The following is a 144179-nucleotide window of genomic DNA, read 5'->3' on the forward strand; positions in this document are numbered from 1 at the left end:
ACTTTTTTTTCCAAAAATGTCTTTTTTTTTTATTTAGTACAAGGGGGAAAAAAAAAAAACACAAAAACGCAGAGGTGATCGAATACCACCAAAATAAAGCTATATTTGTGGGAACAAAATGATAAAAATGTTGTTTTGGTACAGTGTAGAATGACCGGGCGAATGACAATTAAAAAGCGACAGCGCTGAAAGCTGAAAAGTGTCCTGGGCAGGAAGGGTGAAAAGTGCCTGGTATTGAAGTGGTTAAAGTAGTTGTAAACCCGATTGTGGACTTTTACCTATAGGCAAGTCTAAAATAAGGCTTACCTATAGTGGAAATATCTCCTAAATGTGCGCAGTTTAGGAGATATTTGCTGTACACTGTGCCAATGATGTCAGACATATGCGCTGTGAAGAAACGGCCCACCGAGCCGTTTCTTTACTCACAAATGCCGTGACTGAAGGCTCCTACGCGGGAGTGAAGTCATGCGGCTGCTGCCCGTAGGGCCAGAGTCCGTGGCACCAGAAGGAAGAGGGGCGAAGATGGATGCAGCCACCAGCGGGGACATCGTGGCCTTCGTTTGCAGGTAAGTGCCATATAATGGGCTAGTATGCATCATGCTTTTACTTTGCATGGGGAACAAAGAGGAAGTAAAACCCATCAGTGTTTACTCCCTCGTTCAGTGGTTAAACTTCCCTCATTTACAGACTGAAGTTCACTCATTTGATCTAAAGAACAAAAAACATTGCAATGGGTAACGGAACGTCCCACACTCCGCTTGAGTGCTTCCGTCATATACCGCTTCCTATGAGTCTGGATATAGATATCAGATATTCCAGCTGCTCACAAGCACACGAGACGAGACTTGTTTGTCTGCTGAACATGGAGTGTTTAATAGAACCAAGAATGCAACCTTATATACAGTTTAAAGAGGAGGTAACCAGAACATAATTAACATGAGCTAATTAACTAATCATTTACCCAGACTAGGAGACTCATAGATATGACCTTTCAGGGTAGACGTCACGTCTCCTCGCTCACCTGCTATACAATACACATTATCATAAGTGTAAACACAGGACATCTTCACACAATAGCAGGGTCAATTAGCACAGAGAACAGACAGATGGCTGGAGGTGATGGCATTAGCATTTAACAGTATGTGTCCCAACATTATGAATGAGTCACTTCTACAATTAACCCGTTGAGTTCAGAATCAACAAACAGTAAATAGTTCTTTACAGATATCCTGGTATATATTGTGGATAATAATTACATAATAATCCCATGTAGTCCAAGATATAATTTCTCAGTCCCCCTATGCCCTTGGTGGACATAGGATGATTTTAGACATAAGAGGGTCCAGTATGTCCCTGGGGAGTCTGTCACACAATGTTTATAGTCAGCTCAGCAGCTGAGGAATGTTGAGCAGACTGTCAATTTTGTTTTCTTGACAGCTGTCGGCTTGAGCAGAGAACTCTGCATAGAATCAGGAAAATGCTTGGTTTATATCATGGGGTGGGGGGGGCTGAGAATTGTGATCTTGATTCTTAACGATTAATCGTGAAGCTCTACCCCAAAGTGTACCAAGAAAATAATCGCACACACACACACCATTACACCACCAGCCTGAACCATTGATACAAGGCAGGCTGGATCCATGCTTATATGCCCAATTCTGACCCTACTATCTGATGTTGCAGCTGAAATCGAGACTCATCAGAGCAGGCAATGTTTTTTCAATCTTCCATTGTCCAATTTTGGCGAGTGTGCAAATTGTAGCCTCAGTTTTCAGTTCTTCGCTGACCGGAGTGTTCTTTTATTGCTGTAGCCCATCTGCTTTAACGTTTGATGTGTTGCGTGTTCAGAGTTGGTATTCTGCATACCTTGAGTGCAACGAGTGGTTATTGCGAGTTACTGATGCGTTCTATCATCTCAAAGCAGTTTTCCCATTCTCCTCTGACATTAACAAGACATTTTTGTCCACACAACTCCCACTCACTGGATATTTTCTCTTTTTTCGGTCATACGATAAACCCTAGAGATGGTTGTGCTTCTAGTAGATCAGCCATTTTTTTAAATATTTAGACCAGCCTGTCTGTCACCAACAACCATGCTACATTCAAAGCCACTTAAAATCCCCATTCTGATGCTCGGTTGAACTTCAGCAAGTGATCTTCACCGGGTCTAGATGCCTAAATGCACAGACTTGCTGCCATGCAATTGGATGATTAACAATTTGTCTTAACAAGCAATTGAACATACCTAATAAAAAGTGACCTGTGTGTAATAAAAATATCATTGAAAAATTCTCATGATTCGTATACCTAATTTATTTGATAGCCATCATTGCTCTACATATGGTGGCACATAAAATGCGTTGTGATGACAGGGGTACTTCACAGTAAATCACACATGGCACAAATGGGGGAAGCAGTACCCACATGATTTGGAAGTGACATTTTCCAGTGGGCAAGGTCCAGGGGGAGCCCACAGCTCCTGTTGTCTACACAGCAGGAACTTGCGCTCCCTGACAGCATGCAAAGACAACAGTTTCCAGTTGCTGCAGGAAGCCAAGCGTCAACAACAAACATCCAGTTTCCCTTTTCTCATGCCAACTTTCATGGGTTCAGAGCTCTCCCTTGTCCAAATTAGATACTGTGATCTGGCTTTTTGCCTGGCTGCCTTTCTATACTGGATAAAATGATTGTGTTCTTATTTGTTCCAGAAAAACAAAAAAGGTTAAGTCCCCATAATCATTTTTACAACCCTGGTATATGGTTACAGATAATCTTTTTTTTTTTTTTTTTAAACATTGTAACATCCATGCCATCTTGTGGACTTTGAGGAATTGATGCCGTTGTAAGAAGTCATTCTTTTACTTTTTTTTTTTTACCATGCATTTGTAAAAAATAATTTTATACTTAAATTGTTTAGATACAGAGGTTTTGTGGTATATGCTGTAACTTCACTAATGCATGTAAGCTTTCTTACTGTCTGGTAGGTCAGCAATATCAATGAATATTGGTTTTCATAAAAAATAAATAAATGGCGATTTCTTATTATACTCTCTGATTAAAAGGTGTCCAATCCCCTGGGATAATTGACAAACTGTTGAGCAGAGGTGGCACTATACAGAGGCTGGCATAATTATATATTTCTCAATTACACACCCCTCACATTTTGGTAAATATTTTATTATATCTTTTCATGTGACAACACTGAGGAAATGACCCTTTGCTTCAATGTAAAGTAGTGAGCGTACATAACCGTGTAAATTTACTGTCCCCTCAAAATAACACACAGCCATTAATGTCTAAACCGCTGGCAACAAAAGTGAGTGCACCCCTTAGTGAAAATTTCCAAATTAATTCCAAAGTGCCAATATTTTGTGTGGCCACCATTATTTTCCAGCACTGCCTTAACCCTCTTGGGCATGGAGTTCACCAGAGCTTCACAGGTTGCCACTGGAGTCCTCTTCCACTCGTCCATGATGACATCACAGAGCTGGTGGATGTTAGAGATCTTGTTCTCCTCAACCTTACATTTGAGGATGCCCCACAGATGCTCAATAGGGTTTAGGTCTGGAGACATGCTTGGCCAGTCTATAACCTTTACCCTCAGCTTCTTTAGCAAGACAGTGGTCATCTTGGAGGTGTGTTTGGGGTCGTTATGTTGGAATATTGCCCTACGGCCCAGTCTCCAAAGGGGGCGGGGGGGCAAGATCATACTCTGCTTCAGTATGTCACAGTACATGTTGGCATTCGTGGTTCCCTCAGTGAACTGTAGTTCCCCAGTGCCAGCAGCACTCATGCAGCCCCAGACCATGACACTCCCACCACCGTGCTTGACTGTAGGCAAGACACACTTGTCTTTGTACTCCTCACCTAGTTGCCGCCACACACACCATCTGAACCAAATAAGTTTATCTTGGTCTCATCAGATCACACAACATGGATCCAGTAATCCATGTCCTTAGTCTGTTTGTCTTCAGAAAACTGTTTGCGGGCTTTCTTGTGTATCATGCCTTCTGGGATGACAGCCATGCAGATCAATTTAATCAGTGTGTGGCATATGGTCTGAGCACTGATAGACTGACCCCCCCCCCCCCCCCAACCTCTGCAGCAATGCTGGCAGCACTCATACGTCCATTTCCCAAAGACAACCTCTAGATAGGACGCCGAGCATGGGCACTCAACTTCCTTGGTCGACCATGGCGAGGCCTATTCCGAGTGGAACCCGTCTTGGCCACCGTGCTGCAGCTCAGTTTCAGGGTCTTGCCAATTTTCTTATAATCTAGACCATCTTTATGTAGAGCAACAATTCTGTTTTTCAGATCCTCAGAGTTCTTTGCCATGAGGTGTCATGTTAAACTTCCAGTGACCAGTATGTGAGAGAGAGTGATAACATCAAATTTAACACACCTGCTCCCCCATTCACACTTGAGACCTTGTAACACCGAGTCACTTGACCCCGGGGCTGGAAAATGTCCAATTGGGCCCAATTTGGACATTTTCACTATGGGGTGTACTCACATTTGTTGCCAGCGGTTTAGACATTAATGGCGGTGTGGAGTTATTTTTAGGGGACAGAACACTTTCACTGTTGCACAAGATGTACACTCACTACTTTACATTGTAGCAAAGCGTAATTTCTTTAATGTTCTCACATGAAAAGAAAAAATATTTACAAAAATGTGGAGAGGTGTACTCACTTTTGTGAGATCAAATAAATAAAATATATATAAATAAATAAAATATATATAAATAAATAAAAAAATATATAAATAAATAAAAAATATATAAATAAATAAAAAATATATAAATATATATATATATATATATATATATATATATATATATATATATACACATATATACACACACACACACACACACACACACACACACACACACACACGTGTCTAGTGTCCACTGCCAAGAATTCTAGAAAGTGCTTTTTGGCAAATCTCAAAAGATAAAACATTTAAAATGAACACATCACACAAAAGCAGATTTATTTATTTATTTTTTTACTAAACAAGTAAAAGTACAAACGTTGTGTCAGCTCCAGAACATATCCAGTGTTCAGCTGCTAAAACATTAATGACCACAGACACAGGAGATGGCAATTTTCAGCAGCCTGACAGGATCCTCTGTGAATGTCTGCTGTAGCAATTGTGACAGTCTGTCTTCTGTAGTGAAAATTAAAATTTTTCCCTGCAAAAATTTGAGTAAGGAACACTTGTGCCACGTTTTATTAGGGAAATTTCTCATTGTGAAATGATGAAGTCATTTCATATAAACGTCTGCAATCTGCAATGATTGACCTTGATGCTTTCCACCACATTGTTCTATAACTAGACAGCCACCTACTGGACATTTACTGGAACTTTATGCCTTGTGCCAATGGCAAATTCTTGCTGTAGTTGATGGTACTGAAATGATAAAAATACATGATTACTTAACCACTTAAGGACCTTGGCTGTTTTTCAGATTTGGCGTTTAAAAGACTAAAACCGTTTTTTTGCTAGAAAATTACTTAAAACCCCCAAACATTATATATTTTTTTTCTAACACCCTACCTAGAGAATAAAATGGCGGTCAGTGCAATACTTTTTGTCACACCGTATTTGCGCAGCGGTCTTAAAAGCGCATTTTTTTTTGAAAAAAATCACTTTTTTTAAATAAAAAAATAAGACAACAGTAAAGTTAGCCTAATTATGTTTTTATATATTGTGAAAGATAATGTTACGCCGATTAAAATGATACCCAACATGTCAGGCTTCAAAATTGCGCCCGCTCGTGGAATGGCGTCAAACTTTTACCCTTAAAAAAATCTCCATAGGCGACGTTTAAAAAAAGTCTATAGGTTGCATCTTTTGAGCTACAGAGGAGTTCTAGGGCTATAATTATTGCTCTCGCTCTAACAATTGCGGTGATACCTCACTTGTGTGGTTTGAACACCGTTTTCATATGCGGGCGCTAATCACTTATGCGTTCACTTCTGCGCGCGAGCTCGTCGGGATGAGGTGCTTTAAAAAAAAAAAATTGGGGGGGGGGGGGGGGGGGATTTCTTATTTATTTAATTAATTAATTTTTACACTGAAAAAAAAAAAAAAAAAAAATTTATCACTTTTATTCCCATTACAAGGAATGTAAACATCCCTTGTAATAGAAAAGAGCATGACAGGTCCTCTTAAATATGAGATCTGGGGTCAAAAAGTTTTTTGTTCTATGCTTAATAAAGACTCTTAAAATGTAGTGTAAATAAAAGACATGATCACAGATTCTTGCCTGTTTACTTACCATGTTGACCTTCTCATATAATGTTTCCAGGAATCACTTCCAGACTCTCTTCCACCACCTGTGTGTTTTTCACCACCTTTTAATATGAAGAAGAAAAAAAAAAACCACACAGCATATTAGCAAAGAATAACCAACAACCAAACAGAATATCTTGGCTAAAAGATATGGTCATTACTATGAGCTCAGTTGACACTGGATGCCAATGTGGCTCCAAGCAGGGGTCCTGTGCGTCCTGGTTCATCGTTTCAGGTCCGATTTCAGCCCGAATTTTGGCTGAATTCAGACCTGAAAACTGACCAAAAGACACCCAGGGCTCCTGCAAATTCGCACCGGAGCTGCAACAGATATATGTGAACCAGCTCCTTAGAGGCATTCACATTCTCCTGCTATTGCAAATTGGATGTGGAGATCACACATCCAATTTGCAATAGTGTGAACGCAGCCTTAAAAATTCATGCCCATAGGGTGTTTAGCCCCCCTGTACGCCAAAACTGGCAAAAGAAAAGCTGCTTTACCCCCTCTTCATGATCAGATTTTAGAAGAAGCTTTACCCCCCCTCTTCATGACCAGGCCATTTTTGGCAATATGGCACTTTGTTTTACCAATGATCAGCAAGTACCGGCGGACATCCAATGCCCTGCACCCGCAGATCAGATTCTGCCGTGACTATACACACACACACACACACACTTTCAAACAAGGATTGCTGCAGTTAAAATTTATTCAGAGTCCAAAATAGCCAAAAGTTACATGTTATATTCCGAATCGCTAGCCTTCGGGCAAAGTACAGAATGCCTTTCCTAGAACATCTGAACATACACGTTTCATAAGTTATAAATTAAATGTGTGTGTGTGTGTGTAAAACATGTAAAAATATATAAACAATAAAAAATAAAAAAAAAACACACACACACACATATATATATATATACACACACACTATCTATCTATCTATCTATCTATCTATCTATCTATCTATCTATCTATCTATCTATCTATCTATCTATCTATCTATCCATATACACACACACACACACACACACACACACATACATACACATATACATACATACATACATACACACACACACACACACACACACACACACATTTATTTTATGGAAATAAAAACTTCCACCTACAGGGGGCTGAATTCAAAGACACCCCGAGCTCCTGAACAGACTGAGGTGCAACCTGGTGGCACTGGATGGACTGAAACATAATGTCCCAGAGGTGTTCTTTTGGATTTAGGTCAGATGAGCGTGGGGGCCATTCAATGGCATCAATTTCTTCATCCTCTAGGAACTGGCTGCATGCTCTCGCCACATGAGGCCAGGCATTGTCGTGCACCAGGAGGAACTCAGGACCCACTGCACCAGCATAGAGTCTGACAAAGTGTCCAAGGATTTCATCCCGATACCCAATGGCATTGTATAGCCTGTACGTCCCTCCATGGATATGCCTCCTCAGACGATCACTGATCCACTACCAAACCGGTCATGCTGAACGATGTTACAGGCGGCATAAAGTTCTCTGCGGCTTCTCCAGACCCTTTCACGTCTGTCGCATATGCTCAGGGTGAACCTGCTCTCATCTGTGAAAAGCATGGGGCACTAGTGGCGGACCTGACAATTCTGGCGTTCAATGGAAAATGCCAATCAAGCTCCAGTGTCCAGCAGTGAGCACAGAGCACACTAGGGGATGTCGGGCCCTCAGACCACCACCATGAAGTCTGTTTCTGATTGTTTGGTCAGAGACATTCACACCAGTGGCCTGCTGGAGGTCATTTTGTAGGGCGCTGGCAGTGCTCATTCTGTATCTCCTTGCACAAAGGAGCAGATACCGGTCCTGCTGATGGGTTAAGGCCATTCTACAGCTCTGTCCAGCTCTCCTAAAAGTAACCGCCTGTCTCCTGGAATCTCCTCCATGCTCTTGAGACTGTGCTGGGAGACACGGGAAACCTTCTGGCAATGACACGTATTGATGTGCCATCCTGGAGGAGTTGGACTGCTGTGCAACCTTTATAGGGTCCAAGTATCGCCTCGTGCTACCAGTAGTGACACTGACCCTAGCCAAATGCAAAACTAGTAAAAAACAGTCAAAAAAGATGAGTAGGGAAAAACCATTCCTGTTTTGGAGGTCGTCTCATTGTTGCCCACCTAGTGCACCTGTTAATTTCAATTAACAGCAAAGCAGCTGAAACGACCCCCTCTGTATACACCCCTCCCCCTCTGCTACTTAACTGACCAGATCAATATCCCAGGAGTTCTGATACAAAAAAGGAGAGAGAGAGAGAGAGAGAGAGAGAGAGAGAGAGAGAGAGAGAGAGAGAGAGAGAGAGAGAGAGAGAGAGAGAGAGAGAGAGAGAGAGAGAGAGAGAGAGAGAGAGAGAGAGAGAGAGAGAGAGAGAGAGAGAGAGAGAGAGAGAGAGAGAGAGAGAGAGAGAGAGAGAGAGAGAGAGAGAGAGAGAGAGAGAGATTATACACACACACACGTGTGATTTTTCCACAGAAGAGCCGCCCTGTAGTAAAACTTATGGGGTGGTCTTTAAGTGGTTAAAAAAAACAACAAGTGGTTAAAAAAACAAAGGCCACAGTAGCATACAGCTCATACATTTAGGAGTGTTTAAGATCATCAATTTGAGTGTTAATGGATTCCAATAATAATTTTGACCACTGGAATGCGTGCCCGATCAAATGCTAAATACGTCTAGCGTTTTGGCTCTTTTAGGCACAGCCAGCATTTTTTCTGCTCTTTAACTCAAACTTGCCTTGGTGTTTTTTTCAGCCTAAAAACGCTTTTCCAATATGGCTGTGAACACTTATGCATGCATGGACATATAGGAGGTGTGTTTTTTTCAGTTTGTAAAACTTCTGTAAACAGCAACATTTCTTTAATCTCTGTGTATGTGTCCATACAGTTCTGACAGGCATAACAGATGTAGTTACAATAACTTGACCAAAATCAGAATGTACTAAAAAGCAGCAATGTTTTTTACAACCCAAATATGGAAGGTATAATACTACAATTCCATGACCTTTTGTCTACTTTTGGTTTAGGGCCATACAAGATATATGCATATTCCAACCGGTCTTGTTACTCACCAAAAGCTCCACCAATTTCGGCTCCACTGGTTGGAATATTGACGTTTACTATACCACAGTCTGATCCCTTTGGCCTAGGAAGAAAAATCAATCACTTGGTAACCAGATCCAATTCAACCTTGAATCACATGCTTGTAAGTTTTCAAAAAGCTTCTGAACGTAAATTAATTTGGTTACAACTTACCGTATTTTTCGCCTTATAAGACGCACTTTTTCTTCCCCAAAACTGGGGGGGGGAAAGTTGGTGCGTCTTATAAGACGAAGATACCATTTTTTTACTCACCGATCCGATACGCGGAGCGCACCGCCGCCGCGGTCTTAGGAAAGGCCGCGGCTTTGGCCTAGCTGCGGAGCGGTTACTGGCTGGCTATGTGGGGGCAATGTTACTGGCTGGCTATGTGGGGGTAATGTTACTGGCTGGCTATGTGGGGGCAATGTTACTGGCTGGCTATGTGGGGGCAATGTTACTGGCTGGCTATTCCTCCTTTAAAATTGGGTGCGTCTTATATTCCGGTGCGTCTTATACGGCGAAAAATACGGTAGTTGAAAATTGCAGGGGAGCCCCTAAAATTAAAAAAGTGTATTTAGACAGAATAAGCACTCCCAAGTATGACCCCCATTTGTGTCATTTGTACAACAGTAACTTTTTCTAGAAAATCATTTACCCAAGCCAGCGGAAAATCCTTCCCAAGTCCTTTGTAAAGATGCTGCTCGACAGACCTTGCTTAACCTCATTATTCCACGCAAAAGCCTCTTCTTCAGTCTGTGGAGAAAGATGGTGAATGAATGCCAGAGAAGAAATGTTATACCAAAATCTCAGAAACTTTACTGGTGTGAGAACGTCGATTTTCACTGCTCTAAAAGCAAAATCTGCTTGCTGCACGTTATTGCCATTTGCCTGCTTTATTTTAAAGTCCTGCCAAAGCCAATATAACATTTATGAACCAACGCTGCTATATCTTTTCGCAGCTCAGTAGTTCACTAGCCTCAAATCTTCCACATAGTGTGAAGCACAAGACTACTACAATTAGCCAGCAGGATCTGGCATTTTGAAGTTAGTTAAGCTTGTACTTCTGCCCCTCTAGCTGATCTGCCGACATTAATGAGCTTCTAAACCTAAACCTTTTATTTGATTATCCGCACGAGTGAGTTAATGCCGCTACATAAATCCCTCCCACCCTTCCTCCACAATCACATCTCTTTATAGCCGTGACCCACACAGGATGGAAGCTCCACCTGTTATTTTTAATAAGACTAAATCAAGGCAGCATAGACACCCCAAATTAATGACCATCCAGCAAATTGGATTGCATTCTGAATGATGCAACAGAAGGCCAACGTCCAAATCAGAGCAGCTTTACTAATCTTCTCGTGCACTTACTGTACAATTTGGTTGTTGGATTTGTTTTATGCAGCCATGCATTTTTGTATAAATCCAGAGAGCTCCTTTATTATTATTAAAAGTCAAATCACAGTATCAGTTCACATGATTAATGTAGTGGTAATGATCATATAACAAAGTTACAATAGGACCCTAAAGCTCCTTACCTGGAGTTCAGCTTTAAGTAGACATCTGCTTTAATAAAAGCCAAAGAGTAAAATATATAAAAATGTACCTTGAATTTTAGAACGTAAAGTATCGGAGCAAATGTTTCCTTGTGAACGATTGGGGAGTCATGAGCAAGGCCCGTCATGATGGTTGGTTCAACAAAATTTCCTGAACGATCAATTACCTTTATCAGATATTACAGAAAAAAAAAAAAAAAAAAAGTTAGAGAATGAAGCAGTCATCTCTTCACTAATACGCATCTCTTCAACATACCTTACCACCACACACAACGGTGCCACCTTCACATTTTGCTTGCTCAATGGCGGAAAGGTACATTTCCACAGCCTGCTTAGTGTGTAGAGGTCCACATAACGTGTCAGCTGAAAAAAGACAGACATGGTTTAAAATACTCAGAAAAGGCAATGAAGAACTGACATATAAAGACCCACAAGGAATTGGAGAGATTTCATATGGTAAGCCATAAAAAAAAAATAAAAAAAAAATAAAGTTACATTTTCATTAGGCAGTCTAGCGTCCAAGCAGCTTTCAACCACAAACCAAAAGCGAGGGAAATTTCTACCTTATCCAGTGGAGATGGAAGTTTTGGTTACAACTATCCAATTTCCCCTCACTTTCTGTGCTGGGCAATAGGACAAACAGTCTCCCCAATGAAGACACAAACAGCAATAAAAACCCAACATAAGTTATTACCATTGCTCACTACCAAAAAATGTATAAAAAATAAAATGTGTTTTTACATGCACTTTTAAAGTAACAATTGTAAAACAACCCCACAAAAATCTCTCCTTTACTTTAGATGTACATAAAAGGAAGACAAACATTTTCTGAGCCATCAGAAAGTAGGGACAGTGAGCTAAAATTACACTGCAGAGCTCATTAAGGAGGGCTCTGACAGCTGATTGGAGGTAAGAGACACACCCCCACAAAGAACACCAGAACAGGGCTGAGGCCGTCAATCACAGACTCTGTGCTGGAGCTCCCTCCACTGTCACCTCCTTTCTCTTGGGGGAAAACTTGTCAGAAGTGATTCTTGCTGATAGCAGGAGGAGCAAAGAGAAATTAAACTTTGTGCTCTTGATTGACACAAGCACACACTACAGAGGGATATGCTTTGTTCATATTTCATGTCTGATGTTTACAACCACTTTAGGTTCTTAATATTAACTATTGACACATGTTCCCGTTAAAAAACACTACTCACATTCCCAGGGGTCCCCGATACGCACTTGCGCATAGGCTTTGGAGAGTTTCTGAACAATGTCATCATGGATACTTTCATGCAAGAACTACAGAGAAAGAATACTGGATAAGGACATAATACAAATACCAATAACGGCCATGAGTCATGTAAAAGGTAATTATTTCTTACCAAGCGTCTGGCTGTGGTGCATCTCTGACCTGCAGTACCCACAGCAGCAAACAGGACAGATGGGGTGACCAAATTAAGATCAGCATCTTCAAACACTACAATCAGGTGACAGATTACCGCATTACAGATTAATACAAACACATTTGTGATCTACAAAAAGCATATGATCATACAAAAAGAAAAATTCTACAGTGAATCATAAGGCAAACAAATAAGGTTTACAGGCCTACATTTTCTGTACCCAGACCAGCATAGAATGCTGTTAAAATTTTAAATCTTTAAAAAAAAGAGAAGTCCAGCCTTTGCTCTTTAGGCTGGGCTTCTCTTCTGGGTCACAGGAGTGAAATTTGTTTTGCACTCCTGTGACCCGTTTTCAACAGAGAGCATTCTGAAGTCCGCTCTCCGCTGACGTCACTGCCATCAGTCGGGGCAGTGCGTCATCCCTACTTCCAAGTCTGGATCTGCCAGCTGCCCTGATTGATGGCAGTCTCAGCAAGCCGCTTAGACGGCCGCTCCCTGCCCCTCCATGGCTCAGCACTCCAATGAGCCCTGAGAAGTAGAGCAGAGCTTGGGGAGGGAGAACCGAGCCATTGCCGACGGTGGCTCGGTTCTCAGTGCAGAGCCGCCGGGGGACAGATGCAGCATCAGTCTGATGTTCCATCCATGAGGCAAGTATTAATAGGGGGGGGGGGGGGGGGGAATGACTTTTACTTCTCTTTTAACCACTTCCCGCCCGGCCTATGGCCGATTTACGTCCGGGAAGTGGTTATGAAATCCTGACAGGACGTTCTAGAACGTCCTGCAGGATTTCATGCCGCACGCGCCCGTGGGGGCGCGCATCGCGGCGATCGGTGATGCAGGGTGTCAGTCTGACACCCTGCATCTCCGATCTCGGTAAAGAGCCTCCGGCGGAGACTCTTTACCACGTGATCAGCCGTGTCCAACCACGGCTGATCACGATGTAAACAGGAAGAGCCGTCGATGGCTCTTCCTCACTCGCGTCTGACAGACGCGAGTAGAGGATAGCCGATCGGCGGCTCTCCTGACAGGGGGGGTTAGCGCTGATTGTTTATCAGCGCAGCCCCCCCTCGGATCGCCACACTGGACCACCAGGGATGCCCACCCTGGAGCACCAGGGTGGGCAAAAAAAAAAAAAAAGACAGAAAAAAAAAAAAAAAAAAAAAAGCATAAAGAAAAAAAAAAAAGATGCCAGTCAGTGCCCACAAATGGGCACTGACTGGCAACCTGGCAAAAATCAGTGCTGCCACCCCAGTGTCCATCAGCGCCACCCCAGTGTCCATCAGCGCCACCCCAGTGTCCATCAGTGCCACCCCACAGTGCCCATCCATGCCCAGTGCCCACCTATCAGTGCCCATCTGTGCCACCCATAAGTATCCATCAGTGCCGCCCATGAGTGCCCATCAGTGCCGCCTATGAGTGCCCATCAGTGCCGCCTATGAGTGCCCATCAGTGCCGCCTATGTGTGCCCATCAGTGCCGCCTATGTGTGCCCATCAGTGCCGCCTATGTGTGCCCATCAGTGCCGCCTATGTGTGCCCATCAGTGCCGCCTATGTGTGCCCATCAGTGCCGCCTATGTGTGCCCATCAGTGCCGCCTATGTGTGCCCATCAGTGCCGCCTATGTGTGCCCATCAGTGTCGCATACCAGCGCCGCCAATCAGTGCCACCTCATCTGTGCCCGTCAGTACTACCTCATCGATGTCCATCAGTGCCATCTCATCGGTGCCCATTAGTGCCGCCATATCAGTGCCCGTAATTGAAAGAGAAAACTTATTTACAAAAAAATTAACAGAAAAAAATAAAAACGTAATTTTTTTTCCAAATTTTCAGCCTTTTTTTAGTTGTTGCGCAAAAAAAAAAAAAAAAAATCGCAGAGGTGATCGAATACCACCAAAAGAAAGCTCTATTTGTGGGGAAAAAAGGACGCCAATTTTGTTTGGGTACAGTGTAGCATGACCGCGCAATTGCCATTCAAAGTGCGACAGTGCTGAAAGCTGAAAATTGGCTTGGGCGGGAAGCTGCGTAAGTACCTGGTATGGAAGTGGTTAAGCAATACCTCCCCAATTTTTTTTTTTTTTTTTATATTGTTAGGCAGGGCTTTCCAGCGCAGCCTAATATGGCGTGAATGTGTCTCCTAGGGGTGCTGTAGATGTCAGTGATAGTTGGTAGCACTTCTCAAAGACACAGAACTATGCCCAGCTGATCAGCTGGGCATAAGATCAAGCTACAAAAAGTACTCTCAGAGCACTCTGTAAAAAACACAATTTAAGCATTGTAACCCCCAATGATTTACACTAGATTTTGAAGAAATGAGATGGAAGCTCCAGTGGTCATTGTGGAGGATCAGCTCTGTTTTGCCTGTCTACAGCAAGAAAAATAAATAAAAACGATCCAACAAGCTACTGCTTAGTGAATACAGATGTGCACATACTTCTTGTGTACGGTTAATATTTTCTTTGTAAGGCTAGGTTCACATCACAATTTTTACATCCGATAATCGGACCGTTAAATCGGATGGAATCGTATATGACAAAATCGTATGTAATCGGATAAGTCATTTAGTCATTTAGATTGACCACAATATAAAAAAAAAAAATCGGACACGATTTTAATACGATTTCAAATCAGGACCAAAAATCGTGGTCAAACACGATTTTTGATGCGATTTTAAATCGTATCAAATCTGATGCGGATCAAATCGGATGCACTTGGGGACCTACATTAATGAATGGAAGTGAATGGATACGTTTTGCCATACAGATTTGTACGATTTCAAACCTAAAATCGTGAGAACAAGTAGGATGATAAAATCGTGGTGTGAATGCACCCTTACCGCTTGTCCATATGGAGAACACTAAAATCTGGACAAAAAAACCTTTATGAACATTACACTGTGGGATATAGATATATATATATATATATATATATATATATATATATATATATATATATATATATATATATATATATATATATATATATACACATACATACATACACACATATACATATACATACACACACACACACACATATACATATTTGTTATACTCACCAATGATTGCATTGTTTCCCCCAAGCTCAAGTAACTTGCGTCCTACAGAATACAAACATAGTATTAGTCTCCCCAGTGTGGCACTAGAAGAATTCTTCTGTTTTGAGAGCAATTGATTTACTAGTGTTTAACCATGCGATATCGAATCTAAAGAGTAATACATACAACAGGCATCTACAGAGCTTTTAGAAATTTAAAAATTAAGCAGCTTTCTCAAAGCCCTTAAAAAGCACCCTTCAGATCCGGTTTGCATGTGTGGCACACAGATCTTAATGGGAGCAGGTTTCAAGCAGTGATCAAATTTGGTAAAAAAATGACACTAAAGCCCCTGAATGGTTTGTTTAAAGTGCAAGAAATGGTATTGCTCAATATATATTATTTGTAGGAAACATATGCAATTAAATATAGTTTTATGGATTACAAGCTAAGGGCCTTAGGCAGGGCATACAGTAAGCAAAGAAAATTGCTCTACAAGGTTTTGATGGTGCAATCCCTTCTATAGCTCTGTGTTCTGCCAGTTGGAAGCTGTCCCCCTGCAAAACACAATGATCACCCCTGGCAGCTTTAACCATTGACAGTGATCGAAAGAAAAAAAAAAAAGAAAAAAAGAAGAACACACAAACACTTTTGATCCATCCATGCCAAAAGTTTGCATTAGTTTAAGAGAGTCCTCACATCAGAGAGACTCGAGTTCCATCCAATCGCTTTCATGAAAAAAAAGTTATGGCTGTGCTATTTGTATCAATCAGATATTCCCAAATGTTAGCGTATGGAAAGAACTAGTATAATACCAGAGAGGGAACACCTGACTGAGGAGAGTGGTCATATTTGATGTGCTTGCATGCAAGAGGTCTTTCCAGTTGACGATTGCTTAAAGTGTTTTTTTTTTTTTTAAACAAACATATTGTACTTACCTGCTCTGTGCAGTGGCTTTGCACAGAGCAACTCCGATCCTTTTTTGGGTCCCCCGCTGGAGCATCTGGCCCCAGAGAAAGCCACATTCTCCCTAGCCATTGCTCTATATACCCCCCCCCCCCTCCTCACTGGCTCTGACTGAGCCAAAAAGAGCTCCTGCCTCAGCCAATAATGAGGGCGAGGTCCCAGGCAGCCAAGGCCATCTCGAACATTGCTGGATCAGAGGGGGCTCAGGCAAGGATTGGGGGGGGGGGGGCTGCACAGGTTTCTTCTTTTTTACCGTCATGCATAGAAAGCATGAAGGTAAAAAATCTTCAGCCTTTAGAACCACTTTAAATCTGGCCTTTGGTTTTCTTCCATGGCGCAGAAGTTGTATTCTTAGTAGTATTGGGTATTGACAATTTTCCTAGCCCATGTTGATAGATATTGCCATTCAGGCTTTTTTTTCCCCTGAAGCTGAAAACCATAAGAATTAGGCCAAAAAAAAAAACCCACTTACGTCAGTCAGACTGTTTGGTATGGTTGTACGGGCAGGCTGATCATACCAAAGTTGATCGATAGATCAACATGGGTAAAAGAAGCCTGTCAAATTTTTCATGCGATTTTGCAATAATCTTTAAGGTTCCCCCCACCCGGAGAACACAATAGTTCCACGGGAGGTGGAGCGATTTTCACTCCATCTATGGCCGGCTTTTAAAGTGGTTGTAAACCAGGGGTGCAGAACTACAAGTCCCATCAAGCCTCTGCTTATGGGAGTCATGCCTGCAACTGTCAGCCTTGCAACGCCTCATGGGACTTGTAGTTCCGCAAAAGCTGGAGGGCCGCCAGTTTGACACCTGTGTTGTAAACCCTCACATATACCCAATGAAGTGAATAGCTTCAGATGATGCACAGAGATGAAACAAATCATCCTACATACAATTTACTTGTATATCTGCAGTCTTCCCCTTTCTACACTTTGAAAAGTGCAGATCATGTTAAAAATCTTCATGTTTCAGCAGTACATAGGGGTGGGTGGGGACACTGCACTTACAATGTGCAAGAGCCGATTTAAAGAAAGGGCGGGACCCCCCCCCCCATCCACATAGGAACGAAGGAACATACAGAGCTGTATTCTGAATAGACAAGCTCTCTGCTTATCTACATCCAAGCACCCTCCCTGACACACATTTTCAGCTCATGTTATCTAAGGTGTCAGAACTTGCCAGAAGTGACTCATGCTGATAACAGAGGAACAAAGCACCAGAGAAAAACGACACTTGGCGCTCTGGAGAGAGACAAGTAAACACTACATATATAAGTGCTTACATCAAGATTTCATAAATGGGGTTTACAACCACTTTAAGGTTCTAAACAAACATTCTCTGCTGACTTTAGAGCAAGCAGAGCTTAATATTAAAAATACAGATGTTCTCTAGGTAAATAGAAGCCGGGAGGAGAGCCTATTCATGAAATGTGCATTACGGAAACACCAGAACAGATCGCCTGTGTGTACACATAGGTGCATTCTAAAGGAAAAACGGCAGCTTCCTATAACATGGGACTCACCAAACCTTTCTTGAACCTTCAAAGATACTTGTTTCCCCACGTTTGTGCTGCCAGTGAAAGAAACCAAACCCACACGCTCATCCTTCGCTATAGCATTGCTAGGAGAATAACAAAGAAGTGTCACAACCTGCATCTGAAACCGGTAGGATATATAAAACGGTTTGCAAGAGAAGGTGGGAATATACTAGATATGGCAAATATCACCAGACAGAGCAAGATGACCAACTATATGAAATGGGAAAGTCTTTCAGTTGGTTAGTGGCTGACGTGACCAACGGAAAAATGATTGAGGAAATAACTGGGCTGAGTTTAAATACTTTAGGGGAGAACCACACACAATCCCTTTAACCTTGTCATAGATTTAGTTAGCAAGGATATTTATATACACACAGTAGTATCTGCTCTACATTCCTGTAAATTACATACCAGGAACACATGGTGCAGAATGCCTAGTGGATACCCATTCCCAACTCACCAAGCAGTAAAATGTACAATAAAGCAACAAATCAACCACAGATGACATCTTGCAGAAACACACCAAAGTTGTCAAACATTACTTTTACCGGTCGACAGGTACATCCAACTACCAAAACTTACTAGAACCTTTTAAGTTCCACGCTTTAAAGAATAGATGGCAAGTACATACAGCATCTCACAAAAGCTTACACCCCCTCACATTTTTTTAAAATATATTTTTATTATATTTTTTTATGACACTAAAGAAATGACACTTTACTGCAATGTAAAGTAGTGAGTGTATAGCTTGTATAACAGTGTAAAATGTGCTGTCCCCTCAAAATAACTCAACACATTAATGTCTAAACTGCTGGCACAAAAGCGAGTACACCCCCAAATGAAAATTTCCAAATTGGACCCAATTAGTAATTTTCCCTCCCCGTCATGTAACTCGTTAGTGTTACAAGGTCTCAGATGTGAATGGGGAGCAGGTGTGTTAAATTTGGTTTTATCGCTCTCACTTATACTGGTCACTTGCACCTAATGGCAAAGAACTCCGAGGATCTAAAAAAAATAAAAATAAAGAATTGTTTCTCTACATAAAGATGGTCTAGGCTATAAAGAAGATTGCCAAGACCCTGAAATTAAGCTGCAGCACGGTGGCCAAGACCATACAGCGGAACAGGCCAAGCCATGGTCGACCAAAAAAGAAATTCAGTGCACGTGCTCAGCGTCATATCCAGAGGTTGTCTTTGGGAAATAGTCATACGTGTGCTGCCAGCATTTCTGCAGAGGTTGAAGGGGGGGGGGGGTTTAGCCTGTCAGTACTCAGACCATACACAGCACACTGCATCAAATTGGTCTGCATGGCTGTCCTCCCAGAAGAAATACTCTTCTAAAGATGATACACAAGAAGGCTGGCAAACAGTTTGCTGAAGACAAGCAGACTAAGGACATGGATTACTGGAACCATGCTGTGTGGTCTGATGAAACCAAGATAAACGTATTTGGCTCAGATAGCGTCAAGTGTGTGGTGGCAACCAGGTGAGGAGTACAAAGACAAGTGTGTATTGCCTACAGTCAAGCATGGTGGTGGGAGTGTCATGGTCTGGGGCTGCATGAGTGCTGCTGGCACTGGGGAGCTACAGTTCAATGAGGGAACCATGAATGCCAACATGTACTGTGACATACTGAAGCAGTGCATGATCCCCTGCCTTTGGTGGCTGGGCCGCAGGGCGGTATTCCAACATAACGACCCCAAACACACTTCCAAGATGACCACTGTCTTGCTAAAGAAGCTGAAGGTAAAAAGGTGATGGACTGGCCTAGCATGTCTCCAGACCTAAACCCTATTGAGCATCTGTGGGGCATCCTCAAAACGGAAAGTGGAGGAGCGCAAGGTCTCCAACATCAACCAGCTCCGATTTTGTCATGGAGGTGTGGAAGAGGACTCCAGTGGCAACCTGTGAAACTCTGGTTAACTCCATGCCCAAGAGAGTTAAGGCAGTGCTGGAAAAAAAATGGTGGCCACACAAAATATTGACACTTTGGGACCAAATTGGACATTTTCACTTAGGGACGTACTCACTTTTGTTGCCAGCGGTTCAGACATTAAATGGCTGTGAGTTATTTTGAGGGGACAGCAAATTTACAGTGTTATACAAGCTGTACACCCACTACTTTACATTGTAGCAAAGTGTAATTTCTTCGGTGTTGTCACATGAAAAGATATAATAAAATATTTACAAAAATGTGAGGGGTGTACTCACTTCTGTTTGATACTGTATATAGGTAGGATATAACTGCTGAAAAGAGTTCCTTAAAAGCTTATCTACTTGCCGGTCACCAAAAAAAAAAAAAATGCCCGGGTCATGAAGGGGGTAAAACCTTCCATGAAGCCAAGTGGTTGAGCATGTACACTATTGCTACACTAGAATGCACATTTATAACATAGCAAAGCATGCAAACACCTGTCTGCTATAGAATAAAACATCCCCAAAAAAAAAGTTATGACACTGTCCTCAAAGACTATGAATGTCACCTGATGTAATGGATAAGTGATGGTGAAATGATGTCAGTGGGTAATGGACCTAGTATGGCGGTAGCATTTCTCTCCGAGCCTCTTTCACCAAGTTATTCCAAATTTTTTATCTGCCACTTAGTGCTTTCAGCTGAACAAGACAACTACGTACCTTTTGCTGAGCTTCATTTGGACAGTCACCGCGATTTAAATGGAAAAAAAAAAACTTTAGAAGAATCCTATCATTACAAAGCAGGGCCCGATGAGAATACCTGTTGGGAGGCAACACGCCAACTTCTATCCAAAACCATCTATTTTTTTTTGTGTTGTATAACTATATAGACTATACTTATGCATTCATTAATCACCTACCTAATGTTTATAAGAGGTAAATGTGCTTAATGCCTGAAAATGTCTAGTTGGCATGCTGAACCTATGTGCTTCTAATCCAGGCTCCTAGCTTATCGTAAAAGGAAGAAATTACATCAGAAAAGATCAACTTACCCAATGTCGGCACCACCACAGGTCAAAGAGCAGATTGCACCAGGCAATTTATTGTCTTCTAGAACTTGAGCAACTATCCTATAAAAGTGCAATAAAATGGGTTACATTTATTTAAGCTTGTGTCAGCAAGCTAAATTTAAATCAATTATGGCAACTATTATAAAAAAAATAAAAAATAAATAAAAAACTACTCCATCAAAAACTGGGACTTTGATTAAAAATTGTTAATATTTTATTTTTAGCAAACAAAACGGAAAGTAAAACGAACAGAAGAAAAATCCAAACCAATTCAATATTTGGTGTGACCACTCTTTGCCTTCAAAACAACATCAATTCTTCTAGGTACACTTGCACACACTTTTTGAAGGAACTCAGCAGGTAGGTTGCTCCAAACATCTTGGAGAACTAACCTCAGATCTTCTGTGGATGTAGGCTGCCTCAAATCCTTCTGTCTTCATGTAATCTCAGACAGACACAATGTTGGGATCAGGGATCTGCGAGAGCCAAACCATTACTTCCACAGCTCCTTGTTCTTCTTTACACTGAAGATAGTGCTTAAAGGGGTGGTTCCCCCTTAAAAACGACTTTCTTATTCCACTGCCCCCCCACATTCCATCACGATTAAGGCTCTTATTATTTTTTTCATGCTGTACATACCTTAGTACAGCATATTCACCCGTGCATCCGGGTTGCGAGTCCCGCGGGAGTGGGCGTTCCTCACATGCTGGTGATTGACGTTTTGCCCAAAAACGAGCTCCCCCCCGTCGCGTAAGCCGCGTCATGGTTGGTGAAAGGAGCCGAACGGCGAGTCGGCGCTATACTGCGCATCGCCGTTCGGCTCCTTTCGCCAATCGTGACGCGGCTTACGCGATGGGGGAGAGCTCGTTTTTGGGCAAAACGTCAATCACCAGCATGTGAGGAACACCCACTCCCGCGGGACTCGCAACACGGATGCACGGGTGAATATGCTGTACTAAGGTATGTACAGCATGAAAAAAATAATAAGAGCCTTAATCGTGATGGAATGTGGGGGGGCAGTGGAATAAGAAAACCTTAGTTAGACTTACCGGTAACGGTATTTCTATGAGTCTTTCAGGACAGCACCTGGAGAGAGCGCAGCTCCACCCACTTCCCAGGAAACACTGCAGTCAATGCTATAAATTCCGCCCCTTTCCACCATGGCCTCAGTTGTTCACGAGTACCTCCGGCCACCTGAAATTAGATAAGCAGAACATAGAAACTACACACATTAGCATATATATATACATTATCTTTAATAAAAGGGCGGGTTATCGGTGCTGTCCTGAAAGACTCATAGAAATACCGTTACCGGTAAGTCTAACTAAGGTTTTCTCACCTCGTCTTTCAGGACAGCACCTGGAGATGATAATACTTACTCTAGGGTGGGACCACCGCTTGCAGGACTTTCCTGCCAAAAGACTGCTCTGACACAGAGAGCAAATCCATCCTATAATGACGAGCGAAGGTGGAAAAGCTTGTCCACGTTGCCGCTTTACAGATGTGTTCTGGTGAAGCTCCAGCCCGTTCTGCCCAGGAAGTTGCCACCGCCCTAGTAGAATGGGCCATTACTCCCGGAGGGGGATCCAAACCTTTAGCTTTGTATGCCTCATGGATAGCCATGCGTAACCGTCTAGCCAGAGTACTTTTGGAAGCCCCATGCCCCTTGCGGGATCCTGAAAACAGAACGAAAAGCGAATTCGCCTTTCTGTACTCGCTAGAGACCTCTAGATAGCGTCTAATGCATCTCCTGACATCTAAGGAATGGAATTCTCTCTCCTTCGGACAAGAAGGAGTTGGACAAAAGGTAGGTAACACTATTTCCTGCGTCCTATGAAATACTGACACTACCTTCGGAAGAAAACTCGGATCAGTTCTTAATACTACCCTATCAGGGAAGATTGACAAAAAAGGCTCCAAAACGGAAAGCGCCTGAAGCTCGCTAATCCTCCTTGCTGAGGTGACCGCCACCAAAAGCACCAATTTTAAAGTTAGAAACTTTACAGAGGCGTCTACCAGTGGTTCGAAGGGCTTTTGAGTCAAACCCCCCAGGACCACTGATAAATCCCACTTGGGGAAAAATTTAAACGGGGAAGGCCTAGCCCTGGCTAAGGCCTTAAAAAATCTGATGACATAGGGCTCTAGAGATAAACGTCTCTCTAGAAACACTGACAAAGCCGCCACCTGCGCCTTCAAGGTGCTGGCTGCCAGACCCTTATCCATACCGTCTTGTAAAAACTCCAAGACGGAACAAGTATTCAAAGGAGAATAATTTTTAACTTCACACCAAGAATTGAAAACCTTCCAAGTCTTGAAATAGATGGCCCTCGTGACCTCTTTCCTACTACTAAGTAGCGTATCTACCAAACGTTTGGATAGACCCTTCCTGCTAAGAATTAGCTCTTCAGTAACCAGGCCGTGAGCCTTAACCGACTCACGTCTGGATGCAGTAGAGGGCCCTGAAAAAGTAGATCTCTTCTGACTGGTAGAACCCAGGGGTCTTCTACCGCCAGTTCCAACAGACTCGAAAACCAAGGCCTCTTGGGCCAGTACGGGGCTATCAGGATCAGAGTAGTCTTCTCCTCCTGAAGCTTCCGTAACACTAAGGGAATGATCTGAACCGGGGGGAAGGCATAGCACAGGCGGAAGGGCCAGCGTTGAACTAACGCATCTAGACCCTCTGCCTGGTCCATTCTGTTTAGAGAGAAATAAGCTGGAACCTTGGCATTGGACTGGGCCGCGAACAGGTCTATCTGAGGAGTTCCCCACTTGTTTACTAGCTCTTGGAAGACCTCCGGGCATAAACACCACTCCGATTCCAGAACCCTTGTCCGACTTAAAAAGTCTGCCAGCATGTTTAGGCTGCCTTTTAGGTGTACTGCCGATAGGGAAGCCAAGTTCACCTCTGCCCAGGACAGAGTCTGTAAGGCCAGACTGAGGAGTACTCTGCTTCTCGTGCCCCCCTGTCTGGAAACATACGCCACTCCTGTGGCGTTGTCTGACAGAATCTGGACATGTTGGTCCAGAATCAGCTCCTGAAAGGCCCTTAGTCCTAACCAAATGGCCCTGAGTTCCCTCCAATTGGAGGACCTTCTGGACTCTTCCCTCGTCCAGGATCCCTGTGCCATCTGCCCGTCCAGGTGAGCACCCCATCCCCACGAACTCGCGTCCGTAGTTAGGACCCTTGTAGTGGGGAAGGACCAAGACAGACCTAGGCGCAGATTTGCCTGGCCTCTCCACCACCAAAGTTTCCTCTTCACTGAAGACGGAACTCTGAATCTCTTCTCTAGGGATTCCCCATGGGTCCAATTCTGAAGGATCACCTGTTGTAGGTCCCTTGAATGGAGACGAGCCCACTGCACCGCCGGAATGGCGGCCGTGAGTAAGCCCATTGTGGACATGGCTGAGCGCACAGAAATTGGCACATTCGTCTGAATTGTCTTCACCGCAGCCTGAACTTTTTCTATCTTTTCTTCTGGTAGAAAGATTTTCCCCTGAACAGAGTCTATAACGTATCCTAGAAAGACTATCCTCTGGGAGGGCACTAGACTTGACTTTTCTTTGTTCAGGATCCAACCAAGCCCTTCCAAATGAGCCTGGGTCCTCCTCAGGTCCAGGAGAAGCTGCTCCTCCGACTTGGCGAACAGCAGGAGGTCGTCCAAGTATGGAATTATAGAAATCCCCCTGAGCCTTAGGGGTGCCAAGGCCTCTGCCACCACTTTTGAAAAGACTCTGGGAGAGGAGGAAAGGCCGAATGGGAGGGCTCTGAATTGAAAATGTCTCACTCCGCTCACTGTTCTGATGGCTAGACGCAGATGGCGCTGGGAGGAAGTCCTGATCGGGACGTGCAAATAAGCATCCCTTAAATCTATTGAAGCTAGAAAGCACCCCAGGGGAAGAAGCTTTCTCACCGAGTATATAGAGTCCATGCGGAATCTCTTGTACCGGATAGCTAGATTCAGGACCTTCAGGTTTAAAATTAACCTGAATTTGCCCGACGGCTTCTTTACAAGGAATATATGGGAATAACAGCCCTCCCCCTGTTCTCTCTGGGGAACTGGCGTAATCACCCTCTGTTGGAGAAAATCCTCCACCAATGTCAGCATAGCCTGAGACTTCTCTTGCTCCCTGGGCAATTGGGTCACATAAAACCGCGACGGTGGTTTTCCCGAAAACTCCAGTGCGTATCCCTCTGCAATCAGTTTGAGCACATACGGACTGGACGTCGCCTCTGCCCACTGTGGAAGGAAGGCTTGGAGCCGACCACCCACAGCTGGGAGACCGTCACTGGGGCTTAGCAGGTTGGCTGGGGGAGCGAAACAACACCCCAGGCTTCCCGCGGCCCCTCTGGGACCGCCAGGGTCTACCACCCTGACCTCTTTGTGCCTCCTTAGGACCCTTGGCTTGGAAAAAAGGACGAAAATTTTTCTTGGGCCCCGAATCTACCTTTTTTAAAGGAAGAGCCTTCTTTCTATCCGCCGTCCTATCTAGGACGGTGTCTAGTCCTGTGCCAAAAACCAAGTCTCCTTCAAAAGGTAACCCACACAGTTTCAGCTTAGAGGCTGTGTCCCCCTGCCAGGTCTTAACCCATAAGGCCCTTCTGGTTGAATTTATCAACGCCGAGGATCTGGCGGAGAGCTTCACGGATTCAGCCGAAGCATCCGCTATATAGCCTACCGCTTTCATAAGGACTGGAAAGGACTCCAAAAGCTCTCTACGAGAGGTACGGCCTCAATGTGACCTTTGAGCTGATCCAGCCAATGCTCAAGGTTTCTGGCCACCACAGTGGATGCCATAGCTGGTTTAAGATTAATCAAGGAGGTATCCCAGGCTTTTTTGAGCAGGCTATCTGCTCTTTTATCCAGGGGATCCTTAAGGACACCTGTATCCTCAAAAGCTAGGTCCGTATTGCGGGAAACTTTTGAGAATGCTGAATCCAGTTTAGGCCTTTTATTCCAGGCCTGCGTTGGATCCTCCTCGAAAGGGAATCTCCTTTTCAGAGATTTAGAAAAGAAGGGTGCCTTCTCTGGGTCCTTCCATTCTCTTTTAATTGTCTCAGACAATACTTTATGTACCGGGAAGGTACGATGTTTTACCTCATCCAAACCCTGGTACATCCTGTCATGCAATGACAGCTGAGTCGCATCTTCTTTAATGTTTAGGGTAGAATGAATTGTCCTTAATAGGTCATCAACCTCCTCTAAGGACAGTTTATAGCGTGAGGAAGAAGTATCCCTTTCTTCTTCATCCTCCGCCTCTGATCCTGAAATAGCATTTTCAGGTTCCTCCTCCTCGGACTCACTGTCTAACCTTCTAGATGTGGAGGGGGTACTGGCCCTGGCCTTAGATCCTTTAGTCGGACCCTTGTCCAGGAAGGAGCGAAAAGACTGGAAAGTCTGGTGCAACTCCTCCCTAAATGAAGAGAGCAACTCCCCCGTTCCCTTGACGGTGGTCTGCTCAGAGGCCGAACTAGTAGAGGCTTCCCCCCTGACAATCTCCGCAATACAAGTTTTGCATAAAGGTTTGGTCCAGTTCCCTTTAAGGGAAGCTTTACAAGTAGCACACCGCTTCTTGGAAGGAGGAGGTTCTACCACTTTAAGTTTTTCTTTAACTTTCTGAAACGACACAAAGGACAACAACGCTATGTTTAACCTTTGTACGCCAGCCAACAAAACACACAAGTGCACACAGCTAGTGAACAAATAAAAACCAGCACCCATCACCGCTGTACCAGAAAACTACACGCACCCACAGAAGTGACTAGGGTGAGTGAGGCAGGCTCCCCTCCCCCGAAGGGGCAGAAAAGAGGGACATAACACCCTGGTACATTGACCCTCGCTGGGTCTCCTACCTGGGCCGGGCTGGTGCTTGTGGCTCCTGCTCCCGCCACCTCCGCTGCGTCTTCTGGCTCCATGGTCCCAGAACGCTGCGGGCGTGCGACAGCTGTTTTAAATCTCCCGGGTTCCTCTCGCCGCTGCGAGACCCGGAAATAGCACCGCCGAAGCTCACTCCCCCTCTTGCGTTCCAGGCGGCCGGAACCGGAAGCCGCCACGCGCCGCCGGAAGTCCCGCCTCCACCCGGAAAGGACGTCACTACGCCCTCCGCTCCGGAGCCTCGTATGCCGGAAGGACGGCACCTGACCGCCCCCCCGCAAGCTACGATGCCCGGACTAAGGGAGCGGGACCTCCAGCAGCCTCTGTCCTCGCCGGACCGAAGAGGAGAAGCACCCGACCTTCACCCGCGCGTCAGGGGAGAAGTCGGGTCCGCCTCTGGAGGATCACCTCCTAACCTAAAACACCGGTATGCTCAAAAACAATCCACCTTCCCCGCCTGGGGAGAGAACAGCACACCCCTGGTTCCCTGCAGCGCTTCCACCATGGCCGGAGGAAACACTACAACTGAGGCCATGGTGGAAAGGGGCGGAATTTATAGCATTGACTGCAGTGTTTCCTGGGAAGTGGGTGGAGCTGCGCTCTCTCCAGGTGCTGTCCTGAAAGACGAGGTGAGAAAAAGTCGTTTTTAAGGGGGAACCACCGCTTTAATGACAGATTGTACGTTATGGCTTGTCCTGCTGCAGAATACGTTTGGGGCCAATCACACGCCTCCCTGATGGTATGGCATGATGAATATGTATCTGCCTCCATTTCTCAGCATTGAGGACACCATTGATCTCAACTCAATTTTCAGAGTACCAAACGTGCAAGGAACCTCCACCATGCTTCACTGTTGCCTGCAGACACTCATTATACCACTTTGCAGCCCTTCAGCAAACAAACCATTCTGCTACAGCCAGATATTTCAGATTCTGACTCAGACTAGAGCATCTGCTCATGCATATAATTGAGCCACTTAGCCTTGTTGGCACATCAGAGGCATGGCTTTTGGTGGCAATTCTTCCATGAAGACGACTTCTGGCCAGACTTCTTCAGACAGTGGATGGGTGTACCTGGTTTCGGACAGTTCTCTGCTGATGGCACCGCTGGACATCTTTCAGTGTCAGAAGCAAGCATGTTGTGTCTTTCATTTTCTGCATTAAAGGTCCTTGGCTGACCACTGTGTCTACAGTCCTTAATACTGTCCGTTTCTTTGGGCTTCTTCACATAAGCTTGAACAGCACATCTTGAAACCCCAATCTACTTTGAAATCTTTGCCTGGGAGAGACTGATGCAGTATAGCGACCTTGTGTCTTGTTGCTGTGCTCAGCCTTGCCACGGTGCATGACCTGTGATCTGAAACAGTCTTTCACAACCTCACCTTAGGAGAAAAGTTTGGTTGTTTGTGCAAGTGTACAAAGGTAAGAATTGATGCTGGTTTGAAGCATCATATACAAAATATTTATTTGTTTTACATACATTTTTTCTGCTCGCCGAATTAGCATTTTGTAAATTGACACACCAATCAGCCTCAACTTTATGAGCCCCCACCTAATTATTTTTTATTTATTAACCACTTCCCCACCGCGCCATAGACAAGACACGTCTATAGCGCAGTGGAGTTATTCTGGGAGGACGTCCCTGGGACGTCCTCCCAGAATCCTTCACTCGCGCCCCCTGGGCTTTGGCAAGTACAGAATCCTAGTATATATAAAATATGGAAAGCAGTTGGAGTGAAACTTAATAGCAAAGATGTTTTTATTACAAATTATGGGAGCAGACTGCAGTTCCTCTTTAATAGCCTACAAATATGACAGATATTCGTATTACAAGGAAACTTACTTTGTTACTGCCACACTGGTAAGCGATGTGGTTGGTGCGCCCTTCCTAAATAAAAGAATCAAATATATAGTCTTATCAACCAAACACAAAATATTGTCCTTGAAATAATGAGATTACATTTCACTATGAAATACAGATTCATGATCTCACCACCCAGCCTCGTCCAATCACAAAACACTTAGCATTTATTGAGAACAAGCCAAGACGTTCTGTGAAAGGCACCCATGCTGAGTGGGTTACTATTCAGCAGGACAGCCAACTGAAAGACATTGGCAATCACTGTAGTTAGTAGTGGCAACTACTAGGCGTCATGCACACATGGCTAACAAACATTCCACTTTTACAAGCGTTACAGGTGCTTTTGCAGGCTGGAAAAACCCATCAATGTTGGCCTATGTGCCCATGCACACAGGCATATCAGAAGAGGAGCCGATTACTGCGCCAATTTTGAACCGATTAATGAGGCCTGCTGTGCGCTAGGAGACACACTTGGAGGTCACAGGGGGGATGGGATGCTCCAGCCCAAGGGATCTGGGCAGGACCCATACAATAGACAAAGACTATTCATTTTGCTGATCTTTGTACATGTATTCTTATAATAAAGAAAGAAAAAAAAAAAAAAGACACACACTTTAAGAGGAGCTTTTGGGCAGAAAAAACGCTTGATGTGGGTCAACACATCAAAACGCTACACACATTAAGCACTTGAGCGTCTATGGATTACATTGACCAGAATATTCATTCTGCCATTGAAATAAATGCTCAAGCGCTTGATGTGCCTAAACAAGTGTGCAGTATGTGGCATTCGCTACATTTTACAATCTGCTTTTTCCTGCCAGGAGACCACCAACCTCAAAAAAAAAAAAAAAAAAAACCACGGGGATTGGAAATGTAGAAAACCATGAACAGTTTTCACAAAAGTTTGTAGCAAAAATGAAAAAGAGCAGCTCTCCAGTACCCAAAACAGTAACAAACTATGTACATCAGCTTTATCGTGCCCTGTACCAGTGTGACATCCCATAAAAAGTTTTGACTTAACAGAACAAGTTGTAACTTTACTACATTTCATGGGAAATTATGTAGTCATTTAAAGATACAATTACCAGGAAATGGTACAGACGAAAATAATCCTTTAACAAGGTTAGGGTCACAGTCTCATTCTGCCACACCTGCGGCATTGTCTGAAAGAATTAAAGCCCTCAAAATTCATGCAAACATCAAGAGAACATTGCACCAGCTAAAAAAGGCACTGCCATCTGTCTCTGCAATACATTTTACACATCGGTTTAAACATTTATCTAGAACATCCAGGCTCAAACTTACTGACCAATCAGCAACCAACCAAATTCACTTGTCTGTGTGCGTTAAAAACAGGAGGTTTAGTTGCACGCATTTGCAAATGCATGTGTAAGCTGCAGGCCCCGTCAAGGCGCTCTGTATACTGCATATATATATCCTGTGTACTTTCAGTCCAGGTGCTATCCTAAATTTAGAGGGGGAGGAGAGTTAGTTTACTCTCATCCAGCTAATTTATGTAAATTGGGCCTCTACTCTAGCTGGGCTGTACTGCCAGTTCATTCTGTGTTCCAGAGATACTTTTCCATCTCTGGGCGACACGTGGCAGCAGAGGAGTTCAGTCAGAAGCGCCTCTTGCCAGCAGCCAATTAGAGGAGGAGTTTCTCCCTCGCGGGGCTTGCTGGGGAGGGTACTTCTAGAGCGGACGCCATTTTGTGGGGTTTGTCTTCTGCTGGTTTCGGGTGCGGCACCCACCTTCAGGGTATGCGCACATCACGGGCACCGGCGATATGGCCTACCAGGCCAGGGGCGCACGTGCTACGCGGTGTCCTTGGTTCCGGGACCATGATGGCCCGGAGCAACTGAAGCTGTGTCCCCAAATATCTGAAGACCCCAAGAGAGTTGTGCTGTTCAGTGGGGAGTCGGTCTGAGGTGAGCCCGGAGGCAGGCGATCCAACCTAGACAATCCATCGGGGATCAAGGTGACCGGACATTGACAGTTTGTGTGTATGGCAACCTGTCAGTCGGTGACCATTTGAGAGACTACCTGAGGGAGATTCAGGCAAATTACGTTACTGAGAAGGACTCGCTTATTATCTACGTTCTAGAGAAAGGGGCCTGTGGCAGAGGTTCCACTTCTATCCTCATTTCAGGCAAGTCTGTGGCAGAGACTTGTTCCTTCTCAAGGTTCCGAGTGATACCATGGCTGCCAGGTCGGTGTGAGAGGCCTGTCCGGGTACACTATACCCCCTCGGCCGAGGGGCGACGAAAGTGTGAGTGCTATTTGAAGCAGGACTGCTTCTCTTCTATCCAAGCCTGAATCTGCAACTTCTCCTCTTCACCCATCTTTTCTCTTTCTACCTCAAGTTCATTGTTTGCCAAGAATAAAAAGCACAGAAAAAGACACCCTGCTGTTTGGACATTCTGTTATTGCATCATCATACCACTAGACGCTCACAAAGGTAACACGCCATCCCAAATCTATCCAGCGGCTCCTGCGGGGGTAGCGACTATAATATATATATATATATATATGGCCCCAACACATACTTAGCTGACTTTGACAATGGAGGATTTCCAAGTGATTGCCAATTGGTCCTGTAAGTTACTAAACAATGCACACGGCTGCTTGCCTTGTGGATGAATCTACTGGTTTATTACATTACATATTATATTGCTTACCATAGACAGACGTCCCCACAGACCAAAGCAAGAGCATTATTCCAGCCATAGACGGCAACTGGAAAATTAAAGGCAGTGATAATTCCAACCAAACCCACAGGATTCCACTGTTCAATCAGGGCATGCCCAGGTCCTAAAGACATGAGATATGACATTTATGAGCATGTGAGAACATACAGAGCTTTTAGTTTGTACCAACAATTTCAGTTAAATTTAAATAAAAGCTGTTTAACAAACTAAAGTCCTGAGACTAGACAACAATAATTTACAATTAAGCACTTACAAGTCCCAGAATACATATTATGAGCCAGCAAGTATTCAGTTCTTTGCTTTAAAAAGGAGTTGTAAAAAGGCAGAAGTTTTTTTATCTTTATGCTTTAAGAAAAAGCAAACAAAAAAACTTCCGTGTTTAGTAGCAGCCCCTACCCCCCACCCCCATTACTTACCTGAGCCCCTTCTCTCTCCAGCGATGTCCACGATCCCCTTAGCCATCCAGGACACTCCTCCTGATTGGCTGAGACAGAACAGAAGCGTCATTAACTCCCGCGGCTGTCAAAGTCAGACAATCAGGGGAGAGGTGGTAGGGCCAGGTCGAGGCTCAGTGTCTGAATGTATACACAGAGCACTGACTGTTTTGGTTCCTCCTGCAGCAAGCTATTGGCTGAGGGGCACTCAAAAGGAGGGAGGAGCAAGGAGCAGCAAAGGGACCCGGGCTGCTCTGTGCAAAACCAACTGCACAGAGGTGGCAAGTATAACAAAACACAAGCCGTTACAATCACTTTAACCACTTGCCTACTTGGCACTTTTACCCGTGCCCCGATTATTAGTGTAGCTGTCCCTTTAACACAAGCCAGTTATCGCCTCTTACCTCCCTTCCTCATGCTGTCAGCGTGAGGAATAGAAAGCCAATAATCGGCTTGTGTTTACATCTGAGATCAGCTGTCATTGGACACAGCCGATCACATGGTAAAGGGCCAGTGTAGTTGGCCCTTTACCCTGATCATCCGAGCCGGAAGAATTCAGCGATCACAGAGTGCCACAGGGGTCACGCGCCGGCAGCATCATCACGGAAGGAGGTCCATGGACACCCCCCTGGCAAAGTAAGCCCAAGCTGTAGCTGTCTTTCAGCTATAGTGTGGGAGGAAATGGGGAAATCTAAAACAGGAAGCCTGGCTACTGTGTAAAAGCTACAGTTCTGCCACATGTTCCAAATCAGTTCTTTCACATCTAGGCTAGGCACATTAGCCTTCAAAAGTTTATTTATTTATTTATTTTAAATAAGACAAATGTTTTGACGCAACCAAGAGTATAAAAACCTCATTTACTTTCTGAAGGTAATATGGGTCCTCCGACAATACGGGAAAGTCCAACTGCATAGTCACAGATGTCAACATACTCTTGGACTTCTCCAACACCTTCTACCAGAATCTTTCCCATTTCTAGAGAAACCTAAAATGGAAACAAATACAAGAAAATGTGATAATATAAGCCGAGGCAAGAAAAAAGCCTTCAGGATTTCCTTAAAAGGGATTGTAAAGGTACAATTTTTTTCTTCCCAAATAGCTTCCTTTACCTTAGTTCAGTCCTCCTTCACTTACCTCATCCTTCCATTTTGCTTTTAAATGTCCTTATTTCTTCTGAGAAATCCTCACTTCTTGTCTGTAACTCCACACAGTAATGCAAGACTTTCTCCCTGGTGTGGAGTGCCGTGTTCACACCATTCCTTGGACTACAGGAGAGTCAGGACACCCACTAACACAAAGCTCCTTTATCTGCAACGTAGAGAGCATCCTGGCTCTCCAGTAGTCCAAGGGAGGGGGCGAGCACGACACTCCACACCAGGGAGAAAGCCTTGCATTACTGTGTGGAGTTACAGACAGAAGAACAGGAAGTGAGATACATGAGATATGACATTTCTCAGAAGAAATAAGGACATTTAAAAGCAAAATGGAAGGATGAGGTAAGTGAAGGAGGACTGCACTAAGGTAAAGGAAGCTATTTAAGAAAAAAAGAATTGTACCTTTACAGCTACAAAGTGCCCTGTACATGCCTGATGGATACAAGGAAGTGGGTTTTATAGGCTGTTTTGTGTGCTCAGTCTCTTGTGACAGACAGTAAAATTCACAAAAGTAGGTGGGAAATAAGGAAAAGGCCTAAAATAAAAATCAATAAAATAGGCACACCTTAGGGACTGAATTAGAATGTTTACGTGTGAAAAATAATGAAAACCTTGTGCAAACCCTGCCTTCCACCTGGCTACAGTTTCTACATGGCATCAATCAAAACCAGTTGTCATATTGGAACTTTAACGGTCACTCATAAGGAAAGAGCATGGCTAGTAAAATACTAGATTGAAAGTTGATAATTTTCTGGATAACCCCACCCCATGCAAACAAGGAAAAACACTTTGTAAAGATATGGTTTTATTATAAATTCTCATCTTGATCTCTGTCTACCATGTTTTCCCCCACACCTTGTTGATACAGGTCACAGTGACGTCTCAGCCAGACACCTCCAAGCACACCGAAAATGGACCAGAGCTCAGATGAATGTCAGCCTAGCAGGTGAAATACATCTCGGAAGACACCCAGCATTACAGTAGTGCTCGTGTCACAGCCCGCCTCATACCAGAATCTTCCTTACCAATCTCTGCATCCATGGCAGCTCCATAGAGGGTTTAATCTTGGACTTGGTGACATGCTATGAGTGCAACAATGCAGCCTGTTTTTTTTTAACTATTGTTTTTAATAAACGCTCTACACTTTGATGCCGGCGTCCTCTGGTGCTTTCAGTATGTGCATTAGACAACTCGACCTGCTCGATGTGCAGCAACCATTTATAGTGGTTCTTTTTGTGGACTTTTCTTATTTCATTTCAGTTTTAAGCAACAGCGATTTGTCCTTTGTTCAAGTTACAATATGGTAGCTTTTAACGCCAGAAGACTGGACTTTTTTTTTCTGTGGCAAAAAATACAAAAAGTTTGCCAAGTAAATTGCAATACCCTATGCTTCTCCAACATTAAGCTTACTGCTATCAACAAGATGAAACCAACATACTAACCTTAACACTTACCCTCCCCAACCAACCTTCTTTTTAACCCCGATATTAACTTTTCATAATCTGAACTCAACCCGTTATCACCTCTACTGTGCGGTATCCTCTGGGCCAAAGGCCAACCCTTCCTGTGCTAAAAGAAAAAAAAAATCTACTGTTTTTAGCTAAAGTGATTGTAAAGGCTACATTCCCTACCCCTCCCCCCCCAAAGTGGAACTTCTGCTTAAACCACTCCTCACCCCTGCTTAAACCACTCCTCACCCCTTTACATGCCACATTTGGCATTTGGGGGGGTGACTTCCTGTCCCACTTCCTCCTTCCACCCAGGGACCGCTTAGGCGACTCGTCATATCGCCTAATGTGGCCAATCCCTGTAGGCGATCACCTGGTACAAGTGACAGGTCCCAGGCGATCGCCTATCCACTCAGGAAGCGCAGCGCCATTCGCACATGCGCAGAGAGTGCCCGGCCGTGAAGTTGAAAGCGGCCACGGCTGGGTGCCCACAGTTAGAATGGAGGCGCCAACGGAGAGGAGCAAAGCTCCGGGCGTCGCTTGACAGTGGAACAGGCAAGTATGTTTATGAAAAGCCAGCAGCTACACTTTTTGTAGCTGCTGACTTTTAATAAACATAAAAAAGGCTGGAATTCCCCTTTAAAATAAAAAAAAGGTTAAATCTACCCACTTTGTGCAATGCCATTGCACAGAGCAGTCAGTTTCCCACCAGTGCCACCTTCTCCTGTAGGTGTTGAGGGGGATATACAGAGCACCTCCCTGTGCAGATAAACATGGCTCTTCATATGGCCCTCCATGGGCATACACTTTAGTATACCCCACGTGAGCAAGGACTTACAAAATTCCTACCAAGTCCTGGTGCATTTTGTATGCAAATAAGGATTTCAGCGTTTGACAGCAATTTGATAAATATTTGCATTGCACAACTATTGTGCCCCTACAGTTGCACCCTCTTTTTATTGTACTTCTCATTTGCTTAAAAAAAAAAAAAAGAAAAAAAATGGGCATTGAGAAAATATATGGTTTTGGGGGTCTTTTACAAACTCTGAAAGCTGCAAGTGAAAAAAAAAATGCTAAAATTATTTGGCCACCTGAGCTTAAAACTGGAGCACAGGGCCTAGCAGTAAAGGGTTAATATCAATTTAAATTAATAAGGCAAGCAGAATTTTCTACAGAATACATTTTCAAAACATACAGCAAGTCCCTGTAATATAACTCTTTCCAGGTAATTGTTTTTAGAAGTTTGGATCTAGGGCAGGTGTGCCCAACAAGTGGCCCGGGGCCACATTTGGCCCCCGGAGCCCTCTGATGTGGCCCACGGCCTCCTGCTCTGGGGTGGAATAAAATAGAATACTGTTATTAAAGGCAAGATTATTACGAAAATCACAGTGTATATATGGGCAGATCTGTTCTGCAGTGGTTACCAGGCTGCTTTCAAACTGATCCACAGGTGCAGAGAAGTGCACCTGTGGGTTACCTGCACTGAGCCATAGACTTCTATTACCTGCGAGTTTGGTGTGCTAAGAGTAGAGTGGGCTCTATAGAGCCGAGTGGAGTGAGCTGCCATCCACCCACTCCACTCATTGTGGCCCGCGACTGGTTACCAAGTCACTTAAGTGGACCTTGCTCTTCAAAAGGTTGGACACCCCTGATCTAGGACAATACAGTTAATTGGCTTACTAAGACTGTAGTGCAAGCTTTCGAAGTGCCCAGGCATTTTTCTTCAGGCAATATTTTTAGCAAAGTACACTAAAGAAAAGAGGACTTCCTAAAGACAGAGGGAAGAAATCCAGGTTGCAAGTATATACTGTGCCATATTCCAGAAAGGTTAAAAAAAAAAAAGGAAAGCGAATAACTAAAAAGGTTGTTTTTTTTCTTTAGCGCTTAAGTTTTTCTCAGTACTGCACATCAGCTATAGGAAAATTAATGCTTTAGACAATGATCGTGATAAGTGGCCATTAGTACATCTGCAGTCCAACGTGGGTTCCTCAAACCACAATCCCCACCATCAGTGACAACATAATTATATATATTTTTTTCCTCAGATACCAATTCCATGAGTCGAACGATTAGATAACTTTCTATGCAGTTAAGCAGGACAGTGGACTGCTTTATTTACTATACCAGATTTCCAAGAACGTTGATCTTTTTTCGGAGTGCATCACCGATCTGTCTCACTATTTCTCCACGTTTTGGAGCAGGGACCTAAAAAAAAAAAAAAAAAATGTACCACATTTATGATAATGAAAAGTTGCTTACATAAACAGTAAAGGAGTGAACCCCCCCCCCAACAAGGTCATGCTTATTGTTAAATAAATGAAAACCCACACAAAGTATGTTATACAGCACAGTGCTTGTGCTGTGTAATTTGGCACCTTCTATAACCTAAAAAAAAAACTGTCTGATCCGGTTTGGCTGTACCTCCCCCCTGTAAACTGACCACATTTTATCATGGTTGCTTGCTCAGTGCCTGCCCCGCCCCTTCTGCTGCCATCATAACTATGAAAAAAAAAAAAATATTAATAAATTTATATATATATATAAAAAACATACATACACACACACACACACACATATATACACACACACCTTCTCATTCAAAGAGTTTTCTTTATTTTCATGACTATGAAAATTGTAGATTCACACTGAGGGCATCAAAACTATGAATTAACACATGTGGAATTATACATAACAAAAAAGTGTGAAACAACTGAAAATATATTTCATAGTCTAGGTTCTTCAAAGTAGCCACCTTTTGCTTTGATTACTGCTTGGCACACTCTTGGCATTCTCTTGATGAGCTTCAAGAGGTAGTCACCTGGCGCAGCACCCCATCACTCTCCTTCTTGGTCAAATAGCCCTTACACAGCCTGGAGGTGTGTTTGGGGTCATTGTCCTGTTGAAAAATAAATGGTCCAACTAAACGCAAACCGGATGGAATAGCATGCCGCTGCAAGATGCTGTGGTAGCCATGCTGGTTCAGTATGCCTTCAATTTTGAATAAATCCAGAACAGTGTCACCAGCAAAACACCCCACACCATCACACCTCCTCCTCCATGCTTCACGGTGGGAACCAGGCATGTAGAGTCCATCCGTTCACCTTTTCTGCGTCGCACAAAGACACGGAGGTTGGAAAAAAGATCTCAAGTTTGGACTCATCAGACCAAAGCACAGATTTCCACTGGTCTAATGTCCATTCCTTGTGTTCTTTAGCCCAAACAAGTCTCTTCTGCTTGTTGCCTTTCTTTAGCAGTGGTTTCCTAGCAGATATTCTACCATGAAGGCCTGATTCACACAGTCTCCTCTTAACAGTTCTAGAGATGTGTCTGCTGCAAAAGGTGGCTACTTTGAAGAACCTAGAATATGAAATATATTTTCAGTTGTTTCACACTTTTTTGTTATGTATAATTCCAGGTGTTAATTCATAGTTTTGCAACTAACGATTATTTTCATAATCGATTAGTTGGCCGATTATTGTTTCGATTAATCGGATAATAGCCTTAAAAACGAAATTTTCATATTTTTTTTTTGCCAATATGTTATTGGGCAGATTACAAAACACAAATTGCCGCAAAAACACATTACATGCTTTTCTGCAACTTCTCCATTGAAGTATATTGAACCAAAAAAAAAAAAAAATAACACCGTTTTGCGTTAAAAAGTCCTTGCCCTTTCCAAATACGCAGCAGCTGAAAAAAAAAATTATGGATGTGAACGTGTCCCATAGGAAAACATGTAAATGAACTGTAGTGTGTTTCTGCAAAAAGCACCAAAAAAACAGAGGTGTGCACCACGGCCTGAGATGTTCAGTAACATATTGGGGTTAAAAAAACAAAAATAAGTACAAAAAGAGCAAATAATCGCTACTGTAAGGCCGCGTACACACGACCGGTCCATCCGATGAGAATGGTCCGACGGACCGTTTTCATCGGTTCACCGCTGAAGCAGACCGATGGTCTGATGTGCGTACACACCATCAGTTCAAAAACCGATCGGATCAAAGCGCGGTGACGTAAAACACATGACGTGCTGAAAAAAACGAAGTTCAATGCTTCCAAGCATGCGTCAACTTGATTCTAAGCATGCGTGGGTTTTGAACCAATGCTTTTGTGTACTAACCATCGGTTTTGACCGATGGTCAGCCGTCCATCGGTCCGATTTTAAAGCAAGTTCTCAAATTTTTGTCCGAAGTACAACAGACCGATGGGCCGTACACACTGTCGGTTTGGACCGATGAAACTGGACTTCAGGCCGTTTTCATCGGTTTGGACCGACTGTGTGTACGCAGCCCGAGGGGTTCATTTTTTTTCTGTGGGACAGTGAAAGTAATATCTACAGTAGCGATTTGCTTTTTTGTAAATAAAGGGCTAATTTTAGATTAATCGATTATGAAAATTGTAATTGATTGATTTCATAATCGATTAGTGTATATATATATATATATATATATATATATATATATATATATATATATATATATATATATATATATATATATATATATATATATCCAGTAACATAATGGGGTTAAAAAAAACGAAAATTAGCCCTTTATAGTACAAAAAAAGCAAATCGTTACTGTAAATATTACCGTATTTTACGCGGTATAACACGCTCCCGCGTATACCGCGCACCCCTAAAGTTGCCCCCAAAATTCCTGTAAAAAAAAAATGTTATATGATTTTATTACTTACAGTTTTGGTGTCTTCCCAGCGTCCATCGTCCAGTCCGTCTGCGGTCTTGATGGTGTCCTCCTGGCTTCTCCAGCGCACACCTCAAGTCGAGTCCCCGCTCAGTTCGAACGCCTCCGCCAACATATACTGAGTGCAGTACACTCGGGTACATTCGGCAAGGCTCGGCTTCTCTCGCGCTCTGTGACGTTTATGCGTGAGCACTAGCGAAGCCGAGACTAGCCGAATGTACCCGAGTGTACTGCACTCGGTATATGTCGGCGCAGGATTTCAAACTTAGCGCGGGAAGCGGCTATCGGCGTATATCGCACACCCACGATTTTCCCCTTATTTTAAGGGGAAAGTAGTGCGCGATATACGCCGATAAATACGGTACTTTCACTGTCCCACAGTAATAAAATTAACCCCTTACAGTAGCGATTATTTGCTCTTTTTGTACTTATTTTATTTAACCCCATTATGTTACTAAACATCTCAGGCCGGGTTCACACCTCTGTTTTTTGGTTCTTTTTGCAGAAACACACTAGAAACACACAGTTCATTTACATGTTTTCCTATGGGACACGTTCACATCCATGATTTCTTTTCAGCTGCTGCGGATTTGGAAAGGGCAAGGACTTTTAACGCAAAACGGTGCCATTTTTTTTTTTTTTTTGGTTCAGTATACTTTAATGGAGAAGCTGCAGAAAAGCATGTAATGTGTTTTTGCGGCAATTTGTTTTGTAATCTGCCCAACAAATTGGCCCAAAAAAATATAAAAATGCAAATTGTTTTTTTAAGGCTATTATCCGATACAATAATCGGCCAACTAATCGATTATTAAATTAATCATTAGATGCAGAGAATATATATATATATATTTTTTTCAAACGCTTCTAGACGCGAACGCGGCTAAGCGGCCGTTTTTAGAAGCCGATTTCTAGCTGTCAAGTTAAATCATTCAGGAGAGGTTGAATAATGTACCGTGTAAACGAAGCCTAAGGTCTATGGGATGGGCACACACTGTTCCACTACAATGACCAAACGCATCATCTATGACATATTCAAAACATCAGAAAATATTTAAGTAGCAATGTCTGTTATACTTACATCAGCCCAGACCTGCCAGGCCTCCTGAGCCTTGATAACTGTTTCATTGTACTCTTCAAGAGTGGCCTGAAATTAACAAGGACACAAAAAGCAGAAAATAAGAAGCCAGTCATTTCTGCCCTATGCATTGCTCTCATCATTTACAAACTCCTAGGTTGGCATTAATCAGACAAATGTATCAGGTGCCATTCCTAAATAAAAACCTGCAAATCAAAATGTAGGCTATACTAAATGAAGAAGCCCACCACTGTTAAATGCATCAGAATTGTATGACATTTTCACAAAAGGACACAATTTTTGCTGTTGGTACCAACTAGCTCCCTCCAACTTCACCTGAAATCCTTGGCAAGGCCATATCTTAAAAGGGGTTGAAAAGCTTTGTATTTTTTCACCTTAATGCATCCTTGCACTCTCGCCCCCCCCCCCCCCCAGCCCCCTGTTTTACTTACCTGAGCTACAAAATTTCGTGGGCGCGATCCCACAATGGTTTCCCCCAGCTTGAGGCGACTCTTCATTGGAGATTGATAGCAGCGCAGCCATTGTCTCCCGCTGCTGTCAATCTAAGCAACGAGGCAGCGGGCCGAGTGATACAGTCTGGCTATATTACAGGAGTGCGCCTGCAAGCTAACCTACTTTGGAGAGCGCTTCCCAGAACTGGGGTTAGCTGTTGTAGGGAGGAGCCAAGACAGTCGCCGAGGGACCCCAGAAGACCAGGATCAGGGCCACTCTGTGCAAAAACGAACTGCACAGTGGAGGCAAGTATGATATGTTTGTAATTTTTGTTAAATAAACCTTTACAACCCCTTTAACCCATTGAATGTAAAGCAGGATGTTTGCACCTTTTTGTCAGATTTGTGATGCTTTTTTTTGGACATACGCAAGTATAGCTACTGCATCTTATGTATACTGAGCATGAAACAGTTCACTAAATTAAGTGGGATACACATAATGAGAAAATAAATAAATCCCTTCAACCGACAATTGCACAGTCATGCGATGCTGTACCCTCCCCCCCACAAAGCTTTCTTTTGGTGGCATTTGATCATCTCTGCGTTTGTTTGTTTTTGCGCTATAAACAAAAAAAGCAACAATTTCTAAAAAAAAATATATATATATTTTGTACTTTTCGCTATAATATCCCGTTTTTTTCTTCCCTTTTCTTTTTACCAAAAATATCGCAATAAGCATATATAGATTGGTTTGAGCAAAAGTTATAGCATCTACAAAAATAGGGGAAAGATTTATGGGATTATTATCGTTATTTTCTCTTGCTAGTAATGGCGGCGATCTGTGATTTTTAATCGGGACTGTGACATTATGGCGGACAGATCGGACACTTTTAGGAACATTGGCATTTATACAGCGATCAGCGCTATAAAAATGCACCCATTACTGCGTAAAGGTCACTGGCAGGGAAGGGGTTAACAGTAGGGGGCGATCAAGGAGTTAAATGTGTTACCTAGGGAGTAATTATAACTGTGGGGGGATGGGACTGCCTGGGTGAGGAGAGCGATCATTGTTCATACTTCGTATAACCAACAGATTGCTCTCCTCATCCCTGAAATCACAGAGATCTGTCCTTTACATTGACAGACCTCCGTTTTGTGTGGAGCGATCGCGGGCGTCGGCTCCGACGTCACGTGCCCCTAGTGGTCAAAAGGTGAACCGATGTGCAGCCATGACGGTTCACCCAGTGGAGCCAACCTGCCGCAGAATAACTGCTGCAGCTGGTCGGGAAGGGGTTAAACACCTGCGCTCAGTGACCAAAATATCAGCTGCTGTGTGCAACACCTAATGTGTTTGCACAATAGCCCCACCCTCTCTGCCCTGATTGGCTGACTGCCAGCCATGGGAGCCAGTGGCGCTGCTGTGATGTCTCAGCCAAGTGTCCAGGACAGCTTACACATTAGTGGACATTGCTGAGAAGGATGGGGCTCAGGTAAGTAATTAGGGGGGGTGCTGGGGTGGCTGCCACACACCCCAAAAAAAAAAAAAAAAACTGATTTAAATCAGATTTTTTTTTTTACTGTAATCAGATTTTTTAATCAAATTTATTTTAATCAAAATGCTTTAGGAGTAAAAATAGCTTTCTATTCAAGATATATTAATAATTTAGTTCATTCAGCATGAAAAAGGAGCCAAGTTATGTAGAATGGGGCTGTATATTCTACAATATTTCCATTTTTGGTAAACTCATTCAAGGAATCCAAGCTCTGCAAGCTGAGATAACATGCACTGCATTGATGCATTTACACATTTTCACAGTAACCATAAGATAAAAAGTTCAGAAATATTATTTTATCCCATTGTTTTGCAAATCTATGTACACTAAAAACTGTATGATTGAATCGGTTCTGATATCACCGTTTTACCTTTTCCCTTTCTCAGCAGCCTCAGCTGCACTGAAAATGAACGGAGAGAGGACAGTGGCTCCTCTCCATTCATTAACCGAGACATTGTAATTCCAGGAGGTTACGATGTTTCAGTTATGTGAATGGACATTGATCACCAACTCTGTCCATTCAGAAAACAAAGGAGCCGGATTTACCGGCTCCTACCTCTGCTCTCCATCCTGAGATATCGATATCGGACAAGGACACAGGAGAACGGAGGGTGACAGCAGCAGGAGGACTGGAGGAGGATAAGGGACAGTCAGCGGTGATCGTGTGTGGGAGAGAGTTACAAGCACCGATCACTGCTGATTTTACTAAAGCAGCTGAACCCGGGGAATAAAGATAAACGAGCCGAGTGTCAGACTTTGAAATCTATACAGGGTGATCGGTGCTTGTAACTCTCCCACAGCACTGATCAACCCTGACTGCCCAGGTATCGGGTGAAGCATTGGAGCATTTGCCCGAGTACAAGTCCTCGGGCAAATGCTCGGTATCGATACCAGCATCGGTATCGGGACAACCCTACTTTATATACGATCGATATCCTTTAAAACGTATTGCTGGAGTTTGTGAACACTTCCTGGTAGTTTCTATGTATAGAAGGACTGCCTTTCTCCGATATACAGAAACATTACAATCCATCATATCATTTCACTAGATGGATTGTCAAGTGTAGACATACAGGATTGGAATAATTTATCATGAGTGATCATCGGAGATGGCTTGACTTTGATATATGAGGTGCTTCAGTTCAGGTTTATTACACAACCTGTATAGCTCACAGTCCTGTTTGTCTGACCTCCAATGTGAATTTATGTGTAGGCAAGTTATTTGTTATCTGAACCAAGAAAAAAAAAAAAAATCTGCACATCATAACATTGGGGTTGCTTTACTAAAGGAAAATAGTCTGCACTACAAGTGCACCCGCTCTAGATCTGAGGGGAACACACAAGGGGAAAAATACTGCTTGCACAGTATTGGATGAGATAAATCAGAGCTTCCCATCATTTCAGAGACTCCCCTTTGATCTAGAGTGAACGCACTTGAAATGCACAGTATATTTTCCTTTAGTAAATCAACCTCATTGTTTATACTGCTTAAGGCTGCATTCACACCTGGGCGTTTTGAATCATGGGCAGAATCGCTGTGATGTCAAAACGCTCTGCTAAAATAAAAAAAAATGCACAACGTGAATTTTAGATGCCATTCATTTTGATGACACGTAAAAAAAACGTGCGGTTCTGGGGCGCAAAATCAAGGCAAACCACATCGCATTAAGCTTGTCATAAAGGTGGGGAAAGGTCCAGAAGCTTATCTTGGGAGACCAGCTTTGCATGATGCGGTTTGCCACAATTGCAGCACGCCCACTGTGGCAGAACCACACCACTTTAGGTGCCATTAAAATGAAAGCCGTCTGAAAATCGTGTTGTGCGATTTGTCGCCCAAGGCTGAGTTTGAGAAAAGGAGTGCGTTTTTAAACGACTGATCAAACCAGTTATAAAATGGTGCCCCTATATGTACAGCCATGGCTAAAAAGTTTTGGAAATAACAAATATTTTTCAGTCTGCTGCCTCAGTTTTTATGATGGCAATTTGCATATATTCCAGAATGTTATGAAGAGTGATCAGATGAATTGCAATTCATTGCAAAATCCCTCTTTGCCATGAAAATTAACTAAAAGCGGAGGTTCACCCCAAATTTTTTTTTTTAACATTACATTCAGCCGAGTTGTCATAATGAAGAAGCCGAACGTCAGTGCGCAGGCGCCGTATAGAGCCGCACAGACGTTCGGCTTCTTTCGGCAACTTGTGACGCGCTGTATGCGACGGTCGGAAGCCTGTCAATCAATTAGGAACGCCCAGTGCCGCAGAAGACATACCCGGAAGCAGCGGTGAAAATACGGTATGTACGGGGATAAAATTAAAAAAAAACAGCCGATTGTCATGACAACTCGGCTGAATGTAAGGTTAACATTTTTTTTTTTTTGGGTGAACCCCCGCTTTAATGCCATAAAAAAAACAAAAAACATTTACACTGCATTTGTGAAGAAGGCTTCAGGGTGCCCAAGAAGGTCCAGCAATCTCCTTGACAGTCTCCTACAGTTGATTCAGCTGCAGGATTGGGGCACCACCAGTGCAGAGCTAGAGATAGAGATATAATCATTGTGGCAAAGTCTTGTGTGTTTTTCGGCTGATACATACCCCTTTCTCAAAGCCAAGCAAAGAGATTGAAAAAAAAAAAAAGAACCCACACTCTACATTAACTCTTACCTGCCTAACTCGAGCGATAGGGAAATTGTTTGCAGGGCAATATGATGTTACCACCTGAAAGAAAAATCGGACAGGATTAGCAAAAACAGATATTAAGCAAATTTCACTGGAAAACCAGCATTAAAAAAAAAAAAAAAAAAAAAAAAAAAAAAAAGGGCTACACAAAAAAATAAAACTAAATATTACAATTGTTTATTTTTTTAATTCAGTCAATTCTAGGATTTCGAGACCTCTGGCATACAGCATTGTCAGGCAGGTGACAGACTTATTCCCTGGTTCAGCAATGCAGCTTTCCATGTCGCCTCTCTGCCTCCCGCCTGCTCGCTGGACAATAGATCAGCACAAGAAGAAGTTGAAGGGAGTTGTTAGGCTGAACCACAAAACAGTAAGGGGTCCATCAGGCTATGCATTGCAACACAGGCATATGAATCACAAGAGTTGCAATATCTGTTAGTAGGTATACAGTGCAATCATTGGCCTGGAGTTCCACCTAAACTAAAGCCATCCGAAAGGTGCCACTTAGCCCTCAGTAATACTGATCATTGCCAAATGACAGTTCATGTATTTCGCTATTACAAGGAAGATCACTGCATTCTTTATTTTCTGTATGGATGGGTCTTTACCGCATAGTTGTGTGACAGTGTTAGCAATCAAAATCCTGTGCATAAATATACAGAGAAGAGATAAATGTATGTTTTTTTAATGTATTCAAGGACATGAAGAAACTGTGCCAAAAAAACTTACTTTTCATTTCTCTGAGCTTTGAGTGCTGCTATCAGTGGATAGTAAGAACAGTTCATTACACTAACTATAGGCAACGATGAGAAAAATAAATAAAAAAAAGAAGGGCAATCCGCTTCAAATATCTAGTCAACAGATTTAGGGTACTTTGTCAATGGGGCGGCAGGTCCATTAGGCAGTACAGCCCCCCCCCCCCCCCCCCTTCGCCTGTAGTTACAGTGCAATGAACTGTTCTTACTATCCACCGATATCGGCACTTTCGGACGCTAGCGGGGGGGGGGGGGTTTAACCTGCCACCGAAGGGGTTAATAGAGGCTGCGTTGCGGCTCTTTGGAAGCATTACCCATTCATTCCAATGGGAAGGGGTGGTGGGGGAGAGCTGTATTCACCGCCCCCCACCACTCAGGCTTTCACACTGAGGGGAGGCATTAGAGGCAGTTTTCAGCTGTTTTATTGGTGCCATTTTTTGCGAAAAAACGCCTGAAAACTGCCTTAAACCTGTTGTAAACCCTCACATATATACCCAGTGAAGTGCCCGTTGTCAGGCGATAAAGAGACAAAACACACAACTACAATTTATGTAGGGAGATTTATCTCAAGTCATTTCTTCTGTAGATCGTTCTGAAAAAACAAAGAGGAAAGGATCTCTTCTTTAAGGCTGGGTCCAACTTTGCCCTACGACTTAATGCCCGATTTCCATGCAACACCAAGCCCTTTGAGTTTGGTATGAACAGGGGGTGGGGGATGTATTGTGAAGGGGGATGGATGGAGCTGGCCGTGGGTGGGGGATGCATTGTAGAGGGGGGTGGAAGGATGGAGCTGGCCGTGGGTGGGGGATGCATTGTAGAGGGGGGTGGAAGGATGGAGCTGGCCGTGGGTGGGGGATGTATTGTGAAGGGGGATGCATTGTGAAGCGGGATGGATGGATGGATGCAGCTGGCCGTGGGTGGGGGATGTATTGTGAAGGGGGATGGATGGATGCAGCTGGCCGTGGGTGGGGGATGCATTGTGAAGGGGGATGGATGGATGCAGCTGGCCGTGGGTGGGGGATGCATTGTGAAGGGGGATGGATGGATGCAGCTGGCCATGGGTGGGGGATGTATTGTGAAGGGGGATGGATGGATGAAGCTGGCCGTGGGTGGGGGATGTATTGTGAAGGGGGATGGATGGATGCAGCTGGCCGTGGGTGGGGGATGTATTGTGAAGGGGGATGGATGGATGCAGCTGGCCGTGGGTGGGGGATGCATTGTGAAGGGGGATGGATGGATGCAGCTGGCCGTGGGTGGGGGATGCATTGTGAAGGGGGATGGATGGATGCAGCTGGCCGTGGGTGGGGGATGCATTGTGAAGGGGGATGGATGGATGCAGCTGGCCGTGGGTGGGGGATGCATTGTGAAGGGGGATGGATGGATGGAGCTGGCCGTGGGTGGGGGATGTATTGTGAAGGGGGATGGATGGATGGAGCTGGCCGTGGGTGGGGGATGTATTGTGAAGGGGGATGGATGGATTTTTTTACAATAATCGGCCGATGCCGATTTCTTAAAAACGGCCAAATATCGGCCGATATATCGGTCGACCTCTAATCACCACCCGGGGGCATGGTGGGATAGTGACATAAGGAGGTAGGGGGACCACCGGATGGCCACGCCCTATGGCTATATAAGAAATGACAAACAGCTGAGCCAACACAAGAGCAGGAGCTAGCGTCGAGAGAAGCAGCAGCAGAAGAGTCGGAGGGAGAAGACATGTTGGAGCTATGATGGGGGCATTCTTAACTGCTTGCCAACCAGCTGCCGCAGTTTTACGGCGGCAGGTCGGCTCTGCTGGGCGAGATCACGTAGCTATATGTCATCTCGCCGTTCAGCCAATAGGGGCGCACCCCCCGCTCGCCCCTGATGCCGACGCCCGTGCCCGGCGGGCGCGATCACCCGCGATCGCTCGTTACAGAGCGAGAACCAGGAGCTGTGTGTGTAAACACACAGCTCCCGGTCCTGTCAGGGGGAGAAATGCCTGATCGTCTATTCATACAATGAATGAACAGCGATCAGTCATTTCCCCTAGTCAGTCCCACCCCCCTTCAGTTAGAACACACCCAAAGAACATAATTAACCCCTTCCTTGCCCCCTAGTGTTAACCCCTTCCATGCCAGTGGCATTTTTATAGTAATCAATGCATTTTTATAGCACTGATCGCTATAAAAAATAAAAATGCCAATGGTCCCAAAAATGTGTGAAAAGTGTCCGCCATAATGTCGCAGTATCGATAAAAATCGCTGATCGCGCCATTACTAGTAAAAAAAAAAATATATATATATATATATTAATAAAAATGCCATAAAACTATGCCCTATTTTGTAAACGCTATAACCTTTGCGCAAACCAAACGCTTATTGCGATTTTTTTTTTTTACGAAAAATATGTAGAAGAATACTTATCGGCCTAAACTGAGGGAAAAAAATCGTTTTTTTTATATATTTTTGGGGGATATTATAGCAAAAAGTAAAAAAATATTTTTTTTCAAAAAATTGTCGCTCTATTTTTGTTTATAGCGCAAAAACTAAAAACCGCAGAGGTGATCAAATACCACCAAAAGAAAGCTCTATTTGTGGGGGAAAAAAAGACGCCAATTTTGTTTGGGAGCCACGTCGCACGACCATGCAATTGTCAGTTAAAGCGACACAGTGCCGAATCGCAAAAAGTTGCCCGGTCATTGATCAGCTATATGGCCCTGGGCTTAAGTGGTTACTAAAAGGGACTTTGTCAAAAACCTGTGTACTGTTTATTTACATTAGACACTTTTTTGGTTAATGGGTAGGGATAAAAAGTACCCCATACTTATTCACATGGGGGCAGGATCTGGGGCCCCCTTAAGACCCCCACAACCGCCCAGGGTTGTTACAGGAAGAGGCCCTTGTCCAGTTAAGGGTCTGGTATAGAACTTGGGGGGACACCACACCGTTTTTATTTTGGCGCGGGGGGGGGGGTTCCCTTCAAGATCCTCAGAGCACAAGTCGCATGCCACAAGTTGGATTAGTGAAGATGATGAACCAACTTAGATGCGACTTACATTTAAATCAATGGGCTGAAAGTGTGCCCAAGTCAGACCAAAGTAGTGCAGGAAGCTTTTTTTTTTTCTTAACTGTCAGACCAGTTAAGACGACTCTCATAGAGAACCATTGATTTATACAAGTTATGCAACGCGTTATGGGGGGGGAGCCTGGAAAGAATTGCACCAGTTATCAGTAACCATGCATGCAGGGCTGCTGATAAGTTAGTACTACTGGTCCTGTTGTACTGGGTCCAGGCCTCATTAGCTAAACAGGGAGGGGGGGTCATGGCACCTTTTTTGTTCATTTCTTCCACACCCCCACTCCTACTTTAACAGGGCTTAAATTACATTTCCCCCGAGCCCCATCATGTCAACAGAGGGGCCCAGGAGGTGGGAGCATAGGTGCTTTTCTTCCTTAATTTTTGGGGCGTAGGTAGATAAAGTCAGTGCCGCTTGGCCTCTTGATTTCTGACAGCAGTCCTGCAAGCTGTCCACCTCCGTTTCAGGTGCAAATTTTTCCCCGAATTCGCACATGAACCAGAAGACCCTTTTCAAATTCACACCACAGCCTCCCTGGACATGTGTGAACCAGCTCCATTGAAAGCCGGTGACAGTCACATGTAATGAGAATTGGATGCAGCGTTAAACGCATCCAATTTTCATATATGTGTACCCTGCCTAAATAGGTACGTTAAGTAGATGCCTTAACCACTTGCCGCTCGCCATATAGCAAAATTACGTTGGCAAAGTGGTTGTCTTATCCTGACGTCATATGACATCCACAGGATAACAAGCCGAATTGCGTCCATCGGTGGTGCGGTGTGTCAGTCTGACACACCGCAACTCCAATCTAGGTAAAGAGTCTCTGATGGAGACTCTTTACCACATGATCAGCTGTGTCCAATCATGGCTGATCACGATGTAAACAGGAAGAGCTGTTGATCGGCTTTTCCTCACTTGCGTCTGAGACACTCGAGTAGAGGAGAGCCGATCAGTGGCTCTCCTAACGTGGGGGGGGGGGGGGGTCTGCTGATTGTTTATTGGTGCAGCCCCCCGTGGATGCTCGCCCAGGACCACCAGGGATGGCTACCAGAAATTCTCACAAAAGGTATGCCACCCTAAACCACCAGGGAGATGGCAATCAGTGCCAAGGCAGATGGCAATCAGTGCCCATCAATGCCTGCCAGTGCCATCTATCAGTGACGCTTATCAGTGACCATCAGTGCCACCTCATGGGTGCCGCCTTATCAGTGCCCATCAGTTAAGGAGAAAAACTTAAATTTACCAAATGTTATAACGAAAGAAAAAAAAATTAAAATTTTAAAATTCAGTCTTTATATTTGTTTAGCAAAAAAATAAAAACCGCAGAGGTGATCAAATACCACCAAAAGAAAGCTTCATTTGTGATTACATTTGTTTGGGTACAGTGTAGCATGACCGCGCAGTTGTCATTTAAACAGAGTCAGTGCTGAAAATTGGCTTGGGCAGTAAAGGGGGGGGGGGGGGTAAAGTGCCTGGTATGGAAGTGGTTAATTTCTCATGCTCCTTGTGTCTACATTAAAGTGCAACGTACACAAGCAACATTTACACTAGCTGGGCATATGTGGATGTGGATAGGGACAGAAGGAGGCAGAGATCATAACTTGCATTTGCAAATTTGGTATCCTGCTTAGTATTTCTCACTCTTTGTTGTTTTGTTCAGCCACCGAAGCAAACAAAATACCCAGTACTTCTAGGTATGGTAGAGCATGTAGTAGCAACTATAGAACATGAAAAATTGTGTTTACACAAATTAAAAATAATCATTAGCATGTCTGGTCGCCTAGAAGTAAAATGAAAAAAGAAGTTCAATGTGCTTCTGTAAGCAGTCCACAGCATCCAGCGCCTCCTAGAAATAACTAAACCTACAAGACAGAAGAGATTACAGTGTAACAATTCATATCTCTACAAAATATCTATTCTACTTCAATGTATCAAAGAATCCCAAAATGAAGCTCATGGGGTTGAGCATTCATAAATGAGTCATAAAAAGAACACAACATGCCTGGTCTCATTGGTGTGTGACGTACCTAGATACAATGAGTCAGTGCTGCATAATAACCCCTCTGCATCTGTATTATCCAACTGACTAAACATGGATATCTTAAGGGGCTGAATAAAAGTAAATAAAGTTGGGTCCACTGCAAAAAAAAAAAAAAGCCTAGCTGCTGCACATAATTAACCACTTGCTTACTGGGCACTTAAAGCGGTAGTAAACCCGCTGTCTTTTTTTTTTAAACCTAAAAAGCAAAAGCCATAATGAGCTAGTATGCACGGCATACTAGCTCATTATGAAATACTAACCTCGGAACGAGGTGAGAGGAACTTGCCTGGTCCACGCCGAGTGAGAGGTCATCTTTCCTCGGCGTGTCTTCCGGGTATTGCAGCTCTAGCGGCGATGTTGTCACTCCCCGGGCCTTTAGCCGAGGATCTCCGCTGCGCATGCGCCGCCGTCAGCGGCGCATTGCGGGGGGAATATCTCCTAAACCGTAAGGTTTAGGAGATATTCTTTATACCTACAGGCAAGCCTTATTATAGGCTTACCTGTAGGTTAAAGTGGTAGTACAGAGTTTACTACCACTTTAAACCCCTCTCCTGCCCAGACCAATTTTCAGCGCTCTCACTCTTTGAATGATAATTGCGCGGTCATACAAATTACGGTTACCACAAATAGAGCTTTATTTTGGTGGCATTTGATCCTCTTTGCATTTTTTTTTTTTTAACAAAAAATAAAGACCAAATAAAAAAAAATAAAGAAATACAAAACCATTTATATTTTGTTATAAAATTTTGCAAACGGGCAATTTTTCGCCTTCATTGATGTACACTGATTAGGCGGCATTAATGGGCACCGATAGGGCGGAATTGATAGGTGGCACTAACTGGCACCACTGGTGGGCATTGATAGGTGGCAGTGATAGGTGGCTCTGATTGGCACCGACAGGTGGCACTGGTGGTCACTGGCAGGTGGTACTGGTGTGCACTAATGAGGCAGAATTGCCTCTTCCACTGGGGACCGATGTCGCTGTCAGCGCGAGGAGGAAACAAAAATGATTACCGAGCTTTGTTTCGATCACGTGATCAGCTGTCATTGGCTGACAGCTGATCACTTGGTAAGGGCCTGGGACCGGCCCCTTACTTGGATCCATGATCACCCGAGTCTCAGTGACTCAGTGATCACAGCGCGCACCACTTGCAAAAAGGAAGATTTCTATTGACGTCCTCCTGCAATTGGGGTCCACACTGTGGCCCTCATTCGGCTATAGCGTGGGCCCCTAGTGGTTAAGTGTATGCAAAACCAATCACCAAGTCTTAGGCCCCTTTCACACGTGGCGGATCTGCTCAGCTGAATCCACCAGCTCAGCGGCGGATCGCTCCGTTGACCCCTACTGAGCCAGCAAATGACAGGTCCGTCTCTGCTCACTGAGCAGGGAGACACCTGTCAGAGCCCCACTCTCCTCTATGGGGAAATCGGACGAAAATGGACAGCATGTCCGTTTTCATCTGATCAGCCAAGAAGGATGGCAAACGTATCGCCATACATCTGTTTTGAGCTGATCAGATGGCAGATGAGGGTCAGCGGACACATCTCCGCTGACATCCGCCTACCCATAGGAGCCAATGAATGGCCTGCTTGGATCCGCCTGAAGAGCGGGCAAGTGGATCCGAGCAGGCTTATCATGTGAAAGGGGCCTTATACAAGCTTTATAAACATCTGCAGCTTTCATTTTAATACCGGGTGCAACAAAGGGTTCAGGCACTTCCTGCTATAGGGTGACAACGCTCTGTCCTCATCTTCTAGTTCTCCTGTGTTGTCAATTAGGTTTCCCATAAAAATTACAAGTGGCTGCTTCTGTGCCTATGATAAAGGCAAGGGCCACTGTCACCCATCAGGAAACCCATCCTGAGAAATGCCATGCAGCCATTGCTAGAGTGTGTGCATGTAGAGAAAAAAAAGGGGGGGCTGCAAAGGATTAGCAGAACCAAGATGCAACAAGTTTCTTTTTCCTGGCAAACAACTGTCACCCAGTTAGAGTTTACATTTACCTTCAGCAATCCAGTTACAAATAATCTCTGCTGTTCTTGCAACTGATGTGATTTTCTGCAGACAGAGTAGAACTTTTGTCCGAAGGGCATTGGCCAGGAACTTGTCTTGCATACAAACATCAAAGAACTGTCAGCCAACAAACACGAAACACGTTTTTCCGCTCTTTAGTGCCACCCTTTGGGCAACTTTTGCTAATGTGTTATGGTGAGCATTGTTTCCAAGCATGCGCCTTTGTACTTAGGGGTTTTGTCCGATGGACTTCTGTACACACGATCGAAAGATCCGTCAACACACAATTGTTGGCGGACAATTTTAAAGCATGCTATCCCACATGTGTCCGTTGAAAATCCGACAATTTTCCGATGGAGCATACAAACGGTTGGATTTTCCGACAACAGCCTGTCATCACACAATTCCCGTTGGATAATCCGATCGTGTGTACGAGGCTTAAGACTATGTGGTTGCTGTGGGTTACTGCACATTCCACTCACTCTGCCTAAACCTCTAGAGCCACCATATGACAAACTGTTGTCTGGACCCGGACTGAGCGACAGCACTATGCGGAGCACCAAACAGTCCTCAAACCAGGACCCCCCTCCTCTAGGGCCACCGGTGACCTAACATCCAATGATGTCATGTGCATGCCCCACTGCCCAGCATTACAGAAGGATGAAGTTGAACTTCCTCCATCTGCAGCCTGCTTCACCTCCAATTTTTGTCTTCTCAGCACTAAAAGATACTGTAATAATGGGGACACCCGATGCAAAGGAGGGAGCTCTGATGGGGACATTCGATGCAAAGGAGGGAGCTCTGATGGGGACATTCGATGCAAAGGAGGGAGCTCTGATGGGGACATTCGATGCAAAGGGGACAAGCTAATGGGAACACCCGATGCAGACGGGCGCTCTGATGTACGGGGGGGGGCATTCAATGGAAACACCCGATGCACAGGGGGGGGTGTTCCGATGGGGGACATCCACCCAATGTCAGGGGGGGGGGGGGAACACTCCGATGGGGGACACTCCAATGCAAATGGGGGGGACACTCCAATGCAAATGGGGGGGACACTCCAATGCAAATGGGGGGGACACTCCAATGCAAATGGGGGGGACACTCCAATGCAAATGGGGGGGACACTCCAATGCAAATGGGGGGGACACTCCAATGCAAATGGGGGGGACACTCCAATGCAAATGGGGGGGACACTCCAATGCAAATGGGGGGGACACTCCAATGCAAATGGGGGGGACACTCCGATGGGGGACACTTCAATGCAATTAGGGGGGAACACTCCGATGGGGGACGCCCAGATGCAAGGGGGGCTCGCCGAAGGAGACACCAGATGCAGGGGGGGGGGGTGTAGATGCTCTGATGAGAACACCAGATTCACGGGGGGGGAGCTCTGATGTAAGAAGGCACCCTGATGGGAACACCCAACATAAAAGGCGGCATGCCTATGTCGACAAGCCATGTAAGGAGGTACTCTGATGGGGACATCTGATGCAAAGGGGCACTCCGATGGGGACACCCGATGCACGGGGGGGGGGGGGGGCGGGATGCTCCAATGAAGACACCTGATGCACGGGGGGCACGCAGATGGAGACACACCAGATGCGGGGGACACTCGATGCAAAGGGGGGCACTCCGACTGGGACACCCGATGCAAAGGGGGGCACACTCCTATAGGGACACCCGATGCAAAGGGGGGGGGGTTGGGATGCTCCAATGAAGACACCTGATGCACAGGGGGCACGCAGATGGAGACACACCAGATGCGGGGGACACTCGATGCAAAGGGGGCACTCCGACTGGGACACCCGATGCAAAGGGGGGCACACTCCTATAGGGACACCCGATGCAAAGGGGGGGGGTTGGGATGCTCCAATGAAGACACCTGATGCACAGGGGGCACGCAGATGGAGACACACCAGATGCGGGGGACACTCGATGCAAAGGGGGCACTCCGACTGGGACACCCGATGCAAAGGGGGGCACACTCCTATAGGGACACCCGATGCAAAGGGGGGGGGGGGTTGGGATGCTCCAATGAAGACACCTGATGCACAGGGGGCACGCAGATGGAGACACACCAGATGCGGGGGACACTCGATGCAAAGGGGGGCACACTCCTATAGGGACACCCAATGCAAAGGGGGGCACACTCCTACTGGGACACCCGATGCAAAGGGGGGCACACTCCTACTGGGACACCCGATGCAGGGGGGGGCACACTCCTACTGGGACACCCGATGCAAAGGGGGGCACACTCCTACTGGGACACCCGATGCAAAGGGGGGCACACTCCTACTGGGACACCCGATGCAAAGGGGGGCACACTCCTACTGGGACACCCGATGCAAAGGGGGGCACACTCCTACTGGGACACCCGATGCAAAGGGGGGCACACTCCTATAGGGACACCCGATGCAAAGGGGGGCACACTCCTATAGGGACACCCGATGCAAAGGGGTGGGGCGCACTCCTATAGGGACACCCGATGCAAAGGGGGGCACACTCCTATAGGGACACCCGATGCAAAGGGGTGGGGCGCACTCTGATGGGGTGTATTATTGGAGAGAGACATACAATGACTATATATAATCCTCCCTGAGTCATAGCACAGTGAGATGGAGTCTTCTGGTGGAAGAACATGTTGCTGACCCCCCCTATGATTCAGTCCCGGGGGGGGCTCTATAGGTAGAAGTGACATGTATGTGTACAGAGGCCAGCCATATGTACAGTGCTGGATATATGATCCCAGACTGATGGAAGAACATCCCTGCGTCCCCTTATACAGTAGGTTCTCGGGGTGAGTTGTAGGCATGCACCCAATTATAATGCTGTGTACACTGTCCGGGGTGGGGGGACACAGCGTGCACCTACCTCTCCTTTTCCTCCCCATGTCCCATTGTACACCCCGTCGTTGTCTTCTCTCAGTCCCAGCTCCTTCAGCCAGGAATACTGCGGCTGGTTTATGAGTAGAGAAGACATCGCCGCCAGCCGCCTACAACACGGGGAAAAGATTCTCCTTTTCAGCAAAATCTGCCTGGAAAGAGGAAAGGTGAAGTGCAGCATGGTGGGAAGTCAGCCTGGCAGCTGGGACTGCTAATAAGAATTAGGATAGGAGACCCACCTCCAGCTTTCCGAGCTTCTGATTGGTCAGACCAAGGCTCGGCCCACACAAGTTCAGTCTCTGTCATGTCAGCACGGATTGCTGGTGTGAGTCACAGCTCTGGAGTACTGCCACCTGCTGGACACAGCCTGCCTACCTGCTTCCTGATTCTATAGAACCATTATAAGTATCATTGTTCAGTCCTCCAGCCACACAAATCTTCATTCAGCAGAGCAGTGACTGTGGGATTAAAGTGCACCTTCTTCATTCTTCTAAGTACTTTATTTTGTTTTGTTTCTCTCCCCTTTAACCACTTTTATACCAGGCACTTACGCACCTTCCTGCCCAAGCCAATGTTCAGCTTTCAGCGCTGTCGCACTTTGAATGACAATTTCACGGTCATTATACACTGTACCCAAACAATTTTTTTATAATTTTGTTCCCACAAATAGAGCTTTCTTTTGGTGGTATTTGATCACCTCTGCGATTTAAATTTTTTTGCGCAACAACTAAAAAAAAGTTTTTATTTTTTTCTGTTAATTTTTTTTGTAAATAAGTACATTTTCTTCTTCACTGATATGGCGGCACTGATGGGCACCGATGAGGTGGCACTGATGGGCACCGATGAGGTGGCACTGATAGGCGCCGCTGGTATGCGGCACTGATGGGCACTCATAGGCGGCACTGGGCACTCATAGGCGGCACTGATGGGCACTTATAGGTGGCACTGATGGGTACTTATGGGTGGCACAGATGGGCATTGATAGGTGGGCACTGGGCATGGATGGGCACTGATGGACACTGAGGGGTTGCACTGATGGACACTGAGGGGTGGCACTGATGGCATTGCTGGGCATCACGTGTTTATCCCATATTGTGCCAGTCAGTGCCCTTTTGTGGGCACTGATTGGCATCTATTCTCATTTTTTTTATGTTTTTTTTTTTTTGCCCCCTTCCCTGGTGGTCCTGGCAGCTTCCCTGGTGGTCCAGTGTGGGCATCCGAGGGGGGCTGCGCTGATAAACAATCAGCGCGAACCCCCCCTGTCAGGAGAGTGGCCGATCGCCCCTCCTCTACTCGCATCTGTCAGACGCGAGTGAGGAAGAGCCGATCAACGGCTCTTCCTGTTTACATTTGGATTTGACATCGTGCCAGCTCCCAGGTAATTTTGCCACAGCGATCTATGAGCATTTCTGGCCCCCCCTCCTCCCCCCCCCCCGCCTTCTGGGACACACACAGGTCCCAGAAGACGGCAGGACCATTCAGAAAGCGCAGAGTAACTCTCACCTGAAGGCTTCACTACAGGTTTCACATACAATGCCGGAGCCGACTGACAAAGCGGCTCAGGGTGCCAACATCGCTGGATCCCTGGACAGGTAAGTGTCCTTATATTGAAAGTCAGCCACTACAGTAATTGTTATTCAACCCTAGGTCAAGTTGTTAAGGCATTCTTCAGTACTCGTACATTGGAAAGGGTTTGGTCCTGAGGACCAGGCTTATCCCTAGACATGTGCACACTATAAAATATTTTGTTTCGGAATTTCGTTCTCATCCGAAATTAGTTTTTATTTATTTTGTTTCGTTAAAAAATGCATTCTTCCGAAAATCCGAATTAATTAAAGCGGAAGTTAACACAAAAAGTGAACCTCCACTTTTTGGATCCCTCCCCCCCTCCGGTGTCACATTTGGCACCTTTCAGGGGGGAGGGGGGTGCAGATACCTGTATAAAAGGTATTTGCACCACTCCCGGGTTCTGACTCCTGCCCCTTCACATCATCACCCCCCCTGCTGTCTTCTGGGAAACACTGTGATGGCGCGCTACGATACTCGCGCATGTGCGGTAGGGAATTGGACAGTAAAGCCGCAACGCTTCACTTCCTGGTTCCCTCACCGAGGATGGCGACGGAAGCAGCCGAGGACCGAGTGATTGCTCAGCCTTGTCTGCTGACATCGCGGGTGCGCTGGACAGGTAAGTGTCCTATTTTTTAAGTCAGCAGCTGCAGTATTTGTAGCTGCTGGCTTTTAAAAATAAAATCGGGTGGACCTCCGTTTTAAGGTCGAATTTGTCATTGAAGGCTTATGGTGTCTGTCAAATGTTCTAAAAAGATTCGACGGAGCAGCTAAACTGTACGTTGCCGCAATCGTACATTTCTTGTTGAATGTTCCGCCTACAAGCTATAGAAGAATTCTAATGTTGCATGACACTAGTTATAATTATATTTATAAATTATTATTACTAGTCATCCAACATTTTCTATAGCCTACGACTTATAGTGGCATGGGGTGTGGTCACCGGGTGATGTCATCTGGCAACCCTGCGCCTTATGATGTCACTGTCCCATCATGCCCTGGTGACATCATAAGAGGCGGGGTCACTGGATGACATCACCGGAGAGCGCGGAGAAGAGGCCGGAGAGAACGGAGAAGTTGGAAGAAACCCCTGAAGTCAGGTGAGAACCCCCTGGAGCTGCCTAATAAATTATTTTAAAAACCTGTGTAGTGTTTTATTTTTGACATTTTTTTTTCAGGTGAATGGGCAGGGGTATACTCATTCACATAGGGTGGGGGGCCAGGATCTGGGGGCCCTCTTATTAAAGGGGGCTCCCTCTTATTAAAGGGGGCTCTTATTAAAGTGTACCCCCTGCCCCAAAGCACCCACCCCCCATGTTGAGGGCATGCGGCATGGTATGGTTCAGGAGGGGGGCCACACGCTCGTCACCTGTAAAGCGTCTCTTCTGTCACTCCAGTGTGAAAGCCTGAGTGCACACTCTGCTTCTAAAACGCCCCTGCCCATTGAAATGAATGGGCACTGCTGCAAAAGTGCCTGCAAAGTGGTTCGTCAGTGGCGATACACAGGCTATATTAACCCCTTCTTTGGCCGCTAGTGGAGGTTAAAAGAGCCCCACTAGCGGCTGAAAAGCGCAGCTGAAACAATGGTAAAGCGCATCTAAAACTAACGCTGCTTTACCGCCGACACTTTCATTGCCCCAGTGTGAAAGTAGCCTTACTTTTGCCCAATCAGGTTGGAAATCATTTGCTACCTTCAATGGGATTTTAAAGTGTTTGCTAACCCCCCCAAACAAATATTTCCTGATCCCTTAAAGCAGATTACACAGCACAGTGCTTGTGTTGTGTAATCTGCCCCCTTCTAAACTAAAAAAAAAACAAATCTGCCACTTCCTGTATGGCCTCATTAAACAGACCACGAAAAACAGGGCTGCTCCGCCCTGATCATTGTGGTCAGAGTGTGTCCCTCCGTCATACGCTGTCCTCTCTGCTCTCCTCTCTCCCCCCTCACCCCTTCTTCTTTGCCTGTCATCCTGCGTATGTGTGTCTCCTTCTCCTGTAAAATATACAGTAATTGCTAATAGATCACACACTTATTAAAACATTTTAAGCTCACCTACAGGCATTTGCATACAGCCTGAAAAAAATGATTTACCAAGGAAATCATTTATCCAGTAATTGAACTTGCTTTATTAGCAGTAAGCTGTTAACAGTTTAATAAACCAGCCAACAGACATATTGACTTAAACATTGCAGCCACAGCATTTCAACAAATGGAGCCCAGAACAAATACGTTTGCCAAAAAAACCTAAATATTAATTGCTGCCCATGTAAACTAGCAACTTCAGAGAGCTGTATTATTCTTGCAGTATAACAAAGTACACCTACTACATAAAAAGCAGGAAACATTGTTACTGTTCAGCAGTGTCATGTCCCTTACTTTATTCCTTAAAGTGTTACTAAACCAACAGCAGTAAAATCAGTCTGTATATGCAGTAAAGCATGCTTGTTATACTCACTGAGCAACCTAAAGGGTTAATCCTTCGCATTGTGCAAAAAGGCTGTTTGATCCTGTCTTTTCTGATCCTCTTCTTCTTCCACAGTCCCCAATATATCTCCTGATAGTACAGAGCCCTGGAGTTACTTTGCACATCCTCAGTATGTTGTGTATTGCTAGAGAGTTTTTTTTTTTTTTTTTCATTTTTGGGAGGGTGTATAATGAGCTCAGGGCCAATCAGCACTGTCCAGCCAGAGGGTCAGGGGTCCTGCAGCCTCATTAGACAATCAGAGGAGAATGAAAACCCCTCCTACAAGCTTTAACCAGACACTGATAGAAGTCACAAGTGTGCTATATACTGCTGATGAGATAAGGTACCTGTCACGTACCTGGTTATGGAGCCCAACGTGCAGGGAGCGGCCTCTCGTAAGCCTCTGACTCAGGAGCCCCTGGTAGAGCAGACAGAGGGTCAAGAGTCCAGAGGGGCACAAGCGCCTGGTGGTAAGATGGCAGCGGACCCGAAGAGGACGTAGACTGGTGAAGATGGGATCCAGGAATGGAGCCAAGGCACACCGGAACAGTGGGAAGCGCTTGTTGACGGAGGATCAAGTAGCGGGTGCACGCTGAATCAGGTAGCGGATCAGGAGCACGGATCAGGTCCGAAAGGGTTAATCAAAGTCCAGGCAGGGTCAGTTTATCAGGCGGGCATGTAACAGAGCCAGGGGTCAAGCAGAGTCGGAGGTCAGATCAAGCCGGGGTCAAGGGCAGGCGGCAGGCAGAGATTAGTCACAGGAAGCCGGGTCAGGTAACAGTAATTAAGCAGGATAACAGGTGCAGGTTCAATCAGGAAACGCTGTAGACTGGTCAGCAAGATGGTGAGGGACTGACCAGTTTAAATAGCGTTTCTTTGGCGCCAGAACGCCGTCAGCGGGCGCACGCACTCCCGCGGCGCGCGCAAACGCTTGCCAATGCGCACACGCTGGGGCTGAATTCTCCTGACGTTGCCTCTGTTGGCAGGATCTTCTTTCATGACATTGCCCCCCCTCTACGGGCAGCCTCCGGATGCCCAACTGGGCCAACCTCCTTGGGTGTGCCCTTTTAAAGGCTTGAATCAGTCTCTGTGTGTGAATGTTGGCCTCTGGTTCCCAAGAGTTTTCTTCCGGACCATAACCCTTCCACTTCACTAAGTATTGTACTTGGTTACGTCTCTTCCGACAATCCAGGATGGATTCCACCTCGAATTCCTCCTCGCCGTCGATAAGTACCGGCTTGGGAGGGCCGACATTCCGGTTGGTGAAGGGATCCGGGACCGTAGGCTTGAGTAGTGCCACATGGAAAACTGTGTGGATCCGGAAAGAAGCAGGTAGTTTTAACTCGTAGGCCACTTCATTAATCCTCCTGAGGATCTGGAAGGGGCCCACAAACTTGGGACCAAGTTTCTTGGACGGGCAGGCTAATCTTAGATTCAAAGTGGACAGCCAAACTTGGTCTCCTGGCGCTAGATCAAGTTCTCCCCTCCTCCTCCTGTCGAACACCTCTTTATTATGTTTTTGGGTTTTCGCCATTGTCTCTTGGAGTAATTTGTTATTAGTGGCAAAAAAGTCCAAGGTTTCTTGGGCAGCTGGTACTGAGCACTCCGGGATAGTGTTGGATAAGAATAGAGGGTGAAAGCCATAATTGGTGAAAAATGGAGACTGGTTAGTGGCAGAATGGACCGAGTTGTTGTAGGCGAACTCTGCAAGCGGTAACAGGGAGGCCCAATCGTCCTGTGAAAAACTGGAGAAACACCGCAGATATTGCTCGAGCGTCTTGTTGGTGCGCTCCGTTTGGCCGTTGGTCTGCGGGTGGTACGCAGAGGAAAAGGAAAGATCAATCTTCAGTGCCCCGCACAGAGCCTTCCAGAACCTTGAGGTGAATTGCACCCCACGGTCAGATACAATATTAGCAGGTATGCCATGAAGTCTCACTATCTCCTTTATGAACATCTTTGCTGTTTCAGCAGCAGAAGGTGTTCCCACCATTGGTAGAAAGTGCGCCATCTTTGAGAGCCTATCCACCACCACAAAGATAGTGGTATAATCTTCCGAAGGAGGTAGCTCAACAATGAAGTCCATTGAAATCATTCTCCACGGTTTCTCTGGAACAGACAGTGGTTTAAGTAGACCCCAAGCTTTGGTTCTGCTACCCTTGTGTTGAATACAGGTGGTACAGGATTCTACATAATTCTTACAGTCCTGAGGTAATTGGGGCCACCAGAAGGTGCACTGGAGGAGCTCGGCTGTCTTGTGTATCCCAAAATGACCAGCTAGCTCATGGTCATGACAGGACTTAAGAGCTGCTACTCGTAGCTGTTGAGGCACAAAGATCTTGTCCTTGTTCCAGAGCAAGTCGTCTCTTAGCTGTAGAGTAGGTTCTGGAGCTAAGGAAATTCCTGAAGAGGCCTGCCTGATCTGAAAGAGGAGATCTCCTTGTAACATGAGAAAATTTCCAGGGTTAAGGATAGTATCTGAAGATGAAGGGGCTTCAGGACCACTGAACATCCGGGAAAGAGCGTCAGGCTTGGTGTTTTTTGATCCAGGTCTGTAGGTTATATGAAAAGAAAATTGGGTGAAGAACAATGCCCACCTGGCCTGGCGTGGCTTCAGTCTTTTGGCAACCTTTAAATACTCTAAGTTTTTATGGTCCGTATAGATCAGAATAGGGTGTGCTGCACCCTCCAGGAAGGTAGCGCCATTCTTCGAGGGCTGCTTTGATTGCCAAAAGTTCCCTGTCCCCGACGTCATAGTTCCTCTCGGCTTCTGACAATTTGCGGGAGAAAAAAGCTACTGGATGTAGGAGAGATTTGATCCCCTGTCTCTGAGAGAGCACTGCCCCAACCGCCACTTCAGAGGCGTCTACTTCCAAGAAATAAGGTAAGACCGGGTCAGGATGCTTCAGGATAGAAGCCGAGATAAACAGATCCTTCAAGGTGACAAAAGCAGCTTGAGCCTCGGAAGACCACTGAAAGTGGGTGCCCTGTTTGGTTAGACTTGTGATAGGAGCGATTATTGAAGAGAAGCCCTTGATGAATTTTCGATAAAAATTTGCAAATCCCACGAAGCGTTGGACTGCTTTTTTATCGGTGGGAGCAGGCCAATCTGTGATAGCAGTGACTTTTTGAGGGTCCATCTTGACGCCTTCTATTGAAATTATAAGACCCAGGAACTGGATACTTTCTCGCTCAAACTCACATTTCTCGGCTTTAGCGTATATGCTATGTTGGCGGAGCCGAGCTAGAACCCTTTGGACATGCTTCCGATGATCTGACAGGGAGGAAGAGAAGATCAGGATGTCGTCCAGATAGATAATGACGAATAGATCAAGGTAGTCTCTGAATATATAATTTACAAAATGTTGGAAGGTGGCAGGGGCGTTGCACAGACCGAAGGGCATAACTAAATATTCGAAATGCCCAAATCTGGTGCGGAACGCTGTCTTCCACTCGTCGCCATCTCTAATACGGACAAGGTTGTAGGCCCCGCGGAGGTCGAGTTTGGTGAAAATGACGGCTGCTCCTAGTCTCTGGAATAATTCGGGGACAAGAGGAAGGGGGTACCTGTTCTTAATTGTGATTTTGTTCAAATCCCGATAGTCTACGCAGGGGCGTAGAGAATGGTCCTTCTTCTCCACAAAGAATATACCAGCTCCCGCGGGGGATGTGGAAGGGCGTATAAAACCCTTTTCAAGATTCTCGTCGATATAGGATTTTAACGTGCCCAACTCTAGTTCAGTCAAGGGGAATATCCTACCGAACGGGATTTCTGCACCAGGTAAAAGTTCAATTGGGCAGTCGTAGGAACTGTGTGGAGGTAAGGTCTCTGCCCCTTTTTTACTAAATACATCCAGGAAACTGTGATAGACCTCCGGGACCAGTTGACGGTTCTCTACTTCAGATTCTAAACACATCAAGGGAGATGAGGTAACTGCAGACTCCTGGAGGCAATGTTGGCGGCAGTAAGCGGAAGGAAAGTTAATCTTCCCAGACTCCCAGTCAATCTGGGGATTATGAGTCTTTAACCAGGGCATTCCCAAGATGACGGGAAAGATAGGGGACACAATTATGTCAAGGCAAAGAACTTCCCAGTGGTTGTTGGCAATGAGCGTGTACAAGGGGGCCGTCACCTGTGTGACCGGACCGGATCTGATGGCCGAACCGTCGGCTAAATGAACGGTGAGTTCCTGGCGCCTAGGTCGAAGAGGAACTCCATGTTGGGCGGCAAAGGAAGCATCCATAAAGCCGCTGCAAGCGCCAGAGTCAATAATCGCGGGTACTTGGATGTTCCTTCCTGGGAGCTGCAGAGAGATTGAAATAGCCAGGTGAGTATCATTGTTACATAAAGCAGATGAAAGGGTAGAAGGCAGAACTGAACACTTACGGAACTTGACGGGGCAAGTGTTTACATAGTGCCCGGATCCTCCGCAATACAGACAGAGATTATTGCGTCGGCGCCGTTGGCGCTCTTCCAGGGTCAGAGAGGGCCGAAGTAGGCCTAGTTGCATTGGCTCTGGGACATCGGTAGAGGTCGGCACAGAATTTGGAGGAGGCAGGTGCGGGGAGCTCGGTACACGTGGCATCATCCATGTAGGTCGTGCGGAGCTGGACGTACGTTCAGCACGCCGCTCCCTTAACCGTCTGTCGATTTGCACAGAGAGGAAGATGAGGGCTTCAAGCGTTGCGGGAATGCCCACTCGGGCCAGTTCGTCCTTTAACTAATCCGAGAGACCCATACGGAATTGGTGACGCAGGGCAGTATCGTTCCAGTTGGTGTCGGAACTCCACTGTCTAAATTCAGCCACATAGTCCTCTACTGCCCTGCGCCCCTGTTGTAGCGCATATAGCGCTGCTTCAGCGGTTGCTGCTAACTGAGTATCCTCATAGATGAGGTCCATGGTTTGAAAAAAGGTAGCAAGGTGGTTAAGGCATTCCTCTTTGCGCTCCAGAAGACGATGTGCCCAAGTTTGGGGTTCGCCGGATAACAGCGAGATGACGAAGCCTACTTTTGTAGCCTCAAGTGAAAAAGTTCTGGGTTGTAACGCAAAGAAAAGTTTGCAGGCGTTACGGAAGGCTCTGTATTTGCTGCGGTCACCAGAAAATCTTTCTGGCGTGGGCACTCGGGGTTCCGGTGGCAGCATTACTACAGAGGGGGCGGCTGAAGTTCCGGATGCCGCGGGAGCTGTTGTAGCTAAAGTTCGGACGCGCTCCTCCAGACGGGTATACCCCTCTTGTAAGTTCCTTACAGCCGTAGTGAGACCATCCAGATGGCGGCATAAGTCCTCCATAGGAGACGCTCCCTGTGTAGGCTCGGACATGGCTGACCAGTACTGTCACGTACCTGGTTATGGAGCCCAACGTGCAGGGAGCGGCCTCTCGTAAGCCTCTGACTCAGGAGCCCCTGGTAGAGCAGACAGAGGGTCAAGAGTCCAGAGGGGCACAAGCGCCTGGTGGTAAGCTGGCAGCGGACCCGAAGAGGACGCAGACTGGTGAAGATGGGATCCAGGAATGGAGCCAAGGCACACCGGAACAGTGGGAAGCGCTTGTTGACGGAGGATCAAGTAGCAGGTGCACGCTGAATCAGGTAGCGCATCAGGAGCACGGATCAGGTCCGAAAGGGTTAATCAAAGTCCAGGCCGGGTCGGTTTATCAGGCGGGCATGTAACAGAGCCAGGAGTCAAGCAGAGTCGGAGGTCAGATCAAGCCGGGGTCAAGGGCAGGCGGCAGGCAGAGATTAGTCACAGGAAGCCGGGTCAGGTAACGGTAATCAAGCAGGATAACAGGTGCAGGTTCAATCAGGAAACGCTGTAGACTGGTCAGCAAGATGGTGAGGGACTGACCAGTTTAAATAGCGTTTCTTTGGCGCCAGAACGCTGTCAGCGGGCGTGTGCGCTCCCACGACGTGCACCTCGCGCACACAGCCGCGCGCATGCGCGCGCCAATGCGCACGCACTGGGGCTGAATTCTCCTGACGTTGCCTCTGTTGGCAGGATTTCAGGATCTTCTTTCATGACAGTACCGTTTAGCGGTTTATATTTACTAAAATAATTGCATTTCCATGTTCTGTGAACAGTGGGAGACCACATATAGTGAATGCAGGGTCCTGGGTTTAGTAACATTTTAACTATTTAGATGCATTGCGTTCCTTGACACAGTGCATGCAAAGTTCCTTGCATTAGATTTAAGTTTGAGGCAGATCAAAGGAGTGTCAATTTTTTGGACTTGGAGATACGGGTGGAGGAGGGTCAATTTGTGACATCCACTTTCTTCAAATCCACTGATAGGAACTCTTTTATTCCCCGCGATAGCTGTCACCATCGAGCTTGGCTTGACTTAGTCCCTAAAAGTCAATATTTGCGCCTGAGGCGGAATTGCAGTAAGGTGGAGGACTATAATGAACATGCTAAGGTCCTGACTTCTAGGTTTTTAGATAAAGGCTATCTTGCAGAAGATCTTCAGAGACAGTCTGGTGAAATTGGAAAGATAGATAGAAGTACACTACTAATGGATAAACAGAATCAAGGAACTGATCAGAATAATTACACATGGCCTTTTATTACTGGTTATTCTAGTCAACATTTCATGATAAAAAAATTGCTTCGTAAACATTGGCATCTTATCAAAGAAGATTCAATATTAGGCCCTGCACTCCCAGAACTACCTCTAGTTGTCTTCAGAGGAGTGCCTTCACTGAGAGACACCTTGGCCCCTGGAGTTTGTAACCCTTCATCGAACAAACCTATGTTCTTTCAAAATATGAATGGTTACTATAAATGCAAAAAAAATGCGCTGTTTGTAAAATCAACGCAATCAGCGAACGTAAAACTTTGAGTTTTACTTCTATTAATACCTCTCAAGTATTCAATATAAGATCCTTTATTACTTGCTCTTCCACTCATGTGGTGTACCTTCTGACCTGTCCATGCGGACTTCAATATGTTGGACGTACAGTCAGATCTTTCCAAATAAGAGTTAATGAGCATATTGGGAATATCAGGGGAGGTTACAGAAACCACTCTGTGTCTCGGCACTACAGAGAGGTACACTATAGAGATCCTAGTGGTACCTCTTTTGTGGCTATTGACATCCTGAAACCCCATTGGAGAGGGGGATCAAAAAGAAGAGCCATCTCTAAGCTCGAGATGAGCTGGATTTATCGAGTCAGGTGTCTCAAGCCTTTTGGCCTGAATGTTGATATTGAGGTCAATGCCTTTCTGGATAATTCCTGAGATATATACATTTCCTTTCCCTCAATGTTTTCATTATGTATTATGAGTTATTTTCCAGACTGATAGTGATCTACTGACATTGGAACTGACTCAATTATTTACATCCTTATTTTTCAGGAATGCTCTTTCTGTGTATACTGTCCCAGACTTATGGTTGGGACCATCTATACAGTGTTTGCTAATTTAAACCCCTCTTTCCTGGGTTTATTCATAACTTAAAGCGGGGGTTCACCCTATCGACGAAAAAAAAATAATTTTTTTTTATTTTACCATAAAATCAGGCATTGTAGCGCGAGCTACAGTATGCCTGTCCCGAATTTTTTACCCCCGTACTCACCTTGTTCTCGTAGATTGAAGATACCGGGGAATGGGCGTGCCTATGGAGACGGAGGATGATTGACGGCCGGCTCTGGCGCATCACGCTTCTCCGGAAATAGCCGAAATAGGCTTGGTCTTCACGACGCGTGCGCATAGCCTGTGCGCAGGCGCCGTGAAGAGCCGAGACCTACTCCGGCTGTCTTCGGGGAGAGTGACGTGCCAGGGCCGGCCGTCAATCATCCTCCCTCTCCATAGGCACGCCCATTCCCCGCGGGAGCCGAAAAATACGATCTACGAGAACAAGGTGAGTCCGGGGTTAAAAAAATCGGGACAGGCATACTGTAGCTCGCGCTACAATGCCTGTCTCGATGGTAAAATGTGTCGGGGGGGGGGGGTGAACTACCGCTTTAATTATTATGGAATTAATTTGAGATCTATGACATGTAGAGGGGCTTGGAGAGTCTTACCTATATGAGGGAATACTGTGTCTGTTCTTCCATCTTTTCTCCACTAGATGGCTCTATTGAATGTTCTGTTTGTTAATATGGATATGCATATGGATTATATGTATTAACTGTTAAAATGTTTTTTTGTGCCTCCTTCCACTACCACCTTAAAAATGGAATTAGTATGGCTGACTGTTTATATGTATTATTTTAATATGTGCATATATTGTGATAGACAGGCCATAAGTGGTGAGGCTGTTTACCAATGTGTGGACGTGGGGACATGGGAGAGCGGGTGGAGATTATTCCCGCCCGTTGTGGGGAAGAAGGAGGAATTGACATATGACACAGGATTTGAATATCTGTAGTTTCTTGATCGGCCTCCTCGTTTTTTCTTCCGCTCTTCTATGCTCCGTAAGTCCCGCATTGGCTCATAGGCGTACAATGGGGCTGCTTCCATTGGCCGCAACTACACGAGAGTGAGGCTTGGTTGCTCCTCCGTGAGTATATATGGTGACGGTTCAGTGCGTCGCCCGTGCCCTTTGATAACATCACGTATGACGAAACATGTCAGGGCGGAGCCACGCACTGACGTCACCGCGTTGAACGTGACCCTGGAAGCACTGGCGTACGTTGTTTGAATTTTGTTTTTACTTTTTAGCCTGCATTTTTTTAATGATTGAGTGTACCTTGTTACACATGTTTTAATAAACCAAGTTTTTACGGTACTTCACCATTTATGCCCTCATTTCTTTCCCTGGGTTATCCCATTGGGATTTGGAGCCTAAAGCGGAGCTGAGTGCCCTAAGTGGAGATCGCTATCTGTACTTACCTGGCGGGGGTTAGCTGGAAGCAGTGGAGTTCGCTATCTCTGGGTTCCTTCATCCATGGATTGAGTGGTCCGATATGCCTGTTTGATCTGTCATCTGGTAAGAGTTTATACTTACCCCTTTACCGGTGTATCTTCAAGCTTCTCCCTATCAACTTCTACTTAAACCGGTGGTGGAATTCCTTCATCTTTTCCAACCTTCACCCTTGGAGTTTTTTGGATTTGGACTATATCTATTTTCGTCCTTTTGGGGACTATTTCATATCCCTAGGTTTCAACCTTATTTCCTAGGTATTGTTTTGAATTTCATTCACTTGCAATTAACACACGGTTTGATGCTTTTGATGTGTTAGCACTTTGATTCATCAAGGACTGCTATTGATCAACTTATTACTCACTTAACCTAATTTGATTATTCAATCATTTATATATATATCGTATTTATATTTATATGTTTATATTTTTATACACATTCACCATGTTGCATTGCTAGCGCAACCCTTCTTTTGTTTTTGTTCTATTTTACATGTATATCACGTGTATGTAGGCGTTGCAGCTTGAGTTATCTATTTAACATTATCTTTTCATTATTTATTTACCCATCAATTTAAATTACTTCACTTGTTACCACGACCTATGTATCCACAATCCTCAATCATTTAGCAGTATCATGCCCTATGCCTCCTCTGTTCTCCAGTAGTACCATGCCCATCATATCTCCTATCTCCACTGTTCAGCAGTATCATGTTCCTTGCCTCATCCTGCCTCCAAGGTACTATGTTCCCCTTTCCTCCTCCATTTAGTAGTGCCATGTTTCTTGTTTCCTCGTTCCTCCAGCATGTCCATTCTGCACTCCTTTCTACACTATTCAGCAGTATATTGATGATTGCTTTGTCCTGCCTCCACAGCAGGGGCATAACTATGAATTATTGGGCCTGTAACGAAGTTGTGGCTAAATCTGTCTGAGGCCTGGTTCACACTGGTACGATTTGAGATGCGATTTGAGATGTCAAATCGCATCTCAAATCGGCGGCATTTGCCGGCAATTGTCGGCAATGGCACCGTCCTAATCGGTGCGACGCCACATCTGCGGCGCTGTACCGATTTCAAAAAGTAGTTCCTGTACTACTTTTTGCGATTTCGGGCCGCGATTTACATTGACATCTGTGCAGAAACCTGCATAGATGTCTCTGAAATCGCAGCCGAAATCGGGACTGCCAGCGGGAGTGAAATCGTGCGAGTTCAGCTGAACTCGCACGGCTTCACTCCCGCAGCCCAGTGTGAACCTGGGCTGAAGCTGTCATCTATGACAATCCATGGTACTGATTTTAACCACTTGCTATCCGGAAGATTTACCAGGCCATTTTTTGCTTTTGGCACTGTGGGACTGTGATATGGCTGGCTATCTGACACTGACACTTTTGACACTATGGGGTTTACTTACTAAAGCTACAGGGCTAGATTCAGATAGCCCGGCGTAATTTTCTGCGGGCGTAACGTATCTCAGATACGTTACGCCGCCGTAACTTAGGGCGCAAGTTCCGCATTCATAAAGAACTTGCGCCCTAAGTTACGGTGGCGTAGCGTATGTGGTCCGGCGTAAGCCCGCCTAATTCAAATGTGGATGATGTGGGCGTGTTTTATTTAAATTACTTATGACCCCACGTATTTGACGTTTTTTACGAACGGCGCATGCGCCGTCCGTGAAAAAATCCCAGTGCGCATGCTCGAAATTACGCCGCAAATCGTCAATGCTTTAGACGTGAACGTAACTTACGTACAGCCCTATTCGCGAACGACTTACGCAAACGACGTAATCGACAGGAAATTTCATGCTGGCCCGAAGTCCATACTTAACATAGGATACGCCTCATATAGCAGGGGTAACTTTACGCCGGAAAAAGCCTAACGAAAACGACGTAAAAAAAAATGCGCCGGGCGGACGTAGGTTTCTGAATCGGCGTATCTACCTAATTAGCATGTTCCTCACGTAAATCGACGGAAGCGCCACCTAGCGGCCAGCGTAAATATGCAACTAAGATACGACGGCGTAAGAGACTTACGCCAGTTGGATCTTAGCCTAATTTCGGCGTATCTTGCTTTCTGAATACAGAAAGAAGATACGCCGGCGCAGCTTTGAATTTACGCGGCGTATCAATAGATACGCCAACGTAAATTCTTTCTGAATCTAGCCCACAGAGTTCAAAATTAGTCCCACTTCTGCAGAGAACCCAATCAGCTTCTAACCTCAGCTTGTTCAATTAAGCTTTAGCAATAAAACCTGGAAGCTCATTGGTTTCTCTACAGAAGTGTGAACATTTTTTGCCCTCTCTAACTAGTAAATAAACCCCTTTGTGAGAACTAGTGACACTAATACAGCGATCAGTGCTAAAAATATGCACTGTTACTGTACTAATGACAATGGCTCGGAAGGGGATTAAATGTGTGCCTAAGGCCCCGTACAGACGACCGAACATGTCTGCTGAAACTGGTCCGCGGACCAGTTTTAGCAGACATGTTCAGTCGTGTGTAGGCCCGAGCGTGCAGGATTCCAGCAAACATTTGCCCGCTGGGCCTTTTCTGGACTTGTTTTAAAACAGCCCGCTGGAATCCTGCCCGCTCGGACATGTTCGGTCGTCTGTACAGACCTACCGTACATGTCCGAGCGCCCGCCATCCCTCGCATGCGTCGAATGACTTCGACGCATGCGTGGAAGCATTTAACTGGCAGGGCCACCCACGTCGCCGCGTCATCGTCGCGGCGACGGCGCGGACACGCCCCGCGTATTGTTTACGGGCGGATTTCTGTACGATGGTTAGTACAGCCATCGTACAGAAATCCCCGGGCAGACATGTACAGTGAAAACGGTCCGGCGGACCGGTTTCATCGTACATGTTTGCCCGTGTGTACGCGGCATTACAGTGCTTGGTGCATTCACTGTTAGGTGTTTTCACTAAGTGATGTGCCGGTATTTATTCCTTGTTTTGCATCTGCTGAGGGCCCCCTACCCAGAAGTGCTTTATCACATGCTCAGGGCCGGTTTTAGCGCAAGGCAACATGGGCACTTGCCTTATGGCTCCAGGGAACAGGGCAGAAATTTGACAGTGTCTCTGTGTCAGTGTCTCTCTCATCTCTGTGAGTCCCAGGATTATGCACAGCAGGCATCTCCCGCTGTGTGTATTGGAGCTTAGTGTGTTAACATTGGCTGCGCTGTGAGAAAAGTCCCACCCTCCTCCTAGATCAGCTCGTGTGATAGGCAGAACAATGCGTCTATCACACAAGCTGATCTAGGAGGAGGGCGGGACTTTTCTCACAGCGCGGTCAAAGTTTTCACACTAAGCTCCGATACACACAGCGAGAGATGGCTGCTGTGTGTGAAGTGTAGAGGAGGGAGGGAGGGAGGGGAGCGCTGCAGCCACACTGGCAGTGTGTGTGATAAATTCTCTCTCATGTCCCGTGCCCTGATGTCCTGTGCCCCAGTCTGCTGTGCCTCAATGTCGTGTGCCCTGATGTGCTGTGCCCTGATGTACTGTGACCTGTGCCCTGATGTGCTGTGCCCTGATGTACTGTGACCTGTGCCCTGATGTGCTGTGCCCTTTACCCTGATGTGGCCTGGTGTGCTGTACCCTGATGTGCTATGCCCTGATGTTCACTGTGCCCTCATGTGCCCTGATGTGCTGTGCCCTGTGCCCTGATGTGTACTGTACTCTGATGTGTGAGTCCCCCTCCCCCCACAGTTAGAACCCACTTTAGGAAACATCTTAACCCCTTCAGCGCTGAAAACGAAAAATTGGTCTATCTCCATTACGAACGCTAGTTTTACCAGAACGAGCGCTCCCGTCTCATAACTTGCTTCTGAGCATGCGTGTTTTTTTCACGTCGTTAAAGCCCACACATTACAACGTTAAAAACTACGTGAAAATTTAGATCATGTTCTAAATTTTTAATGCTCATTTTTTATGTTGTGAAAAATGCTCTGGAGCCCACACACGATCATTTTTAATGACATTAAAAACAAAATTAATTTTTCACATCCTGAAAAACGGTCGTGTGCACGCGGCATCAGGATATCATCTGTCCTATATTTTTTAATTCTTTATTTATGGTGCACATAGAAGTTGAATGCTGTACAAAACTTTTTGATTCATCATTGGCCCAGTAACTTTTAGTTGAGAATCAAATATATATCTTTACGCCCAGATTGTTAGGCTACATATAGGACCGAGCCTATTTCTGAGATTTGGTGTTAAAGGGGTTGTAAAGGTAAAACATTTTCTTCCTAAATAGCTTATTTTACCTTAGTGCAGTCCTCCTTCACTTACCTCATCCTTCCATTTTGCTTTTAAATGTCCTTATTTCTTCTGAGAAATCCTCACTTCCTGTTCTTCTGTCTGTAACTCCACACAGTAATGCAAGGCTTTCTCCCTGGTGTGGAGTGTTGTGCTCGCCCCCTCTTTTGGACTACGGGAGAGTCAGGACGCTCTCTATGTTGCAGATAAAGGAGCTGTGTGTTAGTGGGCGTCCTGACTCTCCTGTAGTCCAAGGGAGGGGGTGAGCACGACACTCCACACCAGGGAGAAAGCCTTGCATTACTGCGTGTAGTTACAGACAGAAGAACAGAAGGTGAGGATTTCTCAGAAGAAATAAGGACATTTAAAAGCAAAATTGAAGGATAAGGTACGTGAAGGAGGACTGCACTAAGGTAAAGGTTAACCATTTACTCTGGTATGAGGGGCAAAAGTCATCAGGGGGGTAAGCTAGGATAACCCTGGGATTTTTTTACCTGTATTAGGCAAGCCATAGGAGATGCGATTTTATTTGTTTGCAGGAAAGGAAATTGCTTGATTCCCCTATCAACACAGTCAGTGTTGATGGAGAAATCCCCTCAGCAGCGCTATTGTTTTATCTTTCAGTGGGGAGCCTTCCCTGCCATCAGAACACAATGATTACTGCTAGCAGCTATAGCCACGGAAAGTAATCGTATTGAAAAAAAATCAATGGATCGACTTCACTACAACCAGCCTGTCCATAGATGAATCGAATCTCAGTCAGTGCCTGCTAAAGCAAGATTTAATCTATTAATGGCCATCAATGGCCGGCTTAAAGGGGTTGTAAAGGCAAAACAGTTTTCACCTTAATGCATTTTATGCATTAAGGTGAAAAAAATTCTGAGTATACCGCCCCCCCGACCCCCGTTATACTTACCTGACCCCTCGAAAGTCCCCCGCTCGGCCCCGACATCCTCTTCGCCGCTCAGCCTGGCCGTTGATTGGCTAGGGCGGATGGATTGAAAGCAGCGCAGTCATTGGCTGGCGCTGCTGTCAATCACATCCAATGACGCGGTGCCGAGGGGCGGGACCGAGTGATGCAGCGAGCGGCTATGGTATCACGGGAGCTCGCCTGCAAGGACTCCACACTATGCGAGGGAGCTTGCATGAATGTGTGGAGTTCTTGCGGTGAGGACCAGAGACAGTCGCCGAGGGACCCCAGAAGACCTGGATCAGGGCCACTCTGTGCAAAACGAGCTGCACAGTGAAAGTATAACATGTTTGTTATTTAATAAAAAATGTTTTCCTTTACAACCCCTTTAAGGCATACAGAGTTAAAGTGGTTGTTTAGATAGATAGATAGATAGACAGATAGATAGATAGACAGACAGACAGACAGATAGATAGATAGATAGATAGTGGCCTGCTACTTTTTAGCCGGCGCTGTTTTAGATTTAGAGGGTAGTCTGAGAGTTAGTTGACTGTATGATTTTTTCCAAATTGGGCCTCTGTTCCAGCCCTGGCTGTACTGTGAGTGACCACTATTGTTGTCTGGGGTGTTGTTACCATTCCTGGCCGAGGATGGCAGCAGTCAAGGTGTTTTGGGTGTTCCCCTCCGGCAGCCAATCAGTTGGAGTTGATCGTCCCGCTGTGCATGCTGGGGAGGAGTACTTAAGGGACAGACATCATTGGTCTGGGGTCGTCGATCCTAGTCTGTCGTCCCACCACCCACCCATGTGTGGCCCTCATGGCCAGGGGTGCGTGTTCAAGTGTTCCTGGCTCTGGGACCATGTTGGTCCGGAGTTGTGATCTACTAAGTAGGCACGATAGTCAGACTGGGTCTACGTTTGCGGAGTGGTGCTGTGCTGTCCGTTCTGAGGGAGGAAACCACTTGATGAAGACCTGTCTTGGAGAGCACAGAGCAAGAGGCTGGTATCTCAGGAGAGGCCCTGAACTTCATCGAAGGACGCACTATTACTGAAAGGCTGAATGATGGTCGCCTGTCAGTTCTAAGTTCCACAAGAAGTTATTCGGGAGAGATCCGGGTGCTTAATCCTGTGTTGAGAGGATTTTGGACCGAATGTGTCTCCATCTTTGGGAAGGTCTGTGGCAGAGACTGTACCATATTCCGTGCGCCATCTCGGCTGCTAGGCTAGTGAGAGAGGCCTATCCTGGTGCGCAATACCCACTCTGGCTAGATGAAAGCTGTGTTGCTGGAAGCAGGATTGTTTCCGGACAGAAGTTATACACCTGAACCTATTACCTATTACCCTTCCACCTCTTATTTTATTCTTTTACCAAGTTCAGCAAATAAAGCAAAGAAAAAGAAGTCTAAAGTGTGGACATTGAACTTTTTCTCAACTCTCATCTGATACCCTGGACGGTAAAGGAAATAGAGGTAACATGCCGCCCAAAACAATCCAGCAGCTCCTTCGGGGGTAGTGCTAAATATATATATCTATATATATATATATATATCTATATATATATATATATATATATATATATATATATATATATATATATATATATATATAGATAGATAGATCTTCTTTAGTATCACTTTAAGTAAAATAGGAGACTGTGAAAAGGCGCTTGTGTAACATCAAGGGGAAGGAAAATCAAAGTCGAAAAGGACAACACATTTTGAGTAAAGCATTATATAATTCCCTCTTGAATATGTAACCAGAGTTTTTATGTTTGCTGACTAACTATACTTAATTACAACAAAGCAAACAACAAAAAGTGCAAAGCGCTTGAGTAAAGAATTTTTTAATTGCATGGACCATGGAAAGCACTGTGACCTAAGAAATTTGCAGCATAAACACCCACAGCTGTTCAGTAAAATAGTCATGTGCTGCAATTATACCCTCAGTAGCTAATTAGATAGACTGTCTGTCTGTAGGCTGGATGATGTAGGCCCGATTCACACTATCACAACTTCAAAGTCGCACGACCTTGAAGCTGACATCCCTGCACAACAAATTGGGGGAATTGATTCCTGATGCCGCGTACACAAAACCGTTTTTCGGGATGTAAAAAATTAAGTTTTTTTTTTTTAATGTCATTAAAAACTATCGTGTGTGGGCTCCAGAGCATTTTTCACGATGTAAAAAATGACCAAAAAAATTTCAAACATGTTCTAATTTTTCACAACGTTTTTAACGTTGATCCCGCCTCAGGCTTCAGGCCTAGCTGCTTGGCTGTAGTGCTCTCCCACGTTCCGCAGAGGGGAGAGCGCCGATCCCAAGAGAGCGAATTCCGCTCTTCCCCGCCTTTAAGTAACCTCCCCCATAAAGCTGAGCAGGGGTGCAATGTTCTCTGGGATGCCAATGAATTATGGGTACCGTAGTCTATTTCTACTAATGTCAATGGAGTCCGTTTCTCCCAATCCTTCAAATCCCACAATGCATTGCTTTAGGAAAAAGTAAAACACGTATATACAACGTGACTGGAACTCCCGGGGTATTTAGGTATGCATAACTATCAAATAGTCCCTGATAATATGACCCCACTACACACTCCCCCCACTTAAAGTCTTTGGTCTCCAAAGAGGACAACAGTATGTATCCTGATACATGCTTTGTAAATACATGCAGAGAAAAAGTTAGTTAGGTCATGCAAGGCAACAAATAATGTGCATTATCCCTAATAGTATTTAATGTCGAACAACTCTTCGCCGCTCAGCCTGGCCGTTGATTGGCTAGGGCGGATGGATTGAAAGCAGCGCAGTCATTGGCTGGCGCTGCTGTCAATCACATCCAATGACGCGGTGCCGAGGGGCGGGACCGAGTGATGCAGCGAGCGGCTATGGTATCACGGGAGCTCGCCTGCAAGGACTCCACACTATGCGAGGGAGCTTGCATGAATGTGTGGAGTTCTTGCGGTGAGGACCAGAGACAGTCGCCGAGGGTGAATGACTCTTCTTTCCCTCTGTTCCTCAGGAATTATAAGCTCAAGAAGGACAAGTTCAAGCTCACTGTCTTCTGCATCAAGTATGCCAGACTCCATATCTCCTGAATCACTCAATTCTTTGTCAGATAGGCTTGAGGCCTCCATGGGATCTTCTATAGACGATGACTCCACATTCTCCTCTAACTCCTCAGTGAGTATTTTGTGAGGTACAAATTCCTGAGCCTCCGGTCGAAGTGTCCCACTGTTTGTCACTTCAGATAAGGGCAGGAACGAAGTACTGGGTACTGGTTGTTGAGAGGACCATAACCACTCTGACCCTATCCATTCATCTGTGGACTCCTCATCCTCTGTATCTGGATGTGTCAACTGGGATCTGGTGACCGGCCCAAGTGATTTGGAAGTCGAGGGCAATTCTAAAGGAGCAGATGCAGAAGATATCCGAACAGCTTCAGTGAGGGGTAGTAGGTGATTCCTGTGCCAAGTCTTTAGAGGGCCCACACTTCCTTCAGGTCTGATCTGGTATACTGGGAGACCAGGTAACTGTTTGCATACAATGTATGGCTGTGACTTCCAGCGGTCAGTTAATTTATGCTTTCCTGAGATACCCAGATTCCTCAATAACACTCAGTCTCCTGGTTGTAAGTCTTGTACCCTGACCTTCAAGTCAAAGTTTCTTTTGTTTCTCTGTTCCCGCTTATCCGAGTTAGCATGGGCCTTCTCATAGGCTGTTTTTAAACTACTTCTTAATCGGTCTACATAACCCTTATGGGAAGTTGCCGAAGTATGATCCAGAGATACACCGAATGCTAAGTCAACTGGTAATCGAGCTTCTCGCCTGAACATCAAACGGTAAGGTGAGTATCCAGTCGCATCATTCGTAGTGCTGTTATATGCATGCACAATGGCAGCCACATGTTTGCTCCAGTGTTGCTTCTTTTCTGAGCTTAATGTTCCCAACATATTCAAAAGAGTTCTGTTAAAACGTTCAGGCTGAGCATCCCCCTGAGGGTGATAAGGGGTGGTTCTGGTTTTCTCTATGCTCAACAAATCCAACGGTTTCTTTATTAGCTTACTTTCTAAGTCCCTTCCCTGGTCTGAATGGATGTGTTGTGGCAGTCCGTAATGTAAGAAGAATTTCTCCACTAACACTTTTGCTACCGTTGAGGACTTCTGATCTTTAGTTGGATATGCTTGAGCATACCTGGTGAAATGGTCGGTCACAACCAGGACATTTCCTACTCCACTCAGATCAGGCTCCAGGCAGAGAAAATCTATACACACCAGTTCCAGTGGTCCCTGACTTTGGAGATGACCCATCGGGGCAGCTTGACGGGGTAAAGTCTTTCTCTGGATACACCGGATGCAAGAATGACAGTATCCCTCGACTTCAGCCCTCATTCTGGGCCAGTAGAATCTGTCTCGGACTAGTTGGAAAGTTCTTTCAGGGCCCAGATGACCATGCTGGTCATGGAGTGCAGCCAGAACGGTCTCCCTGTGTTTCCTGGGCAGGAACATCTGCCATTTCTCTTCTGGACCATCAGAGGGGCCCCTTTGGTAGACCACCCCTTGATGTAGCTGCAACCTGTCCCACTCTTTGTGCATGAGCCGTGCTTCTTTTGAGAAGTTAGTGAGGAGCACACTCGGTTCTTGGTCTTCAAGGGCCTGTAGAACCAACTTTGCCAAGGGATCTTCTTCTTGGTCCCTTCTTAGGTCTTTCTTGGAAAGTTTAGGCAGACCTTCACTCCCCATTTGAGCTATGTTACAGTAATACTTGGGCACTCCCACAGCTGAGACTCCTATCTCTTCAGCTCTGGGTCTTCCTCTCATCTGTAACTCCACTCCTTGATACAGAGCTCGCACTCCCTCAGGGGTTATTTGAGTCCATTCCTCCTCTGAGACAATTGACCTATGAGGCCTCCTTGATAGAGCATCTGCATCCTTATTCCCCACTCCTGGTCTATATTTCAGACTGAAATTGAATCCTGAGAGGGCAGCCAACCATCTATGTCCTGTGGCATCTAGTTTGGCTGTGGTTAACAGATAAGTGAGCGGGTTGTTGTCAGTTCTCACCACAAACTCGGCTCCGTATAAGTAGTCCTTTAGCTTATCCACTACAGCCAATTTTACCACCAAAAATTCAAGTTTGTGGGTGGGGTAGTTCTTTTCAGATGGAGTTAGACTCCTGCTCACATAGGCCACGGGGCACAGATAACCACTGTATTCTTGGTACAGCACCCCTCCTAGTCCCTCTCTACTGGCATCCACATGCAGCTCATAGGGTTTGGAAGTATCCGTGTAGGCCAATACAGGGGCAGTAGTTAGGCTCTTCTTAAGTTGGATGAACGCCTCTTCGCATTTGGGGTTCCACTGGTCCCGAATGGACTCTTTAGGCTTCCGAGGCCCCAAATTGATCTTCACGGGTTTCACGGAGTCAGGAGTACCATCTTCCTCCTCAGTCTTCAGCAGTTCATTCAAAGGTCGTGCAATCTTCGCAAACCCCTTCACAAACCTCCTGTAATATGAGCAGAATCCCAGAAATGACCGTAATTCCGTCACATTGGTTGGCCTGGGCCAAGAGGTCACCGCCTCCAACTTATCTGGGTCTGTTGATATCCCTTCTGCAGAGACAATGTGGCCAAGATAGTGGACCGATGGTTGGTAGAATTTACACTTCTCTCTGGAGAACTTTAGGCCTTCATCATGGAGCCTTTTCAGTACCTTCTCCAGTCTCTCTTCATGTTCTTCCAGAGTCCTTCCGAACACAATGATGTCATCCAGATACACCAACACTTCAATTAGGTTCATGTCCCCTACTGTTTTTTCCATTAATCTTTGGAAAGTGTCTGGGGCCCCAGACAATCCCTGTGGCATGTGGTTAAACTCGAAGAAACCCACTGGGGTAATGAAGGCTGTCTTTTCCCTGTCTTCTGGGTGCATGGGGATCTGGTAATAACCACTCTTTAGATCCATTACACTGAACCATTTGGCTCCAGACAGACTCTGTAAAGCATCCTCTATCCGAGGAGTGGTGTACTGGTCAGGTATGGTTCGCTTGTTGAGGGTTCTGTAGTCGACGCACAGCCTCAATGAGACGTTTTTCTTTCTTACCACCACTATTGGAGAGGCATAAGGGCTCCTGGACTCTCTGATGGTTCCTGTCCTCTTCAGTTCTGCTAGTTGCTCTCTGAGGTCTTCTAGGTCCATCAGAGGAACTCTCCGAACTCGCTCCCTGAAGGGTTTATCTTCATTCAGCCGAATCCTGTGGGTGGCACTCTTCGCACACCCAACATCAAACTCAGTTTTGGAGAATATCTTTTGCCACCTATCAAGTTGAGCTTTTGCTCTCTCTTCCCATTCTGGTGGAAGATTTGTGCCGTCAGGGAGCAACTGGGGTGGCTTGGTGTACATGGCCCTGTAGCATTCTGGCTGGCACTTCCACAGGGCTGGTGGTAGCATTCCTAATGCTGACGGACACCCTTCCACGATTCATCTCCAACACCTTCAGTGGAATTACCTCTGTTATCACTTCCACTCCTTCCGAGTATCCAGCAGGGTCAGGCACGAGGACAAGAAACAGGCCTGGCTGAGACCAGGTAAGCTTTACAGAGGCCTTCAAACAGGTCACTTCGCCTGGTTGTAAGATCTTCGCTGTCTTGTCCAGCCACCAGATCTTACCCACTCCTTCTTCAGGGGCCTTCTTTTCCATCACCAACTGTTGATAGACCTTCCGTAACATGGGATGAACCTTGGGTGATGGGGTCTCTGTTGCTTCTGTTAGAGGAATCAAAAGTCTCCTGACTAGATCAGTGTTTGTCCCTATAATGACGGAGCTCTTGTGGGCTCCTGGTGGCCGAGGGCAGAATACTGCCAGGGTGTCAAAGGTCTCTGCTGCTCCTGCTACTGAAGGATCAAAAGTCAATTGGATTGGTAAGTATCCATCATAAGGGAAAATCTAAAGCCCAATACCCCATATTTCTAATTCTTCTAATTTCTGTAGGGGTAAGTGAGAAAGGTGTCGGTCATAGAAGTCCCTATACAAGAGAGTCACTTGAGTTTCGGTATCCAGGAAAAGGCCTTATTATAGATCCCTTCTACTTGAACGGAAACGAGTGGGGAAGGCCCCACCAAATTTTCCGGAAATTTCCTGGGTGTAGTTTTTCCTTTTTGCTCTGTAACTTGCACCCTTATTCCTCTCTTAATAGGGTTCTTTCTGGCTTCCATCCATCCATGCGGGGAAGGGGTGAAAGGTGGCTTTGGAAAAGGTCCCTTTTCCCTTCCTGTTCTCCTTGTTTCCTTTGCCCTTTTGGAGTTGTCTACAGTAGGCGGGCACCCGGTTGACTCCTTCACCGGGGCCTTCTGAAGTTTTCCGCCGGCTTGTACAGCCTGGGCTGGGGCAAACTTCCCTCATATGGCCTACTCCTCCACAGTTGAAGCAAAATATGAGCCTCCTTGGCTTCCTTGCTTGATCACTCTGTCCACAGGTGGACTTCCCGGGCTCCTCTCATTTAGTTTGATAAGGCAGCACCTCCGCCTGACTGGTCAAGGCAACCACCATTTCCATCAGCTGGGACACTTGCGTCTTCAGAAGCTCGACCTGAGGGTCGCTGTCCTCTGTGCTTACTACTTGGACTCGTGCTGGAGGCTCTGGAGGTTGGTGTCTATTCTTTTGGTCCAGTAAGACCTCCTTCTCTCTAATCATCCGAATCAGGTCAGGGTATTTCAACACGTCCCCCCCTTGTCGGGTTCGTAGCAGAAGGCCAATGGGATCCATAGGTTGAGCTCCCCTTAAAACTTGTTGGGCCCTGGTTTCATCCACCTTTCTTGGGTCCAATCCCTTCTTCAACAGGATCTTATCTAGTCCCCCAACAAATTCAGACAACTTCTCTCCTGGCTTTTGATAACAGTGTTCCAATTGGTAGCGGAGTTCACTGGTGTTTTCAGTTCTCCCAAACACACTCTGTAGAACATCTAAATAATCCTGCGCAGCACAGTCCCTTCTGCTTAGTTTAAGATTACGTATGGCCTCTAATGCTGGTCCCCTTAAATTCTCTATAACCCTTTGCTTCTTGTACTTCTCGGGTATTTCCCACTCTTCTAGAGCCTGGGTGGCGTGATCCAGCCATTCCTCAAATCCATCCTCCGATGAGGGCACTGGTTGTCTCCCTGAGAAGGTTCTGAGTTTCCTGTATCCAGTTATCAGGTAATCTGGGGAATCCTTCTTGCACTGAGCCACAATTTCTCCTAACATAGCACATAGCTCTTGGCCAAGAGTAGTTAGTGATGAGGAGCCAGGACCCTCTGTTCCTTGTTCTTTATCCTTTCCTGGCTTTGAGCTAGATGAGGTGGGCCCCTCCTGTTCCTCAGCAGGGTGTATTAGGGAAAGTTCCACTTGGTCTGCTGTCTTTACGCCAGCACCTTTAAAACAGTCTGGGAGTCCTTTCTTCCACACACATAAGGCATATGTGTGAGGATTGATACTATCTATTCGCATTTCCACCACCCATGGCTTTCTGTCTGTAGATAAAACCCTCAGGACTGAGAGCAACTTTCCTCTGTCTAGGCTTTTCCCTTAAAATCAATCACTAAGCCATTTTTCAAGGTGACATTTTCTTCGGTGCACCACCTGGCTGCGGCAGCAGCATCCATGACTGGTCCTGGCGAGGGTGAGGTTCAATATGAAAGGAATTTTGATTTCAGAGAAGTAGAATCCCGTACGAGCCCCCACATGTAGCGGTACCCCCGAACGAGCCGAGTTTTGGGTCTACTCTCTGACCTATCCACCCCTCTAACAGGCTCGAACCCTCCCTTGGCACAACAGACAAATGCAATTGTATTGCGAGTCCCCTGCTTGGCTGGGACCACAATAACACATGTGAAATATACAATGACAATGCAATAATGTTGTTACCTTCTTCAACTTGCAGCTCTCAGAAGTAAACACACCTCACACAATCAATATAGTTAACCAAGGGTAACTTTACTTGGCATGTAATAAGAGAGATAAGGAGATTGAACAACAGATTAAACACACATAAATATATGCATATGGCTGACTCTGCAAGCGTCCTTGCAAGAGTCAATAAAAACCAAACTAAAATGTTAATACTATTAAGTCTACAAGTAGCTATGGTTAGTCTATGCTCGCAAGCTCCCTCTAGTGGGCAATTCTGTAAAGCACAGTTGCAGGTAATCTTGGCCAGGCCTGGCCAAGACAACTCCGGAATGTTCCTCAGTGATGAAGTCTATTGTGAATACGTTGGTGTACTTTTAACTTATTTGTAATCCAAAGGGTATTCAGGCCTAGTTAACGGGTATGATCAATACAGGTGCTTGCGAACCGATCTTCAAGTCAGCAGCGGTCAACTTGGATAGCGTGACTTTCAGATGTTAGGCCTCTGAGTTCGATCAGTGAACAATACGTTGCTCTGGTATGTGAAGCACTGCAAGTCACAAGGCTGAGGTAATATTGAAACTTGGGCAAGTGCCCTCTCACCCTAGCAGGCCCAGTCCGCCTGAGTCCCTCACAAAAGATGCGCTAATCAATGGCCGCTCTGCAACACACAGTCTCGGGTATCCTGCTCTCCACTGTTACCGCCGTCAGCTTGTGAGTCTCTCCGGTATCTTGGAAGCATGAGATGGAGGCACTTGATCTTGTCTCTCTCTCTCTGGATGGTAGGTCTTCTGTTGGATCCCGCCTCAGGCTTCAGGCCTAGCTGCTTAGCTGTAGTGCTCTCCCACGTTCCACAGAGGGGAGAGCGCCGATCCCAAGAGAGCGAATTCCGCTCCTCCCCTCCTTTAAGTATCCTCCCCCATAAAGCTGTGCGGGGGTGCAATGTTCTCTGGGAAGCCAATGCATTATGGGTACCGTAGTCTATTTCTACTAATGTCAATGGAGTCCGTTTCTCCCAATCCTTCAAATCCCACAATGTATTGCTTTAGGAAAAAGTAAAACATGTATATACAACGTGACTGGAACTCCCGGGGTATTTAGGTATGCATAACTATCAAATAGTCCCTGATAATATGACCCCGCTACAAGTTATGAGACGGGATCGCTCGTTCTGGTAAAACTAGCGTTCGTAATGGAGTAAGCACATTCATCGCACTGTAACAGACTGAAAAGTGCGAATCGTCTTTTACTAACACGAAATCAGTTAAAGCAGCCCCAAGGGTGGCGTCATCCGAATGGAATTCTCCTTTATAGTGCCGTCGCACGTGTTGTATGTCACCGCGCTTTGCTAGAGCATTTTTTTTCACGATCGTGTGTAGGCAAGGCCGTTTTAACGATAAGTTGGAAAAAAAACTTCGTTTTTTCTAGACCATTAAAAATTTCATTTTTTACAACCCGAAAAACTGTCGTGTGTACGCGGCATTAGGACACATTTGCTACTATTAAAGTGGTACTAAACCCTTTAAGAAAAAAAAAAGTTTCCCCTGTAAGGGAATATCATAATGTGCTAATATGCACCGCATACTAGCACCGTATGAAAGACTTACCTTAAATGAAGCCCCCCAGCGGGGAGCTGTTACTGCTGCAGGGGCTTCCATCTGCACCCGGTCTTCCTTACAGGTTCAAGGACTTTGGCAGTCTGATTGGACGAGCAGCGATGATGTCACTCCTGCTCCTGCACGCGGGAGTCTCAGCCGCGGCACACGGCCCTGAAGAACAGCACGGCTATGCTGTTCCTTCAGAGTGCATGCGTGGGTGACGTCACTGGCTGCATGCAGTGTAAATATCTCCTAAATGGTGCACATATAGGAGAAAATAAGGAAAAAGGGTTAACTACCACTTTAAATGCACAATGAGATTGGTGCCATTATAGTCAATAAGGTGAGGAATTTCTTATTAATTATTAGATATAGTAAGGTCTAATCGATCTAATAATTAAAGTGGTTGCTACCACAGAAATAATATTCACTGGCAGCCCCTCTATTATAATGAGGCTTAACACACAGGGTAAATGTTTTTCTCAACCGAAGCTTGTAAATACAGTTTTTCAGTGATCTTCAGGCCAGTCTTCTACTCCGATCCAGGGCTACTGTAAGAGGAGCCAAGATCTCCCTCTGATGTCAGCCGAGGAGGTCACGTGGCTGCTCAGCCCCTCCAGCAGTAGCCCTGGATCAGAGTAGGAGACTGGTGATCTGCCGATATGGTTCCTTGTATCGATATGGTTCTCCCCTTGACTGTGAAGGCGCAATCCAAGCCAACGGAAATCACCGAACCTGACCAGCTGTAGCAACAGGTCCAGGGCGACGTGGAATTTGCTGGAAGTGGCTAGTCGGCCTCACTTCCTCGCTTTGCTCGGCCTCCTGGCTCTTTTTTTAACATCCTCCAAGTCCACGGGGATGGTAAAGAATGAGCCTCGATGCCGCCCGAGTTTTGGTGATTTCCATGGGCTTAGTCTGTGCCTGCGCAATCAAGCAGGGAACCATATCGATAGGGGAACTACCTTGACAAGACACCAGCCTGAAGTCAAGTGACCGGCCTGAAGATCACTTGAAATCTGTATTTACAAGCTTCGTTTTAGAAAAACATTTACCCTGTATGTTATGCCTCATTATAATAGAGGGGCTGGCGGTGACAATCGCTAATGTTTTATTCTTAACCACTTCCCTACCGAGTCATAGTAAAAAGACGTCGGCAGGGACCTTTCGTCGTTCAGACTACATCCTTGCATTCCCGGCGCGCGCCACCGCATTGCTCGGGACCCAGTGCGCATGCCCGGCGGCCGCGATGTCCGCCGGGCACCAGCGATTGCCCGCAATCACGGCAGGACCATGGATCTGTGTGTGTAAACACACAGATCCATGTCCTGTCAGCGGTGAGGAGACGGATGTGTGTTCCCAGTACAGAGGAACACACATCGATCTCCTCCCCCCTACAGTTAGAACACACTTTAGGGAACATATTTAACCCCTTCAGCGCCCCCTAGTGTTAACCCCTTCCCTGCCAGTCACATTTACACAGTAATCAGTGCAGTTTTATAGCACTATTCGCTGTGTAAATGTGAATGGTCCCAAAAATGTGTCAAAAGTGTCCGATATGTCCGCCGCAATGTCACGGTCACAGTAAAAATCGCAGATTGCCGCCATTACTAGAAAATAAATAAAAATGCCATAATTCTATTCCCTATTTTGTAGACGCTAGAACTTTTGCGCAAACCGATCAAATACGCTTATTGCGATTTTTTTTAACAAAAATATGTAGAAGAATACGTATCGGTCTAAACTGAGTTAAAAAAACGTTTTTTTTTTTTTAAATTATGATATTTATTAAATCAAAAAGTAAAAGATATTGTGTTTTTTTTCAAAATTGTCGCTCTTCTTTTGTTTATAGCGCAAAAAATAAAAACCGCAGAGGTGATCAAACACCACCAAAAGAAAGCTCTATTTGTGGGGAAAAAAGGGCGTCAATTTTGTTTGGGAGCCAGGTCGCACGACCGCTCAATTGTCATTTAAAGTGCGACAGCGCTGAAAACTAAAAATTGGTCTGGGCAGGAAGGAGGTGAAAATGCCCTGTATTGAAGTGGTTAAATATTAGCAGGGGGGGGGGCATGGACAGAGACACAGACACAGGAGCTGACAGGCAGAGAGGGAGAGAGGAGGACAGAGAAAAGAGCGGCTGATGGCTGACGGAGGCAGGTAAGATGACCACTGCAGTCAGGGCTCAGCAGCCATGATTATAGTGGTCAGTACACAGAGGGAGACACAGGAAGTGGCAGAATCAGGCAGTTTTTTTTTACAGTTTAGACAGGGGCAGTTAGCAGTTGAATCTGCTATTATAAGAGAACAGGGTTTTTTTTTGTTTTTGGTTTTAGAGTGACAAACACTTTAACTAAATAGATCTATACAAGGAAGACGTTTATAAACTGTTAACATTATGCTGATCATCTTTATTTCTGAGAAGCTTTATAATACATATAGTTATTATTTAAATATATATTTGCAATATTTATATACATACATATATATATATATATATACATAGATATATATAAATCTATATATTTATACATCTATCTATATAGATATAAATACAGGTGGTATATATATATATATATATATATATATATATATATATATATATATATATATATATATATATATATATATATATATATATATATATATATATATAAAAATCTATATAGATAGATAGATATATTTATGTATCTATATAGATATATAAACATATATTTTTAAATGAACAGCACAGGTACAGTATAGGGCTAGCTATGTGCATTCTCATGTTATAACGCATGCCTGATGTGTCTTGTCATCCGGAGTACAGGAAATACGGTAGAATAAAGGAGCCGCTCCATGCATCGCCTGCTGTACCGTAGTACTTGTAATAGTGCCGCAGCAGTGAGGCGTGGTCGGCGCTCTCCCGGTTCTCGCCCGGAAGTAATGTGTAGTGTGCGTACTCTTGACGTTATTCCGCTTTCCTTTCAGTGTCATGGCGCTGGAGGCCACCCGGGGAATGATGGATGAAGATTTGGAGGATGGAGAGCTGAGCGGCTCGGATACAGACATGAAGGTGTCGGGGGACAGAGCACCGCAGCAGGTAGCCGGCAGTGTATGGGCGGGCTGAGCTCTGTTCCCGCCAAAGGGCCTGGTTTAGTGCGCAATGTGGCCTCCTTTATATACAAGGACTTGACTTCTCCTCTTTATATACAGGGACCTGACTTGTCCTCCCTTATGTACAGGGACCTGACTTGTCCTCCCTTATGTACAGGGACCTGACTTGTCCTCCCTTATGTACAGGGACCTGACTTGTCCTCCCTTATGTACAGGGACCTGACTTGTCCTCCCTTATGTACAGGGACCTGACTTGTCCTCCCTTATGTACAGGGACCTGACTTGTCCTCCTTTATGTACAGGGACCTGACTTGTCCTCCCTTATGTACAGGGACCTGACTCGTCCTCCCTTATGTACAGGGACCTGACTCGTCCTCCCTTATGTACAGGGACCTGACTCGTCCTCCCTTATGTACAGGGACCTGACTCGTCCTCCCTTATGTACAGGGACCTGACTCGTCCTCCCTTATGTACAGGGACCTGACTCGTCCTCCCTTATGTACAGGGACCTGACTCGTCCTCCCTTATGTACAGGGACCTGACTCGTCCTCCCTTATGTACAGGGACCTGACTCGTCCTCCCTTATGTACAGGGACCTGACTCGTCCTCCCTTATGTACAGGGACCTGACTCGTCCTCCCTTATGTACAGGGACCTGACTCGTCCTCCCTTATGTACAGGGACCTGACTCGTCCTCCCTTATGTACAGGGACCTGACTCGTCCTCCCTTATGTACAGGGACCTGACTCGTCCTCCCTTATGTACAGGGACCTGACTCGTCCTCCCTTATGTACAGGGACCTGACTCGTCCTCCCTTATGTACAGGGACCTGACTTGTCCTCCCTTATGTACAGGGACCTGACTTGTCCTCCTTTGTGTGTGTGTATGTATGTGTGTATATATATATATGTGTGTGTGTGTATATATATATATATATATATATATATATATATATATATATATATATATATACACCCGGCTTCTCCTCCTCTGTGTTTTTCACCAGCAGCTATATTACACCAGCCAATGATTGAGCTGTTTTACATCACCCCATGCTCACATGCAGTGGCGAATGCACACGTTAGTCCCCACGTATATGTGAACAGCACCACACATGTGAGGTATCGCTGCTATTGTCAGACTTGTAACCTGCAGAGTCTTTTAAAGCTTCACCCATGTATAATTTAAAGTATCGTAGTTTGTGGCCATTGCATGGGTGCACGCAATTTTAAAGTGTGACATGTTTGGTATCTATTTACTTGGGATGACATCTTTCACATTATACAAAAAAAATTGTGCTAACTTTATTTTTTTATTAAAGTGTATTTAAAAAAAAAAAAAAAAAAATTGTGTTTGAAAGACCGCTGTGCAAATACTGTGACATAAAATATTGTACGGCCGCCTTTTTATGCTCTAGCGTCTATGCTTAAGTGTGTGTGTGTGTGTGTGTATATATATATATATATATATGTGTGTGTGTGTGTGTGTGTGTGTGTGTGTGTGTGTGTATATATATATATATATATATATATATATATATCGCTTTTTACATGTATAAGAGAAGTGTCAGAATTGGCTCAGTATTGAGGTAGTTAAGAAACCATACATATTATTTTTTTTTTTTTTTGGCACAGTTTAGTGTCACTTTAACCACTTCCGGAAGGTTTTACCCCCTTCATGACCAGGCAATTTTTTTTTTGCTATTCAGCACTACACTACTCTAACCACTTTCCGACTGCCCCACAGTGCAGCCGTTCTGCGCAGAAATATATATATATATATATATATATATATATATATATATATATATATATATATATATATATATTATATAATATGTGTAAACATTTTATGTAATTCTGTGTGAGCGTGCCGTTTCTGCTGTGTGTATTTACAGCATGAGCCAGGCAATGGATGTCTGCTAGCATCTGACGATTGTCGGGCAGAGGCACAAGGCAAAGCTCCATTGTGATTGGGGGGGGTGGGTCATGTATTTTGTGTCCTTTCTCTTGGTAAAAGCAGCACACTGTGTACACACAAACACTGGTTATGCTGGCCATACACTATACAAAAATTCAGCCGAAATTCGGTCGGTCAGACAGTTCTTTCGCTTTTCGGCCAGTTAATGGGCACAAAATCGATAATGGTTGGGACGTTTTTGAGCCGAAAAAACGAAGGACACATTTGGAAATTTTCTGCCGACCGATAAATCGTAAGGTTTCTCGCCCAAACTTTCTGCACTAGGTATATGTAAAAAAAAAAAAAACACCCACATTTTTTTTATTTATGTCCACTGAACAATTTATCGGTCATTACATGATGGCACTATCGTTTGCGCTCACGACCGAACGTTCGTTTTTCGAAAGTTCGTTCGGACGATTTTTCGTAGAGTGTATGGCCAGCATAAGGCACACATTTAACCCTTTTTGATTGACCTAGAGGTTAACCCCTTCCCAGCCAGTGTCATTAGTACATGGACAGTACATATTTTTATCACTCATTACTGTATTCGTGTTGCTGGTTCCTGCAAAAATTCTGAAAGTCTGCTGCACTGCTATAAGTCACTGATCACCGCCGTTACTACCACATCTACTACCCTTTGTTCCACTTGACCCACCCTTCTAGATTGTAAGCTCTAACAAGCAGGGCCCTCTGATCCTTCCTGTATAGAATTGTATTGTAACTATACTCCCTGATGTTGTAAAGCGATGCGCAAACTGTTGGCGCTATATAAATCCTGTATAATAATAGTATGATATAAATTCCAATTTATTCCCCATAGATTGTAGACATTAACTTTTGCGCTAACTAAACAATATACACTTACTGGGATTTATTTTATTTTTTTACCAAATACATGTAACAGAATACATATTGTTGCTTGGACATGGTGCGACCCCCGATCTGGATAAAGAGTCCAATCACAGCAGATCGCGTGCAAACACGGAAGTACAGGTAATCTGGGTGCTGATTATCAGTGCCCTGATGAACAATGTAGCCCAATCGGTAATGCTTTTCAATGCCTGCTCATCAGTGTGACATATTAGTGCCTTCTCATCAGTGCAGCCTAGTGGTGCCTCAGTAGGTGGTAACTTGGCCCAAAAGGTTACCCATTGAATGGGAAAAAAAGTGGCTTCCTTTAGCAGGGCTTGACAAATTTGCTTGGAATCTAGGAGCCAGCTAAAAAAGTTAGGAGCCAGGAACGCACCCCGTCCCGCCGAGCTTGCGTGCACAAGCGAACGCATATGTGAGTAGCGTCCACATATGAAGGCAGTGTTCAAACCACACATGTGCGGTATCGCCACGATTGGTGGAGCGAGAGCAATAATTTTAGACCTCCTCTGTAACTCAAAACATGTAACCTGTAGAAATTTTTAAACGTCGCCTATGGAGATTTTAAAGGGTAAAAGTTTGTCGCCATTCCACGAGCGGATGCAATTTTGAAGCGTGACATGTTGGGTATCAATTTACTCGGCGTAACATTCTCTTTCACAATATAAAATACATTTGGCTAACTTTACTGTTGTCTTATTTATTTATTTTTTTATTAAAAAAAAATTTCCCCCCCCAAAAAGTGTGCTTGTAAGACCGCTGCGCAAATACGGTGTGACAGAAAGTATTGCAACAACTGCTATTTTATTCTCTAGGGTGTTAGAACCCTCAAACATTTATATATGTTTTTTATTCTAACTTCTAAGTAAAGGGAAGGAGATGGAAATAGGCAGGGAAATCTCATTAGCATTGCTGGTTGTCTTGTCATACCAACGACCACCACAAGAGGACGCCAGTTTCCAGAAGGAGCCAAAAGACTGCAGAAGCCCCGACGCGATCGTGTGTTTTGGGGTGCGCACAGAGACAGGGTACCCCAGCTGTGCTGCGCCAGGTCACTAATTCTAGTCGCAATTGCAACCTGGCGCCCGGGGTTTGTCGAGCCATGTCCTATAGTGTAGTAATGTTTTATTGGGGGGGGGGGGGGAACAAGCTAAAATACACTCGCGTTACGGATATAGTTTTATTGATTTAAATTTTTTTTTTTAATTTTAGGGGACCTATTAAAAGAAAACAATCTCTGTAAAAAAAAGTGACAAACATTCACACAGTCCCAATGACAAATACCCATATTTTTTTTCTTTTTAATATAATTGTTTCTTATGATCGTCAGCACCCGTCCTACTGGTTATAATGCAATATTTCCCCTAATATACCTCAATTAATACCACATTAAGGCCACTAGATGATGCTGAGGATCATAGGAAAAAATCTAATTGGGGGGGGAAATCGTGTTTTTATTTTTTTTTATTTTTGACATGCAAATGTTTAACATTTTTACAGAGTGAGAGAGATTGAAAAAAAAAATATATATAATTGATTCTCAAATTATTATTTTTTTTTTTCTTCCACTAATTGAAAACATGGATATTTTCCACAAAGTTGGTAAGCGGATGTATTAAAGCCTTGTATGAGAATAGAGGCACAGTCTTGCAGAGTGTTCATGAGTGTGCAAAATGTAGTCTGTTAACATCTTTAATAACGGTAATGTGGTTTAAGATAGAAACGCGTGCACATCTGTGTACACATGGCAAGTTTTAAAAGTTTTACTTTACTATTAGAAAAAAAGTGGTGGGTTAAAGCGGTGTTCTGCCTAAAAAATGAAAAGCCAGCAGCTACATGTACTGCAGCTGCTGGCCTATTTAAAATAAATAATAGGACACTTTCCTGTCCTGGAGTCCAGCAATGTCGGCACCCACTGCTGTTTCCATCAACTGTCGGTTGATGCCGCCGCCATTGGTGCTAAGGGAACCCGGCAGTGTAGCCTTTCGGCTTCACACCGGGAACCCTACTGCGCAAGCACAAGGCCCTGCCCCTCTCTCCTACTGGCCCGGTGGCTGGGGGAGGAGGAAGGAGCTCCGGGGTGATGTCACGGCTGTGGCCCGGACTCCCAGAAGTGGGAAAGGATACCTGTCACTTGTGGCACCGGAGGGGGGGGAGGATTCGGATGAGTGGAAGTTCCACTTTTGGGTGGAACTCCGCTTTAAGTACACAATGACTGGGTCTCCGTGGGGGGGGATACAGGCAAAGCATCTATTGGTTGTGCAAAGCCTAGGACGGGGGTCAAGAACCTGTAGATCACGGTCTGATGCTCTGGAATGGTGGGTCAGCAAGCCCAGAATGCAATGCCTCCCCTGTAGTCCTGGCTCCCATTTCATGCGGTGTGATCCCAACTGCACTCCGCCTCTTATCCCAGCTAGCGGTCTCCAGAGTGGTGCCAGCAGCAGGAAAGAAGAGATCTTCAGGTCAGTATGAATCGGTACTAGGGCTGTCCCGATACTAGTATCGATACCGAGCATTTGTCTCCCCCCAAATGCCGCAGTCTCACTCCCTCAATGTCCCCCTCCATGCCGCGCTCTCGCTCCTTACTGCGGTCCCGCTCCATGCTGCTCCTCCACCCCCTCGATCTGTCAGGATGCCTGTAAATTCGACTCCTTACTGTTCGGAATGTACAGTCAGTGATCACTGACTCGGTCCATTCACATAACTGAAACATTGTAATTAGGGGTGCAACGGATCGTCACCGATCCGAATGTTTCACCCTGTTCGGATCGACACGATCCGCTGAGCCTTGGAAAGTCCCCCGCTTCGGCCTAGCTCCGGAGCGGCGGCCATCTTGCTCCACCCCAGTGGAGACCGTGTGCTTGCCAGTGACCCTTCACAGTATGGGACTGAATTCCCCTGGAGCAGCCGACAGAAGCGATGTATGTGTCACCGACTCACCGTGATCACACAGTAAGTGTCTGGAAGGGGGAACGGCCAGCCTCTGCTCTACAGATAGGATAATGTTAGGTGAGGGATCGGGAACAAGTGCACTGTATAGAGAGGTGAGAAACGAAGCCGTGTGTGTTCAGCTTGTTACTTCCTCTCACTCACTTTCTCCACTTTCCCCTCTCCCTAACCTGCCTGCTTGGAATGCCGTGCTGGAACAATCACACGGGGCTGTGAGGGGATCTTGAGGGGTGGAGAGGGCTTAAATATTAAAAGCCAGCAGCTACAAATACTGCAGCTGCTGACTTTTAATATTAGGACACTTACCTGTCCTTGAGTCCAGCGGCGTCCACAGCAGAGGACGAGCGATCGCTCGTCACCCTGCTGCTCCCCCCTCCATTCACGGCGAGGGAACCAGGAAGTGAAGCGCTCCGGCTTTGCTGCCCGGGTTCCCTACGGCGCATGCGCGAGTCGCGCTGTGCCCGCTGATTGGCTCCCGCTGTGTGCTGGGAGCCGAGTGTTCCCAGCACACAACGGGGGGGGGCGACGGGATGTGACGAAATGCTCGTACCAGCAGCAGACTGTGTGTGTGCTGTGCATGCCATCCATTCCTCCTTACTTCTTCTATGGGCACCTCTCCCCCCCCAAATCACCAGTGACTGGCTGCGACGAGAGCAGGGGAAATGAGCCGTACGGATGGTAATTAAGTCCGGCTCTGAGGTGGGTTGATATCGGCGATGATTTCTGTTGTTTCGGCATGGCCCCAAAATCACGATTTTCTGCCGATATGTATCGGCACCGATAGTCCCTCTGCTTCACACACTGTATGGCATTGTCCAGGTCCCTATTTAACCACTTCAGCCTCGGAAGATTTACCCCCTTCCTGACCAGAGCATTTTTTTGCGATACGGTACTGCGTCGCTCATATATTTAGGCCAATATGTACTCTGATAAATGTTTTTTGGTAAAAAACAAATAGATTTTTTTTTTTTTTTTTGTGAATAGCTGCGTTTAATGGCAGCTTGCTAATGTGACAGAACATCACTGATATTAATGTTTAACTTAATGTGAAAATCAGAGGTGTTCTGTCACATTAGCAAGCATGTAAGGTTTGCTGCGGATTTTAAAATGTAACATGTAAACAGTCCGTCAGATTTACATATTCTGTATTTAAGCTCCGTTTTGTGTTGAAAATAACTGTGAAATCTAAAACTCTGTTGGGTGTAACAAGATTAGTCTTTTTTGCTGAACCGAAAAATGATCCGATCCGTGACTCCTGATCTGAGGATCGATCCGATCCGTGAGTTTTCTGATCCGTTGCACCCCTAATTGTAATCTGGTAAACTAGTTGTAAAAAGTATCGGTACTAGTACTCAGTCTTAAAGTGGTATCGGGACGACCCTAATCGGTACACTGGGCATAATATAATATTGCTGCTTTCACACTAATGTGCTGCAGGGGTTAACCTCTAGGGGGCGCTGAAGGGGTTAAGTCTGTCCTAGGGAGTGACACGTCCTTGATCGCTGCTCCCGATGAGAGGGAACATTCGATCTGTGATATGCCACTATGAAGAACGGGGAGATGTGTTTACACTGACATCTCCCTGTCCTTCAGCTCCATGACACGATCGCGGGACACCGGGTACCGCGAGCACAGTGCTTGCGATAGGGTCGCGAGTGCGCCACCACCCGGCGGCAAATTAAAGGGGACGTACCTGTACGCCCATTTCTCTGTCCATGCCATTCTGTCGCCGTAAATGTTGTGCGCCGGTCCTTAAGCAGTTAAAGACCAAACCTTTTCTGAGATTTGTTGCTTACAAGTAAAAAAAATCATAATTTTCTGCTAGAAAATTACTTGGAACGCCCAAACATGATTACATTTTTTATTTATTTTTATTTTTTTAAACACAGACACTATAGAATAAAATGGTGGTTGTTGCAATATTGCACTGTATTTGCACAGCGTTTTTTCATATGCAATTTAAAAATAAAATACCCTTTAATGAATAAAAAAAAAAAAAAAACGGCAATGTTAGCCCAATTGTGTGTAACGCCTGCCAAGCATCACCCGTTCAAGTGAATGAGGCCTCTCTGAAAGTGCCCTACAACCTTGTGTAGTACATCAAACAAGGGAATAAATCAGCCAGCGTTGTTTTCTCACCACCTGCTCTAACCCCTGGACCCTTCAGAAGCATGCAGATGTGGGGCACTTGCAGAGTGGCACCATTTACTTGCATGGGTCGTAATTGGCAGGTGGTAGCACCCACTTAAAGCAACAGGGCTTAATTCCTGCTGCAGCATATGTACACCTTTTTGGCTGCTGGCTCAGCAGCTAGAGGGTGTAGGGCTTGGGGAAGAAAAACTGACTCAGCCACAACGTTTTACCACCACCCCTAACTTTACGCATTGACAAGCCTTAAGGGTGCCGCTGCTGAATGCAACTAAGAGCTTATTCACAAGTGTGGCAGGTACTGCTGCTCCTCTGCAAAGCATTCCAAGTGTGTTTGACAAGTGGGGAAGCGATATGTTGACTTCTCAACACCTGATTTAACCACTTTATTACTGGGCGCTTAAACCCCCTTCCTGCTCAGACCAATTTTCAGATTTCAGCGCTGACGCATTTTGAATGAGAATTGCGCGGTCATACAATGCTGTACACAAACTAATATATATATATATATATATATATATATTCCCACAAATAGAGCTTTCTTTTGGTGGTATTTGATCACACAAAATTTTGGAATTTTTTTTTTTTTTTTTACTTTTTGTTATAATAAAATCCCAATTTAAAAAAAAAAAAATTCTCGGTTTAGGCCGATACGTATTCTTCTACATATTTTGTAAAAAAAAAAAAATCGCAATAAACGTATATTGAAAGGTTATAGCGCCTACAAAATAGGGGATAGATTTATGATTCTTTTATTTTTATTTTTTATTAGTAATGGCAGCGATCTGCGATTGTTGTTTTTTTTTTTTTTTTTTTTTTTGTCAGGCATGCGATATTGCGTCTGACATATCGGACACTTTTGACACTATTTTGGGACCATTTACACAGTGAACAGTGCTATAAAAATGCTTTTATTACTGTATAAATGTGACTGGCAGTGAAGGGGTTAAATGTGTAAACTGGGTGTGTTCTAACTGTGTGTGGAGGGGGACTGACTGGGGGAGGTGACCGATGCTGTGTCCCTATGTACAAGGGACACAACATCGGTCTCCTCTCTCCCTGACAGGACGTGGAGCTCTGTGTTTACACACAGAGCTCCACATCCTGCTGTGTCACCGACGATCGCGGGCACCTGGCGCACATCGCGGCCGCCAGGCACGCGCAATGGCTTCAGAGAGATGCGCCGGGCACAGTTTTTCCCCGCTACGTGCCCCTAGAGGCGCGCACGGGGAATGCAAATAGGACCTCCACCCGACACTTGAGAGCCGCGCTGTGGACGTCTCGTCTACAGCGCAGGTCTCAAAAGGGTTAAACACATGATTGTGACACTGTAGTATGGCAAATAGATATTTAAATTAGGTGTGAGGAGGCAACACTGTGCCCAGTGATCTTTGATTTCTCCCATGTTCAGGTAGATCTCCACCTCCTTTAAGGTTGCCTAGGCTATGTGTCCATTTGTAAGATTAGTGAATGTCAGTGGGGAGGTTCAGACCAAACTTTGCAGTAGTGGTTGTGTTGGTGCAAAATTATGCAAAGCTCAACTGAAAGCTAATGCAAACTTTAGGACCTTGCACGTGGGTTATTTGCTGGAGGTATATGACCCCCCCCCCCTATAGAATAACCTATTGGCTATGTATCCAGTGCCATTGAATTGTAGTGCAAATACAGCCAAAGTTTTACTGTAAAAGTGTGTGTGTGTGTGTGTGTGTGTGTGTGTGTGTGTTTTTTTTGGTGTTTGTGTGATACAACTTCTGTTAGAGGGTGGCTACGTTCTTTTTCCATGGTCCCACTGTATGTCGGCACTTGGTCACCTTCTCTTGCTTGGTCCTCAGATGGACTAGTGACTATGAACGATGGGATATGCAGTATGTACAGGGCAATGAACGAACATGCACTGCTAGTTTCAAACAAACGCAAGGGAAATTAAAATGTTCGGGAGCTCATAGACGTTGTTGCAAGGAACACACAATTTCTGAAAAAAAAATAGTTCATATGTATGGATTATTTTTGGAGAATAGGGATATCATTTAGTGTCACTTTAAGGCATAATGTACTTTGGCGTGCTTTAGTTGGAGGGCTTTATGTAACTATGGGTACACCCTTAGCTATCCTAGACCTTTGTCCAACCTTTTTATTTCTGTAAATGTTTTCAAACTCCTTACTTTCTATATCTGTTTATTTGCAGAAACTTGGTTTGCCCAGAGCTGGTGACTACAGAAACGATGCAGCTCTGTCTTCCAGTGTCCCTTACAGAAATATAAAAGGGTTGGATTCTAGCGATGACAGCTTTTCTGATTCTGATACAGATGAGGGTTCTCCATGGAAACGTAAACGCCAGAAGTCTTCCCATCCTCCTCCCGTAATACCAAGACCAATATTGGCCTCAGCTCCTCCCATACAGAACAAGCAGGTGAGAAGTACAAAGAATAATATATGGGGGGCAGTGCTTCAGGAGCAGACGCAAGAGGCTGTAGCTACTGAACTTGGAATTATGGACATGGATGGTCTGCTCGATATGAGCCGCCAGTCAGAGACTTACAATTATGTCCTAGCCAAGAAATTGATGACAAAAGAAAGTGAAAGCGAGAAGGTAAAACTAGACAAAGATTTGGATGAGTACATGAATGAAGATAAGGAACGTGTGCCAAAAGAAGAGAATGGTCACCTAAAGAGGAAGAGACCTGTGAGAGATAGGCTTGGTGAAAAAGTAGAAATGGACTTTAAAGGCAGATATGAAATAACCGCAGATGATCCAGAAGACAAAGTGTCTGATGAAATAGCACACAGGTTGGTTCTAAATTGTATTTGTTAAATTTGCTATTATACATGGAGTAAAAGCACACGCCACATAAAACTGCATGGTATTGCGGTGCCATGCAGTTTGGTGGGTGCAAACATGCTGCGTATGTGATATGCGTTTTTGGGTGCCATTAACATTTAATTGGCACCGGCACACCCCTCAAGGGCAGATTCACCTGTAGTGCGGGAAATGCACACAAAATGAGCCTTTCTCGCACCGCATTTGGTGTGCACGTGTCTTTTTACAATGCAGACATAAAATGGTTGGTTGGTATGGTGCTGTACATAGTTTCTTGAAAATATCTCAACCCTCTTCCTCAGTACTGTTGTCAAAAAACCTCAGTCCCAATGCAAACAGTCGACTCTATGGGAGGAATTCTGCAAGAATCAAAATACCTTAATTGATGGATGTTCCTTTTGATGGAGTTGACATATGCATGCTGACTGCTCTAGGTAAAATCAATATGGAATGTTGACCCTCTGATTTGAAAAAACTGAAACCCAATGAATAAAAGGGGTGGCCAGGGACAGTTGGGCTGGGAAAGAAACGTCTAGATCAGTTTCTCAACTGGGGTTTAGAGGAAAGTGCGCAGAAGTTCTGCCACTTGTCATTGTTGCAGTTGATTTATCTCTGTGGCAGCTGCACTGCCAGGCAGATTGAGATCAGGCACCATTGTGAGCCAGCAGCACAGAACGAGAGGCGCAGAAGCAGAAATATACAAAATGCAGCAAAAATGTAAATAAGGACAAATGGTAACCGTTTATAGTGTCATTATAATCCATTTATTGGATTACAACAGAATAGGACTAAAGTCCATTTGTGGGCTACTTGACAACATACATTTACTGTAAAACCTTCTTAGTTTAGATTCCAAGGGTCCCAGCAGTTGTGACATTGTAGAAACTAGAGATTGCAGAAGCAATAAAGCAGCTGTGTGGGACACCTGCCTGTATTCAGAGATTATTTATTGGGTGAATGGAGGCCTTGAGTGAGCCCTGGTTCACACTGATGCAATGTGGGAAATGCACAAGATTCTGTTTCATCGCATCACGCTGCATAGCAATCACATGGTGTCCATTTGATCTGTGATGGGTGTCGATGTTGGATCGAGACCCTGAAACGGATTGCAAAAAGCAGTGCAATTGTCACAATCTCATTGCATACAAAATGCTCAAATCGTGCCGCACAGACATCGCATGTGATTCCAGATGGAATGTGGTGCGATTCCTGTGCAAATCACTTGCAGTGTTTGGCCTGCACTAGTGTGAACCCTGGCTGAGTGAGGTTTAAGGGAATGATGCCTTTTTTTTTTGGTCATGGGTGGTGTGTATGTGGACATTCCGCTCTGGTCATTTTGGCTGTACTTGGCCCAAAGAAAAACCTCCTGCCCAGCATCTTTCAATCTGAAAATCAAAAGGGCTGGATAGAAAAAAAGCCAGTGTTCAGGTGTTTTGACAGCAAGAGGTGATGGGGAATCAACAGACTTGTCAGCTGTTGGACCTGAACAAGAAATTCTACAGTGTACGGCCTTAAGACTTTAACTTCCAGCCTTGATTCACACTGATGCAGTGTCTCTGCGTTGCGATTTTTAAGCCATTGATTCGTATAGCTCAAATCACACCGTATGGACAGCAAACTCGTGCACGACCATTTTTTGTCAGCACCAGAATCTAGTTACATGGGTGTGAACACTCATGTGATCTGATTCTGCAAATCGCAGCGTTTTGCAAATCTATATCCGGGTGTCACTAACTTGTCATACTCTCCGCAATTGGCTCACATTAAAGGTTTGATTTTTGATGCGCTGTGGAATTCGCACCTCATCTAGTGTGAACCGAGGCTACCCCAAACCCCCCCCCCCTTTTTTTTTTTTGCTAGCCGAGTCTTCATGCCCAGAGATGGGAGCTGTCTGTTCTAGCTCAGTCACTGTGTTGGGAGCATGCAGTGTGCATGCTCTCCACACAGAAACATCTGCCACTATGAATGCCTATGCCACACAGACTGTTTTTTATACATGCCCCTTTATCTTGCAGGCTCCGTGAACCTAAAGCAGATCTCATCCAGCGAGTTGTAAAAAACATTGGCACCAAAAAGGCGATTGAACTCCTAATCGAGACTGCCGAGGTGGAACAAAATGGCGGGCTCTTTATTTTGGTAAGATTCAACAAGTATATTTTGTATAAAAATTGCAACTTGTCCAACCCTGCTGAATGAAAAGTGGAAAGTTCTCTAGTTCAGGGTTAAAGGACTGGTAACAGGGCCAGCAGTTTATAGGGAAACCTCTGACTTTTTTTAGTGGTTCGAACTTTGGGGCTGTCTTCCTCCCAACTGCCTTTTCTACTTGTTTCTACTAACCTGGAGTAAGCATACAGTAAATTAGGCCTGAAAAGTGTACACATCTGTCTTGAATGCTTAGTCTGCGTTAAAGGGGTTGTAAACCCTTGTTTTTTTTTTTCACCCTAATGCATCCTATGCATTAAAGAGGATGTAAACCCACTTTCATCAATTAGAAACTACTGCCATAGTGCTGATCTATAAGGCGATGCATGCCTCCTGGCTCCTGCATGTATCCTTACCAGTCAAATGTGTCCCGAATCTTAGTTAGAAGCCCCCAAAAACGGCAATTGCAGTGGGTGGGTCTGTCATCGGCGCTTGGTGGGGCGGGGTCATGATGTCAGCAGATGCCCTGCCCACCTCTACACTCCCCTTGCCAGAGCGTGCAAAGCGCATTCATTGTAAAAACAGAGCACGCTCACGGCCCCCTGTCAGTGCTGTACACATATCCAGTGACAGTCAGGGATTATCTGTGCAGGGGGGGGGGGGGGCTGTGAGCACCGATCCTCCCTGCATGGCTGTTCATTTGCTTCTCTCCCTCCCGGGGCTTTCACCTGAAAAGTGAATCTGTGTTCACAGCTTACCCCCCTCCCCCCACACACACAATCATCCCTGACTGTCCTCAGCGTCCTTCAGCGCCATGCCCCCCCCCCCCCCCACCTGTGTCTTTTTCCACCTCGGCACCCTTGCTCATCCGTGTGTTCACATCCCCCCCCCTGTCTTCCTTCTCCTCCGCATCTGCGGTCTCTCTCTCTCTCTCTCTCTCTCTCTCTGTCTCTGTCTCTGTCTCTGTCTCTGTCTCTGTCTCTGTCTCGGGCTGCGGGGGCGAGCGGGTGATCTGTGCGGAGCTGGTATGTCAATTACCAGCTCCTTTCTTTTCTGGACGGGACACAGAGCGTTCGTTACCGAGCGCTGTGTGTCCTGTGAGAACTGAGCAGAATAACCTGTGTGTTACTCTGCTCAGTGTATGAATGGAGGGGAGACGCTGTCTTCCCTTCATTCATCTTCTGTGCAGAGAAAAGGACTGGGGAATGAATGTCCTCTGTCCCTTTCTCTGTCTCAAATGGGAGATGTCAGGGGTCTCTGTTTAGACCTCTGACATGTCACCAACGCCCCCCACAGGACTGCTAAAAATGAAAAAAAAAAGATGAAAAAAAAAAAAATCAACTGACACGGTCCAGAGCCCCAAGACCACTGACACCGTCCACTACCCCACTGACACCGTCCCCCCACCCCCTTTCCCAAAAGCACTGTGAAAAAATATATTTAAAAAATAAAACCCCACCCTCCCATCAATAGTACAAAAATGTAAAAAAAAAGAAGAAAAAAAAATGTTATTGTAAAAAATTATAAAAATAAAAAAATCCACTAGTCCCAAAAAACCTTTTGGGAACAAAAAATATTAAATTGTAAAATAAAAAAAAATGATCTGACACTGTCCACTATCCTGACACCATCCTGCACGTACTACCCACCTCTGTACCCTACGCATTCCTGTGATTCGCATCGCACTGCTGTTCAGATCACATGTGATGTTTGTGTGATGCGATTTCAGCCATACAAACTGTATAGCTGAAATCGCATCACATTCGGACCAAACACGCACAGGACCCTTTTTTTGGTCCGCACCAGAATCGCACGGGTGTTCACACCAATGCGATCCGATTCATGTCCAAACTGTCAGTTCGCAGTGCGATATGCGAGCTGAAATGTGTCATTATCATTGTATGACACTCCCCAGCATTTCGCATATGGCAGTGTGAACTGCCGTGCGAGTCGGGTGCGATGTGGGAACCCGCAGTGGATTCGCAGGGTTCCCGAATCGCACCAGTGTGAACCAAGCCTCAAAGCATACAGCCTACAAATGTCACCTGACTGCTCCCACCAAGGCTTGGTTCACACTGGTGTGATTCGGGAACCCTGCGAATCCACTGCGGGTTCCCACATCGCACACAAATCGCATGGCAGTTCACACTGCCATATGCGAACTGCTTAAGAGTGTCATACAATGATAATGACACCCCCATTACAGCTCCCATATTGCACTGCGAACTGACAGTTAGGACATGAAACGGATGGCATAGGTGTAAACACCTATGCGATACTGTTGTGGACCAAAAAAAGGGCCCTGTGCGTGTTTGGTCCAAATGAGATGCAATTTCAGCCATACAGTTTGTATGGCTGAAATCGCATCGCACAGATATCGCATCTGAACAGCAGTGCGGTGCGAATCACTTGCGATGTCGCACAGGTAATATAGGAATTTTGCATCTGTGATCAGGTGACCTCAGACACACACACTTCAATATAACAATAAGAAGAAGATCACTCAAGCTTGTACTAAATATATCTCCCCTAATCACTTGTCTATGTATATTCTGATGTCTGTTCACTGCAGCATTTCATCATGACATTGAACTCTGTCTCACCTCCTGTTTTCAAAACATTTAATCAAAACACAGGAGAAAATTCTGTGATAGCTAGAAGGGAGGGTGATTTGAATTGTGCACTGTTTACAGAAACTGTGCATGTTCTGCAGGCTAGTGCATGAGATATGTAAATAACCTGTCACTTAAAGCATGGAGGCGGAACGGACTTTGCTTTTTAGAGGAAAGTTTTATTCCACTGAACAATAAAAAGAGGATTGCTCGGCACTGGATTAACTCTGTGTGGCAAGACTGGGCACAGATGATAGGAAATATTATTCTCTACATTGTGATATCAAAAAGAAAAAAAATTTACCCTTTCGTCTTCCAGGACAGCCATGAGATATAGCTCCTCCCTCCGGGACAGGAAACACATTCACCCCAATTATAAAAGGCGGTCCTCCAGGCCTCTTCCTCATTTTTTTTGTGTTTCCTGCCGGATGGGAAGGAGCACATTGGGAATGTTTTTTTTTTTATTTATTTTTTTAGAGCTGAACGTACCTTTTTTCTTTTCCCAACAGCACGCCTCTGGCCCTAGGGGTAGAGAGTGTAGCTGTACTCGCCTCCGCCAGGACTCGGCGAGAGTTGGACCCCGGGTGACGGAGGAGCTCTGTCCCCCAGGCTGCAGCATCCCCTGGCAGCGGTAAGGCGAGAGACGCCAGCAGGCCACGTGCGGTGGAAGGATCCTTCCGGATTCGCCAGCGGGAGGCGGGGCTCCTGCGTTCCAAGGAGGGGAAGTGTCGTATTCCCCGGCGGAAGCGCGTCATCAGGGGGCGCCCGGAAACGTTGTTCCGGTTTCAAAAAAGGGCGCGGAGGTGCAGTGAGGGAACCCGGCGCTGGTGTATGTGTTCGGAGCGCTGAACAAGGACACCACGAACCATGGAGGCAGCAGTGGCTCATTTGGATCCAGGTTCAACAGGCTCCGGTGCCTCTCAGGTAAGCTTGGTGACAGCACATGGCTTACTCTGGGGGGCGGGCGTCTTACTAGGCCCAAGTACCCCCCCTTGGTGGTGAACCTAATGGTGGAGGGTAGGCACTTTCTAGGAACCTTCACAGTGGTGAATAGGGTTTTGGCCAGGTTATAATGAGGTCTCTTTTTTGTCTGCTTTTGTTTAACAGGTTAAGGCCCATGACAAATCTCAGAACCAGCCTCCTAGAAAGAAATGTGCCGTGTGTGGGACAAAGCTAAGTTCTAATTGGGAAAAGCCGTTATGTCCCGAGTGTGTCAATAGTTTGGTTAAAGATAATGCAGTAACCACTTGTCACCAGATTTTGTCATCTGTGAAGGATGAGATTGCATCTACTTTTCAGTCGTTTAAAGGTCTGATGGACAAGATGCAGGGTCCTTCCTCGTCCCTACCTAGAGCCTCTAGTACTTCTTCTTTACCTCAATTTCAGGAGGAAGAAGAGTGTAGGGAGAGGACTCCTAGATCAGTTGCTTCCTCCCAGGCAGGCTCAGCATCTGATTCAGAAGGGGAAGAGGATTCCTCCAGGGTGTCTAGATACAAGTTATCATTGGACGATGTTGGGGATCTTCTAAACGCTATTTATGATACGTTAGAAATCCCAGAAGAACAGGTTCAACTCTCAAAGCATGACCTTATGTATCAAGGAAATGCTAACAGAACCAGGGTTTTTCCGGTTCATAAATCTTTAATTGATACTATTCTGCGTGAATGGGAACAACCTGAGAAAAGACCGTTCTTTTCTGGTAGCCTTAAAAGGAGATTCCCGTTTGAAGCGGATGTATCACATCCCTGGAACAAGGTTCCTAAACTGGATGCCCCTTTGGCCAAGGTGTCAAGAAAGACTGATCTGGCCTTTGACGATCTGGGTTCCCTGAGGGATCCAATGGACAAGAGGGGAGATTTGTTGTTAAACAGAGCGTGGGATGCCTCCTCTATAGGTTTAAAGCCAGCTCTCGCGGCTACTTGTGTAGCTAGGAATTTAGAGTGTTGGCTCGCTCAGTTACAAGCACACATTTTAGCTGGTACCTCCAGACAGGAGCTTCTGAAATCCTTTCCGCTTTTAATTAAAGCAGTAGGATTCCTAGCAGATGCCTCAGAAGAATCAGTAAGATTAGCTGCCAGGTCAGCAGCTCTGGTTAATGCGGCCAGAAGATCTGTGTGGCTGAAAACTTGGGCTGGCGATGCCGCCTCAAAATTGAAATTGTGCGGATTACCGTTTTCAGGAGACCACTTGTTCGGGGCCGGCCTCCAGGAGGCATTGGAGCGAACTCAAGACAGGAAAAAGGCCTTTCCTGAAAAGAAGAAAAAGACAGAAGGAAAGGGTTTTTTTCGAGGCTTCAAGGGATCAGGCTTTTGGCAGAACCAAAAGAGAGGGTCAGCCCAAAAAACATTGGGCAGGGCAGAAGGGTCGTGGAAGAGGAGGAATCCTGTTCAATCCACCCCAAAGGCCCAGTGACGCCGGTGTCCCCGTGGGAGGAAGGTTGGGGCAGTTCCTCCCGCAATGGACCAAGGCAACCTCAAGCCCGTTCATATTAGATCTGATAAAGTGCGGGTACAAGCTGGAGTTAACGTCACTGCCTCACCTGAGCTTTATGGTTACTCAGCCGCCCAGGGACAGGGCAAAGGCAGAAGCCTTGTTCCTGTCTCTGGGAGAGTTAGTGGATCAAAGAGTCCTAATTCAGGTTCCCCAGGAGGAACAAGGACAGGGGGTATATTCCCATGTCTTTATCGTAAGAAAACCATCGGGAAAATTCAGGATGATCCTGAACCTCCGACCTCTGAACAAATTTGTCAAGTACAAAAGGTTCAGAATGGAGTCGATCTTTACGGTAACAAGATGTCTGTTCCCAGGGTGTTACATGGCAACCCTGGATCTCAGGGATGCTTACCTGCATATTCCCATACACCCAGATTACCAAAGATTTCTCAGGGTGGCAGTAAGGGTGGATGCAAGGATCCAACACTTCCAGTTCCAAGCCCTCCCCTTTGGGCTATCATCTCCGAGAATCTTTACGAAGGTTCTAGCAGAGGCCCTTGCCCCTCTAAGAGACAAAGCGATCACCGTGATCCCATATCTGGACGATCTACTGTTTGTTGCAGGATCAGTTCAACAGCTAGAGAAAGATCTGCAGATAGCACAGGATTTTCTCTCCTCACTCGGATGGATTATCAACCAGGACAAGTCACAGTTGATTCCATCCCAGGAGGTCGTGTACCTAGGGTACAGGATCTCTTCGGTAGAGAGAAAGATTTATCTCCCAGAAGAGAAGATTGCCAAAGTGAATCAAGCGGTAGCCCTGTTACAGTCCAATCAGTCGACTTCGGTCAGGGAAGTGATGAGGGTGCTGGGATTCATGACATCTTGTTTCCCAGCAGTTCCTTGGGCAAGGTTTCACCAACGTCCATTACAGGAAATTATGCTTCGTCTCTGGAGTGGTCAAAGCCAGGACTTAGAAGTACCGATCCTAATCTCGGGCAGAGTAAAAAAAACACTGTGGTGGTGGCGGACACACCACAATCTGAGCAAAGGTCTAGATTGGACCTTACCGGTGGAAAGAATAGTAACTACAGACGCCAGTGCCTGGGGATGGGGAGCCCGCCTGGAAGAGGAAGTAGCTCAGGGAGCTTGGTCTCCCTCAGAAGCAGGTCGCTCTTCAAACCAAAGGGAGCTCTTAGCGATTCTAAGGACGATCGAGGCCTTTCAGAGAAGCATAGTAGGACGGCACCTGCAAGTTCGCACAGACAACGCAGCGGCTGTCGCGTACTTGAACAAGCAGGGAGGGACAAGAAGTCCTGCTCTTCAGGAGATATCCAGCAGGATCCTCTCCTGGGCGGAAGCCAACTTGTCTTCGCTAACAGCTGTCCACCTAAAGGGCACCCAGAATTTTCTGGCAGATTACTTAAGTCGCCAGCCACTGAGGCAGCACGAGTGGTCCCTGAACGAGGAGGTATTCTCTCAGATAACACAGAGATGGGGTCTTCCAGAGGTAGATCTTTTTGCTTCCGAACAGAACAGGAAGGTAACCCAGTTCTTTTCAATACACCCAAGAGACCAGGCCTTAAGGATAGATGCCTTTTCCGGTCCTTGGAGGTTCAACATCTGCTACGCTTTCCTTCCAGTGAGGATGATTGCAGCAGTACTTCAAAAATTTCGGACGGAAGAAACAGACCTAATTTTAATCACGCCTTTTTGGCCAAAGAGACCCTGGTTTGCAATTTTGAAGAAACTGAGCGTTCTCCCCCCATTTCACCTTCCAATCCGGAAGGATTTGATTTCACAGGGTCCAATTCTGCACCCACAGGTAGACAGACTAAGCCTAACTGCGTGGTTTCTGAGGAACAGTTATTAAGAGCACAGGGTTTCTCTGAAAGGGTCATAAAGACCTTGTTGCAGTGCAGGAAGCCAGTAACAAGAGCAATTTTTGCAAAATACTGGAAGAGATTTTGTTCGTGGTTGAAAGAACAGGGTTTGGACCAACCTGGGATTCCAGCTATCTTAGACTTCTTGCAAGTTGGGGTGGAATTAGGGCTCTCTCCTAGCACCTTAAAAGTGCAGGTGGCAGCTCTTAGTATTTTTCTACAGGTTTCCCTACAGCAGAACCCATTCGTTAAGTTTCTTCAAAGCATTGTCAAGATCGAGGCCAGCGAGAGTAACAGCCTGTCCTTCTTGGGATCTTTCTTTGGTGCTCAAGGCACTGTCAGAGAGTCCATTTGAACCTCTGGAGGAATCCATCCTTAAATGGGTTACGCTTAAGACAGTACTTTTGGTGGCAGTCACTTCAGCCAGACGGGTGAGTGAGCTTCAGGCTCTTTCCATTAAGGAGCCATTTCTGTTGATTTTTGAGGATAGAATTATTTTGAAAACCGATCCCAATTTTCTCCCAAAGGTGGTATCCAAATTTCACAGGACACAGGACATCGTCCTACCTTCTTTTTGTTCCACCTCAAGCTCTGAGGTAGCATCCCCAAATTCATTAGATGTTAGGAGATGCCTCTTAATTTATTTAGAAGCTTCCAAGGGTTTTAGGAAGTCTGATTCTCTTTTTGTGAATTTTTCGGGAAGTAAAAAGGGACAAAAAGCGTCTAAATCTTCCATTGCTAGATGGATCAGGATGGCAATAGGAAAGGCTTATGAGTCACAGGGCAGACAGGCCCCGTTTGTTAAGGCACACTCAACTAGAGCTGTTTCGAGTTCATGGGCAGAGAGGGCCGGTGCCTCACCAGAAGAGATTTGCAAGGCGGCAACATGGTCAAGTTATACTACTTTCGCCAAGCATTATCGCCTGGACTTGATGTCTGAAAAGGATCAGGCATTTGGCAGAAGGGTCCTCCAAGCAGTAGCCCCACCCTGATAAGTAAGTTTCTTGCCAATCATCTCATGGCTGTCCTGGAAGACGAAAGGGTAAAACCGGAGTTAGGCTTACCGGTAACTCTTTTTTCAGGAGTCTTCCAGGACAGCCTGGCTTCCCACCCGGTGTTTTTATTATTAACTGGAAGTGGATGTATGTACTGACGGTGTGTTAGTAATTTGTGTCTTTCAGAGCCTTCAGGAATTCTTGGTAGTACTGAGGAAGAGGCCTGGAGGACCGCCTTTTATAATTGGGGTGAATGTGTTTCCTGTCCCGGAGGGAGGAGCTATATCTCATGGCTGTCCTGGAAAAAGTTACCGGTAAGCCTAACTCCGTTTTTTTTTTTGGGTTTACATCCACTTTAAGGTGAAAAAACACCTCGCAGTGTCCAGCCTCCCCGAGCCCCCGTTTTTACTTACCTGAGCCCCGAATTTCCAGGGGCGTGATCCCGCATCGCTCTCTCCAAGGCTTCTCGGCTCTTCGTTGGATAGATTGATGGCAGCGCAGCCATTGTCTCCCACTGCTGTCCAACAAATCCAATGGCGCGGCCGAGTCCTACACTCGGCGGGTATGGACGCCAAGTGTATGACATGGGAGCGCCAATCCGCAAGGAGGTAAACCCCCTCGGGGGAGAGCTTCCCAGAGGGGGTTATCTATTGCAGAGAGGAGCCGCGACAGCCGCCGTAGGACCCCAGAACAGGAGGATCTGGGACACTCTTTACAAAACGAACTGCTTAGTGGAGGCAAGTATGACATGTTTGTTTATAAAAAAAAAAAAAAAACTGAACCTTCACAATCACTTTTAAGTAGGGTTGTCCCGATACCACTTTTTTAGGACCGAGTACAAGTACCGATACTTTTTTTCAAGTACTTGCCGATACCGAATACCGATACTTTTTTTTTTTTTTTTTTTTTAAATGTCCCCCCACGAATGCAGCCATGTCCCCCCACGAATGCAGCCATGTCTCCCCATACCTAGATGCCGCCGCCTAGTTAATCAGCGTGCGGGGAACATTACAGATTTCATTTGAATAGCTGTCTGTTCCCCGCCGCACCGCGTATAGACACTCCCCCTCGCTCGGGATTGGACAAGTGATCTGCACTTTGATAGACAGATCACCCGTCCAATCCCGAGCAAGGGGGAGTGTCTATACGCGGAACAGACAGCTATTCAAATGAAAGCTGTAATGTTCTCCGCACACTGATTAAATAGGCGGCGGGGGCGTTGCGGTATGCTGCGGGGGGGGGGGTAGTATCGGATCTGGCATCGGGGGCGTTTGCGGGAGTACAATTACTCCCGCAAATGCTCAGTATCGGGACAACCCTACTTTAAAGTAACTCACTAGGAAGTCCAGGCTCAGGTTGACGGCCTTGGCGCTTGCACCTTTTTATTTCAAGTTAGCAATGATATCTTAAAATGTTACCCTTCATTTTATCATGTGGTTGGGTTGATTTCCATCAAATGAACCTGTGCCCAGATCTCCATCTAAGCATTGTAGAGAATTTATTTTCAACTTTCAGATGCTGCCAGCTTTCTCATGTAAACAACCAGCAGGTGTTATCAATTAGAAACGGCCTGAAACCTGATTCTAGTCTGTATTGAGATGTTTGAGAATAAATAACTTCATATTAAAAGCAGCTAGAGAGGTTAGTGTATTCTTGTTTTAAGTTGATCTTTTACTGCTTTTTAACGATGCAAATGGTTTAATGTCCATAGTCTGGCCACAGGTATACTTTACCCTAGTTTTGTCTTAAGAAGAATCTTTTTTTGGTTTGGTTACAGAATGGAAGCAGGCGGAGGACACCTGGCGGCGTCTATTTAAATCTTCTAAAAAACACGCCAAGTATTACATCAGATCAAGTGAAGGTATGTACATAGCTAAGATTGGGGTTGAAAAAAAAATCCATTACGTTTATTTATAGGGCTTGTGGGCCAGAGTTATAATTTCACCTAAAACTATTTTAGTTAAATCATTTTCATTTTAAGATGCAACCAACGTCCTAACTCATAATTTATCCACCATATCTATCTGTGGGAGAACTTGAACCATTTATATATTGAGACCATTATAAAGATGCGCAAAGGTGTCTTGCATCCTCTATTGTATTTTATACTGTTTAGCACTTTAAATCGCTTTAAAGGATGAGTTCAACTTTGGGAACATGGTACATGTTCCTCAAGTTTTTAGGGTGGAACATGTACCCCTATCCCTATGCTGCAGCCGCAGTGCAAATTTGTATTTTTTTTTCCCCCCACTCACTAAGACCACAGTATGGGGAGAAGTTCCCCTGGTGCAAGGATTTGCAAGCTCCAAAAAAATGTACTTTTATTTTTATTGCAAAATGTGAACTTATCCTTTTTAAAGATACTGTGGGGAAGTGTGTGTGTGTGGAAAAAAAACACGTTTATACGTTGGGCTCCTCCACCCAAAGAACCATCTTCTCCTTGTTTGCTTGCGTCTATCTAGCAAGGTTACTTTGCAGTATAAGCAAGGAAGCTGAGACCTCTGCAGTGTGTAAATGTGCTTTTACTTAACAAAAATGTTCTACATACAAAACTATTACAATATTAGGAATACAGTGCAAGGCTGACATATATATCAAGCAAGATGCCTAGCAAACAAGCAGAAACTATGGTCTCTGCATAGTAAAAGTTACTTAAATCCGGTTACTGTGTGTTCGTGATCTCCTTTAACAACAAGGACTCAGTTGGCAGTTGCTTTGGAAATCGGGTATCTTTCTTCTTGGCTAGTACAGATTCTTCCTCTTCTGGTCTTAAAGCATGAGAGGCTTCTGGTCTTACAGACTGTCCGTGGTTCTTATACATGATGAAGTCCCTCGTGTTTAAAGCAGAAATCCCTTTTTATATGTTGGTTGTTAGGTTATTTACCATAACAATAACGGACATCTCTGGAGCTTTCAGTTTGAGACTGTAGCTGTAGAGACAATAGCCTGTTCAAACTGTCGACTGAATACAACAAAGGTATCTGTTACCATTGTATCCAACAGCATTTGTTTGCAACGTGTCCACTCAAGCCAAACCTGACAGTAATCTGAATTCTGTTTCTATGACCAACTACTAAACAGACTGTCCCATGTAATGTTATGTCTGATTATATAAAATCATATTTAACCACTTCCAGACCTGCGCACGACGATGTACGTCCTATTTTTAAAGACGGATATCTCGGTAACGGCAGCAGCTGCTGTCACAACCGAGGTATCCATCTTTAGGGTGCGCGGTCTGGAATCCGATAATGGCGGTCTCCGCGGCGGATTCACCGCGAGATCGCCGTTATCGGTGGCGGGAGAGGGGCCCCCCCCCCTCCCGCCGCTTACCGGAGCCGTCGGTAGCGGCGGAGGCGATCGGATGCTGTCGGCTGGTGAGCGGGGACGGGACTGAAGGAAAAATCTCCTTCGCCCGTCCCCATAGCTCGGCTGGGCGGAAGTGACGTCAAAACGTCAGTCCCGCCCAGCCTCTTAAAGAGACAAATTTTTTTTTTGGTCATTTGAAAAAATGACTTTTTATTTTTTTTCTATTTTTTGCATTTAAGCCCAAATATGAGATCTGAGGTCTTTTTGACCCCAGATCTCATATTTAAGAGGACCTGTCATGCTTTTTTCTATTACAAGGGATGTTTACATTCCTTGTAATAGGAATAAAAGTGATAATTTTTTTTTTTTTTTTTTTTTTTCAGTGTTAAAAATTCTAAAATAAATAAAAATAAATGCGAAAAGCAAAAAAAAATTTTTTTAAAGCGCCCCGTCGAGCTCGCGCGTAGAAGCGAACGCATACGCGAGTAGCGCCGACATATGAAAACGGTATTCAAACCACACAAGTGAGGTATCGCCGCGATCGTTAGAGCGAGAGCAATAATTTTAGCCTTAGGCCTACTCTGTAACTCAAAAAATGCAACCTGTAGAATTTTTTAAACGTCGCCTATCAAGATTTTTAAGGGTAAAAGTTTGACGCCATGCCACGAGCGGGCGCAATTTTTAAGCGTGACATGTTGGGCATCATTTTACTCGGCGTAACATTATCTTTCAAAATATATAAAACAATTGGGCCAAATTTATTGTTGTCTTATTTTTTAATTCAAAAAAGTGAATTTTTTCCAAAAAAAGTGCGCTTGTAAGACCGCTGCGCAAATACGGTGTGACAAAAAGTATTGGAATGACCACTATTTTATTCTCTAGGGTGTTAGAAAAAAAAAATATATAATGTTTGGGGGTTTTAAGTAATTTTCTAGCAGAAAAAAATGTTTTAGTCTTGCAAACACCGAATCTGAAAAACACCTAAGGTCTGGAAGTGGTTAAGAAACACAACACACCTCCTCAAAATGTTTGATAACAGAGTGGCTTGCTCACAAGGATGGGGTGGTTAGGTGATTTAATGGCGAAGTACAGCCAAAACATGCGATCTAATAGAAGTCCATGAGAAACCACAGGAACACTGCAGGTTTCACTTTTACTTGCAGGTCTCTTCCCCTGCCCCAAACCCACTTGTGCCACTCTCCACAGGACTTGCAGGAGGCTGATGTCAAAATGAGGTACTTGGAAAGATATTACGTTAATATGTATAAGGCTGTGTTTAATTTGTTGGCTTAAAAAAAACGCAAACTGTTCTAGTTTTTCCTTTAACTTTTTTTTTTTCCGTTTGCTCTAAAGGAGATATTTTACGTGGAAAACCAGAAGGAATGTGAGAGTAGAAAGGCTGCAAAGAAAAGGAGACGTCACATACTGGGGAAGAAGGCCAAGGAGGCCATCAAAAGCCTTAACTTTCAAGAACATGATGATACATCAAGGGAGACTTTTGCAAGTGACACAAATGAAGCTTTAGCTTCTCTTGATGATGAAACCCCAGAGATGAAATTAGACCCTGAAGATGCCATTGAGATTGACAATTCCCATGACTTGGAAACCTTTTAACTGGAGCATTGCTAGGACTTTGCACAAATGTGTATTTGCTAGTACAAATGTGAGACTCTTTGTTGCTGCAGAATTTACAAAATTTACCAGTTAAGTGTAGATTGAAATTAGTAATGGCATTGCTTATTAAATTGTGCCTCAGTTTTTTTGGGGTAAGTTTTGATTTTGTACTTTTTATGTTTGTATTTTGCCTTATGCCCTATTAGTGTTTTTCTGTTTGCCTGTTTTTTTTCCCAAGCATTGCTACAGCACTAGAGGCATAATCATGAGTGTTTAGGCCCTGATGGCAGGACTTGTGATGAGGTAACATTAGAATGTTATCCTATTTGGGTATTGCAAATGATAATCTGGTAGTAGAAGTATCCTGAACTTGCTAAAAACAGAATGTGAGAGTAATCCTTTTCCCAGCATGCTGGAAACCCTTAAAACCTTCTTTTTGGTTGGTGATATATATGATAAACACAGGACTTGGTACTGCTGCCCATTTACCACTAGAGAGCACACTTATTCTTTTGACTTTCATGTCCAATAGGATAGGCAGACATCTGGTAATTTCATTTCATCCTGCTACCAGTGGATGGGTAGGAATTGTTGTTGTACCTTGGGCACAGAATTTGTGGTTACTTCTGTGCCAGCCTGTTTTGGACTACATGTGGTAATGCAGCCAGCTGTTCACAGCAGCAATTTCCTTCCATGTTATCCAGGCAACATCATGTTCGTAAAGCTGGCTTTTTAGTGAAATACACATCCACACAATCATTTAACTGTATATAGGCTGATCCTAAATAGTAATGAATGTCTAGGACCACCAATGACCGCTGTAAAAACATTTCCACGGTGGACCTTTTTTGGCACAGACACAGTTTTCCTTTACAGCATAGTAGTAATTGTTACAGCCTAAAAAGCTTGCCTTGCATGTGACAATTTAATAGAGCTTTCAGATCGCTTGTTGAAATCACAAAGCAATAGAAGACATAAAATAGTGGTTTTCCATCTGCCTCAAGAAGGTGGAATTGAAATTGCCCTCATTGGTCAGGGAAGAAAAATCGGATTGCTTTCCAAAATAGTTTTGTACCATTTCGTTTCAGCTCAGTCTTTAAAGCTGAAGTTTAAGTTGTATTTTGCCTTCCTGCTCCCAACATTCTAATGCAGTTTTTAAATTAAACCTAACTAAGCTAAAATCTGTTCTCACCCTCATTCTAAACCTATTTTATGTACCCTATAAAAGAAGAGTCTATACTTGCCTGTTTGGAGGTTGCTCCCAGCCAGTCACATGATCGGTTCCCAGGACTGGCTTCAGTGTAGAGGAGCTGACGACTGCTTCAAAATAAACCTGTGGCTGACATCATCTGCAGCCGTCGTCACTGCTCTCTCCTCTGAAACTGGTACTGGAGAGCTCATGTGCCTGGACCAAAACAACTTCAGAGTAGGCAAGTACACAGATCTTTCCTTTTTTACAGGGTAGATAGAATAGACTTAGAATGGGGGTAGATTTATGCCGTGTACACACGATCATTTTTCGGCATGAAAAAAACGTTGTTTTAAAAAAAAAAAATGTCATTTTAAATGATCGTGTGTGAGCTTCACATAATTTTTCAGGTTCTGAAAAATGACAAAAGAAAATTCGAACATGCTGCATTTTTTTAACGTCATTTTAAACAATGTCGTTTTTCGGGTTGTAAAAAATGATCGTGTGTGGGCTAAAACAATGTAAAAAACCCGCGCATGCTCAGGAGCAAGTTATAAAACGGGAGCGCTTGTTCTGGTAAAACTACCGTTTATAATGGAGTAAGCACATTCATCACGCTGTAACAGACAGAAAAGCGCAAATCGTCTTTTACTAACACGGAATCAGCTAAAAGCAGCCCCAAGGCAAATGGAACTTTCCCTTTATAGTGCTGTTGTACTTCACCGTGCTTTGCTAGATCATTTTTTTTTTAAAAACAATGGCGTGTGGGCAACAACATTTTAATGATGGTTTTTTTTTCATGCCGAAAAATGATCGTGTGTATGCGGCATTAGGCTTAGTTAGGTTTTGAGTGGCACTTTCTGTTTTTATTTCCTTATTTTAGACCCAGTGACATCACCTGAACTCTGTGCTTCTATGCATTGCAGGTAGATCATGACGGGGGGTTGGCAGTGTGCTGTAAAAGGCATCTCCAAAACGTCAATGTATCCTGCACTGGTACTCCTCTTAAAGTCTTGTTTTGTTATTTTTAAACAAACAAAAAAAATCCATGTTATACTTGCCTGCCCTGTGTAGTGGTTTTGCACTATGCAGCCCAGATACAACTCTTGCTGGCTTTCCTGGCGCCTCCCTCTTGCCAAGTGCCCCCATAGCATTGGGAGGAAAGGATGCCTGCTGCTGTCTCTTCCAATGACGAGGAGCCCTGGACAGTCAAGTCTTGTACAACACTGCTGGATGCAGCTGGGTTCAGGTAAGTATGAGGGGGGGATGCTGCACACACGTTTTTTTTTTTCCTTAATGCAAAGAATGCATTAAGATAAACCTTCTGCCTTTAGAATCACTTTAAAGTGGAGTTCCACCCATAAATATAACATTACATCAGTAGTTTTAAAAAAATGTCATTAGTCCTTTATGAAATTTTTTTTTTTTTTTTTAGATGCCTTCAAAGTGTTGTTGCTAGGCAGAATAGTTAATCTTCCCACTTCCTGCAACTAGGTGCTTAATGCTTCCTAACCTACACCGCACAGACTCCTGGGAATGTAGTGGGTGTAACTTTCCAGGAGTCTGTGCATTCCCCAGTCTCAAAGAATCATGTGACTTGGACAGCACAGGTGCTGAAACCTGATCTGACACTGCTTGTGCAGCACTGAGCATGTGCGAGATTTGCACGGCTGAAATCCAGGAAGTCATACAGTCTGGCTTCATGATGCCCACACTTAAGATGGCCCCAGTCAATTTCTATTTTATAAAGTGACTAAATGCTGTAACAACCTAACAAAACGGACCTTAGTTTACAGACTAACTTTACTAGAATAAATTAAGCTTGTGTATTACAGGGGTATTTATATTTAAAAAGTGAAATTGTGGCCGGAACTCCGCTTTAAGACCCTCATGTCTGATTCAAGCTGTGGGCTGGCTCTTGGGGGTAAGTATGCAAATATTAAAATGCCTTCATGAGTAGAAGTCAGTCTTGAGTAATGGCTGTTCCTTGGCAGCATGCAGACTGCCTTAAGTAATGATCACGTATGATCCTGAGTCATCTTGATTAGAAGAACTGAAATTCAGCGAATGAAAGGGATGGACCAGAGCAGGTTGGGAAGGAGATGATTAGGTCAGACTTTCTCAACCTTTTTTACACGGAGGAACCCTTGAAATAATTTTCTGGTATCGGGGAACCCCTGCTAAAAATAAGTATATCTACACCTCATGATAAATTTAGTGTTATGGTCAGTGGGAAGAATGCTCTTTACACTTGTGGTTATTGGGACGTATTACTCTTACAAATGGCAAAACAGATTAAGAATGTTAATGGAAACTTATGAGAGGCAGAAACTGCTCAAGGAACCCCCCTGTTTAAGAAACCCTGTACTAGATATTGCTGGAAATTCTCTAACCAGGAAGTAAGGCAGCCTCTATATAACCTGCTTCTAATGCACAATGTGAAAAGCTGACAGTGTGCAGAGAAAGTAGAGTAAGACATTTCAGTACAGAAGAGGACCCTGTACAACCATGCAAAATTAGGCTAGAGCTCTGTTTTCAAATAATGGTATTGAAACTTGCTTGCCCAGTTTTGACCCTACATTTGACAAAACCTGGTGCTCCCAGGTATGGGGGAACATGTGACTCGCTCCCCTGTGACAGTAGTCAGCCAAACACTAGGTCCAAGCCTTGTAACATGTGACCCAGCCTACACTATGAATTTTAGGGGTGGCTACTATGGAGGCAGGAAATGCGGGGGAGCTCCGACATGGTGACTATCAGGTTTGGAGAGTGCTTTTTACATGGGTGCTGTCACTAATCCCTGCATGGACAAGATGATAGTGTCATTTTAATGCTGACCATACACACAGCCATACCATACCACTTTCTAGCAATTTTAAATCATCCTATTGCAAAAGGATCCTATCAATAGTTTCCATGTCAAGTGGGAAGGAATTAAAATCCTTGGTGGTTGATTGACTTGATTCATTTAGTCACTGTATTCTAAAGCTGGTTACAATTAATAGAGTGCCATGTGTATGGTCAGCATAAAGGATCAATTTTATAAATTATTTTTTTCTAACTTGGTCACTTCAGTCTCAACATACTGAAGTCATTGTCAACAGCAGTTCTAATCTGATGCTTCCAAGGGTCAAAAACTTTTTGGCAGTGTTGTGTAAAAGTAGGATTCTTTAAATGGAGTAATTTATTTCTAGGCTGGTGATTAAGGGTGCATTCACAGTTGCACCACTTGGCGATCAGATGCGACAACCCCAGCATGGATTCCCACAATTAGATATGAGAAGCTGCCCTATTTAAAGCAATGGAATGCTGCCGCCTCCTGCAGCTAATAATGCCCACTCATGTATTTGCTCATGCTTGCGCAATTAGCTGCGGGTGGCTGCAGCCTTCGGCAGTCAGTGGGGCTGCTCCTCGTAAGCGAATTGTGGGAACCCTTGCTGGGGTTTTTGCAGCTAATTGCCGAGCAGGTGTGAATGCACCTTGAAGGCAAACATAAAATAGAATAACTCCCATGGCCTCTTCTCCACCCTGCTGCCTTAAAGAAAAGACTGGTGAGAGGACTATATAAGCTGTCATTGCTTCAAGAGAGTTTCCGGGCCCCCATGAAAAAAATGAAGTCAAAAGCTACAACTACTGCAGCTGCTGACTTTTAATATTAGGACACCTACCTGTCCAGGGTTCCGGCAATGTCGGTTCCCCACCTGATTTTTGGATCAACTCTTGGGTGTTGCTGCCACCGCCATTCATAGTAAGGTAACTTAGCGGTGAAGCCTTTCGACTTCGCAGCTGGTACCCTACTGCGCAAAAACACACCGCTTTCTAATTGGCGCGGAGGAGGGGGCTGAATTTCCGAGGGACAGCTCTGTCTCCCAGAAGTGGGGACAGGTACCTGGCAAAAAATTTGCCAAATGTGGCACCATAGGGGGGGGGGGGGGAGTCAGTTAAGCAGAGGTTCCACTTTTGGGTGGAATGCCGCTTTAAGCCAGCCATAGATGGATAGAAACTCAACCATTTAAGCAGGGTCTGACCGTGATTTAATCAAAACTGTGCACAGGCTGGTTGTACCCAAGTTGATCCAATGGCGGCAGAACACAATACTTGGGCTACTTTACTCAAAATACTAGTTTCCTCGCTGTTTAGTGAAGTTGTTCTGGGTCATGTACTGAAGTACAAAAGTACTGAATTGACTGGCTCAGGCAACTAGTCTACACAGGGAAGGCCAGCAATGACCATCTATATATCCCACAGTACAGGTTCGATTTAACTACTAATATTGGGAAATGGCTTGCTCAAGGATCTTACAGTGGGTGGTTACCTGAGCAGATGTTTAGTGATTTGGTCGCAGAATCGGCCAATCTGACTTTAGATGGAATCCTGAAGTAGCAGCTATGCATTTAATGGGCTCTCACAATGTAGTTTACTTTAGTGCTGGAGGGTGTGGGTTTAGATTTCATTTTAGGCCTGATTTAAAACTTTTGTGTAAGGTAAGTTATTTTCTTGTAATCTTTATACCCTGACTTCTAGACCCGCTTTTACTTTATTATCTAGTCTATATTCAATTCAAACCTCCAAACAAATGATGACCATAATGTCCCTACTGATCAATGTCGACTCTGTGTAGATCAGATTTGATCAAACTGAGTTGATCGGCCAGAGTAGAAAATGATTGATCATTTTGCATCAATCATAAGTACAGAGACACTTTGCTCATGAATCTGATTATATTTCAAGCAATGGGTTTGAGATTACATGGTAGAAACAGATGCAATTGATAACTTACAATTGTAAATTACGATCCTATCCTAAAGGAGAAGTACAGCCAAAGTTTGGCTGTAATTCTCCTGTGGATCACAGGAGTGTAGTTCGTTTTGCATCCCTGTGACTTCAGCCCACTGCTTGCTTATGTCACAGAACCAGGATCCACCCACATGCCTGGACCGACACCCGGCTCGGGCTCTCGGTACGCCGCTGAAAGCCTGAGCTGCCTCTCCACAGCCCAGCACTCCAGTAAGCAGGGAGGGGGTAGAGCAGAGAGTGGTGACTGACAGTCAGCAGCTCTCTGCTCAGAGAGCTGTGAGAACCGAGTGATCTGCAGTGTTTGATCGCTCAACTTTCAATGTTAGACTTGCCGTGGGACATATGCAGCATCAGACAGATGCTGCATCCACCTAGGCAAGTATAAATCTGCAAAAACCTTAAAAAAAAAAACCTTTAACTATGGCTAACATTCCACTTCACTGTGTGTAGCATATCAATCAAATGAGTTGTTGACTATAGATCACTTTATGCCTAGCAGAAGTGATCTATTGAAAATAGATCTATTATTTATCGAAGCGCGTGGCCACCATTACTTGGCAGTTCTAAAGGTTTAGTTTGGCATTACCAAGGAGGAATATATATAGAGGCAGGAGAATGTCTACCATATTCCATTTAGCTAACTGCTCGGTCATTTTATAGTGTTTTTTTATTAACTGTTTCATCCAGGCTTAAATGCATGAGATAAAAATAAAAAAAAGCTGCTTTTACCTTGTAGTTGTAGTCCACACATTGCTGTGCATCTTTAGTAAAGCAGACTATAAACTCCCAAGAAATGTGTAGAAAAAAGTGTGTAGTTTTTCTGGCATGGAATGGATGTTCTATACAAGGTGTTTCATTTCGATGTGGTCTTGTATATTTTCTACAGTCTATCATAACATGTGCTCTTGTGTAAACCGCTTTCTACTACATCATATTTTCATTGAATATTAAAATTTGCATTTTTAAGTGCACTTTCTCTGGATTTGACTAATTGGCAAATGTTGCTGTGTTTTTTTTATTTTTTAATAAACTAAAAACACATGTTAAAGATGGTGCTTGAATTTTTGGCTAATGTATTCATGCCTAAACACAATACGATACATGCAAAGAAAGTGCAGAACTGGCATTACCAGATTCCACCTAGATTGTATGCTTCTGGTAAACCAGGTCACAGGACCCAATTATGGCAAGGTAGAGCAACATTGACTGTTAGTAAAGAGAAAATGTACATATAAGCATCATAAAATTCCAAACATCTTAACATAATCATATATATTATAAGTGTAAAAGGGTAAAGTAAAAAAGCCAGCCAGTATTATAGTGGGAAACATCTATAGATTCAATAGCTCAAGTAGATAAGCGTATTTTAGCGTCCTTCATAGTAAGAAAGAGCCACATAGGAATGGGGCCCAGATAATGCCAATAGTTATTCAGCTTACCTGTCGGTATACTGTAGCCAAAGCGTCTCACGACGTGCTCTGGCGCAATGTAGGTGCACAAGGCGCATTGGAGAGACATCTGCCCAAAGAAAGGGTGTCAAAGACTCATCCAAAGCCTATATGCCCACCCACAGACTGCACAAAAGACATTCAAGGATCAACCACAAAAGTTACAAAATGCCAAAAAAAAAACATTAATAAATAATTTAGATATTAAAAACTTGTCAAGTGTGTTGGGGACATAAACACAGTAACAGAAACCCCCAAACAAAGCATGCGTTGAGGGAACAGAGAAGCCCAGTGATGTAAACATCCTAATTAAGGGTATATTGCACCACCTTAAAATGGTTTAAAGCTCACACTGTCATTTTAAGCCACATTGAGATGTAGCTTTCAGGTTAAAAATCCATCTGCATTCACGTTGCAGAATCACCTTATCCCAGTCTCCCTCTTTGGGCCTGGGTACAATATGCTCCAATGCGGCAAATTTTGCCACAGTAGGATCATTCCTATGCCTCCAAACGTATTTGTCTTCCTGTGGGTGTGGATAGTTTGTTATACCTGCCATGGTATACGTGATCTTTAATTCTTCGTCAGAATTGGCGTTTTGTTTTATGAACTTTAAACATACCACACTTGCTGAACATGATGTATACAACGTCTGCTATTTAGCAGTCCACATGATGATGAGATCGATGTAGACTGCAATCCGGCAGGTAGTAAGCTTGGTTTTCAAAGATCCATTCACAATAGTTGCAAACTCACAATTCTAGGTGCCATTAGGTAAAGACTCCTCCAGTGAAAGACATCCTTTATTGGTTAAATTACTGCTTGTAAGTTTGTCCCTGGAAGATTTGGCTCATTTATATGTAATCTCTGGAAAACCACTTAGATCATTTTTTAGGGTTTGATAGCAAGTACCAATGCTTCTGTAGTATATTCTTAAATTCGAAATGTTGGCGTGTGTATGGTGTGATTATTCTAATGTAATTGGACTGCATACCAGGGGTCTTGCATCATGAATTTAAGATTAAATTCATTTTGACCTAGGGCTGTCATGAACATTTCTAGTTCAGCATTAGAACCAGTCCAGAACAACATGAAATCATCAATATAGCAATGCCAAAATAAACTATAATGCCAAAATTGAGAGAATGTCTCATCCGAAAAGACCATCGGCTCCACCCCTGGGTACCGGTTTGCATATGAGGGTACCATAACCATAACATGTGCCCTTTGCCACACCCTGGAGCCAGCGTAAGTGAACACATTCCTAGTAAATATGTGATTCAATAGTGACAGGATGAATCATGTATACCCCAATGAATTTGATGGTCTTTCCCTTAGGAAGCTATCAATTACAGAGATGTCCTGGACGTCTGGAATACTACTGTAAAGAGTTTCAATATCCATAGCAACCAGAAGCGTATTGTCAGGTACTGCAATGCTCTCCAAGCGACGTAATAAGTCTGGTGTGTCTTTGATATATGAGGATAGTGGGGTAATGTGTGGGCATAAGTATGCATCAACTGTTTGCTGGTTCAGTATGTGATCCAATGTCGGATATGATGGTCCTACCAGGGAGGGGGCGGGGTTGTAAGGCTTTTGTGTGTTTTTGGGAGGGCATAGAGAGTAGGTGTTTGTGGTAATTTAACCCAAATAAATCTATAGAGTTCCTTAACAATACTACATTGGTATGCCTAAAGGATTGATTGATTGATTAAACTCATCTCGAAAGGTAATGATGGTGCTGGCTGGAATTGGCCTATATCATTCATCATTACTTAAGATCTTCAAAGTGGAACTTTAGTCAGAAAATTAAAGCCCGCTAGATCACTTCATGCTGGCCCTTTTTGCAAGTTTAGCTATGTATTTTTTTTCTTTTAAATAAGTGCCTATACCAGGCATATCCAAAGTCCGGCCCGTGGGAAAATTGCAGCCTGCGTTACGGTTTAATGCAGCCCCCTGGTAATTTGGATATATATATATATATATATATATAATTTATCTTTTGTGGCCCCCAGGGCAATGGATGATGATAGGTGGCAATGATGGGCAGTATTGGGCACTGATGAGCAGACACTGACGGGTACTGAAAGGCAGCACTGATGGGCATTGATTGGTGTCACTAATGGGCACTGCTGGAGCTACATTGATAATCATGGCACTGATGATCAGTGTCCGGTTTACCTGTACCTGCTGCAAGGAGATGCCGCTGATCAGCTCTCCTCGCCTCACACTCTGTCAGTGTGAGGCGAGGAGAGCCGAAAAACTGCACTTCCATGTTTACACGTGATCAGCTGTAATTGGACACCTTTACACAGGTAGGGATGGCACCGTGTCACGACACGACCGCCGCGCTGGGCGCATGAGCGCTGACAGGGTGACTTCATATCATGTTGCCCCAGAACGAGAGGGGATCCCGCCCCCTGTCATTTTCTTATACGGTGGGTGGGAGGTTGTTAAACATTCACATTCGAGTTGCAATAAATCTGGTAAATCACAATGTTTCACTGCATTTCCCCAGTATATGATAATGTGCACATCACTGGAAATGCATTGCAGTGCCATTCATTTTGAGAGGTACCCCAACACCACAAGACACATGCCATACTGTATTTTTTTTGTGGCTGTAAGCTCAATTAAAATAAATGGGATACCTTAATACAACACACCTTAATGCGGTAACTACATTAGGTTAGTGCAGGTGCATTTACACAACACATGGTATAAATAGGCCTTGTAAGTACTTCAGGACTGCAGCTGAGAAACACTTGGGAATTCAGTGTGTGTCTTAAGACCCCTGTGAGAACTAGCATCAAATGTAGAGCTTTTAACCACTAGGCTACCGCCTCCTGTCAAATGACGGCGGGACGATAAGCCTCTTGTTCTGGGAGGATGTCATATGACGTCCTCGCCTTCCTGAGCCACTAGGGGGTGCGCACACACGCACCTGCCGCGTCACTGGGAACCCGATGCGCGTGCCCAGCAGGCCACGATGTCCGCTGGGCACCCGCGATTGCCCAGTAACTGAGCAGGACCATGGATCTCTGTGTATAAACACAGAGATCCACGTCCTGTCAGGGAGAGGAGACCGATGGTGTGTCCCTTGTACATAGGGACACAGATCAGTCACTTCCCCCAGTCAGTCCCCTCCCCCTACAGTTAGAATCACTCACTAGGCTACACGTTTATCCCCTTGATCGCCCCCTGGTGTTAACCCCTTCCCTGCCAGTCAAATTTACACAGTAATCAGTGCATATTTATAGCACTGTTCACTGTATAAATGACAATGGTCCGATGTGTCCGCCACAATATCGCAGTCACGATAAAAATCGCAGATTGCCACCATTACTAGTAAAAAAAAAAAAATGCTATAAATCTATCCCCTATTTTGTAGACGCTATAACTTTTGCGCAAACCAATCAATTTTTTTACCAAAAATACGTAGAAGAATACGTATCGGCCAAAACTGAGGAAAAAAAAATGTTTTTTTTATATATTTTTGGGGATATTTATTATAACAAAAAGTAAAAAATATTACTTTTTTTTTTTCAAAATTGACGCTCTTCTTTTGTTTATAGCGCAAAAAAAAACCACGCAGAGGTGATCAAATACCACCAAAAGAAAGCTCTATTTGTGGGGGAAAAATTATTACAATTTCATTTGGGTACAGTGTTGCATGACTGCGCAATTGTCATTCAAAATGTGACAGCGCTGAAAGCTGAAAAATGGCATAGAGAGGAACGGGGGGGGGGGAAGTGCCCAGTATTGAGGTGGTTAAAGGACACCGCCACTCGCTTTTCTTCTTTTTATAAACGTTTTTCTTGCCCATTTTTATTTAAAAGAAAGTTCCAAAAAAACACAAACATAAGTTTTCCTTGCTGGGGTATTCAGCATTAATTTTCCATAAAAATAAACGACCTTCAACCCTCCTGACTTGCACTTGCAGCACCACCGCTCTGGCCTTCCACTACAGGTCCTTGCCTATCTCCTACAGACTGTTAGCTCACCAACTCAGTGCACACTGCTATCAGCCCTGTTGCTGCTCTGGCTCCCACCTCTCTCCTAGGTGGAGCCCTCCTGACTCCTGGGAAACCACCTTCTGTCTATCGGGGTGGAGCCCAGAAACATGGTCAGGTCACTACTTAGAGCTCAGCAAACACCTGACCAATTAGTGTGCTGGCTGTTCTTAATACCTGGACCCAGGATTGGAGATTTCATCCCACCTAGATCACATGTCCAGGCCCAAGTCCCAAAAAAGGACTTTACCAAACACTTAGGAAACGGAAAAGCCAGTCTCCCTGGAGCACCTCAACCTGCCTGGTTGAGAATTATTGGTCATAACCTCTTTCTAGACCCTGGCAGGGCAACACTCTGCCACATACCCACCCCCCCTTTCCAACCCAGGAGGGGGCAGAACACACAAGCCCAAACATTTCAGCTTGGCACCTCTGTGCCAGCTATCACGCACATGGGCTTATTCCCAACTGACATTACTCTTAAAGGGAAACTCTACTGCCTGTCTTGTGAGGTGACTTCCCCTGTGTCTGCGTGCTACACTAACATGGGCTCTACTCAGACACCCCCATGACTTTTTAGAGGTGCGCTTTCAAAAGCCAAATCATTTTTTGGGATCACACTAGTCATTTTACTATTAAGGAATTTACCAAGGACTTGTTCAGTTTTCTACAACTCTTTTCTCTTTACCTTTGAAGAGGTCACCTTTCTAAACACCTTTTTAGCAATAAGACCCCATTCACACCTGAGCGTTTTGTAGCTTGAAGACTCAAGCTACAAAACGCTGGAGGGGAACAAATCTATTATTCTCTATGGAGATGGTTCACATCTCCACTACAAAACGCCTGAAGCCAGAAGTTCCAAAATGGCTGAAGCTCAAACAAGTTCTGGGACTTTTTTTTAGGCAGATTTGGGCGTTCTTCTGCTTTTAACATTGGTGACCCTAGACCTGTCCAAAATCGCGGTAAAAATGCACTTTTATTGAGGTGACACTGCATTCTATGCACAAGGCACCCTTTTACTGTCCAAACTTAGCTTTACTTGTTTCCGCATGCTTCATTTTGTCAGTTTCATCACTTATGCCGCGTACACACGATCATTTTTCGCCATGTAAAAAAACAACGTTTTCAGCCTCTAGAAAAAACAACGTGTTTTCCAACTTCATCATTAAAACAACATTGCCCACACACGATCGTTAAAAAAAAATGCTCTAGCAAAGCGCGGTGACGTACAACACGTTATGACGGCACTATAAAGGGGAAGTTCCATGCAGATGACGTCACCCTTTGGGCTGCTTTAGCTAATTTTGTGTAAGTAAAAGACGATTCGCGCTTTTCTGTCTATTACAGCGTGATGAATGTGCTTACTCCATTACGAACGGTTGTTTTACCAGAACGAGCGCTCCCGTCTCATAACTTGCTTCTGAGCATGCGCGGGTTTTTCACGTCGTTTAAGCGCACACACGATCATTTTTTACAACCCGAAAAACGACAGAACCCGAAAAATTATGTGAAGCCCACACACGATCATTTTAAATTACATTTTTTAAAAACGTTGTTTTTCACATGCCGAAAAATGATGGTGTGTACACGGCATAACATTTCCATATGACTGCAGTAAGATCCTATTCTCTTTCTGAAGAGCAGACACTTGAGGGCAGATTCACAGACAATTGGACAGGCGCAGCGTATCAGAGATACGCTACGCCGCCGTATCTTACCTGGCATAAATTCGAATCCAGGAAGAATTTGCGCCGTAAGTTACGGCGGCATAGTGTTTTTCTGGCGGCGTATTTGAAATTGGGCGGGTTGGGGCGGGTTTCATTTAAATGAAGCTCGTCCCCGCGCCGAATGAAATGCGCAACGACGTAATTTTTTTAACTTAGACGTGACTTACGTCCATCCCTATTCACGGACGACTTACGCAGAAAAAATAAATTCAAATTTCGACGCGGGAACGACAGCCATACTTTAACATGGCAAGTCTATCTATACGCCACAAAATAGCAGCTTTAACTATACGCCGGAAAAAGCCGACTACAGACGATGTAAGAGAATGCGACGACCACGCGTACGTTCATGGATCGTCGGAAAAAGCTCATTTGCATACCAGACGCGGAAAACGACGCAAACTTCACCCAGCGGAGTATTGCATCTGCGATCCGAAGGCGTACGAAGCCGTACGCCTGTCGGATCTTACCCAGATGCCGTCGTATCTTGGTTTGAGGATTCAAACTAAAGATACGACGCGGGAAATTTGAAAGTACACCGGCGTATCAGTAGATACGCCGGCGTACTTGCTCTGTGAATCTGCCCCTTGCCCTTTAGAGGATTTTAAGTCCGGTATCACTTTTAAGGATCCCAGCTCTTTATCCAAGTTTTCCTTTCAAGCAGGTAAGCTATTCAAAGTTTTCTTTCCCTGGCGCTGAATAAAGAGACGTACTAAACTGCATATTGGTATGATGTGATGATGGGATTATTGGCTGCAATACTGAGAACTCTCACTAGATGTCAGTGCACTGTCATCCCAATATGCAGTTTAGTACGTCCCCTGAATAAATTGTAGAAAATCGTTCCTTTAATTACCTTCATGAACCTGTAGGGGGCCTGCTTCTACCGCATTATTTACCTTGGCTGAGTCTGTCATAGCAATACACATCTCATCACATATTTCAGGGTTAGTAGGAACCATTTCAACTTGACCATCTGGTCTACCATTATTTTTGTTGTGTCACCCAAGGTAACACAATCAACATTTACCAGTGCCTTGCACTTTTCCTCATTGTTAGAAATATCATCACATATTTCAGCTCAACTCATTTTACCAGTGTTCTGCAAGGCAGTGTCTGCAGTCAATTGAGTGGTTGTCTCCCATGGCAACGTCACTATTACATAGTAGGTGAGGTTGAAAAATGGGTCTATCAAGTCCAACCTATGTGTGTGATTATATGTCAGTATTAAGCCTCGTACACACGATTGGATTTCCATGGGACAAAACCTTAGAATTTTGTCCGAAGGGCGTTGGCCGTGCTCTTGTATTGCATACAAATGGCAAAGAATTGTTGGCCAACAAACACAAAACGATGTGGTTTTTCAGCTCTTTAGCACCACCCTTTGGACAACTTCTGCTAATGTTGTGGTATGGTTAGCATTGCTTTTGAGCATGCGTGTTTGTACGGACTTGCGTACACACGATCGGATAATCCGACATCACCCATTTGTTGTCGGAAAATTTTAAAGCATGCTATCCAACATTTGTTGGCAGAAAATCCGACAACAATTGTCCGATGGAGCATACAAACGCTTTCATTATCCGACAACATCCTGCCATCACACAGTTCCTGTCTGAAAATCCAACCGTGTGTATGGGGCTTTACAGTGTATATCCCTTTATGTCAGGGTTCGACAAACCCTAAAACCTGGGCGCCAGGTCGCAATTGCGACTAGAATTAGCGACCTGGCGCCTGGGGCGGCACAGCTGGGGTATCCTATGTCTCCGTGCGCCCCCGCCACGCGATCGCGTCGGGCCGGCCGGTAATTGAGGCCACGGCTTTGTGGCCTTCTGCAGGTCTATGCTTCCTTCTGTGATCTTGCGCCATCTTGTGGTGGCCGTTGGTATGACAAGAAGAAAACCAACAGTGCTAATGCTAATGTGGCTTCCTGCCTGTTTTACTGCCAAAGTGGAGAAGAGAAGGAAGTGTTTGCAGCCGTCATGTAAACACACAGATCCATGGTCCTGTCAGAGGAAGGGAGACCGAAGTGTGTTCCCAATACAGAGGAACACAGATCGGTCTCCTCCCCTTGCGAGTCCCCTCCCCCTACAGTTAGAATCACTCCTAGGGAACATATTAACCCCTTGATTGCCCCCTAGTGTTAACTCCTTCCCTGCCAGTCACATTTACACAGTAATCAGTGCAGTTTTATAGCACTAATCGCTGTATAAATGTGAATGGTCCCAAAAACGTGTCAAAAGTGTCCGATATGTCCGTCGCAATGTCACGGTCACAATAAAAATCACAGATCGCCACAAATATTAGTAAAAAAAATAAATAAATTTAAATGCCATAAATCTATCCCCTATTTTGTAGATGCTATAACTTTTGCGCAAACCAATCAATTTACGCTTATTGCGTTTTTTTTTTTTTTGGACTGATGTATAGACTTTTTCAACTCTTTTAACCCTTTCATGAACACAGTTTTGCAACTTTGACATGCGTTAGTAAAACTGCACATATTAACACAGCTACTTAGTATATCCAGGTGGATTATACCTTATTTTATTTTTTTGGGCTTCAATTTGTAGGTAAATGGTAATTGATATGTCCTGATTTTTTTTTTAAAGCGATAGTAAACCCGCTGTTTTTTTTTCTTTCTTTACACCTGTAAGGGAAAAGGCATAATGAGCTAGTATGCACATTATTTTGTATATGAGGTCTTGTAACTCAGTCTCATTTGCCTCGTACACACGATCGGTTTTCCAGACGGGAAAACTGCCGTGTTTGCTTTTGTCCGGGAAAACCGGCCATGTGTATGCTCCATAGCAGTTTTCCCGACAGGAAAACTGCGAGCAGAAAAATTAGAACGTGTTCTCTTTTTTCCCGCCGCAATTCTCTGAGTTTTTTTGCTCGGCAGTTTTCTTATGGGAAACACTGCAGTGGAGCATGCACACAGCCGGTTTTCCCGACCAAAGCTTTCATGGCAGTTTTCCTGTAGCTTTATCCAGTACTGAACTTATACAAACGTCACCATCCCGGGGGCCGCACAGGAGTGTACACGGGGAAAGGCAGCCAAGCAGGTTCTCGGTTTTCCCCTCGGTTTTCCCGGCGGACTTTTGACCGCCAGGAAAACCGACCGTGTGTACGAGGCATTTGTGTACCACACCAGGTCATGTTTTTTTTTAGGTTTTTCTCTAGCTTCCCCAGTTGATTTTATAAGCATAATGCCGTGTACACACGATCATTTTTCGGCATGAAAAAAACGTAGTTTTAAAAAAAAAAACATTTAAAATGATCGTGTGTGGGCTCCACGTTTTTCGGCTTCTGAAAAAAGACACATTTTTTTTCTGAACATGCTGCATTTTTTAACGACGTTTTAAACGATGTCGTTTTTCGGGTTGTAAAAAATGATCGTGTGTGGGCTAAAACGATGTTAAAAACCTGCGCATGCTCAGAAGCAAGTTATGAGACGGGAGCGCTCGTTCTGGTAAAACTACCGTTCATAATGGAGTAAGCACATTCATCACGCTGTAACAGACAGAAAAGCACGAATCGTCTTTTACTAACACGCAATCAGCTAAAGCAGCCCCAAGGGTGGCGTCATCCGATTGGAACTTCCCCTTTATAGTGCCGTCGTAGGTGTTGTACGTCACCGCGCTTTGATAGAGCATTTTTTTTTAAAACGATGGTGTGTGGGCAACGTCGTTTTAATGATGAAGTTGGAAAAAACTTTGTTTTTCTACATGCAGAAAAAATCGTTTTTTTTTCTATTCCGAAAAATGACCGTGTGTACGCGGCATTACTCTCTGTAATTACTGTTTCATCTTAGGCTCCATTCACACTTGTATGACTTTTAATGCAATTTTGGACATCAAAGTCACATGACAAGTGGTTCAACATGTTTTCCTATGTTAACCATTTATATATGTGTGACTTAAAGTTGCAGAAACTTCAAAGTAGTTCATGCACTACTTTGGCTTGGATTTCTTGCAACTTGAGGGCCATAGACATCATTGTTAAAGGATCCCTAAAGGAAAAAATGTTTTTGCTGAAATGACTGTTTACAGGGTATAGAGACATAATAGTTAACTGATTCCTTTTAAAAATGATTACAAATAGATAAAAATCAATCATATAATGTGCATGTAGGTTAGTTTCACTTTTAACCTTTTTTCATGTTCCTGTGAACTAGAGAGACACACCGAACAAAAACAAACAAATCCATGGCAGTGTTTTGTTTTTAAAATGAATCTGATTGGTTCTGTTAAGTTTTAGACACACAGTAATGACAGCTTAGACCATCGTGAAAAGCTCCCAGTATGATGGTTATAAGGAGCCAGACAAGCAGGAAGTGTGGAGATCACAGCAGAATTACAGCAACATCAGAGCAAAAACGAACAATAAGGACATGAAACCAGGACTGCAGTAAGGTAAAGGAAGCTATTTAGCTAAAAAAAAAAATCCTTTATTGATCCTTTAACCCTCAAAAGTTGCATGAAAGTCGTACCTGAATGTTATGCAACAGTTGTACATTATCACTGGTCAAAGTCAAAGTCGTATCCAAGTTGCATGCGTCAAAGTTGCGTTAAAGTTTCATCAAAGTTGTACACCAAAGTCTTTGCAACTTTAGAGTGGTACAAGTGTGAATGGGGGTGTGAATGCGGCTTGTCATTTCACTCCGATGTTCAAAGTTGCACGAGAAGTCACACAAGTGTGAAAGGGGCCTCCCTTTCACACTTGTGTGACTTCTTCTGCGACTTTGAACATCAGAGTCAAATGACGAGCCGTACCCTATGATTTCCAATGATAACTATTCATATCTGTGTGACTTCAAAGTAGTCCCTGTACTACTTTGGTCTGACTTTGATGTGAGTTGAGGTCCATAGATTAGAGGTCCCTAAAATTGTGGCAAAATCGCGGCCGCAAAATCGTGCGACTTTCAAGTCGTGGCAGTGTGTAAGGGGCCTAAAGGATATTCTGAAAACATTATCTGTTAGGGATCATTCACGTCTAAAATGTTGTGTTTAGATGCATGTAGCATATGATTTTGTATGCATCTAAACGAGGTAGCATAGGAACCAGTGGGGTCATACACACAGCAGTGTCTAGAAATAAAAATGTGTGCAGCATTTCGCAGCGCACAGAAAGGTAAGAGACAAATGTGCCCGGGGCCGTACATTTCTGTAGATTTTAAATGCATATATAAAGTCATTAGGAGAACTGGACATGTTTAAACGTAATTATTTTAGGTGCGTATTTTAAGATCTTTTCTTAGAAGAAGAACCTAAGATCGATGCAGAATAATCACATATGCCCATGTGAATAAATAAAGCCTTTGGCTGAAGCTCTGTATTTGGACGTAGAGGGCCAGATTCACGTACTTACGCTGCGGCGTAACGTATGCAATTTACGTTACACCACCGCAAGTTTTAAGCGTGAAGCCTTTGGCTGAAGCTCTGTATTTGGACGTAGAGGGCCAGATTCACGTACTTGCGCTGCGGTGTAACGTATGTCATTTACGTTACACCGCCGCAAGTTTTAATTAAAAATGATTTTTTTTGCGTAAGACGTCCGGGAATATTAAAGGACGTAACGCACATCGCCGTTCAAAAAACACGTCGGGGCGCTGTAATTTCGCGCAAAGTGCGGCGGGAAATTTCCTAACGGAGCATGCGCAGAACGTTCGGCGCGGGAACGCGCCTAATTTAAATGGTACACGCCCCATTTGAATTAGGCGGGCTTGCGCCGGACAGATTTACGTTACGCCGCCGCAAGCCCGCCTAATTCAAATGGGACGTGTACCATTTAAATTAGGCGCGTTCCCGCGCCGAACGTTCTGCGCATGCTCCGTTAGGAAATTTCCCGCCGCGCTTTGCGCAAAATTACGCCGTGCCCCGCTGTGTTTTTTTGAACGGCGATGTGCGTTACGTCCTTTCATATTCCCGGACGTCTTACGCAAAAAAAAAAATATTTAAATTCGACGCAGGAACGACGGCCATAATTTAACATGGGCTGTCTAATATTACACCACCTAAATAGCAAGTGCAACTTTATGACGGGAAAAACCGACTAGCGGCGACGTAAGAGAATGCGACGAACGCGCGTACCTTCGTGGATCGCCGTAAACAGCTAATTTGCATACCCGACGCGGAAAACGACGCAAATTCCACTCAGTGGAGTGGTCGGATCTTAGCCAAATGCCGTTGTATCTTTGTAAATTACAAATAAAGATACAACGCCTCAAATTTGAAAGCACGCCGGAGTATCAGCAGATACTCCGGCGTACTTTTTCTGTGAATCTGGCCCAGAATGCTTTTTTTTTTCCCGCTGGCTTCTTACGTAGGTTTTCATACTCATTGCATGCATGTGGAAAGTTCTTTATAACTTAGATATTCATAAACTGTATGTCATGTGTTTTTTGTTTATCACTTTCACTCACAAACCCTCATTTTGCTGCAGGCTGTTACCTTTCAGTATATCTGTACTATTCAGTTCATGTTTATTCAGTATAAAGCTTCCTTCAGAAAATTCAAAGCATGAGTTGCTAAAACCTGTTCTTCTGTATACACTGGAAATTGTGAAAAACAAAGCTAGTTCTTCAGAACTACATTAAAGGGTTTGTAAACGATTTTTTTTTTTTATCTTACTAGCTTCCTTTACCTTAATGCAGTGCTGTTTTCATGTCCTCATTGTTTGTTTTTGCTCTCAAGTTGCTGTAATTCTTCTCTGATCTCCACACTTCCTGGTTGTCTGTTTCCTGATAACCACAGTACTGGGAGCTTTCTCTCTGTGGTCACTAATCAAGGAGGTGTGATTACTGTTAGGTAGATTCACGTAGGGGCGCCTAACTTTAGGGCGGCCTAGCCTAGTCTTTTTAGGCTACACCGCCGTAAATTCGTTAGGCTAGTAGTGATTCTTAAACCACTTACCTGCTAATTTTCGGCGGCGTAGCCTAAAACGAGCGGGCGTAAGTGCGCCTAATTCAAATGACTTGGAGGGGGGCGTGTTGTATTGAAATGAGGCTTGACCTCACGTTTTTTGACGTTTTTTGACACTGCGCATGCAGCGGGCGGCTACATTTCCCAGTGCGTATTGCGGCTAAGTAGGCCGTACGAGCCTATTGATTTCGACGCGTACGTAAACGACGTAAACTACGTAAATCCCGATTTGCGCAAACAACGTAAAAAATTCAAACCTCGCGGCGGGAACGGCGGCCATACTTAACATTGTTATTCCACCTCATAGGTGGAATAACTTTAGGCAGCCTATCGCGTACGGAAACAACGTTAATCGACTGCGGTGGGCTCGCGTTCGTTCGGGAATCGGCGTACAAGCTCATTTGCATAATCTAGGCCGGCCGCAATGGAAGCGCCACCTAGCGGTCAGCCAAAACATTGCAATCTAAGATAGGACGGCGCATATCTTTAGATATGTTTAAGTGTATCTCTGTTAGAGAATACACTTAAACATAGGTCAGCTTAGATTCAGAGTTAGGTCGGCTTATCTGTAGATAAGCCGGCCTAACTCTTTGTGAATCTACCTATGTGTGTCTAAAACCCCACAGCACCAATCAGTTTCGTTTTCCAAACCATCACTGCCCTGTATTGGCTCGTGGCTCTGTACATCACAGAAGCAGGAAACAACATGCAAAAACGAAACTAGAAACTACAGGTACATTGTATGATTGAATTTTATCTATTTTTAAAAGGAATCAGTTAACTATTATGCCTCTATACCCTGTAAACAGTCATTTCAGCAAAAAAAAAAAAATCCTTTACAACTCCTTTAACGTATACAGTAATTGTTCATACATAAATATGTCCACTTCATTTAGAGATACCTGAAAGAAATGTATGACCTTCATATTTGCACCTGCATTTTCTACAGTGTTTTTACTGTATATTATGTACAGACTTGTACATTCCTTCTCTGGTGGACATCCCAGGCATGAGATGAGATCCCTTACAGGATAAGTGACAAACTCTTCAGCTCACAAGTGGTTTTACATGCATTTGTTATTTTATCTTATCTTCACATCAAATTTTTTTATTTTTTTTATAGAATCCTGCTAGGTAGCATATTTTAAGACCCCCTTCACACTGGGGCATTTTTCAGGCGCTTTGGCGTTAAAAAAAGCCCGTAAAGCGCCTAAAAGAAGCCTTATCTGCTTTCAGAGCCCTTTCACACTGCCAGCGCCCGAAAAACGCTGATAAAGCGCCGCTAAGACCCCTTTCACACTGGGGCGTTTTTCAGGCGCTTTGGCGTTAAAAAAGCTCCCTCAATGGGAAGGGGGCTTTAGGAGCGGTGTATTCAACGCTCCTAAAGCGCTGCAAAGAAGCTGCTTGCGGGACTTTTTTTGGACGCCCTGCCAGCGCAGCGCCTCAGTGTGAAAGCACTCATTGGGATTGCAGATGCAGCTTCTTTCAGGCGCTTTACAGGCACTTATTTTAACGCTAAGACCCCTTTCACACTGGGCGTTTTTCAGACACTTTAGTGTGAAAGCACTCAGGCTTTCACATTGGGATTGCAGATGCAGCTTCTTTCAGGCACTTTACAGACGCTTTTTCTTTACGCTAAAGCGCCTGAAAAACGCCCCAGTGTTAAATGGGTCTAAGTAACAAAGCCCCATGTGATAATCTATGTAGCGCCCCCTTACTTCCAGTATGGGCACTACGCTAAAGTTAGTGGGGAATGGGAGAGTTATTTTGCTCCCATTCACAATTTGTCAAATTTGGGCTGCTCTCATTCCAGAAATGTCCTGTAGGTCAGCCTGCGCTCCAGAGGTGTTGTTTCCACCTCTGGGCGACAGGTGGCGCTAGAGGGGTTCTGGCAGAGCAACTCTCCCCAGCAGCCAATTAGAGGAGTTTTCCCTCGCGGAGCATGCTGGGGAGGGGTATATCTGTGGCAGACGCCATCTTTATGGAAATCTTTGCGGGGTCCCGTTTCCAGGTGCGGCATCCACCTTTAGGGTGCGCTCATCCATGGACCCCACTGGCGTGGCCCACCTGGCCGGAGTCGCATGCTACACGAGGCTCCATCCTGATGGAGAAGGGAGCCCCAGTGACATACTGGGTCCCCAACTTTTCTAGGAAGATCCTAAGCTGAGGGCTGTACGGTGGGGGATCGGCTCAGGAAGAACCCAGAAGCGGGTTATCCAGGAGACTGTAACGAACCATCGGGGATCTGGTCACCAAGGTATTGACAGGTATGCTACAGCTGTCGATCGGTGACCCTGTTTGACTTATGCGTAAATCTACTGGGAGGATTCGCTCAATTTGTCCATTTAGCTCATCCAAAGTAATAGGCCTGTGGCAGAGGCCCTAGAGCTGGGTCTGTGAGAGAGACCTGTTCCTCCCAGCAATCTAAAGTGACACTTCGGCTGCCAGGCTTGTGGCAGAAGTCTGTCCGGGGGCACTTCACCCACTGGCTAGAGTGGCGACGAACTGCAATTTGATACTACTGAGAGCAGGATTGCTCGGTTCATATCCAGGCCTGATACTGCGAAGTTCTCCCTCTTGCTTCATCAACCTTTTCTTCCTATTTGATGTTGATGTTGGCCGTGTTGGCCTGGAAATAAAGCATTGGAAAAACCTTTATTCATCGCCTGGACATTCGCTCAATACTCTGTTCTCCAACTGCATCCCTTAGACAACACCAAGGTAACTTAATACGCCGATCCCAACAACAAATCAGCGGCTCCTGCGGGGGTTGCGCTACATCTATATGAATAGCTGTTCATCACAAAGTATAAAAATGAAAATAAAATCAGTTACACTAAGGCCCCTTTCACACTGGGGCAGTATGTACGGTGGCGGTATAGGATCGCTATTTTTAGGGGCGCTATACTGTCGGAATTGCCACGAAATTGCGGCGGTATTTGGCCACTATCGGTGCGGTATTAACCCCCGCTAGCGGCCGAAAAAGTGTTAATACCGCCCGCAATGAGCATTGTTTTCAGGAGTTTTCATTGTTTGAAGGAGCGGTATACACACCGCTCCAAAGATGCTGCTTACAGGAGATTTTTTTTCTTCCGCCAGTGCATCGCCTCAGTGTGAAAGCCCTAGGGCTTTCACATTGAGAATGCTGGGGTAGGAGTATTTCAGGCGTTATTTATGTGCTATTTTAAGTGCTAAAACACCTTAAATTGCGCCTCAGTGTGAAAGGGACCTAATCTAAACAGTAGGGCTGTGGGTGGATTGCACCCACTGTTAGCAGCCTACTAAACTCTTTGTCAGCTACTGCGGCTGGACAGGGCTAGGTGGTTCAGCGATACTTCTTTATAGGGCAGTATGGCCCCAAAGACAAATGTCTGAAGCACAACTGCTTGCACTTCAAGCATATGTCCCTGAGCGCATACTGCCCTAAACGTACATACCGCTAGGTGCACTGTCCAGTTGCAGCAGCTATCAGTCAGACTTATAGTTTGATAGGCTGCCAGAAGTGGGGCTGGATGGCACACCTGTGCCCTCTGCCTGTGGCTAAATGCTGAAATCCAATTTATTGTGGCTAAATACAGTTTGGCAAAGGGGTGTGTCCTAGCTCGGAATGTGAGCAGATGCTTCCCTCTGCAGCCCTGTGGCATCCCTCTACTATCCTGCATTATCCTGGGTCACCAACGCCATAGACCTGCTCCTTGGCCTCCCTCCTGTGCTGTGGAAGACCCCTCTGCACCCTGGGGCTTGCTTGGTAAATGGGCAGGCACAAAAAACAGCCTCCTGCCAGAATGAGTGTTACTACCAGCTCCTGCCAAGATGGCCACCGCTCTTCACTGACCTCCACACCTGAACTATTCGGAAAAGCAGCAGAAGATTCCCTGCCGTCCTCCCCAGCTGTCTTGGCTCTGTAACTCCTGAGGCCCCATACACACGACCGAGTTTCTCGGCAGAATTCAGCCAGAAACTCGATCAGAGCTGGATTCTGCCGAGAAACCCGGTGGTGTGTACACTTTTCAGCGAGGAAGCCGACGAGGAACTCGTTGGGCCGAAAAGAGAACATGTTCTCTATTTCCTCGTTGTTCAATGAGGAAAGTCGGCCCGCCGAGCTCCTCGGCGGCTTCCACACTGAACTCGACGAGGAACTCGATGTGTTTGGCACGTCGAGTTCCTCGGACGTGTGTACGGGGCCTGACACTTCCCCTAGCTCCACTACATTGAAGGGAACACAGGAGCCAACTCTGTCAGAGGTGCTTTTTGAAAAACCATGCTGATTTAATAGGGAAGGTCAAGGAACTTAAAGGGGTTGTAAAGGTAAAAAAATTGTTCCCTAAATAGCTTCCTTTACCTTAGTGCAGTCCTCCGTCACTTACCTCATCCTTCGATTTTGCTTTTAAATGTCCTTATTTCTTCTGAGAAATCCTCACTTCCTGTTCTTCTGTCTGTAACTCCACACAGTAATGCAAGGCTTTCTCCCTGGTGTGGAGAAAGCCTCTTGAGGGGGAGGGGGCGAGCAGGAGTGTCAGGACGACCACTAACACACAGCTCCTTTCTCTATCTGCAAAGTAGAGAGTGTCCTGACACTCCGGCTCGCCCCCTTCCCCCTCAAGAGGCTTTCTTCACACCAGGGAAAAAAAGCCTTGCATTACGGCGTGTAGTTGCAGACAGAAGAACAGGAAGTGAGGATTTCTCAGAAGAAATAAGGACATTTAAAAGCAAAATGGAAGGATGAGGTAAGTGAAGGAGGACTGCACTAAGGTAAAGGAAGCTATTTAGGGAAAAAGATTTTTACCTTTACAACCCCTTTAAGCTGGATCTTACTACCCTAGGCCAAGATATGCACAAATTTAGAGATAGTTTCTGCCACTAAGGCGGCGTACAGACGACCAAACCTGTCCGCTTGAAACTGTCCGACGGGCAGTTTCCGGCGTACAAGGCAGATTTGTCTTTTGGTCCGCTGGCTTGTACACACCAGCGTACCAGAACGCGTGCACGTAAACCGCGTACAACGTCACTATAAAGGGAAAGTCCAAAGTCAATGGCGCAGCCATCTGTTCCACTTTTGCTGGTTACGGGTTTGCTCGTGTTAGTGAAGGTTTGATTAGAGCCGATTCGCGCTTTTCGGTCTCCGCACTTTACCAGGTAGTATTTTCGGGTTCAGTGCGTGTGCTTACGGGATCGTAGTAGGCAATCGGGTACAGGCTTTCAGGTCATGCTGCTTTGCAGTTGCGTCCTGTCCGCTCGTATCTGTTTGTCGCGCGTTCTTTGCAGGTTGTGCTGGATTTGTGAGTGCTTTCTGTTGGAGTGTGTTCTTGACTGACCAGCCGGCCGGTTTGAATCCATGATGGAGCAGCAGCGTCAATTTTCGCGAGTTGGTGCTGTTTATGGGATGGCTTCTGGATATGCTCAGCATTCCAGTAGTTTGGCCAGGAACAGGGGGAGGAGGCGTTTCTGGGCCAAGAATTGGTTGCGCCAGCGTGACCAGTTCTCTCATATGCCTCTGCTTAGGGAAATCCAGGAGAATAATCCTAATGACTATAGGAATTTTCTCCGTATGACGGACCCCGTATTCAACCGTCTGCTGGATCTTCTGTCCCCCTATATCACGAGGCAGGACACTGTGATGCGCCAAGCCATCACGGCCGAGCAGAGGCTTATTGCCACGTTGCGGTACCTGGCGACTGGGAGGAGCCTGCAGGACCTCAAGTTCTCGACAGGCATCTCTCCGCAGGCGCTTGGGGTCATCATACCGGACACGTGTTCTGCCATCATCAGAGTTATGCAGGAGGAGTATATTAAGGTAAGTTTCCTTATTTTAACCTCACAGTCTGTCTTTAATAATGTGGGCAACTAACTTTTTTTTTTTTTTTTCCAGATATGCTGTGTGTTTTTTAACTAACGTTCCCTTTTCTCCCTATGCATGTTGATATAAGCTTTCCATGTTCTTTTTCTTGGCCTACCTGCATATTTGTACCTTACCCAATATTAACCTGTCCAGCATGCTATCCTAGGGACAACCCCACCTAGCCTATTTATTGTAAAAAAAAATGTTTTTACAGTTCAACCCCCCCCCCCGCCCTTTAAAACTGTTGTTGTCCACATCAGAGGGCTGTGGAGTCTCTTAATTAAGTGGGCCTATATATTTGTGCCCCGAAATTCTCCCTGCACAATTTTTAAATGCTATTTGAATACTGTGAAGTAGCACGAGGATGCTTGTAGGATTCTGTTTGCAATGTTTATGTGCCAAAGTACTAATTATCTTTATTTGTTTGTCCCCACAGCTTCCCTCCACACCACAGGAATGGCAGACTGTGGCTTCCCAATTTGCGCAGCGGTGGGATTTTCCTAACTGCGGTGGAGCAATAGATGGGAAACACGTCCGCATAGTGCCGCCACCCCACTCGGGGTCCTACTATTTTAACTACAAAGGTTATCATAGTATTGTGTTGATGGTGGTGGTGTCGGCACAGTATGAGTTTCTATATGTGGACGTGGGGAAGAACGGCCGGATGTCTGATGGTGGAGTTTTCGCGCGGACAGAATTCTACAGTCGTCTCCAAGCTGGTGGTCTGGCACTGCCACCGGATGAAGACAATGTTGAAGGACTTCCGTTTGTGTTTGTAGCGGACGAAGCTTTCGGGCTTGGACCTCACCTTATGCGGCCTTTTCCCTAGAGGACCCTCACCTTAGAGAGGAAGGTGTTCAATTATCGGTTGGCCAGGGCTCGGAGGGTAGTCGAGAATGCCTTTGGGATACTCCCCAACCGGTTCCGCCTGTTCCTGACAGCGATACACTTGGCGGAATATAAATTGAACACCATTGTTTTTGCCTGCTGCATTTTGCACAACTTTCTACGCAGGCACTCCCAGACGTACCTACCCAACATCGGTGCTGAGGCACGACTACCCTCAGATACCCTTCCTGGGCTGGACACTGGTCGCGCTGGCTTGGCCCCCCAATCTGCTTGTGATGTACGCGACAAATATGTTGAGTACTTCATGGGTCGGGGGGCCATTGCTATGCCAGATCATATTTCTTTCTAATTCGGCCCCCAAAAGAAAGAAATATTCACAGAACTAATAAATAATTTGACCATTGGACTTTATACAGTTGTTTGTCATTATTGCTTTTTCTCTTTTTATCTGTCTTCCTGGTTATCCAACTAACTAGTGCACTTATAGTGACAAATTTAGTTTTATAGTTTTAGTAAATAACCACAATTGCACATTATTCACTCATCTACAAACAGGGTATTGAGTCTAGAAATAAGAAGCCACTCATTTTTCATATTTAGATGTCAAGCTTTTTATTTTCAGCTTGTTCATTACCCCCAAAAAAGTATGCATTTTTTAATGAAAATATGTCTACAATTTGTAGTCAACAAAGATTATTTTTTGGTTTTATTTTTTCAAAAAAAAATTATATTTTTATAGTGCTTATCCAGAATATAGTTTGTTTAACAATTTAACATTTTGGGTTATCAAATCTTTTTATTAATGTTATATTTTTTTTAGATCTCTATATATAATGACTCAAATATTTTTTATATATATATATTTATATATATATTTTTTCACCATGAATGTTATTTTCAATTTTTTTTGTGTTTTTCCTCAAAATTTGGTTTTTTTTTTCAGATTTTTTTTTGGGGTTATTTTTTTTTTTTTTTTGAAAAATCAAGCTTTATTTTTTGTATTTTTTTAGATATATATAATTAAGCTTTTTTTAAACTTTTTTTTTAATATTTTTTGGTATATCTAAAATTATCTATATATTTATTTTTTTTTGCTTTTTTGGGTTATTGATTTTCCACACTTTTTTTTAGGCCCCTTTCAGACTGTGGCGGGAGCTGCGGTGGCGGTATAACGCCGCTAAAAATAGCGGCGCTATACCGCCGGAATTGCCGCGGGTATCAGCCGCTAGCGGTGCGGTATTAACCCCCGCTAGCGGCCGATAAAGAGTTAATACCGCCCGCAATGCGCCTCTATAGAGGCGCATTGCGGGCGGTATTGCCGCGGTTCCCATTGTTTTCAATGGGAAGGAGCGGTGAAGGAGCGGTATACATGCTGCTCCTCTCACCGCTCCAAAGATGCTGCTGACAGGAGATTTTTTTGTCTCCCGCCAGCGCATCGCCTCAGTGTGAAAGCCCTCGGGCTTTCACATTGAGTCTGCAGTGCAGGAGTTTTTCAGGCGGGATAGCAGCGCTATTTTTAGCGCTTTACCGCCTGAAAAACTCCTCAATGTGAAAGGGGCCTTATAGAAAACTGTAAAAATGTACAACCAATAGAACTTCAACAGTAAAATTTGTTCAAGATTCACAACAGCAGTCAGTCATGGTGTGCTTTCACACTGGAACACGCCAAAATTTGAAGATGCACACATTCAGTGTGAATTCGCCAAATCTCATTGGTTCAAGAGACAAATGGCCACATGTGCTATCTGACATCATGGGTGATCAATGTCTGTGATGGCAGATAGCACATGTTGGCACACTGTGTGTGCATCTTCAAATTTTGGCGTATTGATGATTCAAAAAGTAAAAAGGGTTGGGGGGGCGGGGGATGGGCGGGGGGGGTGTTTCAGTCTTTGACACGGCCCATCATGTCAATAATATTTTTATAATTTTGTTCTATGACCATCATCCTTTGCCGCATATTGTCCATTTCTGTGCTGCACTCCAAAATGACATTTCTAACATTTTGTTCCATGACCATCATACTTTGCCGCATATTGTCCATTTCTGTGCTGCACTCCATAACTTGCTGGATAATTATTGCAGCACTTGCACGCGAAAAATGTGCAACACCATCTTCATCCCCTAAAAAAATAAAATAATTGCTATCAAAACTTTTAACTTTTTACAGGCCTATCTACATATGTTTTGCCCTATAAAGCTGGGGTGACACTGACCTGATGGTGTGCTCATTTCCACCTCCACAATTTCGCCATCTTCCACGACTCCTCCTTCTTCCACCACTTCACCTCCATCTTCCAAAAATTCCAAATCCAAAATTACTTCTTCCTCCTCTCTTCCTTCCTCCTCTCTTCCTTCCTCCTCTCTTCCTTCCTCCTCTCTTCCTTCCTCCTCTCCTTCCACATCCTCCTCCTCCTCCACAGGCCGAGATGGGCTATTTTCGGCGTGTCTGGCCCTCTCTGCCTCCTCCAAATGCTGGCGTCTTCTTTCCCCTAAATAACACAAAACAAAAGGTATACTCATCAGCACACAGATATTTGAGAGCAGAAATCGCATACATTGGTTTAGAAGAGGCTTTCATTTTTTTTTGTTTTTGTCTTCCTCCACCAAACCTACATTTTTAGCAGACTTCTAGGCCAAGCTCTGATCCTGCCCCTTTTAAAATAAAAGTGACACACATGGATGTCCCCCCTAAACTTGCTTTCTGGGAGACCCACACAAAAAAAGGATCATTTTTATTGTGGAGACACAGGTGCTCTGCATTCCAGATGGGAAAACATCTGCTTTCTGATCACTGTTGAGAATGAATCCTGTTTGCCTTTCACATTCTCTTAATTTGATTTGTCAGAACTAGCTTTTACACAATGTTTGCAAACAAAGTTTTTGGCCAGTGAGCCATGTCCAGGTGTGTTGTTCCTGGACTAACCTCACATTTAGGAGAAACAATGTGATTTTACGCGATTTACTATTAACGAGATTTGCAAAAGGTAGGTATTTTCGTTAAACACATCCAATTTAAACATGTGTTCAAAAGTACAAGCAGGCCAAGGAGGCAGATGTCGAAATATACATGTCAACACATTCTTGAAGACAATTGACCCCCCCCCCCCCCAAAAAATAAGGACTTACTTTTCCGCAGAATTTTCAGGATCTTCTTCATCTGATGTGGCTCCCGCAATTTCAAATCTGAAACCAACGTTTCCTGAGCTGCTCTTTGGACCTGGTGACACCAAACATGTCTTTCATTCTCCTCGCCACCTTGTCTATAATGTGGGCCTTTCTGCGGTTAGGGGTCTTGTATGGCCCATATTCCCCATCATAGTCCTTCCTCTGCATGATATAAACCAACTCCACCATTTCGTCGAACGCCATATTAGTGGCTTTGTATCGTTTGGGCCTGGATCGGGACGTTCCTGCCTCTGTCCCTTCACTTGCGCCATGAGAGCTTCGTGCACGCTCGTGTGACATCGCCATCTTTCCTTCCCACAGAGATTATGGGCGTGGAAAAGACAAAATGTTCCGCCATGGGCGGAGACGAGGGCGGCGTTTCATACATACGCGGAGTGTAGAGAATGCAAACAACGGGTTTACGTACGTTACGCGGAGACTATTCGAGCGATTTCAGAACCTACACAGTTAACGCCATATTTCCGTTTCACATTGATTAGGGGCATGGCAAAGGTGACGAGGGCGGTGGTTCATACATACGCGGAGTGTATAAAAGGCAAACGACGTGATTACATAGGTTACACGGTAATTATTCGAGCGTGAGAATCGAGGAGCAAGAGAGAGGAAGGTAAGAAATTTCAACATGGGATCAGCAGAGGCCTAGAAAATGGAGAGCCATGGGATGGGGGTTTGGTCTGTTGGTTGCACCCTTTTTAACCTATTATGTCTCTTGGCTACCACAATGGTATTTTGGTATCCAAATGCTTTTGGACACATCACAATATATAGATGGGAACAATGCTCTACCTCATTTAAATTTTGGTATGGTGTATTCAGATCAGGCCAAGTATTGTTCTGTGTTGGTTGGACAGAGGTCATTAGGAAGTGTCTTTTATGTCATCAATGCTGAGGGGCAGGATATCTACACATGAAATAGTGCCTTGATAAATGCTCTCATTTATAATAATTGTGTATGGTTATTGATTCCACTTATTTACTGCAATGTAACCAAAGGGTCTGCATGTATAAAATCAATGTTTGGGACAACCAATTGGGCAGAGCTGGCCAGCAGTTTTGCAACAGGAGACACTGTGTTTGTATTTATATATAGGTCCTACATTTTGGGCCACATATTCGATCAATGTCAACGCTGAGCCTTTTTTAAATCGTGTTTTTTGTTTCTTTTTGTTTTGTTCATCTAGAGTATAAAATAATATAACTTAAATTCGACAAGCAATGGACCTACTTCAGACACAGGAGAATATACAGCAGTTGTTGGATAAATTCCGAGAAATGCCCATCCTGTGGGATTCAAAGCA

The 144179-nt window shown here is 44.8% G+C and overlaps 2 protein-coding genes across 2 annotated transcripts; one reads left to right on the forward strand and one right to left on the reverse strand.

Annotated features, from left to right (window-relative positions):
* Positions 1 to 4991: 4991 nt before the first annotated feature.
* On the reverse strand, positions 4992 to 55785 carry ALDH7A1 (aldehyde dehydrogenase 7 family member A1). The gene is made up of 18 exons (XM_040344608.1): positions 55549 to 55785; positions 44790 to 44843; positions 40127 to 40192; positions 36470 to 36550; positions 32605 to 32728; positions 31280 to 31412; positions 28583 to 28627; positions 20850 to 20927; positions 17870 to 17967; positions 15407 to 15448; positions 12332 to 12426; positions 12164 to 12248; positions 11215 to 11321; positions 11009 to 11125; positions 10058 to 10155; positions 9393 to 9466; positions 6289 to 6364; positions 4992 to 5417 (listed from the first exon to the last, which is right to left on the reverse strand). The coding sequence occupies exons 1-18, from the start codon at positions 55738 to 55740 to the stop codon at positions 5363 to 5365; spliced, it is 1620 nt and encodes a 539-aa protein (XP_040200542.1). The 5' UTR covers positions 55741 to 55785; the 3' UTR covers positions 4992 to 5362.
* Positions 55786 to 86958: 31173 nt separating this feature from the next.
* Positions 86959 to 113077, forward strand: PHAX (phosphorylated adaptor for RNA export). Its single transcript, XM_040344620.1, has 5 exons — positions 86959 to 87159; positions 97287 to 97888; positions 99935 to 100055; positions 109762 to 109845; positions 112647 to 113077. Exons 1-5 carry the CDS (start codon positions 87052 to 87054, stop codon positions 112905 to 112907), a joined length of 1176 nt encoding a protein of 391 aa, XP_040200554.1. The 5' UTR covers positions 86959 to 87051; the 3' UTR covers positions 112908 to 113077.
* Positions 113078 to 144179: the final 31102 nt, after the last annotated feature.

Source organism: Rana temporaria, chromosome 1 (genome assembly GCF_905171775.1).
Source record: "Rana temporaria chromosome 1, aRanTem1.1, whole genome shotgun sequence".
NCBI classification, from domain to species: Eukaryota; Metazoa; Chordata; class Amphibia; order Anura; family Ranidae; genus Rana; species Rana temporaria.

Bases quoted from the DNA above. Each gene is read 5' to 3' on its own strand.
- ALDH7A1 (XM_040344608.1), bottom strand. From the start codon at position 55,740: ATGCTGCACTTCACCTTTCCTCTTTCCAGGCAGATTTTGCTGAAAAGG. The intron at 44,844-55,548 runs GTAGGTGCACGC...TTTTTCTTTCAG, and splicing joins CATGGGGAGGAAAAGGAGAG to GTGGTAACATCATATTGCCC. The intron at 31,413-32,604 runs GTAAATGAGGTT...TCATGTCTTTAG, and splicing joins ACCCATATTACCTTCAGAAA to GACCTGGGCATGCCCTGATT.
- PHAX (XM_040344620.1), top strand. From the start codon at position 87,052: ATGGCGCTGGAGGCCACCCGGGGAATGATGGATGAAGATTTGGAGGAT. The intron at 87,160-97,286 runs GTAGCCGGCAGT...GTTTATTTGCAG, and splicing joins GGGACAGAGCACCGCAGCAG to AAACTTGGTTTGCCCAGAGC. The intron at 97,889-99,934 runs GTTGGTTCTAAA...TTTATCTTGCAG, and splicing joins TCTGATGAAATAGCACACAG to GCTCCGTGAACCTAAAGCAG.